Source organism: Vanacampus margaritifer, chromosome 3 (assembly GCF_051991255.1).
Source record: "Vanacampus margaritifer isolate UIUO_Vmar chromosome 3, RoL_Vmar_1.0, whole genome shotgun sequence".
NCBI lineage: Eukaryota > Metazoa > Chordata > Actinopteri > Syngnathiformes > Syngnathidae > Vanacampus > Vanacampus margaritifer.
This window is the reverse complement of record NC_135434.1, coordinates 21,432,039-21,575,000: the sequence shown is the minus strand read 5'-3', so window position 1 is coordinate 21,575,000 and position 142,962 is coordinate 21,432,039. Positions and strand designations below refer to the sequence as shown.

Here is a 142,962-nt window from a genome sequence, read left to right as displayed (position 1 = left end):
TTCAAATTGTGCAAATTCTCTGATTTCAGCCTCTCAACAGTCATTATTCTCTGAATTTTATAATCCTTTATAGGGCTGGGTATCATTTCTAATTTTGCTCAATTGATTTGCTTTGGATTCACAAGAGTTCAGTTTGATTCTATTTTGCTTCTTTCTTTCTTTTTATTCTATTTGATTCAATTCAATCCAATATTGATTAATAACGTAACAATTCTTCCTAAATATCAAACACATGATAAAAACTCCACAAACATTAAATTCTAAATATTTTTTTTGCAGAGGCAGTAATTGGTCAAATTATTCAGTTTATTAATTAAAGTAATACATTTTATAATCACTTAAGTTTTACACAAACATAGACATCAGCAAAGATGAGATGAAAATATTTTCATAATTCAAATTCAATAATTGTAAATATAAATTAAAAAGATTCTGAATTGTCTTAAAGTGCAATAAGTCAGGTCAGATCATGTGAACAGCCAATTTTGTGACAACATTAAGATACAAAAAAGTATTGGCCTTTAAAATTCTCTTTCCTTCTAAAATATTAGTATGAAAAAAAAGAAACATTTCATCTTATCTCCAGGCATTTGCATCTGGAGTGAATACACAATTTAAAAGGTGGCTGCATATGTGAATATGAACACACTCATTTGTTGTCTGAGCAAAAGTATTGAAACATGATGTCCAGGTAAGTCCAATTAATTTGAATAGTAACGTTGCTCAATGCAGGAAATTGAATTTCCAGAGCCATATATAGGGAGAGTTTGGCCACTTCTATTTTCAGCAGGGTAACAAGATGGCGTTCATATATCATGTGAGCAGCAGTTGACCGATTGGTCACACTGTGATTGGTCAACTGCTGGTCACATGACAAATGGACGCCATCTTGTTACCCTGCTTGATACCGAGTTAGCCAAACTCTATCTATATACGGCCCAGTGAATTTTGAATCACTACTGCCACATGTGGCCGAAAAATGAAACTGCACACTCCCTTCGTCACATCCGCAGAGTGCGGGAAATTCAAACCCAAATCCGGTCTGAAAACTATTGGCCAGAGGCTTGCAGGGGCACCAATTGTGAACATTTTAGGTGTTAATCTGCTAATTAGAAGATGTTTGAGTCATAAATGGTCATATAAAAAGGCTATTGTCACGATATTTTTGGGCAAACTCCTCCATAGGGCAGTTTTAAAAGAATACATTACACTGAATGCTTACACTCACTTTCAGATGTGTCACCTGTGCTGAATGCATTCATAGTTAGAACAGTGTAAACAACATTTAAAACCAGACCGCTGGACCGCGTTTAAAAACAAGCAATTGCAAAGCTGATGCAAAATGGAAAATCAATCAAAGGGACTGCACAGCCGTTTGCCAAAACTATACAACCATTTAGATTGTCTAGAAAAAGAAAGAAACCACGGGTGTACCAAGTAACAGACATTGAGCAGGTAGAGCGAAGAAAACAGCAGCAGTTGATGCCAGAAGAATTTTAAGAGAAAAGAAAATGAGAAAAGAAGGCCCACAAACCTTTGCAACCTCCATAGGGCAGGAGTGAAAATCACAATCTATTAATTACATAAGGTTTTATGAACAAAAGGTTAAGTGGCTACAGAAAAAAATGTGACTAAAGTGACGGAAAGGCTAAAGGTTGGCGAGAGAAAAGATCTGCTCATAATCCCAAACAAAAACGCTCACTTGAAAACAGAATACAGATGTAATGTTGTGAGCGTGACTTATATGGCTTCTTCTGGCACAGAAACATTTTAACTGCCAATTTAAAGAAATATGCAACCAAACTGACGTGGAGATTATTAAACGATCAATAACAAATAGTTAGCCACTGTAAAAACATTAGAGATCATGAGCAACAATCGATTTACTGAGAGACATTTCTGTAGCGTATTTTTCTATTTCCACACATCCTGTAGGTCACTTGTCGTCAGGTCATGATCAAGATAGGCAGGAAAGACAGCTTGCATATATAGTTGTGTCCCAGCTGGGCAAAGCTCCTGGCTTTCAAGCACAACAGAAGACCAATGCAGTGGGAGCCATAGCAGCACATCAAAAAGCCTCCCACACATAAAGCCCTGCATTGATGAATGCGCTGGCATTTTCTCTGCCACATTCATTTTCTGACAGTGTCCCTTTATATCTACTGCCAGCTCTTAAGGAGGGGAGGAAAACATTTTCCTGTCTTTATTTGACAGCCTCTTTGGGAGGTCTTCTCGCATGACCTCCACATAAATTATCTTGGCCACAACAGCAAGTACATACATACATACATACATGAGTTATGACGCCATTTGACTCCAGAATCTCTTTCAAAACAATTCTGGCATGAAATGCTACCTGAGAGATCAACTTTAGCTTGGGCCAGTGCTTTCCAATCTTTATGGCGCCAAGGCGCATATTTTCACCCCTCCATCTTTTCTACTTTATCCTCACTGGGGTCGCGGGTGTGCTGGAGCCCATTCCAGCTGACTTTGAGCATGAGGCATAGTTTACAATAGGAAGGCACATATAGACAAACAACCGTTCACACTCGCACCTAAGACCAATTTTGAGTCTCCATTGAATTAACACTGTGAGACATGGTCGAACCCGACTGGAATAGATGACTGCACACACAAAAAAAGACAGTTGGTGATTCACAACCGCACACTGAGTGATTGAGCCTTGCACGTCTACCGAGGCACACTGTTGAAATCCGCTTCCCCTTCCACTGGACAGTGCAAATGAGGGCAATCCAGCAAGACAAAGTAGTCACAAGGGTAGTGTATAGCAATTAAGAGAGTGGCCCCACACTTAGCAACTAAATCCCATAGGCGTGTGTCTCAAGAGACATGCTTGTGGATCAACCCCACCTCACATACAACATTAGTTATTAGAGGTGCCCAAGTTACAGTGCAGGCACATTAAACAGGACGTGTGGGCCCACAACACCCATCTGGTGCAGAACCGGTCAAGAAGACATCACCCAAGCCCATAAAAGGGCATTCCATTATAGGAAAATATATTGCCTTAAAGGGGACATATTATGTAAAATTGACTTTTTTCATTGGTTATATACAAATAGCTGATGGTGGGCCAGACTAAACACTATCATCATGTTTTAAAAAGTATAGGTGAACTGCAAGTTTTGTAGCCAAGAGTGTTCCCTTCCGTTAAGCAGCAAATATTTGATTTGTGTGTGAAGTTGTCAGTGCAGAGGAGGCGTTGTTTTGTCTCGGGTTTGTTTTATTCTGCCCTCCATCCTGATGCATCTGTTTTCTGTCGCCAATTAGCCAGCCTTTTATGAATAAACGACTGCTTCAGTGGCTGGTGTAATGCAATTTGGCCCCGTCTGTTTTGGATGTTTGACAAGAAGGACAGTGAATCGAGATAAGATCTAGATTGTTCCGTTAGCTGGCAACATTTTACAAAGCTTGCCATTAGTGGTTGATTTAATTTTATACTTGTGTCAGGGTCAAAAATTTGATAGAGTCATATTTGCAGAGATACTTATATTACTTTCATCATATATATTATTCGTCTCATTTGTCATTAACGTTTGAAGTGTCTTGTTTTTGACAAGTTTACATTACAATGGTTAACTCTTACATTTGTAATTTCATGATAGTAAGAAAATTAAAATATTACTTACCATTGTAAAGAAAAATATATGTTTTATGATGTGACAGTTGAAACAGATTTGTATTTCCATTATTTTATATCTTGAAATAATTGCTGCAATGTCGCTCTAGCCAAAGAATGACCATTATTGATGGATAAAAATGCTGATGTAATTGCTTTTATTTAGTCATTTACAGTTGTAAGTTGTAATTGCGTAGAAATAGTTGTTTTTTTTCTGCTGGTTGGTTGATGTTCCCATTCCAAACCACAATTAGCCTACACCTGTTGTGGAAAACGATACTACTTGGCTGGCCTCATATGCTTTACGACCACCAGGTAAATGCACATGCATATTTTCACCTTGGGGTTTCTTCAGTCTAGTCTATCAGTATCTTTGATCTGTCAAGGTTCTGGCTTAATTTGTCAAAGCAATAATACAGTTGTAGTAGTACTTAACTGTTACAAAAAATGAATAACAGCAAAAGCAAAAATCATTATGGACATTAAAAGCAACACTGTTTTTTTAGTTTTTTTTTAAATCCTGTGAGGCGCAAAATTCCTACATACCTGTAAGTCTATACAAAGAACTAGCTCACATATGTAAGGATGCAGGCAACTGAGGCGAAAGAAGATTGTGCCCTTGAGATATTTTAGAATTCAATGCCCAAATCCCCTTAGCTCAGGACGAGCATTGGGATGAGGAGCAGAGCACTGCATGAACACAAATTTGCCCTTACAAGAGGAAATATGGTTTAAAATATCTATAATTCTTGACTATGGGGTATTTTGACAAAAAAAAATTGACAGATATGTTGATGATCAGACACCTGGTAACTGGTTTAATTTGTGAAAAAAGGCATAGCATGACTTCTTTCAAACATAAGTTGTCCTCTTGGTGTTACAAATAAGTGTCACATTTATTTTTGCTATCTGGCATGAAGGAGCACTATGGTGGAGTGAAGCAGTAATTTTTTAGCTTCTCATGCTAGCTGCCAGTTTTATTTAAACATCGCTTTCCAAACCCTTGGCAACACAGCATAAAAGTACTTGACGCCGTCTTTTCTGCTTAAAAGTATGTTTGACTGTAAATGCTGGTAGATGCAGTTGTGCTTGAAAGGTTACATACCCTTGCTTAATGACGCAAAATGAATCTTGATTCATCGCCAAAATTCAAATACACAGTATTTTGGATTTTATGGGCATTAAGCTGTTTTCTCACCATTCAGTGTGCTCATACGTTTACATAACCTTAGGGTACGTAAACTTTCAAACACAACTGTAGATATTATGTATAATATGACATGACATTATTTTACCTTAAATTTTCAAACACTCTTGACTATGAAATGAAAATTGTATTTCTTTGAGTAACTATTCAGAAAATCAACAATTAATTTATTGACTATTCAATTAAAACAGGCCTAGATACACCAATCCATTGGCACACCGATATATAAATATATATATATATATATATATATATATATATATATATATATATATATATATATATATATATATATATATGTGTGTGTGTGTATATATATATATATATATATATATATATATGTGTGTGTATATATATATATATATATATATATATATATATATATATATATGTGTGTGTATATATATATATATATATATATATGTGTGTGTGTGTATATATATATATACAGTATATATACAGTATATATGTGTGTGTGTGTATATATATATGTCTATTTCTATTTAAAAATAAAACAACAACAACAATCAATTCCATCCACACAATCAACCAAATGTTTAACAATGAAATGATAAATTATGTTAATTATTTGTTTTGTCATCACTGCATCATATCCTAAAAATTAACTCACATTTCTGAGCTCTTCTAATGATGTATTTTGTCGGAAAACGCATATGTGGCACTTTGTGGTCAGTTTACCACATCTAAATAACAAATTACACTTCAAAAGTGTAGCGGGGGCCAGGGAGCAAAACCTTAAAATTGTTACTTCAACATCCACATGCAAAAAGAGTGGGACAAAGGGCAATGCACCAAGGACAGGTCACCAGAGAGCTGACCCTACATCTGACAACTAATAAGCCAGATGGCCAACCTATTCCGCTAGAACGACTCTATCTCACATTCTGTCGATGTGCTTGTTCTAAAAAAATAAAAAATAAAGTCCTTGTTTGTCCTTTTTGACATGATATAGCCATCAAGGCGGATTTTTTTTTTTTAACAAAGCAAATCTGGTGATCGTGTATAGGTGTAATCATGAGGGAATGAGAATTGAAAAATCTAGTAAAATGTCACACCCAGCAAAAGGAGAACTAATTTGAGTTGACTGATTGTCAGGACTCAGGAATAAGTAAATACTAAATAAAATTGCAATCAGTCACCCAGGCAGAATGCCTTAAAGAGTTTTTCTCTCTCTCTCTTTTTAAAGGAGCATTAGAGTTGCCATGTACTGTATGCTCACCACCCACGAACAAGCCATCAGTGCATTATTAAAAGCAATCTTAAACCTGCTCCATCCATTATTTCTGCACCCAGATCTGCAAAATAACTGCATTACAGCTCACTTAACACATACAACATCAAAAAGTTGGGTAGCCATTTTCCAAGCCATGTGTTTGTATATTTATCTGAGGTGTGTGGTCTATTCCCATGTTTACATTGTATAGTTCAGCGCCAGTGATTACAATTAAGCAGCTCTTATCCCTGGACATAATCAAGGCACACCAGAATGTTGAGGCCTGTCTAATCCTACTGCGGCACACAGAGCCGGGTCTGAGGGTGGAGGGAGGGACATATAGGGATGTGGACATGATGAAAGATGAGCAAAAAGGCAGGTCCTATTCAACTGTGTACAGTATCTACAATAAGTTACAAACAACAGATATTGCAAGCACAACACACTATGTATATTTGGATGGATGTCTGTATGTGCTTTGCAAGTGGAGGTGTACATATTCCACATACAGTAGGGACAGGACGGACATTCTGGAGAGGAATTGATGTATTTGTTGAGTGTAGTGTCTATACAAAGACAAAATGTCAAGCAGTACGGTCAACAAAAGCCATCTCTACAGCGCATCAACTCCTCTGTTGCTCGTCCGCTGCCAGCCTCTTCCTCACCCCGTTAGGCATACCAACAGCCGAAGAGATTTAGCCCTAACTAGCCAGCTAGCTAGGATGCTACATGCAGCAGGCCTGTGGAACCAGGATCCACCTACAGCACGAAAAGGCACATACTCTTGTACTCTTTGTCTTTTCCGTTGCCTCACGTCATATTGTGCTGAATTTTGGGAAACGTATGTATAAAACAAATATAGACCCGGTTATTAAATTACAGAAAAAAATGATTGGAATATTAATTAGGTTGGTAACAGAGAATCAATTAATCGATTATTTGAAGGATCTGGTAGTTTATAATGTATGGATATTGTGGATTTGAAGATATTGGAAATGCTTTTTCGTGTAGTGAACAATAGCCTACGTGTTTGTATTCAGAATTTCTTTACATTAAGAGAAGTAAACTGGAACTGAAGGGGGGTATTTATGTGTGAAGTGAGGACCAACATAAAATACAGATGTGTTTCATTTTTGGATGTAAAATTGTTAAATGGACTTGATGCATTGAAGCTGTGTACAGTACTTCTGTGTTGGGGTTTAAGAACAATTTTGAATATAAATTTCATGCTTACAGTGCCATTGATAAAATGTAAAACATGTAGGAATTATAATGTGTATTGGGTAGTATTTTTATAAATTTTTTTAGCATTGCTGTTGGAATTTTAGGTGATTCACGAGACACTACTGGATAGGCAATAATAAGTCTGGTGCTTCAGCCTATTCCTTTTTCAGTTATCAATTGATTTGTTCAAAACAATGTTTGTGTTTTCTTTTCTGTATTATGTATGGAACCGAAATAAACTATTCATTCATAACTGACCCGGGTTGCATCTTTGGCCACAGCACGGCAAGGTATCCTTTAAAAAAATAATAATAATATTTTTCTGGAGTTAGAAACGGCAGCCAAAATGTCCGGTTCAAACTCATACATACTGTAGTTTTCAAATAAGCACATTTGAGGCTTTGTAAAGTGCTTTGAGTACCCGTATGATGGGGCTGAAGTGCTATATAAGTGGCCTCCATCCTCCATTCATTATTATGGATTTTTTTATTTGTTGGGACTATGATTCAAACCCATTTGGAAGCGATTCATTGCTGTCAATATGAATAGTGAAAGCTCTAATGGGTAGATTTTATTGTACCATGCACAGATTCAAGAGACGCAGCAGAATGAACCAGCAAAATAGCCTCAGAACAGAACCACCCATCCTCCTCTAGTCAATTTTTTACATCACCATTGTTGGGTTTTCATTTGGAATACCAACAATTTTGTCCTTGTGAATGTGTCCAACACCTGCTACAGAATCTAGTCCAAATCCACAAAAAGCTGCTCGATGGTGGCTGGAAGTCAGCAGAAGTGAACAAAATACAAAGAAGTAGCAGCCAAAATAAAATGTTAAACATCTAACAACCAACTCTTCAGCTCGGTCATCCACCTGGTTACTGGCGATCATCTCTGACTAAACATGGCACTGAAGCACTTGGTAATATTAGCAAAAATTCTTGGACTGAGTCTTTTCTGATGGGAATATCTGTTCTACTTATTTCGTGGCAAGTCTTCCTCTGCTTTAAGTAAAAATGTAACAAACAAAAATAAATAAATAAAAACAGGCATAAGACACATGCAGAGTTAACGTTTTGATTCTGGCAAGAATTAGGCCTAGTGGAGTGATTATTGTCATCTTTAGTGATGGTAGCGAAAGGCGCAGCATACATCATGCATGGTATGACATGAAATTATATATGATGATTGTTCAAACCAACCCAAAAATCGTTTGAGCTATTCATTAATTGAATTCATTGAATCTTACAGTTCAATCATTACTATATTGGTCCATCCCAGACAAAGACCTGAGTTATCCCGTAGCAATAGAAGCAATGTGGAGCAAGTGCCAAAACAACAGAGCTGTGCCAGCATGGCCAGCCAAAGGGGGTGTGCGGCTGGAGGGCCGGGGAGCTTGGAAGTGCATGTTAATCACGTTAGGATCAGGAGGATGAGCGCTGCAGGTGTCAGACACACAAAGGGACATTCACTCTGGGTCCCTACTTGTTTTCCATGACTGCTCAATATCACAAGTCACTTCAATTTGGCACACAAAAAAATCTCATCTGTGATGACAATCACACAAAATGTCCTCCTCATATGTGCACCATAACTCAAATTGTGTACATCTAATGTGTGCATGTTGTTATAGCACTGGACAAAAATGGTGTTTCAAAGGTTTTGGCAATACACCCAATCGGCCTCACGTCCGCAGACCACATGTAACCAAACTAACCAGGACCTCCACAACAAGCAATTTCACCTCCAAGATCGTCTCAGACCAGCCTACCGCAACAATGAGTTTGCATAACCAAAGAATTTCTGCAAAGCTGTTCTCGGGGGTCTCGACCTGACTGCAGTTCGTCACCGTATTTGAACATCAATGGGCAAATTCTCACGTTGAAGAAGTGTTCTCTTCATAGATGAATCCTGGTTTACACTTTACAGAGCAGATATCACAGAGTGGTTTGCTGATGTCAACGTTGGAATGGGCCGGCATATGATATGTCATTGACAATAAATACAGGCACATTTTAGATATCGTGATATCACCTCATTTTGCAGCATGATAATACATGGCCCCATGTTGCAAGGATCTGTGCACAATTCATAGAAGCTGAAAACATCTCACGTCTTGCGTGGGGGCCATTGTACTCACTTCCACCCACTAAACATGTTTGGGATGTTCTGGATCATCGTATACGACAGCGTGTTCCACTTCCTACCAATATCTAGTAACAATTTGGAATTTGCAGAGCCATTGAAGGGAAGTAGACCAAAGGCGACAACTCTATGCAAATCATCTTGGGAAAATAATAAGTGATCACAAATACAGGCTTGGACAGATTTGGGAACAATATTTCAGAAAAAGTCTTATGTATTAATAGATCTTTGAGCTTTTAGCTCATAAAGAAATGCTAGCAAAATCCAGTGTCTAAACTATATTTTTATTCCATTAACTGTAGATGTGGTATTCATCAAGCCCAAGACAAACACTTCAAGTATTAAGTACTCAATGGTGTAATGCAAATAATATGGCAAATTGATAATAGCATTCTTGTAGTAATAATGCTGCTGCTCAACAACCCCCATGCAACCTTGCTAATGAAATGCTACGCTGAACATGAAACTGTAATGAGCTAGGAACAACGCTAACATGAATAACATTAACAGTTGCTCGCATTGTAGAGCATAATATTTATAGTGATATGCAAAGGGGTGTTCTAATAGTCTCCTTTATAGCAGACAAGGAACAATAACAAGGTCAAAACTTTTCTAATGGGTCACAAACCATTAAGTACCTAATGGAAATGAGATGTATTTTGTTGTGACCTTCCTGTTCACTTGGGATGCTTTAGTTAGTTTAGCGCTGTTCAATGATGCAGTGGTCTACCATCACTTTTTGATCAGCAATGCTTACCAAATCATTTGGTGTAGCGTACATACACTTTGCGCGTTTGCCAACCGTATTTAAACTGTAGACGTTGTCTTTCCGTGGCTTAACTCTTTTACTGCCACACGTTATCCAAAAAACAACCTCGACAGTGCCAGCCAATTTTGAGCATTTTAACTCATCTTTCAAGGCAAACAGAATATTATGTGCTTTGACTATATAAACATGAAAATTTGCGTTCTATTCTTTCATTAGAGAAAAAAGTATGTTTCTACCTTATTCCATTCTTTAGTAATCACCATTTGAAAATAGTTAATTTGAATGACATTGAGCAAAAACAGTGACTTTGACACTAACATTTTTTGTTTAGTGACGCTTTGTGAATTAGATTTAATGTGACAAAGGCTTTCATTCAGGCAATCATTCACGTCATCCTTGAAAACGTTCTATTTCATCAGATTTGTCATGTTACAGTGTAATTCCATACTACCAGGAGCCCATTGAAAAGAGATACAATGCTGCCATCTACTGGCCATACTTGGTGGCTTTTTTGTGATTTTTAAACCCATTCACAAAAGGAGCGCTGCGCAACAAGTTCCATTTCCCATTGAGAGAAAAAAACGTAGTAAACATCAATAAACGTTCTTGGCAACATTCATTTTGATTTTAGTATACGTCTTTACACGTTTTGGGCGGTAAAAGAGTTAAGAATGACACATTTTCGCACAGCCAAGCTCCCAAGTCATGGACAGTAATACTAACTAGTTCTTGTTGAAAGAAATTAAACAAGACATGTCTGCAAAACTTCCTGAATTGCACATGAATTAAAACCATGGGTCAACCAAACCATTAAATCTAGGTTAAAAAGAAACATCAATTAATACTAGAGCTGTGCATGAATCGATGTTGCACGCCAAAACAATAACGCTAACCAGTGCGTAGCTTACAGTGTCATTTCAATTGTCAATTCAACTGTTAAGCAGATAGCCAATAACACCCAGCTAAGTAGTCTATCAACAGCTTTGTTTACTCGCTGTTGGCCTTTCTCATCGTCCTAGGAAGGGAGACGAAATACAAAAATGCCTACTTTAGCTTAGTGCTAGCTAGCAGCTGGTACAATGCAAGCTGATGGATTTAAAATTGGTCCAAAAGAAGATTTCTGTCATTGGGTGGGTACAGTGAGGAATCCTGGAGGTTAAAGAAGTAAGTTATTTTAAACACATTTCCGTAGGTTTACACAAATGAGTGTGTGTGTGTGAGTGTGTCTTTGTACACTCGGATGTCTTCACAAAAGTGAATATGAGGCTTGCTAAAGTGCTTTGGGCAACATATGGTGTAGATAAAGCACCATATAAGTGTCATATGTCTAAGTGTCTCCATTTTCCATTATGATCCAATTGGATTTTTCTTTTTTGGGATTATGACATGCCAAACAACAAATTGTGACCCATTCGAGCTGACACAAAACTCGTTGATTAACTCATTCACTGCCATCGACGGCAATAGACATCAAAAATTAATTTGAACTAATTTTTCCCCACTTTTGTTTAAAAAGAGTATGAATACCTAGAATATTTTTTATTGTATTAGAACAGATATAAAATTTGTGATTAATCGTGTGTTAACTAGTGAAGTCATGCGATTAATTACGATTACAAATTTTAATCACCTGATGCCCCTAATTTTTTTAAATAATATTTTCTTTAAAAAAAAAGAAAAGAAAAAAGATTATTTGAAAAAATTATAAATAAATAAAGAAAATATTATTTTTAAAAAATTAGGGGCATCAGGTGATTAAAATTTGTAATCGTAATTAATCGCATGACTTCACTAGTTAACTCAAGATTAATCACAAATTTTATATCTGTTCTAACTGTACAAAAAAGAAATTCTAGGCTTTGATACGGTTGTTAACAAAAATAGAAAAAAATGTTAAACTAATTCAGTTCAAATTAATATTTGACGTCTATTGCTGTCAATGGCAGTGAATGAGTTAAGCGGCAAACAAATAGCGAAGGGTACTTCTGGGTGCGAGTCCAAGCTCTAATTAATAAAGCATGTGATGCGACCATCAAACCCTTCAGCATGGTGTTACAGCTGTGCTGTGGCAAGTGCAACCTGTAAACTGACGTAACTTTGCCAGAGCGTTCATGGTGTGTGTTCAGGCAGGTGTGTCAATGATAAGTGACAGTGAGGGAGCAATTAGGAAACTATTAGTTCTGCCTCAACCTGCACTACATTATGAGACAGTAACAAAGAGTAAATTGACACAGGAGAAAGCACCAACTTGAGAGTGTTGAATATTCCCTTGCCATTGTAACAAGGGAAGTAACTCTCTGTCAACCAATAATAAAAAGGCTCCATCATGCCTGTCTCCAACCTAACACAAGGATTTGTAAGACTTCTTCTCTAATACATGCCTCTTTCAATACATTAAACAAACATTGCATCACATAGTGCTTTTCCACAATGAAAAGCAGGGTCAACAAACATGACACACACGCACACACAAACTGCCGCTGCAAGGAGAAGAAAATATATGACTATTCTCAGGATCCAAGACTGACAGAGACCTTAGAAAATAGTATTTTCAATTTGTGGCATTGATGAGGTGGGGCGCCGGGGGATATGTTTTTCCCTGGCTGCACCCGTGCGCACACAAACAGCAGCATGACTGTATGATTGACAGAATGATGATAAAACTGTCAGGAAACACCATTGATGAGGAAACACTCGAGGCAGAGTAAAGCTGACATGAATAAAAGATAGCTAAAGAACAAAGAAAAAACAGTAAGCATAATTTAAAAAAAAATTTTTTTTAAAAATACAACAGCTACATAAATAATAGTACTATCTGTTTGATATATAATGCTTTACTAAATAAATACACTCAAATACCGGATAAGAAAAAAAAAAGTAGACTGACAGACCTACAGTCTGATGGACAGATATACACTATCAAGCAAAATTGAACTAAAAGCCAAACTTATGAGGTCGCTATGTAGTTATTGGGTTTGCTTTTCAAAATTCTGGCTGAGTTCTGACTGATGATGACATTCCCAAGTGGGAGCACTTAAAAGTTCTAAAGAATAGTTCCAAAGTTGTGGAAATCTATCGATATGCTTAAGTAAAATTATTAGTCTGTGAGATAGGATTGAAACAAAAGTCTGTTTAAACTGAGAAAATAATCACAGGACCAAAGGCTACACTCAAAGTCCTCTCAGGTCGTTCATGACAAGTACACTCAAGTGCAGTGGGAACAGATCTGAAACACAGGTTGATTGTTTTATCTGGGAAATAACATCAGCAAATGCCTGGTGGTGTCTGCAGTTGAGTAAATCATCATCGCGGACACTAGTTGGTCAAATGCAATAGCCATTTGACAGTTAACTCAAAAGAAATATGATTAATTTTAGTCAAATTGTATAGTCTTGAAAAATAACATGCAAAATGACATGCTATAGAAAATATGTTTTTTTTTGGCTGTTAGTCAGTTCTTAAAAACATCTGGCCTGATTTCATTCTCATTGATAAAGGGGCCAAGGGAAAACTTCTTGCTCTGAATATTTATGGGGAAAAAAAGGATTTTCTTCAACAGGGATACGTACTGTAAAATTATCATTCAGATGTGTTTTGCAAGAAAAATTGCCTGGATACGCTTGATCCCTGAGATGTTCTTCCATGCCCTGCAACAGCTGTTTGAGTTTGAAGAGAAACAACTGAGACAAAAGAAGGTATTCAGTCTGTTCTATTTGGTCATCTAATGAAGGAACATGATGTTAATTATGAAAAATCATGATTCCGGTCCAAAATAGGAAGTATTAAAAGCATTTCACATTGGTGTGAGACACAGTCTGTCATGTCTTGTGAATACAAATACTGCTAACATATCTTGAATCTGTACCATCCATACTTTTACCATTGCGAATGCAATATGACAGCCACATGCAAGCAATGCATGAGGATGCTTGACATTTTTGAATGATGCTCAAATAACCCTGATGGTGCCATGACTTATCGGGTCACGCTCCAATAATACGCACAATAGATCTGACATTAACCAGCTTTTATTGTGCATTCAAATCAGAATGAGTAACTATGCCACAGAACTGACAGTTTCAAATACCACAGCTTCTTCAGGGACAGCATCGTTCTCAGTAATTTAGCACATTAAAGACCTCAAGGTTGAACGTAGCCTCAAGTCATATCAGTACCACAACAAAAATGACATTTTAACCTTTAAGATGGGACAATGGTGACACGAGGTGGGGATGATGAAAGCCTGAAGACAAAACCATCTAGATTAAAAGCAGTTTTCTGCCATAGATAGTCACCTCTTTTTTCTAGTTTCTGGGGTTACAAAATATTTAAGAAGGCAAATAATGTTCAGTGACACCTGTAATAAATTAATGAAAGATTATCTTTGGGGGGGAACAAAAAGCCCTTATGATTGTGTTAATAACACGTGTTAAAATAGTTATCAAGCATCTAGATCATAAGAGTGACCTAACATGGGTGCTAAAGCAATGTTTTAATTCTTCTTATCAAAGCCTGAGAACTCACCAATTGTTCTAACATAGTACAATTCAATGCAGGCCACAGAATGTGGGGTTTGACTGAAGCTCAATAAGAAGTGGTTGTAAATTAAGTGCTCGAGCACGTTAATTGAATGCATGCATCCCTCCACTTGAAAGCCGGGTATGAAACGAAAATGGTGCGAGTATGCAGATAACTTCATTTAGAGCCTTTTCAAGGTTTGGTCTTCAGTCATTTGTGCACATTAGTCTGAATAAGACACTATAACATAAACATCTGCCACTGACAGACATAATTACATGCAACCTAAGATTATTCATAGAAACTCATTTAAACGTAAAGAGCAAAATTACGTAAATAATAAGGAATTTAATTATTTGCAGCTCGTTTCCAAAATGTAGAACAATTAGGGAAATTAGCCCGCAAATTAATATACTTCTATTGTAAGCTACCTAGCTACAAAACAAAACATTTTCCCGTGACACATTAATGAGTAGGGATGTGACAAAAGCGTACAGCGAATCAAGATGCATCATTGCCTTTCCAATATAGTTCACAATTGCATTCACAACGCCCCCTTGTTATAGTGAGTTGTAAAGCACAGATCCAACTTGGTGCTGCAAGCTCAAGCTGTATAGCTCAATAGGCACATGGAATTGCGCGACAACGCAATGTGCTGCACGGCTTTTACCTCAGTTTGTCCAGTCCATCCTCCTTTACGGACGAGATGAGAGCCTGCGAGATGATGAGCAGTAGTCCGGTGGCTAGAATGATTACGCTTTTCGTATGCAGTTTAGCTGCTGCGGACCTTCTCTGTCAACCTCACTAATCTCAGATATTGGTGCGTTCACTTGCCTTCGGTGTAATGCGGTACTTGCACAAAAACGCCCGAAAACGTTCAAGCACTGAGTGAAAAGTTGTAACTTGGTTACATTGGTGAATAATTGCTAATTAATGAGGGTGGTGTCGCGTGGCCTCTATCCACTCTCATCCAAAACAGAGGATGCTGTCGGGCACAGACAGTGTCTCCGCCCATCGCCACCCGCACAGAATTGGAGCAAGCGTTGAATTGCAAAATACTGAACTATGTCGTCAGGGGGGGGGAATCATTAAGTCACTCTTCTGACTGTTTATTATTATAGTTGCTTTTTTTCTATTGGTGAGAATTCACTCGGCCAGCGTATTTATAGGGGGGGGGGGGGGAATTAAAATAAAATCTACAGTTCTTCATGATCCCCCTGCTTGCATGCAGTCCTTCCTTCTTGATTCTGATTTTTAGTGATCAATGTTGAGGCCTCTATTAGAAGGGTCACCCAGGAATCACAGGAGTAGCCCGCAGGCCAGTTCTAAAAATAGTTCACCAGTGATGAGACAGTATGATTTCCTAGGAATGTTGTAAATATATATATAATTTGAAAGTGAACAGAGATGAATAGAAATCAAGTGTTGTAGGTTGATATCTACCTGTTTCATAACAATTTATTCACATAAATTAAGATAAGATGAGTTGTGACTCACGATGAATAACTCACTATATGGTGACGCCTGACTGACAAGCAGAAAGTCACAACAAAAACATTTACAACAATGAGTGTTTCTGTTTACGATAATAAATATATCATTAATGTATGAAAATGTTATAAATTTAACATAAATGCATGAAAATGTTTTTGCATTTTTCCCCAAAATAAAAGACAGCCACAGATTCTACAGTAACAGCAATAAATATTTTCCAGTCAAATTTAAGTTGAAAAATCTAGCTATTGTTTGTTTGTTTGCTTATTTGTTTGCTTGTTTGTTTGTTTGTTTGTTCCTCATTTTGAGATATGTGATGAGATGAGATGTGCTATACATGTTATGAAAAGTGCCAATATGTTGTATGCCTCAGTATTGTGTTACAGGAATGTGTCTTCTGACAGCATCATGCATGAACTTCGATGTAATTTACACTCTACTAACTTGTTTGGATAATATTTGACCATTTAATAAGCCATCATTTTGAAAAATACAGGTATTTCCAACCATATTTTAAAAGCTGCAATTCTTTTATTTTGGTAATTACAGGACCCGGAAATAAAATTGTGTTCACGTTACTACTGCGATTGAACCCCTGATCAGTGGACTGAACTGGCCAATCAGCGACCTTGGAAGGAAAAGATGCGCTCGTTTTATGTACCTATAGTTAACGGTGGACGTCAAGTGCGGGCTGTAGCTATCACACACGATACATAAAACGGGAGGGAGTCATAATTAAATCGAGATCACCTCTGGGAATGCTACCTGCCTTGGGCAGTAGAGAAGCGGTATTAGACAGTAGTAAATAAACTTTTGCACTGCACCGGCGATCATTCCAGAGGGTTACTACGGTGAGTCTTATTTTGCACACAGGGATGACTACAAAATATGCTTTATTTGTTTCCATAAATAATATTGCAGTGTTGGCCCTAATTTCGCTAACGTTAGCTGGCGCCGCTGATCGTCAAAGCTATTAAAATATACGTGTAGTCTGGAATTGTAATTATACTGTGTGTAACATTGTAACTTCAAATACTTCAATCCATACATAATCGCAACCATGCCTCGCTCGTGTGGTGCTTGAGGCCAAAAGGTTAATTTGTTAGTATTAGCACCGAAAATACTACGTATGTTGGCTTATCCTTATACCGAAATAAAATATAATGCTAACCTCGATTGCCTGTCAAGTCTTGTCACATCTATATTCATAGTTACAGTAATCTACGTAGTTCTTGACTTGCATTGTATTTGTAGTCTAATTGTGTGACAAAATCGTAAAACCTTTTGTTAGTGTGTGTAACGCTGGCTACTGTAAATATTATTACCAGTTCCAAAACATTGCAGTCTGTCTTTAAACTTGTCACCACAAAACATACTGTGATTGGAGTTCATCAGTTCAAATGAACATTGTCATGAGGGTGCTCTGACACAGCAACTCCAATTGAATAGGTCCACGTATTGTACGTTTATACTGTGCAAGTCATTATATAGAAATTTTCAAGTTCAACACCCTATAACTAAACCCTAAGCCCAACCATCCTAAATGTTTGTTTGTTTTTTCCTTGTTGTTGCTGTTGTCTTCCTTCTGGCAGACATGACCAGCTTTTGAAGGTGGACTGAGTAAAATCCTGTCATCAATCTCCCACAACATCCATGTGTATCATTTTTATTAAATTTGACCCCCGGCCTGCATCAAAAAATGCCTACAGGTAACTTTCCATTTTGTATTGTTTATACTTATTACAGTCTCAAGAGAAAGTCCATTTATATACATTTTCTATGATGTGAACCAAATTTTTTAATGAACTAGTTAAGTTCATAATTTATTTTTTATTTTATTTTTACCAAAAATGAACTACATTAGTTCATCGTTAAAGTTCATTTGCGATGTTTTTTTTAGTTTTCTCCTTGTAGTATAAGAAGAGAAAACCTGGCACATTTAGATTAAAAGCAATGTCCAATTAATACTACAAAATAATTCCAAACAAGCAGATGTAGTGGGACACTTGACTTTGACGGTATTCATTAGATTCCACTTGACTTTGATTTGTGAAGCCATGCTGTTTACATTTGAAAATGAGAATTTTCAAGAGAGCACGGCTTTTTGTCTTTGAAAGAAAAGTTATTAACCCGGCAGCCCCAAAAACCATTATGCGATGATGTGGAATGCTTCTGAGGTTACCTTATGAAGCACGTACATGTCATGATGGAAGAGCCGAAGGCAATTACATTAGATTTAAGGATTATGTTTTAAAAAAAGAGAATGGTACCATGTAACTCAAAGATAACAGATAAAACAACTACATCTAACTTCATCAGTCACTGTAAACAAATACAATGTGATATGATTATTAGGGCTGTTTGGGCTTGACACATTTGGGTGTCCAACATGATTCGCCCCATGCTCATTATTTATTATTTAATTATTTGTTTTTCACCTCATTGGTACCTTGGTGGCCCATTTCTACAGCTACAGCATGCGGTTAGCTAGCTAGCGGCACTACACTACACCCCGAGAAATGCATTGTCCCTCTTCTACTACAAATTACACAACAGCTCAGTGTCATTTCCAAGTGTTCTGTATTCTGTGTTAATTAGGCTACCGTAATATGCTGAAAAGCAAAGCATTGTTGGATTTACAACTAGTAGGAAATATGTAACCAAATGTCTGTCGTGAAGTATAAGTATGAATAACGTGTGTCACTGTGTTTAATAAAGAATTCACTTTCCTCTAAGTGTCTCTGTTGTGGACCTCCGACACAACGCCAAGGCGGTCATGTATTTGACGAGCCTGCCACCCGTTTTTGTGGCGCGCGGAAGCCTATTAGCCTGTGAGCTAGCTGGTGGCTAGTGCTGCTGGTCATGGCGTGGCAAAGCCCCATGATGACTCGGGCTATATTTCAGCCACCACCTTAAGCAAATATGTGGTCGCAGCTCAAATTTCAGAGCTCAACTGTTCTTGGTCTCAGTTTTTGTACATTTCCCCCAAAATCCCCTGTGAATCAATCTTTGGTGGGCATAGCAAGATCAACCAATCAGAGGGGTAAACCTAACAGACTGTCAGAGGATGGAAAAATATGGACATCACTGTGAGCCTTGACGAAGGTGGTGAATCTGTAATTTGATTGTAAAAATAAGACAGCCATTTCAATGGTAACGGTATGTGTCTTGGACAAATTTACTTTTACATGGTAATACGTAGAAGCTGAAATTTTATTGGTCATCACAAATGACTGGATGGAGACACACATTATGAAATAAAGACTGTTGGGGATAAATGATAACCATTTCATGTAAATTGCAAACGTAGGTCTGTGCTTCTCTGAGTGATTGGTTCAACAGAGAAGGCCTTGAAGGCATTATTGGAGATGTAGTTTATGTTAATCATACTGTTGATTAGAACTACATAATAATTAAAATTGTGAATTTCTTGAATGGAATTTGCCCCCTGCATTTAGCCCACACAGTGAACACTGGAATAGATGCTATCATATTGAGTCGACTGATGAAAGTCTGTACTACTAGTATACAGACTTACATTGGACTTCACATTAGACTCCGGTGGACAACGTAATTTTTTGATGACAATTTAATGATAGTGATGTAATATACTTGATACTCTTGTATTGTATCTCACCTAATGTAGTGTTGACAATGTTGTTGGTACTGTTGTAAGTAGAAAGTAAATGTGACCTTTCAGTGAGCAATGCAGACGTGTGCACTATTGCACAATGAGCCATCTGTATGAGTTAGGGTATGATGTGGAGCCAGGCTTTATTTTAATCCCCCAAACGCTGAGAGCCAACGTCCTACCTGGAAAAAGTCCATCTCTGTCCTTGTCTCTGGGATTCTGACCCTGCCTAAGGAGATCAGATCAGAGGTGTTTGTGCACTGACTCAAACATCAACCCGGGGAAAGGTGAAGCGTAGTTTGTCCTCATTCAGTAACAGCAGTGCTATATATAGACCAGTAGTTACAACTGAATTAATGTGCAATTCTCAAGACTGCTGAATGTTTTACAAAGAAATGTTAAAGTTGTAGCAAGTCTCTGACTCATTATAGAGAAGACATCCACTAAGAAAAAAAATCAGTGAACATTACTGGACTGATTATCAATCAGTCACTAACTGATATGTCCTTACTTATTTCCAGATCTATGGTGAAAAATCCCCAAACGCATCTTGTATGTGACATCATTAGAATTTGGCCATTTTTAGCGCCACGCTAACAAGCTATCATGATTAGCCCTTGATTGCTACAGGTTGACCTCTATTAGATCATTTGGGGATGATTTTCTTCTCAGTAAGGTTTATGCTCCCGTTGCCCAAGAATAATGAGGGGCCCTAATGCAGCCACTGTAAATTCTTGAGAATAAGAAAATCATCCAAAATAAAGGGCAGGTATAAAAAAAAAAAATGTCCAAGGAAAAAAAGACAATTTGTTACATTGACTGTATAGATGTTTACCGGCACCTCAGGGTTGTGAAAAAAGTGTACTTCCATGCCAATATGATATGTAATGTATGTCTAGTCTAATGTTGAAAATTTGTATAAAAGATAACTTTAGCTATTCACTGTAAAACCAAGAGCATCGCGTATGCAGCCAAATTAACTCATTCACTGCCATTGACGGCTATAGACGTAAAAAATTCATTTGAACTATTTCTATTAGTTTAACATTTTTTTCCCACGTTTGTTAACAAGAGTATGAAAACCTAGAAAAAAAATTGTTGTACATTTAGAACAGATATAAAATTTGTGATTAATCATGAGTTAACTAGTGAATTTATGCGATTAATTATGATTTTTTTTTTTAATTAATTGCCCGACGCCCCTAATTTTTAATAATCTTTTCTTTAAAAATAAAAAGATTGTTTAAAAAAATCAATTTAAAACAAGAAAGAAGAAAAGATTATTAAGAATTAGGAGCGACGGGCGATTAAATTTTTTCGTAATTAATCACATGACTTCGCTAGTTAACTCACGATTAATCACAAATTTTATATCTGTTCTAAATGTACAATTTTTTTCCTAAGTTTTCATACTCTTGTTAACAAAAGTGGAAAAAATGTTAAACTAATAGAAATAGTTCAAATGAATTATTTCGACGTCTATAGCCGTCACTGGCAGTGAATGAGTTAATTGTTATACTGTAGTATTCACCAATATTATTTTTGTCTTCAATGCCCAACTTTCAAACGGGCGACAGCACTCAGTCCGGCAGGCACAATGCCTCCGCTCAAATAAAATAAAAAAGGTTTATTTATTGTCTGTGTGTAGCACAGCCAGATGATTGTGGCTCTGGTTCATGCTTTATAATACTGCAAAACGTTTTGGTGCTCCTATGCATGGGCGCCTGATTCAGCCACACACGCCCTTCTGGCACTCGTGGGCAATGACCAAAGCAGTGAAAAACAGGGTGACTCTCAACCATCATGTATTATAGTGCATAGTGAGACTGTGTTGGATGGAGTGTTAAAACTATGCACTCGCGTAGAACAAGATGAAACTGATGCTAGCAATGCTAGCAAATAGGAGAACCATATTAGTACGGAAGGAAAAAGATGTTTTTGAATGGCGATTTGAAGGTGGGTTCACTGTTAAACATTTGAAGTTGCATGTACAATTATGATATAAAGGCGAGTGAATACCTTGTGAGGTTCGGTCAGTGGTGATGATGCACTTAAGTTCACTCTAGAAATGTATCCAAATGGCTGACTGAATCAGCAAAGATACTAACAAGATGACTGCTCTCTCCCAAGGCTAATTTTGGCTGCCAACAGAGATGAGTTTTACAACAGACCATCGAAGGCTGCAGACTTCTGGGGAGCCAATAGTGACATTCTCAGTGGTAAGTCATGCAAAATTAGAAGCAAGAAAATCACAAGTGTAGCTCAGCAATCAATCTATCGCATTCCACCAGGCCACACCTGTAAAGATTCTTTGGATTCATAGAATTGCTGTAGCCACAGAGACGGGTCACAAGTTCATTTGCATTCGATTTTTGTCTTAGCGACCATACTTAAAATTAGGCATGTTGTGGTATCAGATTTTCTATAGTACGTTAAGGTAAGAATACATTTAGCCTGGTTATTTTTGCTGCATTATTTTTCTTTATTTCATTAGATAATAAAAATGTGTTTTTAGGTACATGTTAAATATCACAATAATATCAATATTGCAATATTACACCCGTATGGCATATTGCTTCTTTTTCCAATATCATACAAGTTTGTAACCCTATTACATTAGTAAACATGTAGGGCTAACATTTTGGTAGTGTGGTACATTAACATTAGTCTCACTGATTTGTGCTATAAAGCTTTACCTTATCCTTAACCTTAGCTTTACCTTTGGTCCTAGCGGCTTGATACTAGGTGTCTTTCGTGTTTCAATCTAAAATGCTCCCAAACTTTCACCATTTTTCTCACATGTTTCTTCTTGCCAGAAGAAAGGAAACTTAAAACCAAAAGGCCTAAATAAAGCCAAATTAAATATTAAAATATTTTTCTTTCATTTTCATATAAGATAAATTCATTGTATTAATTCCCCATTTTGTTGTGATTTTTTTTTTTTAAGTGCAGACCTAATGTACTTTATATTGCATTTATTGTGACCCAGGTTTGCACCCTGATGAGTAATTGTCTTTGCTAAGGTCAGCTGACAACGTTAAATAGGCAGACGATGTTTGTGCCTTTGGTATTTTAGATTTAGATTTAGATTTAGATTTTGAATGGCATGTCAAATTCAAGTAAGTCCTGTGGCTATGTCTCCACATAGTTGGAGAATTTGCACACACACACAAAAACACTTTTTGACCTCTCCTTGACTGCAGCTTTATTCAAGACTAAATAGCTTTAAATCATAAACGAATAGTCTCTCTTGCACCCCAGAATCAAATTCTCCACTCTGTCACGGGACATTCCCTTCTGTACTAAACTATATTTAATTGACTAATGTTCAATACACATTCTCGCAAAGAGGAATCAATCATCCTTTTCTTTCTTCTGGAGGAGGAAATGCACAGATAGCATCCTTGTCCCTTTTGTATAATAGACGGGTCAGGACTTGAGCCCTGGGTCCTTAATTGATGTCTGCTTTTATGCGATGTGACAGGAAATAATGGCACTGCCTTATCGGCGGGACTGGGGGGAGGTCCTGAAGGAGATGTAGCATGACGAGACGAGAAGTAAGCTACGGCTCCCAGTGGGATTGAGCTAGCTTTCTGTTCACCTTTTAGAGCAGTAAGATCATTTGGCTCTACTGGTCACTGTCAGCTTAAGTGGCCTGTCTTTATTGATCACCAGCAACTGCAGTTGACTTAAATGACCTTTCCTTTCCCCTGCCTGTCATGTCAAGTCAGGAAATGTGCCATGGCGAAAGCACATTTATTGATTTATATATATTTTTCATGATTGCAAGAAGATTAATGCTGTGCATCACATGTCAGGTGGATAGTCCAATTTAATTCGATATTCAGGGATACGCACAAAGGAAGCACAGGTTCACTGTAAATATACAGACTTAATGAGCCACTAACGTGGGGGCCGTTGTAGTAAACTGCGTCAATTAAGCTGATTGCACAGTCCCTTACAGGAAGCCTTTAAATTCATCCTGTGAGGTGGGGGGTGGAAAAAAATGTGCACTAAGCCTCAAGCAACTTTCACCTTTAATGATTTGGAATTTCATCCAGCTCAGAATTCTTTGCTGTTTTTTTTGCATTTCATTTGTGTTCTAATGCAAACCAGCTGTGTGTAACAGACATCAAACAAATGATGAAATAATTGTGGAAAATATAAACAAGTAATCTGAATCTGAATATGACACTACAAAGCGTTGGTATTATTTTATGCAAGAAATGGTGCTTTTTTTTTGGATAAAGATTCTTGCATGTATGTCCCACAAATCAGGTCTAGACCTGGAATATGGTAAAGAAGGAGGGTCATGGCTGGGGATCACCAAAAACGGGAGGCTAGCTGCAATCACAAACTACCTGGAAGGACGGCCCAATCCAGATGCGCAAGGAAGAGGTCATATTTATTTTGGTTGTTGGTTTTAGTGTATAATTTTCAGAGTACTGTAATAGAATTACAATCGATCATTACCATTCCACAGGTTCCCTTGTTTCCAACTACCTTGTAGACAAGGAGTTGGACTGCTACTCCTACCTAAAGAAGGTCTCAACAGAAAGTCACCTGTATAACGGCTTCAACCTTCTCACAGCAGAGTTCAAGTAAGTAAACTATTTGCTGAGTGGATTAGTTGGACTTTCACCAAACCACATCCCAAAAATCAAGTTTTGGCAAAGTTTTCAATAAGTTTCTGCTCTTAAAAAGTGTTCTGCATTTTAACGATGTGCTGAGGGCACTCACACAAGTCAGACTCGTTCCAGAGAGGGTAAAGGGAAATGTTTTGTTTTTTTTAGTTCCGCATCCAAGACTATTTCAGATACATGCAAGGGCCACGGGCCACCGTGTCTGTGGTGTCGGGCCGCCACATACTGTAACCATAGAAGCTGGCCTGGCAGGGAATTTAAAGACGCTAGAAATCTTTAGCTGCCAAAAATTGCCCAAAAGTACATTTTCGATTTCGGCCCGAAAGACTTTAATGGCCATATCAATCCAACCAAAACAAGATGCTGTGATGAAAAACTTCAACTGGCATGCACTTGACTGGGTTAGCCTGTTGAAGTCTTTAGCTTCGGTTAGTCCAATTGCAATTCATACCAGCAATAGCATATAATACTATATGGACTGTATGCTCACATATTATTAGGACACTTTGGAAGTCGATCTTTTCATGCGTGGAAAAGTGCAAATAAAAAAAAATGCACATAAAAGCATTAAGAATGTCTAATATTTTCTTATAGGAATGTTTTCATCACGTTGACTTCAGTAAAACCTACTGTTAGCTTGAAGCTAGCTCAAACTAGCTCAAAAAGTGTACCTTCAAACATGTGTACACTTTAGAACTCTAAAGGAATGGCTGTTTAGTCTGGCCGTGACTAATTTGTAGATTGTGGTTGTCTTGCTTGTTAAGCCATTACAACCTTGATTAATAATCTATGCTCCATGTCCTACACACAAGTGATTTAGTTTTAGTCATTGCTTTCCAAGAACTCGACAGCGAGACTGGCCTTAGTGGAGCTAACGTCTTCTACTTCATACATATTTCAGCCATTTCATCTAAGATGCGCTATGCTTGATGTGATCAAGGCATAACCAACATTTCACTTTCCAAAAAGTGTTTATTCTGATTCACATCACTCTCTTTTAAATGAAAACCAAGGCATGGCTAATTTGGGATGACCATATCTTTTATGGGGTAAACACAATTGCTGTTTTTGTAGAAATAGAACTTGCGAGTAGCAGAATAGTAAAAATAGCAGTAGTAAAACAGTCTCAATGAATAGTACTTTTTTGGAGTATTCCACCCTGAGCTGGTGAACTGTGGGCTTCAGATATGCACATTCACATGCATTAAAGATTGATTGATGTGTCCTAAAATAGCAATGAATAGGAAAGAGCACATTGTTAGATGTTTACATGAAATGACAAGTGTTTTCATAGCAGAAAATGTACCCAATACCAAAGCATTCTTTAAGCAGCCAAGAAATTCCACACAAATCCAAATGTTGATGTTGGCATGATCACTTGGGCCTGTGTTTTCTTACCAAGAGGAGAGCTGGATGCCATTTTCCTACATCGATGATACCACGGAAGACATTTTTTGAACATTTTCTTTACTGATGTTAAATAGCTGACTTTCCTGCACTTTGACTTCAAAGTCATTATGCTCGTAGTGCAACTCAAAGGAGTTTTAGGTTGGCATGAAATGGTCTTAGTTTTAAAAGGAGCAAAAGCGCCCAGGACATTTTAGATTTTCCAGGGGAACTTTATCAACTGTCTCCACATTTACAGTTGGTGACACAGACATGTTTTCCATAAATGTATAATTAGAGTTTACTGACAGCATTTCTTCAAATTCCTCCAAAATGTTGCCATTTTGTCTTGTTTAGTGTTGTTTAGTGAACACAATAATAATGTTTGGATTAAAACTGAGATGTTCAAATTAATCCGTCACCCTGAGTATTTCTATACACTGAAATAATTATTTTAAAATGTTAGCAACACTGCCCCTCACAAACACTTTTACTTTCATTTGATTGTTGGTTCTTCCGACAACATGAAGGAGATAAATCTTTGAGTAGCCCTGGAAGATATACCTGATCAGAAAAAAATAAAAAATCATATTCTTTATGATTAAATGTACTGTAGAGCTTTTCCCAGACTTATGCTCCAACCGAATGCCATACATGGTGGCATTTTTTCCCGTAGAGACAAAAAATAACATGAAAAGCTACAGAGAAATCAATGTATTCTAGTTAGGCGGGCTTAGCGATTGGCAATGTAAGATGGCCGCCAGTGGCTTCACTTCTCTCGACGGTAAGTGGCATTGGTAGCCCATTCATATATAAATCCGTGCACGCAGCCTGAAACGTGATGTTATAGGTAACAAGACCAAAACAAGACACATAATCCATGGTCTTGACATTTACTATAGATCTTGCAGTATAGGTCTGATATAAATGATATTTAACCCGAGGAAAGTACCCTGCACGAAGTGTTTAAGAAACTGCTTTGCTGCTTCAATCTTGAGGACTCTTCATTTGAGGTCTCCCAACCTGCATGCTGATGACTTCACACGCAGAGATCAGCAAAAGCCTCTTTTCTGCTCTTCCCTACTCATTCTCTGTGCCTCTGCTCTGTGGCTTTGACGTCCTGCTGTTCACTCGTCAAAGCCCAAAATTGGCGCTCCGCTTCTTCTAGTTCCATTAGCAGAAACGGCTCAAATGCTTCATGTTTTCCTTCAAGCCTACAAATGATGTGTGTTTGATCATTTGAGGCATCTTGGGCATATTGCTGATTAAGGCCATGTTTTTCATTCATAGCAACCCTAGCAACGTGCTGCAATCGCACTTGAAAATAAATTGTCTGACTGCAGTAGCGATGTATTTGATGTGTTTCTTCATAATGATTCTCAGCAGTTGCTGCACATGCAATTTGCTCAGGAGGTAGGAGCTCTTGTGGAGACCGAGAGATTTCACAGTGCCAAGATTCAACCTATTATTTGTGTTCGCTGCTATAGCGACATCTAGTGGTCACTTATTACACAATGTGCCTTTTAATGGTGTTATGGATGAACTCAGAAAAGTCCGACTTCCGACCATCCTCGAATGCAGCATAAGCCCTTTGGTTCTTTTCCGTCGTTTAGCTTGAACTTTAAAATTTATTTTACGTCTATTGTCAATTTGTGACCCACACATGGGCAAATATTTTGATTTTGTCTTCCCCACTTTGATATTAAGGTAATGCTGTATTACATTTCACGTTGACTGATGCCAGTAGTTGGTCTGTCACTAAAGTGACGTGGGGAAAAAAAAGATTGGATTCTTCTTGATCGAAGGATTGAGACATGTTTTCCCCCCCTTTGTTGAGACAAAATATGTTCTCAATAACTATTCTGAGACCTTTGTATACCAGCACAGTGCATACTTGCAGTTTAACATTTGTTTATTTGTTCATTTATTATTATTTCTTGTTTTGTCCAACCCCTAATCACCCATATTTTGGTGTAAATGGCTTATCAGTGTTTTTAAGAATTTTGGGGAGTTTATTTTTTTTTTTAATTCTCTCCATTACATTTCAGTCGGCACACGGATACACGGATTTTCGCTATTTGGGGGCTAGCCCGATCCCTTATCCATCGCAAATACTTTAGTGGGGGTCCACTGTACTAAATAAATGGTCAAGGCACCTAATTATGTCTGCAGCTGTATTTTTTTTTATGTTGAATTTGACTAACATTTATACTGGGTTGTGGCCTTAATTCTCCAGCATCTGCAAATTTTAATTTCTCCTGTAATCCAGTAATACATTTACATGGCAACCAGCTGATTCTGCCTTTCACAAAAATAATTCATTCAATCAGGTGACTAATTTAACATAATCTTTTTGTATTTATTTCCGAGACCATATGTTTGTCACAGCACACATTCAGGAATATATTAGCAACTCTATCAATAAAATATATGATTTCTATTTTTTCATTTTATGATGTCCGATGTAGAACCATGCAAGATCATGTGTGTTACTATGGAAACAGAGGCGGCACTGAACCCATCCATCTAAAACCAGGTCTGTTTTTTGTGTGTGTTCATCCATGCATTTTAAATATGATTGCTGCAGAAAATGTTTTGACTTTTGCCCTCCTCTTTGCCTGTACTTTTTTTTTTTTTTTGCTGATTGCAGTGATGTATCCAATGTGCTAACCACCTCTATATTTTGCCTGTGCCGTTATACAGGAATCTACAGCTTGAGTAATTCACTTCTGGACACCCCGTGGAAGAAACTGCTGCAAGGCAAGCGGCACTTCAGCAGCATTGTCAACAACCAGTCACTGTCCTGCGATGGACTTGTGCAAGAGCTGCTGGGCGTACTTAATAATGAAGAGCTGTACGTGCAAACCAGACATACACAAATCTCAACAAACCACATCAAAATGTTTTTTATTTTTTTCACAACGACTTAACTGTATTTTAATGTAGTGCTTTAGAGGTTGTGTGCATATGTGATCATATAAAGTTGGTTGCTTTATCCGCCTTGGATCACTTTATAATAACCTGTACTAAACAGAGATTAGAAATACTTCATCAAGGCTCATGAACATGAGTCATCTTGAACATGTGAGGACTTAAGTAGCATCTTCAATACTTTGGCATTGCTACCCCTCTCAGAAAAACACACAGTTTGTCCACTTCCAAATAATTTGTACATCTTAAGTAGTTATAAATAAGAACAAAGAAAAACAAACATCTTCAGGAAGCTGTTGTATTTCTATTTTTACTTCCAGTAATTATGATTGCCACTTGATCCAATACTTGTATCCATATTGTGTAGCTGAGGTTAAACTCAGGAGATAGAAATATGTCCGTCTCACTCTAAGAACCCGTAATTGCATTATGTGTCTGTTGAACAGGAATTCGCCTGATCCCGATCAGGAGAGCCAAGGTGAAGGTTACAACAAGTCCATGATCCGGGCTCTGTCAGCCGTGTGTGTTCGCACTCCTGATTATGGCACCAGGTTGGTTACTAACACCAGATAGCAAGCATCCCCCTGGCTAAGGCTCAGATGCAAGCGCAGTCCCTGCCAGAAACCACTGCACCAAATTAAGTAAATTAATTGAATAACGTGTCCTGTTCCTGTCCTAGTTGTGTTTGCATTTTTATTTTGTTTGTTCTTTCAGGACCAATACAATTATCCTGATTGATGCAAAGGGGAACGTGACCTTCACAGAGCGAACCATGCTCAATTGTGACACAAACAACTGGTGCACCAATTCTTTCCAATTCAAGCTGCACACATGAAGACGATATGAAGGAAACTCACTTTGTGCCTCAGAGCCTTGCTGCTTTATGCATTATCACCAAATCATCATTTTGTGTCCAAGTCCCATGTCGCCATAGTAACTAATAGTAGCATTGTTGGATTCAACACAGCAGGAGCTACCACCACACTTATCAAGTCCTTATTTTTGATTAAACTGTAAATGATATCTGAACATTATTTAAAGGATTGCCAAAGATTGTTGTTGTTGTTTTTTTTTAATTATTATTATTAAAAATGTTTTGACAACAGCATCAGTTAATCAGTCGAAAACCCGTCAGAAGATTTAGTTGCATTTTTCTTTTACCCAATAGGATTCTCAATGGAGTCATCGGTGATTTACACATCTGTAGAAAGATAGAAGAATACATCTTAGCACGTGTGTTTGTCTTTTCTTTGCCACTCTTAATAGCTATCGATTCACGAATCACATTCAGTCAAGCTTTTTTGCTGTATTTACAGACAGCAAGAACAAATGTTTTTGTGAGTTTCATTTGGTTCTGCATTTTCAAATTCTGCAAAAAAATTTAAACAAGTTGTTATATAACTTTATATTGAAGCCCTTGAAAAGACGTGAACTAAAAATGGGAAAACACACTTTTGCCTAAATGAAGAAAATGCCGTCAGAAATGATGACCTTGGCTTTACTGTCTTCAATCAGCATCATGCGCTTCAGTAAAACATTTCCGTAATGTGTACTGCCATCTAGTGTCCATTTTACTTTCACTTTCATGACTGCTCATCAAATACGGATACTTCACAGTAGTTCCACAAGCTTAAGCGTTATAATTAATGACTGTTAAAAAATAAAAAAGCTTTTAAAGTAGACGTGGACAATGCACTTAATTGGGACACAACTTCAATAATGGAATTTCCAACATTTACGCTTTAAATTGATCAGTGGTGGCCATAACAGTTACCCACTGACATGTTATTTATTTGAACTTCTGAAACAATAATGACTTCTGTGAGAAATACGCAGCAGATTAGAGTGGCCTCTTATTATGAGCACGAGTTCAAGGCACATTTCTACAATAATGACAAAGACGCTCTTCAATCAAAAATCATCATGCCTCACCTGTCAAATGTATCCTACTGTATTAATCTAGTGCTGCTGACCAAGAACAATTTTAACATTCACAAGTTAAAAAAAATACATAAAATATTGAAAAGGTGGAGCAAAATGTGTTTCATTCTTCCTATACGGTTACCAGCTGCTAAGAAGAGTGGCATCAAGTTATTATTGAGAGGTGTTGTGAGGACTAAAGCAGTTAAGCAAATGGATGGATGTTTGTTTGTTTTCCTGTGTAGCAAATCAGATACGAATCTGTAGCAAATGTTTAAGTAGCGTCATTAGTGGTAGGCTCAAGTACTGCATGGTGACGTTGGGCAACGACTGGTTGGCTTTGACTGACAGCCCGAGTAACCAATAATCAACAAGCCGGCGCTGCAAGGCGTAGCCTGATTGAGTCAGGACTCAATTGCGATGATTGGAGAAAAGCATCACCACGTGATTGATTCTGTTCTACCCGGAAGAATGACAAATGGTTCTTGTTACAAACGATCTCAATTTTTAAGGTAAGTGTCAATCTGTCTATGTGGACTCTATTATGCTTCCATAATTACGAGAAATTTAGCTGCAGCAGTTGATCATTTTTTACAAGCTAAAGGGAGGGGAAATTGTCCAAAATCCCTAAGAAACCAAACATTTTAGATCCTGCAGCAATGTTCTTTGAACCACATTTTGACCGGTGACTAAGTTTGAACTCTTCCATATAAATTTTAGTGCATGTGATATTTCTCCGTGTTTTAATCACGCGTTAAACTTGAACCGTTTTCTGTGTTTTAAACCAAAGGACAAGATGGCATCCTACTTCGACGAGCACGACTGTGAGCCCACTAACCCCGAGGAACAGTACCGCCAGAACGCTCTACTTGAACTGGCCAGGTGACCATCTACTTGTCACTCATGAACCGGAAGCAGTTTGAGTATTCATTAGTTTTTTTCACTTTGAGGTCAATGTACTAGCGCGTTCTTTGTCTTCTCTAGTAGGACGACCTTGGCAGGACAACTACATGTTACTAGTGAAGTAAAATTGTGCTCGAGTTGGCATCTGCGCGTTATGAAGCGCCAGGTGTTAACGAAATAGTCATAATTATTAACGCCAATAGTAGCATACAATTGGCAACTTAGTATAGTGATTTTCAAACACTTTACATCAAGTACCTCCTAAAAATATATAAATGTCCAAGTTCAGTGTGATAAAATACAATGGTGTAGTTTTATTTAATTTAATTTTTTTTAAAAGAGTCTTTGGTTTTATTTATCAGAAATAAATTGAATAAACATACATGCACAGTTTGAACATTACAGTGTGAAATCGTACTCAAATAATGGTCCATTTGAAATATTGTATTCAAGTTAAATAAACATTTTTGCGAAACATTCAAGCAAATAGCTCTTAAAAATGTAATGCAATATGTATTGTGCTAAACAGTTAAATACAAAAGGGCAAACTTGCATTAATTCACCACACACAGTGAAATATTCCAAGGCTTTATCTGTTTCGATGTTGATGATTGTAAAGAAAGAGACAAAAATCACAAAATTAGAATACTGTGACAAAGCTCAACATTGTATGCCCCCCGTGTCCCAATATTGTCAACTAGTTAATGCAAAACAACTGCAGAGATGGTCCTCAGTCTTTAAATTGTCTCAGTCTAGTTTAGTAGGCTGGGAAGACTGCTGACTTGAACATTGTGCAGAAAACCATAATTGACACCCTCCATAAGGAGAAAAGGTCTCAAAAAGAAATTGCATTGCAATTGCTGTATCAAAGTACATGAACAGAGTGTTAAGAAAAAGGTGCACAAGTGACAGGGCTGGAGAGGATGTCAAGCAGCGGCGATTTTGAAATCTGGAAGAGTCCTTCAGGAGTGGACTGGAGCTGGTGTCAGTGCAATAAACACCACCACATACATGACATGAGCTACAGCTATCGATTTCCATGATTGCCACTCCTGAACCAAACGTCAGGAGCATCTGTGCAAGGAAAAAGTGGTCTCGACTCCCAAGTCTTCTTTTCAGATGAAAGTCAATTTTCCTTTAGAAAACAAGGTCTCCCAGAGTCTGGACAAGCACAAAAGTCACACTGCTTAAAGTCCAGTGTGAAGTTTCCACAGTGAGTAATGGTTTGGAGAGCCATGTCATTTTTTGGGGGAGGGCTTTTATTTTCCAGCAGGATTTGGCACCTGCCCACAAAGCCAAAACTGCCCAAAACCAGCATTAAAAGCAATGGAATAATGGCACTTGATTGGCCAGCAAAGTCGCCTGACTTGAACCTCATTGAAATTTTGTGGATTGTTGTCAAGATAAAGATGAGGGAACAAAAACCCTAAAATACAGACAAATTCTAAACTAGCATCTTGGGCTACAATAACACCTGATCTGTGCCAAAGGTTAGTCGTCTCCAAGCCACGCCGCCATGATGTCATCGATGTCAAAAAAGCCACAACAAAGTATTGTCAGGGCATATGACTTGAATACACCTTTCAGAAGGCCCACATTTCTGACTTTGTGATCCGTTTGGGTGGGTCACATACATGAAATGTTCTAAATTTGTGAAACACTGGATTTTGTTGTTGTCATTTTGCCATAATCATCAAAATTGAAACAAATAAAGGCTTGAAATATTTCACTTTGTGTGTAATGAACGAAAGTAACATTCAATTTCCGAAACAAATTATTGAAATAAATGGACTTCTTCTCTTTACTCAAATTTTCTGAGTAACATGTTATTGTTTGACTGTACTAAAACGTTGACATTGAGCTCAAATCTGTCAAATAAATGCTCACACGGTTTTCAATTGTCATGGCATATTTTACCATAGCAATCACTGAGCTTTTAACACTGGTTTGTGTTTGTGTGTGTGAAGGTCTCTGATGCAGGGTTTGGACTTGATGGACTCGGGGGATTCATCAGACTGGAACCAACGTCTTCCTCCCCCTGCTGCAAAAGTTGCGGTGCAGACCCTCAATATGGTTGTCGTTTCTCCTGAACAAGCAGGTGACACATCGATGTGCACGTAGCACCTTTTTTTTTTATTATTATTATTCTGCTGAGACATTCCGCAGCAAAAATGACTTGCCCCATATATTAATGACATACATATTGTACATGGTCAGTGTGGGACCCACCCAGCTGGTTGACTTTTTACTATTGCAGACAAAGGCCTGAAGTGTCCTGTTTGTTTACTGGAGTTTGAAGAGCAGGAGACGGTTCGACAAATGCCTTGCAAACATCTTTTCCACTCTGGATGTATACTGCCGTGGCTGGGCAAGGTACTAACAGCACACACACACACACGCACACATTTTTTGTTCAGTCTGTTGCAAAGCAGCATTCTATCGAGCGTTTGTTGTTTTCGTTGTTTTTTAACTCAAGACTAACTCCTGCCCGCTGTGTCGACTTGAATTACCAACTGATAATCCAGATTACGAGGAGTTCAAGAAAGACAAGGTGAGTGTGTGTACACGTTTTGTGTATTCGCGCAAAAGTGTTTGCTTAGTGTGTGTGTGCTGTGTGATGTAGGAAAGAAGAAAACAGAGAGAGCACAGACTGGAGGACCTCCATGGAGCAATGTACACATGACAGTAACCTCTTACCAGTACAAAATATTCAGGAAGTTCTTAACCATCAGTGTGAAAGTACACACACATTAACCTTCAATATGCAGTAGTGGCTCATTTTTTAATATAATTTTTTCTCAATATATCAATTAATTTATATATATATATATATATATATATATATACATATATATATATATATATATATATATATATATACATATATATATATATATATATATATATATATATATATACATATATATATATATATATATATATATATATATACATATATATATATATATATATATATATATACATATATATATATATATATATATATATATATACATATATATATATATATATATATATATATACATATATATATATATATATATATATATATATATATATACATATATATATATATATATATATATATATATACATATATATATATATATACATATATATATATATATATATATATATATATACATATATATATATATATATATATATATATATACATATATATATATACATATATATATGTGTGTGTGTGTGTGCGTGTTTTTCCCATTCATTCCAATCATTTTATATGAAAAGAGGTTTGAAAATGTAAACCAGTGATTTTACACTATATTGCATTGCCACAATATAGTTCCTATCCAAACATGGATTGTCATATTTTTATTTCTGTTCTGAATGGCCCATGTGGTGTTTAGTCTGGTTGTATTTTTTTTTTTTTTTAAACCTCATGATGGTTTACTGCAGGGCTGATGTACTGTACTATCTTAACCAGGGGTCTCAAACCCACAGCCCGGGGAACATTTTTGGGAAGATATTTTGTGGCCTTCGACTTATCATCAAAGTTCATGGCCATCTTATTGCCCTGGGTGTTTTTGTTTTTGTTTTTTAATCATTGATGGGCTACCGTAGCTCAGGCTCATGCCAGCTGTTGGCAAAATGTAAGTCTGAAGTGACACCAAGTGGAAGGAAAAGGTATCCTGTCACCCAATCCCAGTCATGTCATTTTCAAAGCTTGCCACGAAGGGCAAGGTTGGTGACAAGAAACACAAATTTCAAGAAAAACAGGAGACAATTTTTTGAGCACAGGGGAATGTCTTGAATGCACAGAGAAAATTGCAGTGCTTAAGAAATCAGACATTACACAACTTGACATGTTAAGTATGCAAAGGATCAGGGCAAAGAGAGAACGGACCAAGTCACCAATGGATCAGTTGTAACTTGTACTTTTTGGGGGGGAATACTTGAACCACTTTTTTTGTGGAATACTTGATGCAGCACAGACACACCCAACTATCTCCAGCGGTCCCCACAGAAGTTGAGTTTGAGACCCCTGATGTAAAAAAAAAATGTCACCATTTGCATGCAAGTGTTTTAAAGCAGAAGTAAGGACTTAAAAGTTTTGTTTTGATGTATTTTTTTTTTTAATTGAGACTTTCAAATAAATCTATTTGTTGTACAATTCCCTAAAGTGTTTGACTTACTTGTGACACACTGAAGTGCCCATCTAGCAGTCCTATAATGCAACATGTTTGCTAGGATGTCTCCACAGTAACCAACAAACATTAACTGTCCAAAAACACATTGTCATAATTTAAGATTTTATTTCATATTTGAATATAAATCTGTCAAATTAAAATACCTAAATGATAGACAAAGCATACATTTAGAGAATGTAAAGGAAACAAAAGTGTGTATTTGATTATCTCATTTGAAGAAAAGAAAAGAGATGATTCACTTTGAATAGTGTGTGTGTGTGTGTGTGTGTGTGTGTGTGTGTGTGTGTGTGTGTGTGTGTGTGTGTGTGTGTGTATGTATGATAAGAGTTCACGCCAGCCACCATTTTGTATGCCGCTTATCACTTGGGTTACAGGTGAGCTGCAGCTGACACTGGACAAGCGGCGGGGTACACCCTGAACTGGTCGCCGGCCAATCTCAGGGGAGTTCAAGCCATGTCAAAAATAAATAAATAAATAGGGACTTTTTTTGCACATTTTCTACAAAAAAATAAAAGGTTTTAAATCCAATGTTGAATGTGGCATATCGCACTGATGCCGATACAGAATAATAAATTCAACCCTGCTGTGATGGCTCATACAAGCTGCCTGTAGACGTCACACGCTGTGACTTTGGTTTCAAAATGGTGAACATGGCTAAGGCTCAACACATACACTCAAATAAAGGAAATGTGTTTCCCTGGCACATATGAGGGATAAGGCCAAATCTGTTTGCAATTGTACACTTCATGAAAACAACAAAACTAAAATAAATACAACTAAAAGTGGACAACTGGCAGCTTTGAGCAGAATACTGTCACTCATACGTACACAATGGGCTAATCAAACTAACAAATGTCAACAAGGTCCAGCCGAGCTCAAACTAGGACACACTTGCAGCAAATTGATAAAATGACTGCAGTAGCTAACAAGTCAATTTCAGTGGATGGTTACCCATAACAGATGTAGTGAGTACTGGTCGTTATGCATTTTAAGGATTATTTTGTTGGCCGACATGGACACCATGCAGTAAGCTTGTTGCTTGGCAAAATTTTTAAAAAATCAACAGTATAATTAACAGCCATTTGTCAAGCAAAAGGTCTGTAACTAAAGAAACTGGAGCAATTTTAGACGGGCACATAAAAGAGGCTGAAAACATGATGTGGCAATCATGTAGTCCTTCCTGGTCATGCCTGGCAAATTTTGAGGTCAAAAGGTTAAGTCAGCCACCTTGCTGAATGCTTTTCCTTCCATGACAAGATGGAGGCACTTCCAAGATGACAACTCCAGCATTCAACTGCAATCAATAAACAGTACAGTAGAAATAAAAGATGTACAAAAGCGGTGGCTGTGGCTGAGGGTGTAGAAACGGCCGTTCAGTAACCAGAAGATCGGCTGTTCGATCCCCGCTCTCCCCAAGTCACGTGTCATTGTGTCCTTGGGCAAGGCACTTCACACACATTGCCTCCAGTGCTACTCATACTGGTGTATGAAAGGTGCGAATGTTTGGCGGTGGTCGGCGGGGCCGTAGGCGCACACTGGCAGCCACGCTTCCGTCAGCCTGCCCCAGGGCAGCTGTGGCTACTTAAGCAGCTTACCGCCACCACAGTGTGAATGTGTGAGTGCATGGATAATGTATCCATTGTGAAGCATCTTTTTCTGGTATGTTACTGGTTTAAATAGTCCTATTTGATTGATGTCTGAACAGGAACACTCCAAAGAGGTCAGACTTCAAATTGAAAGCGTTCGGTTGAGAAACTACGATCCAACTTAATTCTTCAAGTGTCATAATTAAAGCTTGATGGGCAAACAAGGCTGTTAATTGTCGTCAACATTCAGAATTCTTTCTACTACACAAACATCAATTGATTTTCTCTCGTTCTGAAAGTGCCAGCTGAGCAGAAATCCATGAAATGGGAAATTTTAATAAAACAAGGCCACAGCAGCCAACAAAATAATGTTGTTGTTTTTTTAAATCTCCATCAAGGCAGCCCAGTTGTCCAACTATGGATGGGAGCACCTTACACTTCCAAACACCTGTGGAATGTTGTCCAATTCTATCTAAAAGGGTTCACGGTCCAAGATTCAACTCACCAACTTTGAAAAAACCTACTTCAAGTTGTGCATCATTCTACTTAAGCCCGTATCTTGCTGAGCGGGCGCAGGCTTGCGAGGTTGCGCACACGTAGCGAGTTTTGCCTTTACAATCGGCTTTCGGAGTTCGTTCAATGTTTTTGCAACACTGGAAGGGGGATTTCCACATTCTCTTCTCAAGGTTTCGTATTTCTCCCCCGATGTTTTTTTTTTTTGCTCTCTTGTGGTTCGATCAAGGGATGTCGTTAACATTTGTCAACTGTGGCCATGTGAAACCCTTTGAGTCTCTTTCGTGATTAAGGCCGATATACGGTAACTAAACTTGACTTAACTTGAAGGAAGCCTGCCAAAAAAGCAACAAGCAAAGCGCCGCTCAGTGAGGTACGGGCTAAACACAGACCCGTGCACGTTTTTGGGGGTTGGCTTACAGACTAAGGCAAATATAAACAAAGTAAAAACATCATTCCTAAAGTATCACTACAAAACCCTTTTTCCAGACGAATTTAGTGAGACGTCATACAAAAAGTTATGCACTGAATTGGAGAGTGAAAGGATTATGTTTTGAGGGTGGAAGTGTGTGAATAGATTAAAGCGCGGAGGTTGAGTCAAAATATTATTTACAAATCTCAACTCAACTCAATAATATGTTCTATGCGTATATCCATATACAATGTTTGGCCTCCGTGGCTCATCTTCTAGCTCATTTTACACAAAGAAACCAACTTGTTTGAAACGTGTAATTACTGTTAGCTAAAACGGGCCTAAAGGCACAACAACAAAAAATGTAGTTGCGTTTGTGCCTATAAGAGGCGTGGCCTAGCGAGTGACATCATGAACATGACGGGTTTGTCTTCATTTTGAAGTTTTGCGTTTGTTGCGTCCAAACTTGTAATTTGGGCCGGGTGCCGTGTGTAGTGCGTCACTTTTCGTATGACTTTCTGAAATTCTCCTAAAACTGCATTACAGACGGCGGTTGGCTTGGATTTGCGGTCAAACAGAACTAGTCTCTCTCTTGGCATGCTACCTCAGTCATGGTTCCATGTGGCAGATGTCCACGGAGCTCGTCCGCGCCGAGCTACAACATGGCTATGCTCTCGGGGGTGCAGTTGAGATGCGTTGACGTGCTGCTCCCCCCGGGGGACTTGAGACCCTTCGTCGCCCCGCTCAGCGTGGAGTCCCGGGCCCCGGGGCTCAAGATGACCCCCGAGCCGTGGCGGAGACACTGCTGCAGGCCTGCCATCAAAGTCTCGCCGGTGACCGTGCCAAACTCGTAGGTGAAGGTGCCGTAGAAGACCAGGATGTCCACGGTGAAGACCCACTCGCAGATAGCTGCGGCGTGCTGGAGCGTGAAGCTCTCCTGCCAGAAGAAGATGCCGCCTGGGAGGAAGAGGTTAAGGTGCAACGAGGAGACGGGAGCTCGGGGTTCTATGTGGTTTCAAAAAGAAGAGTGACATCTTGAGTGAGTAACAAGTATTGTAGAGGTCCTCTATCTGTATTTATCCTTATTGCCAAACATACAAGTTGAACATAGTCATATCACCACCTTTCTGTCCATTCATAAATTATGTAAACATAACAGCCCGAATGATAGTGATTTTTTTGTAGCGCAGGAAGAGCAGACGCCGGTGAGTAATGTTAAGATGCTTCGCTGTATACATTCCTGAAGCGTTTTGTATGAATAACCGTATTTTGAGTGATAAAATCTCTGCGATAGAGCACAATAATTAGCATTAGCGAGTCAATGGCGCTTTCCATTGTGCGTTAGCCTTGAGCTAGCTATGTTCGTGAAACAAGCAGTATACTCTTTTTTTTTTTTTCCATTCTTGAATATTTGTTATTGTTCCTAAATACAAAACATGTGTTCTACTTTACAATTCTCATTTCATTATTAGTCCTCAAAAAAAGAAAACAAAACATGGAATAAGTGACACATAAGGTATTTTAACTCTTTGACTGCCAGCGTTTTCAGAAACGGGATGTCGCCAGTGCCAGCCGATTTAAGCATTTTGACTGATCTTTCAAGGTCCACAGAAAATGCTGTGTTTGGACTATGGAAACACACATACTACCAAATGAAAGATTGAAAACTCATCTTTCATCAGAAAAAAAGTTTGTTTCTACCTTATTCAGTAATCAACAATAGAAAATGGTTAGTTTCACCGAAATGCTCTGTTTTGAAACAAAAAGCGGAGAAAAAGAGCTTTTTGTGAAACGATGTTATTTCATGCACTCTAGTGAATTCTACACTTCTTTTTGTCCATGAATGATGCCACAAACACCTAAATAGTGCTTTACTTCTGTAATACACCACCACCAACAATGAAAAAGTGTTTTTAGATTGCAAAATACGTTTATTTCCATTCAACAGTGTAACAATTTGACAAAACAATTTCACAAACTATTTACAAATGTGTGCAACTGTGGTACTATTTACAATTATGTGGATGTTTCAAATACAGTTTTTCTTTTTGTAACACTGCCCTGCGTGCAAGGAGAGGGAGCAGGATTTGCACAACAGATACGTTTCACTTCGATTGTCCGTTTCGCGTGCAGAAGTTACACTTTCTTGACGGCCTTTTTTTCCGGGGAATAGCAAGTAGCAGACTGTACCCACTCCTCCGATGAATATGCATTGGACTCGGGGCACTCTTCGTCGTCCGATTGAACGTCCGCCTGAGCGTGCTCGGTTGTGCTCCGCGTTTTCCGGTGTTAGCATCGCTAGCCCGTGAACCTTTATGACGTCGTCATAGCCGCCGCGTCAGCGCTTCCAACTTCGGCGTCAACCTCGGAGTCACCATCATCATCATCATCGATGATGATCATCGCCGTCATCAATGTGCTCTTTAGCGTTGGTCGATGCCTTTCGTCTTTGAAAAAAATTCCCAAGTGTGAGCTGCTTGCAACCGGTCGCCATTGTTCGCTTCTTCAGCCATCTAGCTCCGCCTCACGTCTTCTGCTGCCGCGTCAATGCTTCCAACCTCGGAGTCACCATCATCATCATCGATGATGATCATCGTCGTCATCAATGTGCTCTTTAGCGTTGGTCGATGCTTTTCGTCTTTGAAAAAAACTGCTCGAGCGTGAGCTGCTTGCAACCGGTCGCCATGTTCTCTTCCCATCCCCAGCCATTGTCCCCTCTAGCTCCGCCTCACGTCTTCTACTGACGCCTACCCAATCTTGTCAAAAGAGAGTCATTGCTGCCATCTAGGGGCCAAAAATAGTCATTAGGCTAACTAGATCTGCTTGAAACTTTCACCACAGCTGGCCAAGGCTTTCCTCCACCCGTTTCCCAAATTTTTTTTGAAAAAATTGGAGAACGTCTTTTAACGTCCTTGGCGGCCCTCCGTAGGTTTTTACTAAACGTCATTTAACGTTTTTGGCAGTCAAAGAGTTAAAAACCATCCATCCATTTTCCAATTAATTGTTAATATTTCCATAATTAACACTTTCAGAAAATACGTAAACAAAATGTCAACACCTGAGCGTCACCAGGCGAGAAAAGGATACTGAGCACGAGGGAGACCATGGCTCCGAGTGCCAGAGCCACGCGGAGGTGTGCCATCCAGAAGTCAAGGGCGGTGACGGCCACCCGATAGGTGAGCACACACTGCAAGCACACGAAGAGCAGCCCCGCTGGAAAGGCCACGCCGGCGCCCACGTAGTGAAGAGACTTGGCATTGACAACCTACCACACACACACACACACACACAAGGATGTCCCAGATGTGTAGCTGAAGGTGAGGAAGGAGTGACCTTACCTGGAAGTTGCCCACCATGACCAGACCCACTGCGTTGGTGCAGCCCGACACCAGAGCGCTGGTGTTAACCCAACAACTGTGGCTGTGTTCTATCACCTGGGCGTAGCGCAGAAGGCACACCATCACCACTGCCGACAACAAACGCACATTTACGTAAAACCGAACAGCAAACGCACACACACCACGCAACAAACATTTTGTAGAATATTATGTAATACAATTGTGGAAATCTGCTCCAAAACACATTTTGTTGAATTTAGATATTCACTTAAATTATGTGTAATAAGAGTCATGAAATCCTGTTCCATTCTTTTCTCACAATCGGCGATAATGTTCCCATGTCAATTTGAGCCAGGCCGTATTTTCATTACAATGCTGTCAGAAGCGGTGGTTTGAGATACCTCAAAACACTGTCTTATTAACTTAACTTTAAGAGGAACAGCTTGCGTTAGCCATCAGCCGTCGACAGCAAACAGTCAACATCCATGCTAATTTCTGCTAGCCTGTTGATGGTGCTTTGCATTTAATGTTAGCATTAAGCTAATGGACTTTTGTTAATCGTTACACATCGTTATATGATTTGGTTGAATATTTTGATGTTTAGATATACAATCAATGTTAAATTATTTTTCTTTATGCATCAGTTTTAGAATGAACTGAGTCCACAAAGAGCTTCCGTATCTGGAGAACTGTGTGAGCTAGAGAGGAAACAGGCACTTAGGAAATACTTTTATAAAAGGGTTGGTCGATACTTCGTTCCTACGCTGGCGAATGTAACCTGAATATAGACTTAAGTCAGGTTTCACTGTTAAAGTCGATATTTACATCAAAATACTTTGTACAGCAATTTTAAAGAACATATTTGCACCAACCAATATTTTGTGTCGACATTTATAGCTGACGGACGGCAAAGTGGAGCTAATGGAAACTTAAACAGGGAAATGTGACGTGCTTGATGGCGAGCCGACCTGCTCGATGGAGAACCGTTGCTAGAGGTAACAACACAACTTTAAATAACTTTAAAATGCCGTGTTTACTATGGGGAAATTAACAAAAAAGAAGGCGCTACGGACGAGGCACGAGCGTCGAGGACTCCCTGTATTCACACACACTGTATATACTCACACATACCGATGCCAAGGACTTTATGATTCATAAAATTTTTAATTAACACAATGACAGTTGACATTTCGGAACAAAGACTTTTCTGTCTTTCTAGTGCACATGATGATTCACCAATGAACGGCCACAGTGTAGCACCAACTACTAACCAAGAAGATTGACACCTTTCTTTTTTTTTTGCTTAAAGTATCACAGGCTACAAGTACCCAAGACCTGGAAATAAGGTCCGTATTGGCTCGATCACTGGTGGGTCATAAATGGGGTTTGGTTTATTTAAAAAATAATAATAATAATAATAATAATAAGAGTACATGTAATAAAATGGCTAATAGGAAAGGTTTTTTTAATAATAAGAAATATTAATAATAATAAATAATAGGAAAGTTTGTTTTGTTTTTTTGGGGCGTCATCTCCCCCTTCTCAGTAAGAAAAAAAATGAGTGGTGCTCCTGCATGACAGGAGGAAGAGGAGTAATGGAGGAAGGCCATGGAGGGTGCATGAAGAAGAGAAGGCAGGGGAGGGGTGCCGAGAGAAGGAAACTGCATTCATTATTGATTTAGAGAACTCGGGCTATTTCAAGCCCCTCTGCAGCTCTAGACGCTGACATGGGCACCACGCACACATTCTGATATGAAAAAGACAATGCACCGGCCTCAATTGATCCCAATCTTGTGCCTCTTTTAGATAGCAAGTATGTTGAGCTTGGCATAAACTGAGAGCAGCTAGTCTCGAAAGATTACTAACTCTAACTTCTACGGGTGATGTATGTAGAAATTTGTGGGGAAATGAATTGAGGCCATTTTGGAATAAGGCTCAACATAAAACGTGGAAAAAGTGAAGCGCTACAAATACTTTCTGGTTACCTCAATTGAGAGTCAAATATATTCAGAACAGCTTGGGGCGTGATGCAATACACTTCTACACCACTTGTGGCTGGTCTGTGTACAGTCTTGCTGGATGTCTCCTACACGAAGGTGGATGACATCATTATCATCATGTGACAATTGGCCAGTTAACATTTGATTTGAGGCTATTTGGGCAAGTGTTGCCAAGAGATTCATGATTTCAGCCTGAATGAATATGAAGATTCATTTTCAGGTCAGATGAGTTCCATGTCAACACACCAGCAAAAATAATGCATTAATAATGATGAATTATTGTATGTGGCGGAAATGGCACGCCTGAAGACATAGAGTACCTTTTGAAAGAAATGACAGGCAAGTCTTTTTGCCAAGCCAAGCAACACCTAGTACTAGTTTCACATTTACCACACGGGACAAACAACCTTCCGCAAGCTGTGGCATACATATTGCTTCATGGCCATGTTTTGTGTTTGGTTCATCTCATTGACGATCTTACCCATGAAGGCTCCGACATTGCCGATGAGGCTAAACAGGCAGCTTTCAGGCGGAAAAGAACCACATTTACTGCAAAAGATGAAGACAAAACAGGGCTGTTAGCAACACTTAACATACTGTAGACAGTTCCGGCAGAAGAAAATTGATTTGGGAAAGATTTGGTTATTATGGATGAATGAAAGGAACACACACAAAAAAAGTTGTTGAGTTTTTACTGCAAAATGATGTTTTGTCTTGCATACAAGAAACACACTAATACCCAAACAAATTAAAAAAAAAACTAACAAACACGCTCTAAAAATTTATTAAAACTAACTAAATTAAATTTAAAAAGTCAGAACAAAATAAGTATAATGAAAAATCCCAAATCATTATAACACAGCAACGTGACTTAATTCGATCATGTGCTGCTGCAGGCGCAGTGTGAAAGGGGCTTCTAACTACTTTATGAAATCATAAACTCCTGCGCCTTGCAATGCCTTTCCACGCGTTTGCGATAGCATACGAGTCAAAGCGTGAATCAATGATGTCACAGAAGCATCACGCCCGCCGTGTGCTTATCAAGGTCTGTGGGCCATGTGGTGACTGTGAGGACATTGAAGAAAGTTTGTGAGGTAGACGAGCACACCTGATGAGGGGGATGTCCTTGATGGTGCAGCAGGTCTTGGGAAAGCCTACTCGGGGCGGCTCCTCTGTGCAGTTCACATTGTAGAACCTGCAGTCGTGACACAAGTCAAGTTAAGTCATCTTTATTTATATAGAGCTTTCAAACAGCCTTAGCTGTCACAGTTCATACAGGAAAACCCTCTCATGTGTTGGAGAGAATATATGGTATAGATATGATAGCATGTGGCCAACTTTTGTCAAATGACATAAGAATCACTTACCAGTTCTCCACAGGACAAACATGATGATTCATTACAGCCATGGCATACCTGCAGAGTAAACAACACAAGGTCAAGTGTCATAATGTTACTCAATCAGTATGAACATTATTAGAAGAGATTACTCATTCGAGGTGTGCCCCCCCCCAAAAAAAAATCCATTTTTATTTACTACGGTTCAGAATCACCCATATAAAATGTCCCAAAATCGATTTGATTTCTTTATTTCATACTGTATTGCCCTTGTTTGTATGTGCCTTTATTGGGAGTCCTGTTCATGTCGTACACGATTTGGCCACTTAGGGGCAGTGTGGTTCCACGCGTTTAGATACACTTTTATAGCCAGAAGCCACATTAAAGAGTAGAAGAAAAAAGTTCAAATCAAGATAAGTATGTCCAATGTCAAGTACAAGTTGATGTTGTTTTTTGCAGCGTAGGAAGAGCATATTCCGGTGAGTAATGTTAAGATGCTTCTCTGTATAGATTCCTGCAGTGTTTTGTAAGAATAGCCGTTGTTTTCAGTGATAAAAGTGCCACGAGTAGCAAGCAAATTAGCATTAGCGGATCAATGTGCACTAGCCTTGAGCTAGCTAGATACGTTCGGGAAAGAGGCTAAACAAAGTGTGTTTCCATTTAAGTGTGCACTGTGCGTAATTCTCTTTGTTTTGAGTGTTTAGTTTTACAGGCAAGTTAATTTAACCTCAACTGGAGTGTAATAAACGGCTTAAAACAATGTTGCTGACATTGGGCTTTTTCATTATTACTGCGTTTGTGCAATAGGAATTAAGCAGCAAAATCCACCCGTTTCTGTTCAACTGAGGGAGCAGACATTTTGTCACATGCTGTCAACTGAAAATGACATCACAGTTGCTCAACGACCACGCATGGCTCAGCTTCAGAAAACAGGTGAGCCGTGATTGGTCATTACCTCAGCCCTTAGGCAGTGCGATGTAATTGCCAGTCTCAGCAAGTGACAAAATGGCCGCCTTCCAAGACAGATAAAACAAGGTGGATTTTGCTGCTTAATTCATATTGCACAAATGCAATATTAATCAGAATGCCGCACACAACATATTCATGTAAAAAAAAAAATAATAATTGGGGTGCTGACTTCCTCTTTAAGTGAAGATGGGCATTGTCTCGTGTTTTGACAGATACAACAGTCGTGGCAACAATAAAAGCCACTTCAGGCTTACAGTCACAAGTGCTGTCACAGAACACGTGATAAGCTTTCAAGGCATGCGTGCACCACTTACACTATCCATATTCCCGTGATGGAGAAGGCAGACAGGCTGACCGGCAGGACGATCCAGGCAGTCATTGGGCTGGCAGTGAGCTGGCGCTGTCCCAAGCATGGGGTGAGAGGGCGGCTTCGGGTCGGAGTGGCGACACGACACGGGGGATCAGATGGGATCGGGTGGGATTGCGGGGTCACATACACACAGGGGAACACACAAGGAGGGGGAGGGGAGACACGAGAGGACAGAAGGGGGAATGACACGGCGTGTCTGCTCCAGGAACCCTGCTCCAGGAACCCTTTCAACCTGACACAAGAAACAGAAGTGCTTTTACAGCAACTGTAACTTGCAAGCACACAAAAACATCTTTCATGTGGACTAGGTTTCAACGGTCCCCCAGTGGGTCTACTATAACACTGCTACTACTTTTTGTGCGGCACCTTGACATAAACAACTCACCTTAAGCTCTGTACAATCATATTGATTGTATTGTTAGATACTTCCAAGTTCCAACACTACAATCATATTGATTGTATTGTTAGATACTTCCAAGTTCCAACACTTCTGCAAATGCAGCGTTGGTTCAGTAATTACTGACTTGGTGGACTTGTGTAAACCAACACTTCTAAAGACTTATCTGAAAATCCTCAATACTCCATGATAACACTTTGTAAGGTATACTGTAGTTCAGTTACAAATTACTGCAAAGTGCAAACTCCTATTACAATAATGAACTTACTTACTACATTGTTAATACAGCACCAATCCAAAAACGCACAGTGGTAACTGTGTAAAATTATGCCTTTAGCATAACATACATCATAACGAATGACTTTCATATTTAGTTTTGATGGGAGCGTAAACCAACTAATGATCGGTTTACTGCTCCTTCAAAAGTGACACAGGTGACGAGCAAGCATCATAGTCATATGACACTCTCAGTAAAGAAAAGAAAAGAAAAGAAAATATTCTGCATGCAAGCAACACGGAGTGTGCATGTCCTTATTTATTTGTGTTGGGGGCCACCATAAATACAACTCGGAGCCGACCTGGGCTAACTACATCCGACACCGCTTGGGTTAACTCACAAAATGCACGCAAATTAACTTCATGGACGTCAAACGTAAATGCAGCCACGGGACGAGTAGAACAATATTCTTGAATTGTCCCGTCTGCTCGAATGAACCGCGCAACTGTTAGCCGCGTTAGCTTTAGACATCGCCAGTTCTAGGGTGCACTTTACCGGCTGGTCTTTACCGCTTGCCCGCATGTTCGTTTCCGTTAACCTTCGAGATGAGCCGCTCATAAACAAATTAAGTAGAGGACAAGTATGCAGATGGATCAATGCAAGTGATAGCGTATTCGTGAATTTGTACCTACCACCAGCCTGCAAGACCCTCACCGCACACCAACAACCTTGGTCTCCCTTTAGAAAAGCGCTCTTTCTCAGCTAATCAAGCATGCCACAGACTAGCTTCCGTTTTGTCATTTTCAAAACAAGACTTAGGGAGTTGGTTCTAACGTTTCCACGTTCATCTGTTTTTGTTTTGTTTTTTAAATTAGTTTAGGAAAACAACCCTACATAAGTAGCATTACAGTATCATGCCTTAGTCAAATTAGCACTGCGTACAAAATTATATATATGTTAAGTAACATATCGTAGGACTTTGAAGGTGGCCATCTCCTGAGTTTGAGGTTGACAGCTGGTACAAGACAAACAACATTGTTACAGCTTGTAATACGTATGCAGTGAAACAATAAATGCCAGTGTCAAAATGCCAGTTTTGGCAAAGCTTTTATTTTTATACAATCACACATATATTGGATAGTGTTGAAATGTAACTTGACACTCGTGGTTCGGCCCTCAAAACTGTGGGTCACTTCTGCATTAGCAACTCCATCAAGAATATGCGACTGCGCTTGTATATACAGTATTGTAGAAAAAAGTGACTTTGCCTAGCCAATGTGACAACGTGTGATTCCACTGTCTTAATTAGATTAGAAGTTCAATTTGTATAGTATTATAGGTGTGCAAAAAAAAACAATGTTGTATTTAACTGGATGGGGGGGTTGATTAGTATTTTTGTCCTCCATTTGTAAAACTGTTATGTTTGTAAGTGTACCTTGACCATAGCTGCCATTATTTCTGTGTTAATTAGGGACAGGTGTTAAGTTTTACTTCTTTCTCCCCTCTTTCATTAAAAAAATAATATTAATTAATTAAATAAATGAAATTAAATGAAGATAAATTAGAATCATCTATAATCTATGGGCCGTTTTCATATCATTTGATCAATACCATTTACAGGCAAACAGGCTGAATGTCATTTGGAAAATCAATAAATTTTACTGATATAAATATTTGAATTATTAGCAGTTGTTATCATTCAAAAGGTACTGTCATATTTAGTAATGAAAAAAGTGTTATGAACACCTTTGGAGCCAAAATGTCTTTACCATTATGCATCCAATATGAAATTTCATGTTTTCAAACATGTTTTCAGAAGATGCTGATTACTTTTTTAAATATACAGCATAGGATTTTTCTCCTATTGCTTAATATGCCTTTTGCACGAAAATTAACACAAAAGTCAGTGTGTTAAGAGTTCCTTTTTTGGGTGGTTGTTTTACAAATAGTCATTTACTGTTAATACCGGTGAAGGAAGCTTCCTTAAGTTGTTGCAATAGACAGGATGTTGCAGCCAGTTTGCATTCATTCAAGAGCACACACCAAAATAGACATTTTTTTATATATGTTTGAATTTGTGAAAGAGTTAGAACAATTACACGTCTTTACAATTATTATGAATGTACAACGACATGAGAGTCATTGATTTATAAGATAATTTGTCTTTTATTTCCTAACATTTTAAGTCATCCATAACTTGTTGAAAATAGGACCTCGTGCATGCTTGTTTCAGCATAGGAATTATATGAAAATGACCAAAATATATTGTTTTATAGTATGATACTATACATTATGTAATTTAAAAGTGGAATCTTTAGTTTTGTCCGTTTGTGTTTGTAAACAAGTTAATTAAAAACTGACTCCTCCCATGGCTCAACCCCCACTCTTCTCGTCAACTTTGCACTTGCCTTCAGCGACCCCCCCCCCTTCCCTTCCCCGCTCTGTGATTGGCTGGAGGGGTAAACATAGACTTTCTGCCCACAAACGTCCCTCTCATGGCAAAACACAACAAAATGACAAAATGACAAAATACAGACTGGGGTGGTGGTGGATGATTACAGAAGCCCACAGGTGTTGATTGAGAAGGATCAGTGTTTAAGAAGTGTTTATTTCTGAGTGAAAATTAAAGACCTCACCTTTAATGATAAATGGACAGAATTCAAGCTTTTCGGAAATCAATTCATGCCCTTGTAATCAATTGGGGGAAGAGAGGAGCTTATGGTGAGACGCTGCATACATACCACCCACATTTTATAACACCTTTTAAAAAAGGCAGACTCACTTTGTTGTTAATTTATTGATTTTATTTTACTGGTTATGGTCAATCAAGGGGAAATTAAAAAGTTCTACTGTATATTTTTGGTGTACACCACACAAAAAGCAGAGTCTTCAATGAACCTAACATGCATGGTTTTGTAATGCGGGGAAAAACTGCAGTACCCAGCAAAAACCCATGAAAGCATGAGGAGAACAAGCAAACTCCTGCGAGGCAAGCATGCTGAACATTCAACCACTGTCGAATGTTACTGTATCAGGCAAAAACAATCGATTAAGTCGTAAAGGTCTTTGTTCACTTTAACCCTGAACAATGCCGTATCCAGTCCAACCCCCCAGTTAGTACGTATGGACCAGAGCTTAATACCTTGATCCTCTTGTTTGTATCTGCTGTCTTTCTTAGTTTAAAGGAGGCGGAACCCTCGCAAAACTTGTGCAGTAAGAATGTAGAGATTTATTTTTTAACTGAGCAATTGACTATAAATGATTCATAATTCCTGAACTCCCCAATATGTGTAATCTTACACTAAAACATTTGCACAGTACTTTCTTTGTGTAATTTGAGAGTGCTACAAAAAGATGTATGTACTGTATAACACACGACATTGTTTCTCTTTAAATCACCTATTCTAACTGTGAACACAATCAATCAATGTTGTCAATGATAGTTTATGTAAAAGCGGACATTGGTGAGGGGCATTTGTGGAGATATGCCACCCTGTCCACATGATCTCAGCTATGGAGATCAGCAGGGGATAATGGTATTTAGATGTCCGGTAAGCACATGGATCCTCTCAGTCAGCAACATTAATGGGGCCATGAGGCATCCTGCTCATGTCTTCCATACTTAGGTAAAAGGATATTAGACAGAAGTAACGCTGGCAGCTTCCAGTCTGTGCACTGACATGGGGAGCACCGGCAAGGTGTTCCGCTTCTTCAACAGGAGACAAAGTCTTTTCCCCAACTACAAAGTCACAGGTCCCGGCGATAGTCGCAGATCTTCGGAGATTGTTTACCCGTCAGCAAAGGAGAGCTGTGTGAGGACATGGAACTCCATGCAAGAGTTGAGCAAAGACATCTACGATATCTACGCTGAATATGAAGATGAAGATGATGATGGCCAGCATGGATCTTCCAGACAGATTTCCCCATCCAAGAATTATATGATCTACATCAATGTTGGTGGGAAGCCCTTCCAAATCGCCTACAAGATGGCAGCGAGGTACCCCAAGACCAGAATTGGGCGACTGGCCACTTACACCGACCACAACATGAAACTGGACCTGTGTGACGACTACAACGTGACCAGCAACGAGTTCTTCTTCGACAGAGACCCCGACACCTTTCACAGCATCTTCAATTTCTACCGGACCGGTGTGCTGTGGATCAAAGACGAGCTGTGCCCCCGCAACTTCCTGGAGGAGATCAACTACTGGGGGGTGAGGATCAAGAACACCCACCGCTGCTGCCGCATCTCCTTCGAGGAACGACAGGACGAGCTGAACGAGCAGCTGAAGATCCAGAGAGAGCTGGAAGCCGAGGTGGAGATCGAGGAGAACGAAGAGCTCTTTCAAGATATGGTCATGGGCCACGGGCGGCGAGCTATTTGGAACTTGATGGAGAAGCCGTTTTCTTCCGTCAAGGCCAAGCTGATGGCACTGACCTCCAGTCTGTTCGTCCTGATCTCACTGGTAGCCATGACGCTGAACACAGTGGAGGAGATGCAGTACAGGGCTCATATGGGCCAGCTCAGCGGGAAGACTTACTGGGAGTACGTCGAGTCAATGTGCATCGCCTTCTTCACCATGGAGTACCTGCTACGTCTGGTCTCCACCCCTGACCTCAAAGCCTTCAGTCGGAGTGTGCTCAACACTGTGGACCTGATCGCCATCCTGCCTCAGTACCTCCAGGCCATTCTAGAATTCTTTGACAACAAGGAGAACTACGTGAAGCACGAGGCCGACATGCAGGCCGTGGGGCAGGTGGGGAAGCTCGGGCAAGTCTTGCGTATCATGAGATTGATGCGGATCTTTCGGATCTTGAAGCTGGCCCGGCACTCCACGGGCCTGCGGGCGTTCGGCTTCACGCTGCGCCAGTGCTACCAGCAGGTGGGCTGCTTGTTCCTCTTCATCGCCATGGGGATCTTCAGCTTCTCTGCCATGGTTTACACGGTGGAACATGATATGCCTCAAACCAACTTCACCAGCATTCCTCATGCGTGGTGGTGGGCATCGGTAAGTATTAGGGGTGTGCCAAAAAATTGATTCTTATAAGAACCGCCATTCTCATTTAGTATGATTCAGAATCAATTTTAAATGTCCCAAAATTGATTTTATTTCAATTATTTTATACTGTCTTGCCCTTGTTTGTGTGTGCCTTTATTGGGAGCACTGTTCATGTTGTACATGATTTGGCCACTTAGGGGCAGTGTGGTTCCTCTCGTTCTGATACACTGTTGAATTGTAACCACATAGAAGCAAAAAGTCATGGTCAAATTATTCCAATAAAAGTTGTTGTTTTTTATTTGCAGTGTAGGAAGAGCATATGTCGATCACTAACGTTAAGATGCTTCTCTGTATACATTCCTGAAGCGTTTTGTATGAATAGTCATTCTTTTGAGTGATAAAAATGCCACGAATAGCATGCTAATTAGCATTAGCGAGTCAGACGAGTAGATCATGACAATTCATTGCAATTTAAGCAGAATTCATTGTCAATCAAATAATCTTTAATCTAAAATTGTTCTGAAACAATAATCAATTCTGAACCAAATCGCAGACCCAAAAATTGGAATAGAATCGTGAGACAGTCAAAAATTCCCAGCCCTAGTATGTATGTCTTCATAAAGTGAGAGATTCACTGGAATCTTACCACACGGGGGGGCGACTCAGCCTAGCCCATATGAAAATGTGTGAACTAATAAAATATATATTAAAAAAAAAAAAAAGGAAATGTCAAATCGGTAAAATTACCGAATGAACAATACTGAGCTGCTCTCCAGAAGAAGAAAAAAAGAGAAAAAAAAAGAAAATGTGTGACCTGATGGTCTTAACTAGTTTCAACTAGATAAGTGCGCTAGAGTGCAGATAGATAAGAAGACACCAAGCAAGGACAGGTCACAGCGACACAACGGTCTAACTCAAATCACCCATCGAATCATTAATGGACCTAATCTAACAGTGGCAATTATTACACTCGTCAATTTTGTTTCAAGGCAAATCTCTTGAGCAGATAAAATGAAGGCATCTTCTGAAAGTTAGGCTTGGGTAAAACGCACCAGAAGGACTGAGTACATTTTGTTTTTAACCCTACAACGCCAAATGTATTATATCAATAATAATATTAATAAACCTTGACGTATATGAGCTGCCACATGCATTGCACGGATTATCCGTTAGAGGGCAGTATCACCCAGTTGATGACTTTTCCAGCGACTTTGCGAGATCATCCCAATTGAGAAAGAAGAGACACGTAAACTCATTAATTGTGGGAAACGTTCTTTCTGATTTTTGGAAATACTAATGTGTTTGATAAATCTGTTTATTATTATATTTTTGACAGTTATAAATGTACAAATTTAAAGCATTGTGACTGGATGTATCAAATATGACATGAAGTTATCTGTCAATGTATCGATACTTGGTATGCCGGCATCAGTGTTTACAGAAGATTTGGGTACTCGTAAAGATATAATCTTGAAAAAAAGTGATATTGAACATCCCTAATTTCTACAATATTTATCACGTTGCAAAAGTATAGCAAAGACAAACCAAATGCATACCATGAAAAAAAATCAACAAAAGAGAGTTTAAATATTTTCTGTTCCTCATAATGACGTCTGTCCCCTGAAAACCCGCAGGTCAGCATCTCCACGGTGGGCTACGGCGATGTTTACCCAGAGACCATCCTGGGCCGTCTCTTTGCTTTCATCTGCATCGCTTTTGGAATCATCCTCAACGGTTTGCCCATATCCATCCTCTTCAACAAGTTCTCAGACTACTACTCCAAACTCAAATCCAATCAGTACACGGCCTCGCTCAAGAACCGAGGCAAAGTGAGAATCGTCAAGAGGACCGTACAGAAGCTGAACGACTGCTTCGGAATCGGAGATGACCACTACCATGCCAATTAAAGAAATTGTGTTTTTTAAGACATTTTGTTAGAGTGGCAGTGACACAATTTATTTTGCACTCAACACATTTTCAACTTTACTGCCTTAACAAATTTAGATCGAAAAACATAATTTACCAGAGTTTAGTGAAGATTAAACATCTGATTGATCTCATCACAATTTTTTTAAACTTATTTTTAAAATCACAACACTGTTGTTAGGGACAACAAAATCTATTATTACTTGTGAAACAAACATGGCTCAAATAAAATTACATGCTATTTCCACTTGTGCAGTTACTGCCAATACTATGGAACAACTAGTATGAATCTTAATGTTGTCATGGTTCCAACTGATTTTTCAGAACATTTAGTATAAACTGTTTTAAAAAATAAAAATAAAAATAAATTATTTGCGGCTTTAATCCTACACTGTATTTTTGTTAGTCCTATGAACCTGTGTACGTTCAATTGATATGCAATGTTCATAAATGCCAACACTTCCTTAGTATTTACCGCATCCAATACAGATTACTTCCCTATACACAATGTAGGCTACTTATTTGCATGGGTTTCAAATAAATGCAGTTTTGTATTGTTGTATTTTGTCAAACACAGCACTGCTTATAAAATATTGTTAGTATTAGTATCTACTGTACACTACATTGACAAAATCAAAACATATCGGGACACATGGCAATCCCGTCTACAGAAATTGAAAATTGATACAAACATACGGTTGATTTTTGCAGCTGACAATAATAGTCAAAAACTTTAAATCATAGGTTCAAGTTTGTCTATAGGAATTCATGTCCATACCAAGTCAGAGTGCTTAGAGAAAACCCACGTAACCAAAAAGAACATGGAAATACTTGTTCTCTCTTGAGCTGCTGTTGGCTTCAACTTCTGCCCAGACACACAAGCGAAGACTAGCCTGTCATCCTGACTCCATCTCCTGATGTCATTCACTATGCCTGCCCCTTAAAGACCCAATATCACATAGTACGTATAATTAAACTTTATAAAACCAGTTTATTTCATTATCTTTAGATTATGTTATTATACAATACGGCGATATATTTACTATTTAACTGGTAGAGTTTTTGTGGTGGGCTGGAATAGATTATTAATAAATTTTCAATGAATTCTATTGGTAAGTTATTTGAGTAAAATGAGTTTGGTGACGAAAAAATAAATAAACAAATAAAGCTTGTTGACGGAATAACAGTAAACTCTTTTTGTGATCGTCCAGAAGGTGGCAGCACTTTAACAACGATCAGTTGCGACGCTTCCTATCCTTGCTCGTTGAAGAAGTCACCTCTCCCTCCCACAATCCTTTGCGGCGATAAAGTGACCTCTATGCTACTAGCTACTAGCCTGTCGCTAAACCATGGCTCCCCCTGTTGCTGTATCTCCATTGATTAAGGTTCGTTCGCCCCGTAATATTTTGTACAATACAATATGAATGTTTGTTGTCAAGTACATGCATCGTATCTCGGTTTAGATTTAGAAGCACCGACCCCGTTATAGACCTGTCACTGGTGTCCTCGTTTTACGGCGGAGTTACGTTGGGGACGTAACCGGAATTGTATGGCGTTACGCTAACGCGATATTACAGCCGTAAATACAGTTAAATGTGTGTATTAAAAGCACTTGCAGTTCATACATGTAAAACAATGAAACATAAAAGTGAATTTCTTACGCCGCTGCGCATACTAGATCATTGGCGTTGTTAATCTCAAAACCACGTAAGTCGAGGACTCACTATCGCATTCATATTTGTGAAACAACTCAATTAAGTACATAGTGCAGTTGTTGTGTACACCGTTGCTGATACTTTCTGAATAAATAATAAAATGAGAGAATGGCCTGATGATTTGTCAATGTGTTTGTGTGTTGTATTCCAGACGGCCAGGTATTCAGCTTTGATTGTTGGCATCATTTATGGCAAGAAGAGATATGGTAAGTTGCTCCCAAGGCGTATTTACTTCACCGCAAATTCCATGGAGTGTAAACATCAATATTTCTTATCGCTTCTTATCTCTGTTCAGATCACTTGAAGCCCATTGCAGCTGAGGAGAAGAGGATTGAGGAGGAAGAGAAGAAGGCCCGTCTGGAGCAGGAGCGCATTGCCAAGGAGCTAGCAGCAGGTGACCAAATATGTTCAGCATGTTTTGGGCATGCTTAATAAAGCAGGACTGTTACTTTTCTCTAAACGTTCTGACCTAATCATATTATACTTTGTCATAACAGCAAATGAAGACACCATCCTGAAGTAAACCTGGACTTACATGTACAGTTCCTAACTTGTCCTTCGTCATTGTGGAATGGGCAGCGTCGGCGCTCAACTGTTGAAACGCTCCCATGTTGTAGATATCGACACTGTTGCTTAGGAATAATTTATTTATTTGGCTTCTGCTCCTGTTAGTAATCATGTAAATAATTGGTTGAAGTTTTGCTGCCTGTGTAAACCCCCACCCATGCCCACTATTGTTTCCCCATCCAATTTTACATTATTGCTTCTTAACAACGACAGTTCTCAGTTTGTATTTACAAGACCTCGATGTGTTCACAGATTTAATTAACTTGAATAAATGCAAAGTGGCATGACTAATATGAAGTTGTATTTATTTTATTTTTTTAAGGTTACAATATGTTAATTTTAGATGAGAAAAATGTCATGGAACACCACCAAAGAAAAATACTGACATCTTTAACAAGTTTTGCCAAACGGTCAAAAGCTGAGAAAACGTCTCACATCGAGTTGTGATGTCACTGATCCCCTTTGACCTGACGTGACGCCGGTCCAGACAACGTGAGGTCACATCCAGTTACGTCTTGCACTGGATCAGCCCAAGCCAGCAATCGGACTTACCTAACGCCGGTTGCCAACAACAGCAGTGCACTTTTGCTCGCTGTTATTTATTCCTTGGCTGAACTAAGCGCTCACCTTCTGTAGTCAAAAATAGTAGCGCAGAAATCTTTAGGGCAATTGATAGCATTACTGTAGCGATTTTGGGCTTTCAGGTGGAATTTTGAGTAATAAAAGTGTCACGAATAGTGCGCTAATTAGCATTAGCGAGTCAGACTGGAGTAGATCATGACAATTCAATGCATATCTATAAATTGAAGCAGAAATCACTGTCAATCAAATAATCTTTAATCTAAAATTGTTCTGAATCGATAATTGATTCTGAATCGAATCGCAGGCCCCAAAAATCAGAATCGAATCGTGAGACAGTCAAAAATTTCCAGCCCTAGTATGTATGTCAAGACAAAACAAATCATAAAGCTCCATGTCTTGATAAAATCTGTAACAAAATTGCTAGTCGACAGTCTTCACTTTTATATTGACTTTTTTTTTTTATCAATTTGTTGTTATAATATGATGGGGTGATGATACATTTATAGCATATCAGTCATAATGGAAACCATGAACTACAACGTTCGCCTTCCCCGCATTATATCATTCAAGAGCACGTCGGCGTACGCATGCCAGTATTTATAGACGTTACTTAACTGAACACCTGAGCTTCCGCTGACATAACATTACAATTGTCACCACCGATTGCTCTTAACTCATTCACTGTCATTGATGGCTATAGACGTAAATATTTCATTTGAACTATTTCTATTAGTTTCACATTTTTTTCCCACTTTTGTTAAGAGTATGAAAACCTAGAAAAAATATATATTGTACGTTTAGAACAGATATAAAATGTGTGATTAATCGTGAGTTAACTATTGAAGTCATGCGATTAATTACAATTAAAAAATCGACTGACGACTGACGCTCCTAATTTTTAAAATCTTACATTTTTTGTTTGATTACTTAATTATTTAAACGCAAGATTAATCACAAATATTATATCTGTTCTATATATACAATACATTTTTTCTCCTAGGTTTTCATACTCTTGTTAACAAAAGTGGGGGAAAAATATGTGAAACTAATAGAAATAGTTCAAATGAATTTTTGACATCTAGAGCCGTCAATGGCAGTGAATGAGTTAAAAATATCCACGTCAAAACTTATTCTGCATAAATATATGGCTTCATAAATGAACGTGCATATCAGAGTAATTTGAACACAATTTCACACTTTTCTACAGAAATAAGCCCAGTAAGCATCGCAATTAGCAGGAAGTAATAATGAGCTGGTGCAAGATTCAAACCTTGTACTTATGAGTCAGGTGTGCTAACCACTTGGCCCGAAGCAACAAACAAAACTAATATGTAGTCTGAGTGTTAACAAATGCAAAGTACACTAATATTGTTTTTATGCAACTCTCGTGGCCAAAATAAATCACATGTAAGCACTTTGAGTGCGGCCACGTGCCCCGAGGACCAGACAGGTGAGCTCACCCCTCCCCAGCACACCAATCATTATGTATGTTAGCTTACGGCGGGGGATTTGGTTAAATGGCTTATGGGTAGATTTAAATTCCCCATTTAGGCTCGCCACGTAAAAATAAACGATGAGCTTCACATATAAAAAGCTGCCATTGCCGACTTGTTGCTCACAACTCTGAACCGGACCTTCCCGCTTCAGCTCGCCGCCACTCCGACAAGGTAAGACGGACGGTGCAGCTGGAGAAACTTCGTTTGAAGCTGGAACGTGAAGCAGACTAATGTTATTGAACTGGTTTTCGCCTAGAATGGAGCTGCAGATGTTTGCCGTGGTCATGCTGCTGCTGGCCAGCGTGGAGCACAGCCTGGCCAGCTGCGTGGTGGACAGCTTCACCGTCAAACAGGACTTTGACCCCATAAGAGTAAGTCTGCATTGTAAAATAATTAAACTATATATTAATGGTGTCAAAGTTAATGCGTTAACTCATTGATTAATCACAAAAAAGTATCGCATTAATCATGGGTTAAGTCAGATTAATCACACTATTAATTTTGAGCGCAGATTATCATATTATACATTAAAGGTAGCACACGTGTTTCAGCAATAAATATAACTACATGCATTAAAGTAAAGCATTTAATAAATGTTTGCCTATGACATTCACAATATTTGTTCATGTCAAACTACTGGGGTCATTTTTTTTCTCCATTTAAAATTATGCAAGTAATTAACTGATTAGGAAAAAGAGGAGGATGAAAGTGTGCAGTGGATCAAAAATAGTTGAAGACGTCCTCATATCATTAAATGTCTAAAGAATTAACGCATAACAGGTGCCCTTCAAATTTAGCGGGCAAAAAAGGTTGATTAAAAAGCCTTTTTAATTAAGTGATTAATCGTGATTAATAAAAATTCTAAAATGTGATTAATCTGATTAATGTAATCACTTGGCAGCTCTCACACACACACACACACACACACACGTATAAATGTACAATAAAATATTTTATTTTTATGTCATATAAGTTTTCATACTCTTGTTAACATAAAAGTGAAAACACTAAACTAATAGAAATGTGGCTACATCATTTAGTCACTGATACAGTAATTTCATAATAATTCATAAAATTTAGTTAAAATTAAAAAGATATACTATAAAAGACGAGTGTGATATTTTGAGGTCATTCTTCTGCCACTAGATGGCATAATTGCATTTGTAAGACAGCTGGTGACAGGTCAGTGCATTTTTTCCTTTTAAAATTAATTTTAACTATTTCTATTAGTTTAACATTTTTCCCACTTTTGTTAACAAGAGTATGAAAACCTAGAATGTTTTTATTGTATGAGAACAGATATAAATGTTTTGATTAATCGTGAGGTAACTAGTGAAGTCATGCGATTAATTACGATTAAATATTCTAATCGCCTGATGCCCCTAATTTTTAATGATCGTTTCTTAAAAAAAAAAAAAAAAAGATTACAAATTTTAAAAATAATAATTAAAATTATTTTATTTATTTTTCTTAAAAAGAAAATATTTTTAAAAATTAGGGGCGTCAGGCAATTAATTTTTTAAAATCGTAATTAATCGCATGACTTCACTCGTTAACTCACGATTAATAACAAATTTAATATAAAAAATAATCTAGGTTTTCATACAATTGTTAACAAAAGTGGAAAAAAATGTTAAACTAATAGAAATAGTTTAAATGAATTTATGACGTCTATAGCCGTCAATAGCAGTCAATAAGTTGAATTCATAACTGCAAAATTGTGTGCTAAAAAAAATAGTGGCGTAAAAAGAACTTTAAATTAACGCACTAATTTTGACAAGCCGATTTAGAGAGTTGACAAAGTAAGGTGTAAAAATGACAGATACTGTCTTTTATCATTTGTATGCAGTTAAGGTATCAATGCTGAATAATCTGTTGAAGTACAGAAAATAAATATTTATGCATTTGTATTTTTGCCGTCAGTATGCAGGCAAGTGGTACGCCCTGCAGAAGAAGGATCCGGAGGGTTTGTTCCTTCAGGACAACATCTCTGCCGAGTACACGGTCGGAGACGACGGCGCCATGGTGGCCTCCTCCAGGGGCAGAGTCACTCTGTTCGGGTGAGCGGCGCTCATCGAGCGCGTACAAGCGCTTCAAATCCTTGCTCGCTCTTCAAGCGCCCTCTCTGACGACGTTCAGGTTCTGGGTGGTGTGTGCCGACATGGCCGCTCAGTACTCGGTGCCTGACCCCGGAAGTCCAGGCAAGATGTTCATGAACTACCAGGGGCTGGCCAGCTATCTGTCCAGTGGAGGTATGGCCAATTCATTTCTCACACCACGTGTAAAATGTGCAAAGTTCGGTCTCAGTTTCTATGGAAGCCCGAAAGTGTCAAAATTCAATAAATAAAAGCGTCATTTTGAAATAAATATCCTTTGGATAAATAAGCATTCAATTGTAAAATGTGTTAGTATTATTATGAAAAGTGTTCATGCTTTTCTTTAATATGTAACACATATTTTATTTTGATTAAATATTTCATAATGATTATTTTAACTTCATACTTTTAAATAAAAATGATTCATTTTACAAGGTTTTATAAGATAAGAACGTTTTGTTTTTTGTTTTTTTACAAAGTCAGTTTTTATTTTATGATGTCCTTTTCCGCAATGGTCTTTCTATTACATAATGGCGTTTTACAGCCGAATGACTTGACCTTGTCAATCAAATCACATGAGGCGGAGCCAGTTACGTGATTGGCTGAGTCCGTTATACAGACATGAGTAGCAAAACTTGCAGTATCGATTCACGCGTGGAGAAAGAGTTTATTGGCTGATGAGGAGCGGTGGCAATCACGGGCTTGTGAAAGAATGGCTGCGGGAGATAAGTCACTTTCAGGAGTACTCCGGGAAGTAGAAAATCGTTTGGAATCGGGTTATAACGTCTTAAGGCCTTCACCGGAGAAAGGGTTGCAGCATGAAGCTGTGCCACCATTTGGAAGTTCAATTAACAGTTCAGCCTTGACGCTAAATGCTAACGCTGGTAACCGACTAACAACGGTCATGACCCGTGTCTAGGAAAACTAATCGACCGTAGAGGATCAAACAGGAGGCCCAACCCACTGACTTTGATCGATAACACACCAAGTCATTGGCTGTAAAACGCCAATATGTAATAGAAAGACCATTGAAGCAAAGGACATTATGAAATAAAAACTGACTTTGTAAAAAGACGTTTTCTTATCTTATAAAACCTTGGGGAATAAATTAAATGTAATTTTTATTAAAAAGTATGACGTTAAAATAATCATTATGAAATATTTAATCAAAATAAAATATGAGTTACATATTAAAGAATAGCATGAACACTATTCATAAGAACACATTTTACAATTTAATGGCCACATTACATAATTGCCTGTTATTTATCCAAAGGATATTTATTTCAAAATTACGTTTCTATTTAATTTTGACACTTTCGGGCTTCCATCATTTTCATGGCAATTTTTCCACATGCTGAACTGAGTGCTCTGTGCTCCCCCAGGTGACAACTACTGGATCATTGACACCGACTATGACAACTACGCCATCACGTACGCCTGCCGCAGCCTGAAGGAGGACGGGAGCTGCGAGGACGGTTACGCCCTGGTCTTCTCCCGCAACCCCCGCGGTCTGTCCCCTCCTATTCAGAGAATCGTGCGGCAAAAACAGGAGGAAGTCTGCATGGCGGGACAGTTCCAGCCCGTGCTGCAGTCCGGTACGCGTTCATTTCAAGTTTGGACGTATTTTCGCTGGATGTTTGGACTAAAATGCTTTTGTTTTTCTTTCTCATCAGGAGCTTGCTGAAGAGACTCTGATTGGTCATCGTGCCGGGAATGAAGTCAGCACTTTGTTAAAGATGACCCAAGACGCAAGAATAATCCTGTTACGGCTAAAATTGTCATCATTGTTTCAGTTGTCATGACAGAACATCGCAGTGAATAAAAAAAAAAGTCCATGACACACCTCCCTCTTAACTCATTCATTGCCATTGACGGCTATTGACGTCAAAAAATAATTTGAACTATTTCTGTTAGTTTAACATTTTTTCCACTTTTGTTAACAAGAGTATGAAAACCTAGGATTATAGATGTAAAATTTATGATTAATCATGAGTTAGCTATTGAAGTTATGCGATTAATTACAATAAAACATTTAAATTGCCTAACGCGATAAAAAAGAAAAGATTATTAAAAAATTTGCAGCGTAGATTATTTTTTTAAATTGTAAATAATTGTATGAGTCACGAGTTAACTCACGATTAATCACAACTTTTATATCTGTTCTAAATGGACAATAAAAAATTCTAGGTTTTCTTACTCTTGTTAACAAAAATGTAAAAAAAATAGAAAAAGTTAAAATTAATATTTGACGTCTATAGCCGTCAATGGCAGTGGATGAGTTAATAGAATCTCTACCGTTTCATCATTCTGGAGTACATTTTTATAAAAAACTACGCAAGGTTCATTATGTTTTTAAAATGACTTTATTAAAAAATAAAATATTACAATGACAACAAACTACAAAAGATTACAGTGTCATTTGATATTTAAAACAATACAATGTCTGTAAACAAACAGCAGATTAGTTACATCATGTCTTCTCATGATGACGGGGCACGTCTGAATACTTCTCGGGCAGCGAGTACATCCCGGGCCTGCCCCAGTAGTCCACAGCTCGAACCCTGTACCAGCCGCTCACCTGCTGGTCTGCTGAACAACACAACAGGCAAGTCGGCATCGTTAACAACGACGTTGTTTATTACACCCCAACTATAACAACGGGAAGGATTACATTACAACATAGTCGTCTTCAATGAGTAACAAGAAATGGGCACCGATGAGAATGTATTTATTTTACATTTAATTTTCTCAATTCCACACGGCTAAAATTACACGTACAAGCCGCCCTACTTATATTTGGTTGAATTTTTTTTTACAAACACAAGATGCTTTTTGGAGCCATCATCAAGGAAAAGTGTGGACATTTGAAATCTCTTCTTCATGGACCTGCCTTGGAAAATGGTGAATGTTGACATTCCAGAAGTTTAATTGTTAGCCTTATTTAGACATTCCAAAGCATTTAGAATGGTTGAGGTAAAAAAAATAAAAATGCTAAGGGACATTTAACCAAATATTAGTATGGCTGTACGTATGTAACAAAACATGTTAATCCTAGTTCTTAAAACTTAAGATTCATGTTATATAAACATTCCACCTTGGAAAAGGATGAATCAATCAATAGATCATGTAATCATTGATCAAGCATTCAAATGGCACCCTCAAACACTCACGCCCATGAAGAGTGAAGGAAAACTTCTCATTGCAACTGCAGATGCCAAACTTAACAAAACTCCTCAATGTTCGATTAACCCCTTTTTTCAAAAATGTGAATTGAAAAAAGTTTGAAGGCCTTTTTGGAACACTTTTGAGGTGTTTTCTTTGTTCTCATTAGACGTTGAAAAAGTAAACAGCATGATGGTGAAAATGGTTGAAATAAAATAGCAGTTCTAACTGAACCATGAACTGTCTTGGTCATTCTTTGATCAAACACCTGTTGTGAAGGTGAAATCAATGTTGGCCATTTTAGGTTCTTTCCCCCGTAAGCTGAATATTAAGGGTGGGAATCTTTGAATGTCTCACGAGTCGATTCCGATATTTGGCCTTGCGATTCGATTCAGAATCGATTTTTGATTCTGAACGATTTTTGATTCCAAATGATTTGATTGACAATGATTTTTGCTTCAATCTACAGATGTGCAAGGAATTGGATTGATCTACTCCAGCGCGCTACTCGCACCACTTTTATCACTCCAAAGGACGTCTCCACGCTGCAAAAAAAAAACTTTTATTGGACTAACTTGATTGTGACTTTTTCCTTCTACTCTCTAATGTGGCTACAACTTAACAGTGTATTAGACCATGTGGAACCACACTGCCCCCAAGCAGCCAAATCGGGTACAACATGAACAGTGCTCCAAATAAAGGCACACACAGACAAAGGCAAGACAGTTTAAAATAATTTAAATAAAATCGATTTTGGGACATTTAAAATCGATTCTGAATCGTACTAAATGAGAATCGCGATTTTTTGGCACACGCCTACTGAATATCATACGTTTTTTGAGTATAATAACTCCTAATAACGCAATGGTATGTAAAAGGATTACCCCCCCAGAAAACCAAAACATCTTACCAGGTGAATAAACAAAAGATGTAAAAATGGTGTCGTGGCTATTAATCCTACTGAAGTCCTTCTGACTTGCAGAGAACTCCACTTCAAAGGTGTGAATGCATCTGCAAATAATAAACAAATGCTTTATGGGGTGCGCACACAACAAGTCTCATGGAGTTTTCACACCTACTTGGAATCAACACAGCCATCCGACCAGATAACGAGGACTTGACCTTTGGTGATCCGGATGAAACGCAAACCGTTAACCTTGAAAGGCAAAGAATGGCACCTCACTCATTCAATCAAGCCAGATAAGCATTTATTGGATATTTATTTATTTATTTCCATCTTAAACCCTGGGCGTTATTTGTCCATTTTCTGGCTTTTTTCTGTTTTTCATCTAAGAAAAAGCATTTGAAAAAAATACACTAGGGACCTGACATTTTACCAGGATTGTTAAAAAATGTAGAAGTTCAAATTGGCGCCATGCTGTAATTTATAATTATTACCAAACAGGAGGGAGAGATTCACACGAAATTCTTGTAATAATGCCCGATTTTGGCTCATTGACTCCCATTATAAATCACAGTTTTTGATATGCTGTAAACCTGATGTGTTATAATGCATTTTCCGTGATTACTGATGCAATCGCTTCTTTGACGAGTCATAAACATGAAAATAGAGGAATTTGTGTGTTTAGAGTGTTAACACAAAAATCCACTAGGTGGCGCCAAAGGCTAATAAATGAATACAAAATGCATGCATAAAAAATTCTATTGTTATGACTTATGGACTTGTTTGAGCCTCTAAATATGTCATATGAAATATTCAAATTAGACCTTTATTTTACATATATATATACACAGCATAGTTAATTTTGCTGTTAGCATAATACTGCTATTATTGTCCATAGAGGGCATTAAAAAAAACTTAAAAAAAAAAAAACTATATATGTATACATAGGTCTGATGCCGGGCAGCACGGTGGCTGACTGGTTAGCACGTCCGCCTCCCAGTGCAGAGGACGTGAGATCGAGTCCGGGCTTCGGCCTTCCTGGGTGGAGTTTGCATGTTCTCCCCATGCTTGCGTGGGTTTTCACCGGGTACTCCAGTTTCCTCCCACATTCCAAAGACATGCATGGCAGGTTAATTAAACACTCCAAATTGTCCATAGGTGTGATTGTGAGTATGGTTGTTCGTCTCTGTGTGCCCTGCGATTAGCTGGCAACCAGTTCAGGGTGTACCCTGCCTACTGCCCGAAGCCAGCTGGGATAGGCTCCAGCACCCCCGCGACCCTTGTGAGGAAAAGCGGTCAAGAAAATGGATGGATGGAGGTCTGATGCCAGTGAACATTTTGAGCGGTTGAAAGTGAAAAAAATATTCATAAATGACTAAGTTATCACACTTCAAAGGAAATGCCAGATTTTGGCAAAAATTACAAGAATTTAATCAAACTGTAATAACGCCCAGGGGTTAAGGCATAAAGGACAATAGCTGGCCTTAATCAACTTGAGTTGATCTGCGGAATTTATGCACCAACTCCACAGTACAAATGCCTTATAAATCCGCCTGGTGACTCCGAAAGTACTGACCTGGTTGGGAGCGGATTTGGGCCGGGCGCATACATGTACGAGCAGCACAGACGGAACACGCAGGCTTGCCTTCAACGTCAGCGTGTCGCCTGCAGGCACCGGCTGGGGCCCGTCAACGAGGGGGTCCTGGTAGATAGATACAAAATTGCAATCGACCGAATATCACAATATACACGCACGATTGACATACGATCCAAATAAAGTGAAGCCATGTTCGAACCTGGACGCTCCTGAGCTTTGTGTACTGCTCCGTCGTGGGGTAGGCGGGGCTTCCCATGTCCTGCCATTGTTGATACGGGTTGCTCACCTTATTGTCCATCAGATACGTGACATACACAAGACCTGAGTAGCAAATAAACACTTTGAAGATCTCAAATAATCATAATCATTGATTATGAAATCATCACCTGTGTGCGTCTCCAGTCCCTTCAGTGACACAGTGACAACATTGGTGTCGGTGGACGTGCGGTTGTCGTCACTGCTGTAGACCAGCAAGGTGGCCTGCCAGCTATCCGGTCCTCTGGGGATTTCGGGCTGGTGGGTACTCGCCAGAACGCCCACGCTTGCATTGCGGAAATCGTTGCTTCCAGTGGAGTTCGAAACTTGTGCCCAAACCTGCGTCTCACCTGCAGCCGTAATGACAGATTACGTAATGCACATCTTCCATGAACACATATGGAATGTACAGCTTGATTTCAAACAGACTTTTAAAATCTAAAATCAATTTCTGTCCACCAGGGTCAAATTTGAGACTCCATATATTATGAAGTACCGGCACAAAAGAACATGACCATTTTCATTTTTGGGTGTCACAGGCCAGGTTTCAAGGCAAGCATGGTGAAGCAGCTTTTAGCTGTTATGCTGCACGTAAAAGGAACAAGATGCTGACAGAAATGAGGTCAAGCCCAAAATGTAAATGTTTAGAAGTTCAATTTGTGTGTTTGTTTCCCCCCCCCCTCCCATACCTTTGATTAGTGACTTGTGAGCATTTTCAAATCAATTTCACTATGTGGTCTTTGAGTTCATTTCTCTCCTTTGCTTTTAAAATGTTTTGTTTGTAAATTTGTTTTGGTCATTTTAATAAGCTCGTTTTATTCGCTCTGACTGCACCTATCAGCTTTTATCTTCCCTTTATAGTAGAGTGTGCGGACCCTGCTCACTCCACAGATTCTTTGGGGAGGGGCGGAGTTTTTCGTACCTCATTTGAAGTCATGTCTTTGTTTGTCAACTGCGGCTGTTGCTTTAAGATCATGCACGTACTCGCACATGCACTATGAACGAGCCTGACACAGATGCTGCAGTGACGCTTTGGGCCAGAGGTGGCAGTCGCGAGTAAAAAAGTGACAAACTGCACAAAGATCCTTTAAGGCTTTTCTATATGAATAAGTTAACTCATTCACTGCCATTGACGGATATAAACGTAAAAAAAAATCATTTTAACTATTTCTATTAGTTTAACTTTTTTTTTTTTAAAACTTTGGATAACAAGAGTATGAAATCCTAAAATTGTTTTTATTGTACATTTAGAACAGATATAAAATGTGTGATTAATCATGAGCTAACGATTGAAGTCATACGATTAATTACGATTAAACTTTTAATTTCCTGACACCCCTAATTTTTGATAATCATCTCGTCAGGCGATTACAATTTTTTGTTCTAAATGTACAATAAATAAAAAAATTATAGGTTTTTATTCTCTTGTTAATGAGTTAACTCATTCAGTGCCATTGACGGCTATAGATGTCAAAAAATCATTTGAACTATTTTGGTTGATTTTTGTATGTTTCACATTTTTTCCACTTTTGTTAACAGTATGAGTATGAAAACCTATAATTTTTTTTTACTGTACATTTAGAACATATATAAAATTTGTGATTAATCGTGAGTTAACTAGTGAAGTCATGTGATTAATTACAATAAAAAAATGTAATCGCCTAATAAAAAAATGAAAAAATTATAAAAAATTAACTCACGATTAATCACAAATTTTATATCTGTTCTAAATGTACAATAAAAAAATCTAGGTTTTCATATTCTTGTAAACAAAAGTAGGGGAAAAAATGTGAAACTAATATAAATAGTTCAAATGAATTTTTGACGTCTATAGCCGTCAATGGCAGTGAATGAGTTAACAAAAGTGGGGGGAAAAGTTAAACTAATAGAAATAGTTCAAATGAATTTTTGACGTTTATAGCCGTCAATGGCAGTGAATGAGTTAATGGCTTTAAATAATAAGGTTAATAATATTTCGTCATTTGCAATGACGCTAAAGTGTACGTAGCGATTAACTTATCACGTTATGGACCCAAATCAAAATCCAGTCAGTCAGTACCTAGCAGAGCCAGAAGGCCCATGACGGTGAGGACGGGCTTCCTGATGAGCTGAACGTGAGGAGGTCGCGTGTTGTTGACCTGGAAGCGAGCGGTCAGAGTGCGCTGGGTGAAGGGGTGAGGATGGTAGCTGAGGAAGGCGTTGTCGTTGCTCAGCAGGGTGTAGTTGATGCTCGCGTTTGCACACAGCACATCCTGATGCTGGCTGATCACCTGTTACAAACAATTATCCGTCATGAGATTACCAACGGCGCTGGACGTCATAATACGTAATAATGTGATCAACGTTATTTGCCATTAGGACTCGTGTTCTTTCACACCAAACTCCTTAAAATGGTGCAGCAACGCTTGGTCATTATTCCTCTAATCCGGGGGTCAACAACCTTTACTGTCGAAAGAGCAGTTTTAGGTCAAATAAATAAATTAATAGATCTGGAGCCTTCAAATATTTGAACATTATTTGTGATGAAGGAAACAGTGTGTCAGTCTAATGTACTGAGGGCTCAAAAGCTAATGCATCCAGTACTTTGAGGTTCAATTTCTTCTACCTTTCGATTTTACTTTTTGCATTTGTTTGGATAATTTTTTTATACTTCCTTTTTCATAAATTTTTTGACAATTTTTTTCATGGATATTTGCTAATTTTCTGCCTCTCCTTCATTTTTGGGGCATTTTATGGCTATATATTACAGTATATTTTTTCTACCTTTTTTGCTATCAATTTCCTGACATTTTTGGCAATTTAATTGCTTTTTTTACGGTAATTTTGGGGATTTCTTCTTTTGCTTTTGGAAATTTTATGGTAACTTGTATGAATATTTTCTTTTCTGCCTATTTTATTAAATTCTGTGACATTTTTGGCAATTTCATGGACATTTCATGATCATTTTCTGCTTTTCCACTTTTTATGGACATTTTATGGTATTTTTAAAAACCTTCCGTCTCTATTTCTGACAACTTAAAAATTTGGACTCTCACAATTTTTGAATATATCATTATTTTTTATTTTATTTTTTTTAAATTAATAATTAATTCATTTGAATAATATTTTGTCTAAAAACAGAAACAAATATCTAACAAAATATTAACCTCTCTTCATTTTTTGGGGACATTTTATGGCTTTATATATTATTATTATATTTGCTCTACATTTTTTGCTGTCAATTTTCTGACATTTTTGGCAATTCTGTTGACATTTTTATGGTAATTTGGGGGATTTCTTCTTTTGCTTTTGGACATTTTATGGTAACTTATTTGAATGTTTTCTTTTCAACCTATTTTATTAAATTCTCTGACATTTTTGGGCAATTTCATGGACATTTCATGATAATTTTCAGCTTTTTCTTTTTTTATGGACATATGGTATTTAAAAAAAGGTTTTTTTTTACCTTCCGTGTCTGTTTTTCTGACAAAAAATTTGGACTCTGACATTTTTTGAATATTTCATTATTCTTATTTTTTAAATTAATAATTAATTAATTTTTAATTTAATAATATTTTGTCTAAAAAACAGAAACAAATATCTAACAAAATATTAGCCTCTCTTCATTTTAGGACATTTTATGGCTTTATATTATTATATTTGCTCTACGTTATTTTTACTATCAATTTTCTGACATTTTTGGCAATTCTGTTGAAATTTTTATGGTAATTTTGGGGATTTCTTATTTTGCTTTTGGACATTTTATGGTGCCTTATTTGAATGTTTTCTTTTCTGCCTTTTTAAAAAAAAATTAATTCTCTGACATTTTTGGCAATTTCATGGACATTTGATAATTTATTGCTTTTCCTCTTTTTTTGGGGACATTTTTTATTTATATATATTTTATTTGTATTTAAATTGTTTGTTTTTTTATCTACCTTTCGTCTTTTGGACTGACATTTTTTGAATATTTCATCATTTATTTTATTTATTTATTCATTAATTCATTTGAATAATATTTTGTCTAAAAAATTGAAACAAATATCTGACAAAATATTAATGTATACTTAATGTATACAGATCTAAAGGGAGCTACAGTATAGGGACTAAAGAGCCACAAGTGGCTCCAGAGCCGCAGGTTGCAGACCACTGCTCTAGTCCTCCCCTGCTCCCCACCTTGACGGCCATGGCAGCATAGGTCGCATCCGCTCTCCACTCCTGAGGCTTGGACCAGCCCACCAACGGATCAGCCTCATCGTTGTACACAGGCCGGCTGAGGAACCGAGGGAAACGCTCCTGGATCTCTCCCATAGTCTGCATCTCCTGCTGGAGGATTGGCAAAGAGTAACCTCCTCCCTACAAGACAGAAGAATGCAAAAAATACAGATGACCTAATTGGAGATGGGTAAATATAGATAAGAGGTGTTCACATCCATTCACGTGAACTCGCAGACACCTTCTTGTGCAGGGCGATGTAGTCGATCCGGATGCCCGTCTCTCCGGTGAAGTAGTTGGTGCCGTTGTAGCAGTGCTGAAGCATGGCCCAGCAGTAAGGTGAGCGCGGCGGCGAACGACAGGAGTCTCCCGGACCCCCAAACTTCAGCAAGCTGCTGGCAGCCCGCAGACCTTCCGAACACGCATCGTAATAATTTAGAAACCCTGAGGAGACAGAATATCACACAGTGAATTCTATTGAAATAACCATGATGGCATTTCCCTCAATATATCATATTGTGGTTGTACAATACAACATTGTGCAAACGATTCATATTTTGGTTACTTTAGTTGAAGCCCAGTTTCACAATGTAACAGCTTCAGTAGGCTGTGTAGACATTGACAGCAACGAGATATGATGTAAAAATGGTCGCACCTTGAATTGACATGCTGACATTATCAAAGTCATGGTTGTTGGGCTCGTTCCATGTTTCAAAGTTCCACTGAGAAACACTTCCAAGACCATACTTTTCTGCAAGACGAAGTCAACAGTGAACATCTTAACAAAGCGAGTCGCCTTGTACTTGCACAGAGTTGTGTCATCCACTGCGGGCGCTCGCTCACCAATGTACCTCTTGGCTATGAGATAAACCAGATCCCTCCACTTGAACACTTGAGCTTTGTCTTCAAAGTCCGTGAAGTAATTAGAAACGCTGCCCATCAGTTCAAAACCTAAAAAATAGCAAATGTGCATGGAAAACATAAATATACAAAAGTGGGTTCAAGTTGATCACTTTTTATGAATATTATGTCAGAATAATTTTTTTTTGACGCATATGAAATATTGGTCTTGCCCTGTTTTCAGCTACTATTTTAAATGAGAACAAATAAAATGCTAATGTGCTAGCAGTTGCTTATGCTAACATATGGGAGGGGAGCAACTTCAGTCACAAAAGCGAAAAGGCCAATTGACAAATTCAAACATCCGGGCATTTGTGATATTTCCGCAATGCAACACAGTAGAAACACTTCCTTTATACAGTGAAAACAAGCAGTGTATTGTTTTGCTTTTGCCTGTGACTAGCGTAGAAAACAGGCAGATTGAAATTTCAGCATATTTTGATACCAAAATAATCTTAACAAATGAAATGACAACGATCCAAAGTCCAATGTTTTTCAATGAAGGAGAGGGTCATTTCACCCGCCATTTTGACTTGTGACATTAGCTCGGAATTGTCAATTAATAAGGTTGAAACATTTTGCCATGTATTTACCTACTATTTATAATGAGAATGGATAAAATGCTATCATGTAGAAAGATGATTGGTATTATGTGAAAAAAAAAATATATAATGTTATTTTCAAGGGCTCAAAAACATGACATAAACCAGCGACAATAACACAATCACAACAATAGTTGTAAAATCTCTCTATTAAATACAATGGGGATTATTCTCATTTGGAATTCTGCACACACAAAAATGACGTTGAAATGGTTGAGAAATGTGGAAGAAAAGACCAGAGGTGAATCACACATGTGATAGGATATTCTCAAGCCTGATGTGGGGGTGTTGTACCTGGCCGGAGTCCATTAATCCACAACAGATTGATTAGCTGGTCCAATTTTGTGAAATTGTACTGGGGTTGTCCTCCAACATCTCTGAAACAACAAAAGCAGATGACTGTTAAAAAATATTGATCAGTAATCAATACCACATATTGTAATTGCAAGCTTGTCTGAGCTTCTGCAGTTTCACTTACTGCGCACTGACCAACTCCATCATCCAGTGTATTCGGACCTGCTGGATCCCTCCATGTGGGACCGAGCCTACGTAGGCAAGGTTCTGTTGCTGGTCAACGCTCAGGTCAAAGTGATGCGCCTGAGTGTGAGGGAGAGGAGGACTGCACACGACACAAAGTGCTTAACAAATTTATTACACACCTGTCATAACAAGAAGAGACCACACACACAGTATCATAAAGCAAATTTGCGCTATTCAGCTCTTATTGTCATAAATGCAATATTTTTTTTGTAGCACTGTAAACGATGAAGCTGGTGTAGCTCTATACCAAATGTAACAACTAGGTTGTTGCTTGCGTTAACACAAAACACGTACTAGAGTAATGTATACAAAATAAATATAGAGTTCATCACCCAGCTGCGACACTCGACTGAATCGCGTTTTTCTGGGAGGATTGTTTACTTACCAGAAACCAGTGCTTCTCCAGAAATGTTTCAAAGGTGCTACCGGTTTTCCAACATCAACGTTGATGACAAAAGAATCGGAAGAAGCGCCTGTGACACACACGATGAATGCAAAGGCAAGGAATATCTTCTTCATCTCTGAAGAGGGGCTTAATTGGCGACTTTCGCTTATCACCCCCGATTAAAAATACGTGAAATCAGCATTTCAAGAGTTTAGTAAACAATCGACAAAGTCGAGTCAAGTGACGTCATTTGACTGCGACGTGATTGTAGTTTTCCGATGTTCTGTGATTACAAAGTTCGAGTGAGAGAACGTATTGCTAAAAACGTTAATGAAGATCAGCGCCTAATCAGTTGCGACCAATTGTCATTTTTTAATAACGGTCTAGGATCACGAACCCGAACCAGATCATTTGTTTGAAAGTAGATTTTTCCCAGTGCCAGTGATACTAATTACCAATCTGTGCGCCTCATAAATGTTCCTTGAGAGGTCTCATGTTATCCAGTTAAACTTTATTGATCGAAAATTATTTATTTCCTAGAAATATTAGATTTGTCCATCTATGCCAGCGACGTATTGTGAGAACAATTACATGATTTTCCACTAGATGGCAGAGGGTATAGCCATCCATTCGCCTTTCATATAACAGAATGAGAGCTTTGCGTTCAACTAAATAGGCCCAAATTGCACACACTATGTATAATTGTGAGCAAAATTAAGACGAGATCATTTTGTCAGTTCATATACACTTTGTGGCATTTTTGTTTAATGGTGTGCAGTGATTTTTTTTCTATTAGGATGTGCCTCCCTTGGCTTAATAAATGTTAGGAAACAAATTCTAAATACAGTTCTTGTACAGTCTCTGAAAATCTGGGGGGGAAATGTAATTCCAGACATTGAGTCAACAGAGTCAATTAAAATTACAATGCAAATTGATGGAAGGGCCCAGACTCAGCTAATGAGCAGATCCTTGTAAATTGACAAATGTGCGAATCCAAGCTTTCAACAGGAAGCCTCCTCAAGCCCACTATTGAACAAACCTGTTGACAAGCTTCCAATTTTTCCAAAGAACATTGGTTGACAGTTTTTCAGACAACTGCAAACACCAAGCTCTTAAGACACTGGATAACATGACGATGGTGAAGCAACATGAGGTTTCTCATACTATAGTGTTGAGCCTGTGCCAGGGAATATGGATCTGTTTGAACACATCAGAGATAAATATTTAGTGGCCAGTTGAATTCCTGAAAATATGTGAACAAAAATGCTGTTTTGGCCTAGGTTGCAATAACTGTTCACAGGTGCCAGACCCGACGTCAAATAGAGCCAAGATGAGAATGTCAATACAACTAGTTTCAGTGATTAACAGGAATTTCATAGTTAGCTTGAATTTGCGGGGGGGAAAAGCGCTTACCATTCCATTTTCATTTTTTTTTGTAAAAGGACAAACATATTTGATAAGTTTGTTTTAATGTTGAGCTGTGGTGTGCTCAGCCACTACAAGAATTTTGAGCTTTGCTCACTTTCAATAAATATTAACTGCATAAGCTGCATCTGCAACTGTTGATGTAAATGATGAATGTACTTCACGAAAATGTATTCACCAGACAACTATTACGTTGCAGTCAAATTGAATGTCAACTTTGAAAGAAAAATAAAACACAATGAACTGTTAGTGTGACATTTATTTAAAAAAAAAAAAAAAGGGAGAAGGGAAAGCATAAAATGAAAACTCCACATATCGTTATGTTCAACTCAAGACACTGTTAAACAGTAACAGTTATAAACAACCATTTACACAACCTGTACAAATATTTTTTTCTTGCAATTTTTCCATTTAAATTCAAAATAACTTAAATAGGTTTCTATGTAAAAGTGCAAATCCGTATGCATAAAAGAAGACCAATGGTGACAAGAGGGATGCTTTGATGAGTTGACTGGCAATCAGGTTTTAAAACATCACAAGCATGTTTCAGTACTAAGCTATTCTGTCATACATAATGCTTCAAATGTACAGCAAACATATGTGTAGAATATCCCTCATATTATTAGGGTGTTGTGCATTGCAATCAAGCTGTGTTACTGAGCGTACTCTCATGCCTAATGCCGACTCCAAGTATCTGATCCTTCCTGACGCCTTGTGCAGCATGACTTACCTGTAGTGTTCTCCTGGAGGTTCATAGTCAACATTACAGGATAACTATTTCCTTTGATAGTGTTTACATGAAACGTTTTGTACAGCATGAACCCAGATATGGTTGTATTCATAGTCCACATCATTTGAAGAAACTGTGTGTGCGTGTAAAAAGATATTGAGGCTGGAAAGGTGGCAAACTAACAAGAGAAATAATCCATAACACTACAGGGCCTTCCATGCTTCCTGTGTTAACATGCAACTGATGCACAAGAAGTGAACCGAGACAAGGAGAAGGGTATTACACAGCCTGCTCTCTCTACGTACTGGTCAGCTTAGCATCCATTGGAGGGAAAAGTGGAAATGTGTCAGGTGAAAGGAGTCAGTATGGGACCAACTATGACTTCTGCTCAGCTCCTGCAGCAGACTGGGCTGCACTCTCCGGTTTTAAGATCTGGTAGGTGATGAGGTACTCTGGGAAGGCCTGATGAGGAGGGGGAAAGAAAAAAAAAAGTCAGCTGGGATGCGATGAATGTTCGTAGTGTTTGTGCTGCTTGTGAATTCCAACTGTACCTGCTCTCCCCTGTAAATCACATACTCGGCATACGCCAAGCCGTTGACGCTCGGCCGCCCGATCACCGAGTGGTGTCCTGGCGGAGCGTGCGCCATCTTCATGGCACTGAACTGGAGGAAGGACTTTCCAAGAGTCACCCTGCAGAACAACATCTGCCTGCAAGTAGCAGAGCAAAAGAAAGAGTTGGATAATGATCAAGAGGAGCACACCCAAAACATTTGACTATTTGGGAGGGGTAGTTCACCTGTGGCACAGGTAGCAGGAGCGGTCTTTGTGTGTTGGACAGCCGGTGCCTCCGCCGATGCCGTACACATACTGGTTGCTCTTGGAGGAGTTCTCGGCAAAGTAGATGCCTGCGCCGAACATTCCCCCAATGTAGGCGTGACGCTCATCAAATCCTTTGTGGATGATGGCGTTGATGAACGGGGAACCTGAGGGAGGACATTAGTTAAGATTGTGCAGCACAACAACATCTTTTTTAGGGTCATTTCATGGAAAATAATCATTAAAAAGCGCAGGTAAACACTAGGGATGTTCAATACCACTTCCCCCCCGCCCCCTAGACTGATACAAGTGCAAGTACTGCATTTTTGGGTAGTCATCAATACCAAGTACAGTAGTACCTCGGAGTTTGAACATAATTTGTTCCTGTGTGTGTCCAAGGACCTCCAAAACATTTTTTTCCATAGGAAATAATGTAAATGCAATTAATCCGTTCCCAAGCTCCAAAAACAGAAAATTCCTTTTTTTTTACATTTATACCCAGTACAGTATTTAAACAATAAAAAATACCTTATTTTTGTTGTTGTGGTGTGATGGCATCAGTGGATGATAAATGCTATGTTAATCCTAGCTTTAGTTCAGTGCTGAGTTTGTGTATTTTACATTGGGCATATTGTTAGACACCTAAGCGGTCCTTGCGTGCGTTGTTTAACGTCGGGCACATTGTTGAACAGCTAAGCGTGCCAGTATTTACAGAAGTAGTCACGGTAGTTACAACTGCGCAATAATCTCCTTCCTAATTCCACGGTGGTTCGTAACACTGCATGTTTTTTTTTTTTGCTGTCACTGGCATTGGTGTCTTTCTTTGGGCCCATGGCAAATAAAATTGCCGTGAAAAAAATCTAAATGCACTCGCGAGTATGGAGCACCTCCGAGAGTATTCACGATCTGACTGGAAATGAGCAGTGCATCGTCTCAACTACCGCAACGTGAGCATTCGGCATTGCTCGACTTCGCTCGGCTACCCGTTTTCAAGGTACGTTCGGCTTAACCTGCTTTGCTTGGATGTTCGAACTCCGAAAATGAGTTCTAACTCCAAGGCATTTTTTACCTAGATTTTTTGGTTGAAGTCTGAATTGTACGAGTTCCGAGACGTTCAAAATTCAAGTTCCGATGTACTGATACCACAAGTACTTTTGATGCCTAAAATTTTCCGCAAAAAAAACAATTACAATTTAAAAAAAAAGACCTATATATCCAAATATAACATTTTACCTTAACTGTACCCGTGGTGGCCAAAAGGAGACATGTACAAGCAAGCTTGTAATAGCTCCGGAACTTATTTGTCAACAAGCCAAGACAGCTACTGCTTGCAGCCATATTCGCCGGCGAGGAGCGAAGCAGGGTAATATTCAGGGAAAAAAACTCACAAATTTGCCACTTTATAAAGTGGCAAATTTGCGAGAAAACCCCTCAGAAACTTACGACAAATACACGTAGCGTAGTTATAGTTTGGACGAAGTGTACTGGATTTTGTCCATCATGGAACACTCTTTATAAAATGAAAAGGCAGGATGAAGACGGATTTCTTCCTAATTTAAACTTTACTCGTCATACACGACAGCTAGAGCGACAACAATTCCTGACCCACTATCAGCTGAAGAACACTAACCAATCAGAAGCTAGTACTTTAGGTAAATGCAAGTGAATGACGGAGAGCAGCAGATTCGACACATCAACTTAGCCACTTGTACAAAAAAATACAAAAATGTATGAATGTGTAAATAATTCTGGAAACATAAATGTACAAGTATACATACATTTAACAAATTAACTGAAATGCTTGATCCTCAGGGTGTGGACCTTCGCAAAGCGAATTGTCTTTGTCACTGGCAGTTCCCGACGCTTCAAAGTACGAATGCTTTGGTCAATCTCTGCTAAAGCAATTACTATCTCCTTATTTGAAAACCCGACCGAAAAGTATTAGCACAGATATCAGAGTTGTACGCTACATGTATTTCGTGCAAGTTTTTTCTTGGAATATTACCTTGCACCCTCTAAAAATATCTATATTTTTATACGTGGCCCTAATACGCCGTCAGACTTGCATCCGCTGGCAAGCGATCTGGTGTCTCACTCAATAGTAAATAATGAGCGGAAGTGACGGCCTGTCAATGAGGTGACGTCACATCCGCCACAAACATGGCGACAAGTATTAAAATTAATGAGCCAAATTATTTTGGCAAATACAAGGCTAGACACAAAAACGGGACCACCAGGTATTTATCAAACTTCACAATATATGCTCCATTTTCCTCGTCAGTAACATGGAATGTTATTCTAGAGTTACACATTAAAAACATTAATGGAACTGTTCTAATTTCTCATTAGTGATTGTAAAACAGCCACAAGAGGGTGCCAGATACTGTTATCTGCTGCTGTCATGAGTATCTAACCCTTAAAATAAGGCCTCTTATCGGGCCTATACCTGGTATCGTTACTTGCCCATCGTTAATCGTTAAAGAATGTACTGCATGAATACAGAATGTGGAGATCCAATCCAAAAATCGGGCTGCAGCTGAGGAGTAGCGCGTACCATGAAACAGCATGCGCTCGTTGTGGTGGTTGTGGTTCTCGTCGGAGATCTCCTTCTGCCTGTGTGTGTAACGTTCCCTCAACTTCTTGTTCACCACTTTTTGGATCTGTGGACAAAATATGAACCGTGAAGGCCAATGTGTTATTCCCACCCTGAAACAGGGAGTTTAAAACAGGACGTGAAGTAAGACTTGTGACCTTGATGATGTTGTATCTGCTGAACACGCCACCTGCATTGCCTCCGTCTCTGTGCTCTCTGATGGTGCTCTGCATCTGAGAGGCAATCAAAACATGTTAATGCTCCTCAACAGCAAAGACAGGGAACACAGTGCAAACGCACCTATCATGCGCTCAGATGTAAGGCAGCATGATTCATTGCATTTACAATACAGTATAAGCCTGATTTGCAAAGACAGCAGTTTTACTGGACATTGAGAGTGGAGGGGAGGTCGGGGATCAGAGCAAGCAGAAACAGTATGTTTGATATTTTTCGCCTTGCAAAGTGAAGAAAAAAAAAAACTCAGGGTGTGTGTTGTGTTTTTTTGTGTTGTTTCAGCCATCATTGTATGTTGGCGCGCGTGTGCATAAATGTATGTGTGAATACAAGCACCACGGCTACTTGTAAAATTAAAGGGTTGGTTGTGTTTGAAAACTACGGAAAATATTTTGTTGTTTGCTGGTGGGGGGTTGTTTTGTAAATGGTAAATGAAATCACAATTTTGAGGGGTGAAGAAATGTGTCAAAAGTAGTGAGTGGAGCTATCTCAACATCAATGAGCCTAACTTACCTCCTCCTCCACCGACTGATACTCCTTGTCATCTGGGGCGAGGTCTATGAGGATGGTGCCCTGGTTGGCACAGTGGAATGTCAGATATGGATTGGCACCTGGGATAAATGCAAACAGAATAAAAGAAGGTTAAATTGCTCTTGAAGAAAAATGTACAAATAGCAATGACCTCAAATAGGTCGCCTCACCTTGCTGACCACCCAGCAGCCTCTCAACACCCTTGATAAGTTTGTGTCGGTGGCCATAGGCATTGATTCCGATTTCCTTCAGCTCCTCGTGACCCATGTCAACAAGGACGTCCAAAGTGATCTAAAATAAAACAAGAGGTTTAAGAAGTGATGCATGAGATCCCTTCACCTAATGCCTTTGATGAGTATGTGTGCCTAAAGCCTATTTTCATTTAATATTTCTGATATAATCTTTATTTCCTACCTGCTCTCTTTCAAATATGTCCCTCAAGTGCTCCAGGCCCAAACTCTTCAGGAATTGACTGATGTTCATGTCCAGCATTGTTACTATTAAGCAAAAATCAATCAACAAATAAATGAATCAATGAAAGAAAGACTGTATTTGTTACCCAAATGTAGAGAAAAATTAGTGACCAAAGAAGCAGATTTCAGATTCTTACATTCTCCTTCTTTGCGGTCTGAGCCTGCGGCTCCATCTGCTACTCCCGAGCTCCCGGCAGCAGCACCGCTGGCCAGCTCATTCAGCGGCCCAGCCAAGTTGTCTATGCTGCTGGCGGCCGATAAGCAGGACGGTGTGGAGGCTGGGGAGATGACGGAGGCGCTGACCACTGTGGCCTGCTGCTTAAAACAAATTGGGAGAGCGTCTGGGGGCATGGCGTCCATGAGAAGGGCACGGATGTCGTCCGCCTTAAGGTGCACAAACAGAAAGGGATGAAGTTTAAAGAGCAGAAATCGGATCAGTTATAAGACAGATGAGGATGAGAAGCATTCATAGACAACATGCGAGAGAGAGAATGCTTCTACGGTGATGTTACCGTGGCCAGATCCAGGGCCGTCTGGCCCTCTTGGTTCTTCATGGTTGGGTCAGCCCCATGAGCCAGCAGCAGGGCACAGAGCTGTGTGCGACCCTTCTGGGCTGCCTCGTGCAGGGGTGTGAAAGCCCATTTGTCTGTGGCATTCACACATGTATTGTACTTGATGAGCAGGGCAGCGATGTCAACATGCTGTCAGAGAGGGAAGACAACAGAACACAAGTCACAATTTTTATTGTAATCACCAAAAAGTAGATTTCGAAATAAATGAAATGAAGCTACGGATTGTTTTAAGAGCTTTGTGGGTTGAGACTCACGCCATAGGAAGCAGCATTATGGAGTGGGATAAGGCCTCCTTTGTCTTGAGCGTTGACGTCTGCCCCGTGTTCCAGCAGATACTCAGCCACTTCAAGGTTGTTGTAGCCAGCTAAGTAGAAAGCAGGAATCAGTAGGAAATTTTAATAGGCACAGCATCTCAATTATAAACTCCCCATAGGACATCTACAGTGATAGGAGAAAGTATTTGAACATGATCTGGAGGCATTTAGGACGATTTCTCTTTATAAAACTGCTGCAGGACATCAAGATTCCTGGGCTTTCTGGTGTGAAGAGCTCTTGAGGTCATGCCACACCATCAGGTGAGCAACATTTTTGATATAGTGTCTACAAAGATTCTTAAGTGTGCTTACAGAGGTTGGTGAGTTTTGATTTTCCAGAAATATGTTTTAGTATTTGACATTAAAATGTGAGTGAATTTAAACTACTCTTAAGTAATTTCCTTAAAAGTACAAATCGCTGGTGTCGGGTCAAAACCTTGTATCTCTACAATTGTCACTTTTTAGGAGACCCCAAAAATGGCATGTTTGTTAAATTATTAACATTCCATCATCAATAAGAGCAGACCACTTTCAACATTTTAAATTGGTCAATAATTGGTAAAAATGACACTTACACACATGGACTGGCCAAAAATATAGATTTTTTGGGAATAAATAAATAACTGATAAAATGTGCCAAATTGTGACGAATGAGGTTTCGGCCAGCAAAATGCATTGCATTAATTCAAAAAAGGTAATTTTCGCTATAAATTCCAGGTTGGTACAACTAAATATTTGACTCAATTGTGACAAAACTAGAAATGAGCAGGAGCATCCGGTTCGCATTACCTGCAAGGTGGAGTGGTGTGGAGTTGCGGCCCTGAGTGTCTCTACAGTTGATGTTCTCTGGGGAACAAAGTTTCTGGACACGAGCCAGGCAACCCTTTTTGGCAGCATCCAGCAGGGCAGCATCACCCCTCAGAAGGTCCTGGATGTCAGTGTCTCCGTCCTTCACCATGTCAAGTGGCATGTTGCCATCACGGTTCTTTTTGGAGGGGTCTGCTCCATGCTGCAGGTTTTAAATAGTAATTGTGTTACTTTTCCGATATTATAATGTATCCATCACTGATTGAGATGGTTCTCACTTTGAGCAGCAGTTTGCAAATCTCATATTTCCCCTTGGCTGCTGCCTCGTGAAGCGGGGTGAACTTCCACAGGTCAGCGACATTGACCGAGGCTCCGTGCCTCACTAGTAGCTCAGCGACTTCATAGTGGCCGTACGAGCAAGCGTTGTGAAGAGGAACCAGGCCGCTGAAAGGAGAAGCATAAGTAAAAATCTATTCTCCAGAAAGATAGTCTAATGGGTATTTTTTACTTGTGGCGAGTGAGGGGGGGAATCAACAGTGTAAAAAAACACACCCCTTGTCTTTAGCATGGACATCAGCTCCATGGTGAAGCAAGTATTCCACCACAGCCACTCGGTTGTAACCAGCAGCAAAATGAAGGGGAGTCGAGTGGCGGCCCTCCAGATCCCGACAATTTACATTTTGAGGCGTGCACAGTTGCTGCCACACAGAGAAAACATTACAGCAATAAATACTGTGATGGATCTTAAGGGATAGTTTGAAGGCGAGAAGTAGCGCCTTATGAATGGTATACTAGTGTAAGTGAGAAGTCTGGCAGAAAGGTTCTATTTTGAGTGTCAAAAAAAGACCCTTCCTTCTTTTAGAAAATTATCGATCACTTCTTAACAAAACAAAAATGCAAGTCATTAGTCTTCCCCTGATGATTTTAGGTAAAATGCCAACAATAGCCAATTACTAAATTATACATTGACAAAAAATAGAGTTAGCAGTACAACAGGTTTTAGAAAAATAATGAAAGTCCATCATGGAACCAACTCACTTGCACCGTGTCCAGATCTCCTGCTTTGGCTGCCTCAAGAAATCTGTAGTCCACATCAGAGTTTCGTGTGGGAACATTTTCTGGAAAGAAATAAAATAGAAGATTCAATTTGAAGAGCAGCCCTTAAAGAGGAAGTCAAACCCAAAAAATATTTATAACAACATGTTCTATGTAGCCCCACTTGCATAAAAACGGCATTTTGATTAATATTGCGTTTGTGGAATATGGATTGTTGAAATCTACTACACCTTTTTATCCATCTCTGGGGGTGGCTATTTTGCCACTTGCTGTCGACTGAAAATGACATCACAGTTGCTCAGGGCTCAGGTAATGACCAATCACGACTCACCTGTTTTCTGAAGCTGGGTCGTGATTGGTCGTTACTTGACCAACTGTGATGTCATTTTCAATTGACAGCAAGTGGTAAAATGGCCGCGTCCTTAGATGAATAATAATAGGCGGATTTTTCTGCACAAATCATATTCCACAAACACAATATTATTCTAATACATTATTGTCAAGAATTTTTGGCGGGGTTGACTCCCCCTTAAATGACCAAAACTGAACTGTGATTTTTCTTGACTCGCTCAAAAGACAAATATTCACCAGGAAGATCATAATGTGATTACCATTGAGAATCTGTTGCACAGCCTCATTTCCCATCTGGGCAGCAGTAAAACCCTGCAGTGACACGATGGACGGGTCGGCCCCATAGCTTAGCAGCAGCTTACAGGTTTGAATGTGACCAGCCAGAGCAGCTCGGTGCAGAGCCGTCTGTCCTAGAGTGTCCACAGCGTTCACCTGACAAGTCAGAAGGTAGGGGGGATGAAATATGCTTTCTTACATCTTAAAAGTTTTAAGTCTCGTCTTAAGACCCACTTTTATTCTTTGGCTTTTAGTCGAGCATAAATTGTGTGGTCCTCGGGGTCCTCTCGGGTCTTGTTTTTATTTTAGTTCATGTATTTATATGATTTATTTTACTCACTGTACCTTAGTATTTTATTGACTTTTTTATATTTGGTTTTACTAGATTTTATTTATATGATAGCGTATCAATCTCAATGTGCAGCACTTAAGAAATGCTTGTTTATGAAATGTGCTTTAGAAATACAGTGGATTGGATCGGATTGAAAAGGTTACTGCAAAGATTTCTGGAAAATAAAGTATCTGAAATACTAACCTTTGCTCCGTGTTTCTGCAGCACCTCCAGAATATCATTGTGAGCTCTCTCAGCAGCAACATGCAAAGGCGTCATAAAGCTGTGACACAAAACAAGTTAGCACTTTCTCATCTTAAAGTCAGAGTTTTTTGTAACGTTTAGTATAGCAATAGTTTAAAAAAATCATTATGTAAAATGGGAAAGAAATTGTGGAGTTACTCTTTGTTCTTCTCATGAATGTTGGCACCTTTACGCAGCAGCAACTCAGTCACTTGCTTTCTTTTTGGGTGGGGGGAAGCCACTGCACAATGCTTAAAATGAAAAAAAATATATGAAATGAGTACCAAGGCCATACGTTCAGAACAAAACAAACAAGCATGTGTGAGTCTTCTTTCAGTGATGATTATAATTAATTACTCAGTAGAACATTAATATAACTTCAGAATTAATGTACAGTGGGGCTGGGCAATAAATCAAAGTAGTTCGATTATTCTTCATTTTAAAAAATAAAATTGATGAAAATTTGCTCAATTGTGAAATTGAGTTTTGTCTTCTGGTTTATTAACAGTTGTTGTTCTTATGTTCCGTTACAGCTAAATATTATTGTGAGTTACTAATTTTGCACGTGGCATAATGCTGGACAGGCGGTTTACAAGATATGTTTACAATAGCTACCAACAAATAAATGGGGACAGGTTACTGATAAGCCGTGTCTTCTACCCGTCAGCCCTTCTTTCGGATGTCAATGTTGCAAATTATGTTATCGATGTAACCTGTAATAATACGTCCAAAAGGAAAAAATGAATAAAACAAAACTAAACTAAAACAAATTGCAAACTATGAATGTTAAGTTTATGTTATAACAGATTTAGAATCAGTATGCATTATTGTTGTCTGAACATTTTGCACAGGAATAAAAAATAAAAAATTGAGATTTAATTTTTTGGCCATGTCACCCAGCCCCAATGTACAGTATCGACTAAAAAGCACAAGATTCAAAATCTTAAGTAGAGTAACACAGAAATCTAAGTATGGAGCTGGCATGGTTCTGACCAGAGCTGTCTCATTGGTTTGAGGATGTTTGAAGCTGATGATTTCCAAAGCCAGAGTCTTCTTCACTTTGGTCATGTCTGCCTCTCGAGCTGCCTGGAGCAGTGAATGACCTTTGAACTCATCTACATGGAACGAAAAGACAAAATCAAGGGACCGAAAAACAAATCACTTTGGGTGATGACAGCCTGACTCAGAAGGTGTTTTGCGATTTCAGTTGTTGCTGCTTAAGAAGACTCACAGGTTAGCCTCTCTTTCAACTCTGGAGTGGGGGCCATGTCCACAGCACTCTTGCTGTGACAATTGAGCAGGGTTGGATCGGCCCCGTGGCTCAGCAACAAGGAGCAAACTTCCACGCGGTTCTTGGATGCTGCTTCATGGAGAGGAGTGAACTGCCACAAGTCCATAGCATTGACACAAGCACCGTGCTGCAGGAGGAAGCGTGCGGAAAATGCGAGCACAAGAGGACGTTTTCACACCATTTCGGAATTGCAAATGCGTGTCAATGAACTGAAACTTACTTTAAGCAGGAGCTCAGTAACCTCAAAGTGACCGTAAGAACAAGCATTGTGAAGAGGAACCAGGCCGCTGCAGTCACAAAATAGTCAGGTTATTGTCTGTGATTATGTCCATTTTCCAGTCTTCTACAACGTTTATTATATTGGAGCACTCACCCCTTGTCCTTGGCATGAACATCAGCTCCATGCTGAAGGAGGAGCTGAACAATGCGGACTCTGTTGTAGCCAGCGGCCAAGTGGAGGGGCGTGGACTGCATATATATATATATATATATATATATATATATTAAAAAAAAGGACATCTTATTAACATAAATGCAAAGAAACATGACCGGTTGGCTACTTGACCGTGCACTGCCTTCGATGGCCATAGAAGCAAGCGGCTGATTAGGGCCAGAGCCAATGTGATTGGGCCGGCTATGCTAGGTGAGTTGCAGATGAATGGTACATATGATGTTGCCAAGTCAGCGGAGGTGTGGGCAAAACAAATGTCCAACTTAACGTGCAGTCAATTTGATGTCAGAGTGAGGAAATAGCAATGTTAATTTCATTATATTACATCTATTACCTGTCTTGCAGTACAAAGCTGAAATTTTGCTTAAGTAGTGAGCCGACAGAACCTACTGTACACAAGCATGAATTCATAAAATGTGATTGGTAGATATTACAGTTGGGCACAACGGTTGCTTCCAGTGGGCTATCCAGAAACTCAAATAAAATGCATAGAATAACGACATCAATACCTTCTCATTTCATCCATCTCAACTAAGTATTGATTAAGAAATCATTTGGTCAGTTCTAATCTGGATTTAATCAAATGATATCAAATCCAACCCTAGGGGCATGCAAAGGGGCCATAAAACGCATTGTTTAAGAAAGCATATTCAAGCTTAATACGAAAGCAAAATGCATTTTCAGCCAAGAAAAAATGTTAGTGAAAGCAAAGCTGTAAATCCAAGTATGATCACGTTTTTTATAATGTTTAACAAAGATGAATCTTGCAATCAAATAGTCATTCTCAATCCAATTTCCATGCAGGGATATTTTGAAAAAAAAGAAAAAAGGAACAATTCACATAGTCATTGCCAAACCAATTTCCTCCAAGCAGGAATATTTTGTAAATAAAATAAAAAGGGAAAAGGAAATATTAAGACTGCAACTCCTAGGTGACAGAATTTGCTGTGCAATGGGAATGTTCAGTGAGAGATGACATTGAAAAAAGCATAGAGCTCGAGGAACAGATAAAAGGCATTCCTGAATACCAACCGATTCATGATGGGGGTACAAGTAGACAATTTTCACCAGACACAATTGCTTGACAAAATGCAGAGAGGAGCGAGCATTTGGGCATGCATGAGTAATTGTCAGATATCATGTCCATAAGAGCAAAAAAAAAACAAAACAAAAGCCAGATCAGATACTGTGTAGTGTGTGGAGGCTGGGTGAATGAGGGTTTGGGTGAGTGAACAGCGACGACGCTGAAGAAAGCAGGCAGTGAGAAGACAAATTGAGCTCCTCTCCAAATTCAAAAACATTGAGTTGTCACCAGTGACACGATCCAAACACACTCACATGCCACACACACACACAGGATCATACATCAGTGACCCACACACCCATGATGTGCAATTAATCGAGTGACAGCCAGCTTATTGGTCAAATAAAATAATGGATTAAAAAAAAGGGGAGAAAAAAAAACTAAAAGACCACAACAGTGCATCAATCAAGTGGCTGTTATCAAGTTCAACTTACCAGCATTTTTTGAGAGGTTGACTGATCGACAAATGTTGCCAGAGTCACACAGAAAACAAAATGAACAAAAATTACAAAACGGCAGCATCGGGTCACAGATAAATCTATTCTGCCCTCAAAGGCCTATTCATGAATCGCCGTTTGATCTGTCATACATGTCGTAAAATTGTAAGGGGTGAGTGAGAGCCCTCCACAGTTTTCAGCAATCTAGTGGTATAAAGTGGTAATATGCCAGAACAAATTAAATCTAAATGGAATAGTTCATGCAGGCATTATGAAAAACTACAGAAAAAAAATAATGAAACAAGCTTGTGAAGGTCCAGTAGTGTTAGCACTTCACTAAGCACATTTCAGTGTTTTTAAAAACAAAACTTCCCTAATGGTGGTGGTGGCATCGGGGATGTAGTCTCTATGACATGACATCAACATTAGCAACGCTTTACAATGACATTAGGAAAATACTGTCAATTGCACTGTGGTTTGTCTTCAGACAATTGATCTTGCGCAACACTTTCAGACAGACCAAAAGAAAATTCCACCAAAGCATGTTAAAACATTCGATATGCCAGTAGCCAATAAAAGTGTCATGATGAAGAAAGTGGCGATGATATCTCTTTTGGGACACACGGTGTGTTGAAATTAAACATCCTGAGAACCACTCAAGTACTGAACTCTGAAATAAAGTTCCAAAAGATGGACCGGCCAATGACCAAATGACAAAAAGGAGAAGATGAATGCAGCATCTGAGTGATAACTCAGAAGTTACTATATTAACAAATAGACCGGTTAAGTGAGAGGTGCATGCATAATTCTCAAACATTTTAAAATAAAATAAATCCTGCTGTATGCATTTACTGAGGGAGGGGGGGGGACTATACACATGACAATAGTACACAACACTTTGTATCATTGGTTTCATGACAGGCTATCTGTTTATAGTTATTTGATGCAGTTATATTTTATTTACCTTGCGACCATCACTGGCATGACAGTTGACATTCAATGGAGTCAGGAGAGCCATCAGTTTCTCTTCATTTCCACTCCTAGAAAAATAATTACATAGTTGAAAAAAAGAAGAAGACATATTTGATTTCACAATTCAAAGACAATAATTAGGGAGGCAAAATGCGTACTCAAGTATCTCAATGAAAGAAAAAGTTAGATTATTATTTTTTTCTGTCTCCGGAATAAAAAACAAGCCCGCCGCTGTGCAGAATAACACGCCGCAAACGGGTTGACTAGGCCAACTTTAAAATAAAATCATTCCGCACAATACATGGATATGATCAAAGCCTTACTACTACGTATTTATTTCAACAACATTCCTGGCAGTGTATGGTGGCTGACTTGATTCGTCTTCCTGACCAGGGGCTGGTTGGCACTCAGTTTAAAGGGATACTTGACACATTGAGCCATTTTCAGCAATAAAAAGTTAATATTCTGTCAAGAAAATGACTTTGACAACTTCATTATTTTTCATGTACAATTAATACCTTTAAAAACTATATTTTCCACTTCTTATCGACTGAAGATGATATCACCTGTGTTGAGGAAGTAGGTAACCAATCATGGCTCAGTTTGCTGACCAAACCCAGAGAACAGGTGAGCCAGGATTGATCATTACCTACTTGCTCAACACAGGTGATGTCATCTTCAGTTGACAGCAAGTAGGAAAAAAATAGTTTTAAAAAAGTATTAATTGTACATGAAAAGTAATGCAGTTATCAAATTCATTCTGGACAAAATATTAACTTCATACTGCTGAAAATGGCTCAATGAGTCAAGTATCCCTGTAAGTTTATATTGCCATCGCAAACTGTTGCCACCAACATCAACAGCCTTATTCTGAAATCACATTCAATCTGTAGCTAAGGTCGCAAAAAAAAAAAAAAATAATAATCTAATTAATGTTATAGTATAGCACCTGTTGCCAGTGTTAGTGGATAGCAGTTAGCTGCTAGATGAGTGCCCGATATAGAATGGCAAGAGCTATTGGACTACTTTTCAATGGAAGAATAATAGGCAAAAAAGACTCTACACACAATGCTGGTAGCTTGACACGGTTGCTACGAGGGGGTGTTAGAAAAAAATCGATTCGGCAATATATCGCGATATTACAGCGCGCAATTCTCGAATGGATATGCGGCCGAATTGATTTTTAAACATCAATTTTTTATGGGAATATTCAACAAAACGTCTTACTTAGGGTTAGGATTCACACATTAGGCATGGAAGAATGTTACATTAATGTAACTTTAAGCCTTAATATTTTATTTCAGTGCTGTTCAAACATGAAACAGACTGCAACCTGTTTGTTAAATGCAGTGGCTCAGTTATAAGCCTGAATTTTCAAATAAATAAATACATCTTCATACAAATTTAACAGTGTACATGTACAAGTTTACTGATTAGTATTTACGGAACTTGAGTAAAAAAAAAAATCACAATCAATTTATAGATTCGTATTGGGATTAATCAGTATTGAATCGTGACCTATGAATCGTGATACAAATTTAATCGCCAGGTATTAGGCAATTCACACCCCTAGTTGCTACTGATTATTTTTTGACATATCAGGCTTTTCCAAATATGTTGTTTTTAGCTGGCGAAATTATAATGTGGTTCTGACGTTACTACATCCCATAGGCCAAGATCGCACTAAGTTAGTTTCTAAAGAAGAAAATACAGTTTGCTGCTATGCAGCCTAAAATGTATGAAAAACATGTTATCTAAAAAGTTAATTATTACGTGAAATGTAGTTTCTCTTCTGTGTTCATAATTGTTCTTTATCCAGGCAATAATTTACCTTTTTATTATATTATCCAAATACTCCATTACTTGATAGAATGTTCAGTAGGGTGTCCCAAGACCAAAATACTTACTTGAGTGTTGATAGCTGCAGTCCTTGCAATATCATGATGTTGCAGCAGCTATTCTAACTGATTGTAAGCATATGCGACTATCAAACACTTAAAAATTAAGGTGGTGAAGACTCACCTCGCTGCTTCCAGGAGTTCATCCTTCTTGTATTCACCTATTTGGAAATAGATATTTAGATTAGGCTCAGGCATGAAACAACCATTTCGACTGTCATAATGCTACACTTTGTATTATTATTATTTTTTTAAAGGGTGGTGGGGGGGCTTTTTGGAGGAATGAATGGGAACTGACCAGTGAGCACCGCCTTGGCAGAAGGGTCGGCCAGATCCAGTGCTGATTTTCCATCAGTGTTACGGATGTTAGGATCAGCTCCGTGCTGGAGTAACACTACATGAGAAACACAGAAGTGCTTTAAAATGTTCTCTGAACTGTGGCAGTGATTGGTTTTGACTTGCACACTAGTCAACTTTTATTTGGCAGTTTGCTTTATTATAACTAACCATGCTAACAACTTTCAATATGCATACAATGAAAATGTTTTCATAAACCAAAAATAGACAGTAACTTAAGTTTACCTATGCACACATCTATCTTTCCTTTAATGGCTGCCTCATGCAGAGGAGTGTAATTCCAGTTATCTCTGGCGTTGGGGTCTGCACCCTGGCACAAGAGGAGGCCCACAACTTCAGCGTGGCCAAATGAGCAGGCATTGTGCAAGGGGATGAGTCCTCCATCATCTCTGGCATGGACATTAGCCCCTGTCTGTAGGAGATGCTCCACCACATCTTTCCGACCAAAACCTGAAAGAAGATCATTTCAAACGACACTACTTACAGAGAAGGCAGCATATGTTATGCCGTGACAGGCAACTCTCCTGCTAACGCTATTTTGCCGTGAATGGCTCAGATTGGTCAATCATGGTTCCTGCATCGCTTTACCTCTTCTGTCTTTTCACAAAGATTCAATTTTGTTTGGCCACCGAATAAAGGCTATCGGCATTACCAGCCTAATTAAACGTCAGATCACAGGCTGTTATCAGTATTACCAGCCTAATCCTAACCATAACACTAATTTGGCATCACGCAGTGATGTCCAAACTCGGTCCTTGAGGGCCAGAGTCCTGCGGTTTTGGATGTTTCCCTGCTCCAACGCACCTGTTTTCAATGAACAAGATCATTATCAGACTTATGCAGAGCTTGCTGATGAGTTTCAGGTGTGTTGGAGAAGGGGAACATCCAAAACCTGCAGGACTCTGGCCCAGGAGGACAGAGTTAGGACACCACTGCCTTAGCGCATAATGCATATAGGCTATTGTAAAGAAATTGTAGCAAAAAAAAAAAAAAAAAAAAGTACAGCTCGGGACTCGCTCGCCTTAGCCATTATTTCTAGAGGTAGTACACGTTCAGACGCAGAATTTGCACTTGTAAGTAAGTTTTCGGGCGATTCACGGCAAAATAGCACCGAGTGGAGAGTTGCCGACTACGCAAAATATCCACTTTGCACAAAGAAACGGAAAATTATTACTATATCCAATCTAAATAATGTATACGATCGAGAGAAGATCTTCAACGAGGAGGAGGTCAATAAAAACGGAGTTACTTTTAAAGCTACTTTACCGTAGTCGAATCAATCAGCCTGTGGACCAGTCTCTTGTTGATTTGACATAGCACGACAAAAAAGGTAACAAGGCTATATTGAATCACTCAGTTACATGACATGTCGGGAGTAGCACATACATCAATTTGGGATTCTAATTTAGTTTACATGATGATGTAGCCGGCCGATAGCTCATTAGCTTTTCTTAGCTTAGTTTAGCTAGCTAGCTATACATACCCGCAGCAAAATGCAGAGGAGTCGATTTTCGGCCAGCCATGTCTTTTGCGTTTACGTTCACCGAGTCGACGAGCCGTTTCACTCTCGACACATCACCGTTGCGGCAGGCTTCGAACAATTCCCGGAATGCTCCGCCGATACCATCCGCGGGGCTTGTGGCCGCGGAGCCGGGGCTAGAGACGCCGCTTCCTCCAGAAGTTGTCGTGCTTGAGCTTGCGCTGTTGGCCAGGACCGCGGCAGGCAGGTCCGGAGAGGCCAGAGCGCCTTCAATCCCTCCGTTGCATTCCCGATCAATCTCATGCGGTGAATTGATCACTGCCATCGGCGCGGCCGTCGTGGCAACACCCAAAAGTGAGCTGCTTCTCGGCGGAGACTGTAAGCTGTTTTGTTGCTGCTGCGCTGCGGCGCGACGAGACACCGCCATTACAGCAACTCGCAAGCAACAATAACCCTGGTCCCCTGCTCCGCCTTTCCGCTGAAAGTGGACGTGCTTCCGGTTCGCAACCACAGCGCTCTGCTCGCTCGCACTGGTAATCAATTAGCCGCTGCACTGCACTGTTGTGCTATTCACAAAGCAATTAGATCGTACGTCGTCTCCATGTAATTGTTGATTATGGGACTATTTGTTTCTACATTGATTCGGTTTAATATATGTCGTTCAAGGTTCATTTAAGTCGATTTCGCATTTCACTTCGTTTCTACAAACATAACTCGAAGGTGGCCCAATACAAACGCTCTATTTTTAATCACCTTTTCTTAAATTGCGAGTGCAGGGTTTACTTTTGGTAAGGCGCCCATTACCACAGTAGATGGGATTGCGCAGGCGCCATGCTCGCGAATGACGAAAGACCGCGAATGGACCATTCACAAAAGCCCCGCCCCCTAGTCCGACCGACTTCCTTTTAATCTTAATATTTACAATGGAAGTGAATGTGCCAGAGCATGCAGTGAGTGTTTTTAATCGTAGTTACAGTATAACTTTGATGTCCAGTTTTGTGGATGATCTTGCCTCTTGAGCTTAAGTGAATCTGATCTGTTTGGTTACTAGTTAACTTTAGCCTAGCCCATTAAAGTCTTGCATTGGAGCGAACGTTGAAAATGCTTGTTTTGTAGACATTTAGCTGGGGGTGAGGCGGTCTTACACAGTGTGACAGTAAGGCCGTCCAGAGTATTTGTCCACATTGCAACAAAGACTAACCTTGCCAGCAAGGTGAATTCTCGCGGTATTTGTAATTTCACAAATTCCGGAGAATATATCTTGTACCGCTCCTGCTGATACGTTTGCAGCCGATCTTTTTCGATCGGACCAATCAGGCGTTGTTTAGGCAGGACGAAACCAATACGCGCCGATGGCGGGGAAAAATAAAATAAAATCTAACAGACGAATGGATGCTGCAATTAATTATGTTTTCACAGTATTACTCAGTTTCTTTGTTGAATTTGAACAGCAAGAGGAGTTTGGTGCATTTTTATCTGGTTAAGATGTCCGTGCCCCCCCAGACAAGATTGAAGATGATATTTTCATTCGTTGCCTTGATTGGTCAAAACAAAATGTGCAAAGATCCTGCAGCGTCCAATCAGCTTGAAGGAATGTACAGCAAGCCTCGCCTTTTCCGAACGGGTCTGTCTAGTGAAGTAAGAGATTGATAATGTGAAGAACTCCGAGTAAATCACTATTATCAATCTGTCTGGCGAGGTTAAACAAAGACAAAAATAGACTGTATCTTGCAGAAAACATACCTGTCAACCTCTGCCGATAACTGCCCTTATTAATGATTATGATTCCCCTTACAAACCCCCCAAAAACCTTACAAACACCGTACGACGCATGTTTACTCGCGGTAACCAGACAGTGTAATAGAAATAACAAAGGTAATTTGCATACAAAGTCTTTTATTCAATTTAAAAAGTTTACAATGCAATAAACTGTGCCTTCAGTGCTTCCTATTGTAAGCCAATGTGCATGATTTAGCAGACTTTATCTGCTCTGAGGGTCTCACTTGTGAGCAACAGTTGTCACAGTTCAATTTCATCTGTAATAAAGAAGTAAGAGTGTCTGTTCCCATTGTCTTTCTGTACTCTGTATGAATTTTCCTCACATGGCTGAAAACCCGCTCGCTATCAGCATTACTGTGAGGAAGGCTGAGTAAAATTAGATACATCTTTCTCATCAGTGGAAAGCGATCCAGCCCCAAACCAGTTTTCATTTTGAACACATGAGGCCAAAATGTCTCTGGACGAATTGGTTGTCCATCCTGACTTTTCTGAGGGAGAAGATCATCAGGTATTAGTTGATAGTCTTCCCATTCATCTTTTAATTGTTCCTGATCAAAGTCTGGTGTAAACCTGTTTGCAAGCTTAACAATACTTGTGTAATCCAACATCTCTCTCTTTCTTGGGTCCAACACCACCAAGTCACTCAGTATTGTATTCTCAAATGGAAATTTTTGTATCATTTTAGTTACAACAGCCTCGTAGAAGGAGCGAACAGAGGAAAAAAAAGTTGCTTGCATGGCTGGTGTGATGCTTTGCCTGATTTCATCCTCCTCATTGGTGTCTTGGAAGAGGGCCCTGGTGCCCAAGCCAACAGCAAGCCTGCTATCTTCATGCTGCAGGTATCTGTTTGTATCATCAACTGCCAGCAGGCTATCAGCAGATTTGACATGTTCCATTTGCACAAATTTCACCAAGAGTTTCTTTAAGAGTCTTTCCATTTCTGGTAGCAAATCTCCAATCATACATGCCTCTGTTTGGAACACAATATTGAATTGATTTATTTGAGGCAGGATGAAGCTGAGGAAGTGGAGTGTGAGGAGAGTAACAGGGTCTTGAAGTCGATCATGGATGCTTTTCACTTTACCTGCCCTTTCAACATCCGCATGGCTAGCGAAGTAGCTTTTGAGTGCTTCGTACTGAGACAATGTTCTTTCAACCACTTTTTGCAGAGACAACCATCGTGTCGGACAATGCTTTAGGATTTTTTCTTGCTCGGAATTTGTAAAGTCCTGAAACTCTTTAAAATCCTCAATTCGTTTGGAACTATTTTTAAAAAAATAAAATATATCCACCAGCAAGTCATCTATGTTTACTGGCAATGTCTTCAGTCCATCTTTGACACACAGATTGCCAAGATGACAAATGCATCCAACACTAAAAACAGCTCCATTTTTTTCTTTTATCCTAGACAAGACAGAGTTTTTCTTTCCAACCATGGTGTTGCAATTGTCGCTTGCAAATCCCACAATGTTACTCCATGGAATGTCATTTTCTTGTAAAATGTTGTCAATAACGGCAAAGATTGATGCTGCTGTGCCTGATGCCAACTCTGGTAAATCGAGGAGTCTGGTATTTGTGTTCTCCCCATCAAAGAAGTGAGCTAACACAACAAGCCGCTTTTTGGTAGTACGATCATTGCTTTCATCAATCATGAGGGTAAATGGGTGAGTTCTGCAGTACTGAATGACATCTTGGGTGTAGCCACGTGCAAGGCTCTCCTTAACAATCATCGTAGCCTTGGTCCTCCGACATGCAAACTCCTGCAAAAATATAATATTAAAATATAAAATTTTAATTTATGACACGGTGCCATAAATGCTGATTCATTGTAGATATGAATGATAATAATAATAATAATAATAATAATAAATTACCTTAGCTGTCTGTGAATCCGGAAACATAACTTTCACCAAATCCGAGAAGTGGTCCGCAGCTGTGAAAGCAATGTTGTGCTCAGCAAGAAAATGGCAGAAGAGAATTTCCGCATTTGTCGTTTTGTGGGATGCTGCAGGATTTGCGGTAGAGACGAAGTGCTTGGTTAATGGGACATGTGAATTGTTTTTTTTCACATTCTCCACGTGTCCGGCAGTTTTAAAGTGGCTCTTCAGATCGTAAAATCCACTCGCAGCAACTTTCACGTCTTTATTGCAAGGGACACAGAATGAGAATTGAGTGCCTCTTAACGATGCTTTAATCCAGCCAGCATATTCACCTTGAAGTAACTCCCATTCTTTCTGGTGTCGACCCGATCCTTGAGTTCTTCGTTTCTTCCTAGGTGGCTCCTCCATGCTTGCTTCCACGATATTTACTCTATGTATATCTACGCATGCGCATGTCAGCGCATTTTTTTTTTCCCCGTACAAAAGTCGGTGTACGGCGTACATGATTTGAAATGGTAAAAAAACGTATAAAATACGTATAAAACGTACAAGTTGACAGGTATGCAATCTTATTGTGCTTCCCAATCTGAACACACATAGCAGCAACAGCAGTCCAGGGCAGGGCTGGAGTACCATCTGTCAGGCTGGTGTCAAGTGGCCCTTGTCTCCAGTGATTAGGAAAGCTTCTGCTGCCTCAGGTGGTCCATGGACCAACTCAGCCATCTTCCAAAGGCTAGGCCAGGCCATATGGTGGGGCGCGAGGGGCACCCAGTTGAGGCAGCGCTCCCCCCTTGCCGTCAGACAAGACAGCCTGCAACCACCATCACGGCAAATTTCTGCCCACCAAAGTGTTCAGACCTCAAAGGGCAGGGAACGTCCTGACAGATGCACAGGAGCACAAAGTGAGAAGTTGCTCACGTAGTGACCATCATACTTTTCTTTTTTAAATAAAAGTGCAGGTATAATAAATGTAATCTGAGAAGACATCTACTACAATCTCTAGGATTTAGCAATTCAACCTCAAATACAATTTGTAATAATCACGGGAAATTCTTGAAGCACTCAGACAATATCACATATAAATGTACCTTTTCCTAGTTTAAATTAAAAGTGGTTAAAAATGCGTCAATTACTGCCTGATCATATATTCTAGTTTTCTGAAAACTACAGGTTGATGACCTAGTTCTGCTGATAGATAAACAGGGGTCACACGTAGCAGCTGGGCCCTGAGAAGGGTCACTACTACGTTCCCAGGCGAAGACAATCGAGTGAGAAAGATTGAGGTAAAGGCATGGGACTAAACCAAGGCAATGTAAATACTTTTATTCGACCAGTTACACAAGTTATTCTTAGTATGCAAAAAGACTGAAAGAGTAATGTTTTGGATGAGTGTAGCCTAATGACACCAGGCGGGGAGTGTGTTGCCTTTATGGCTTTTCCTACATATCACTGGCATCGGACCAAAACCTCCCAAGGCAGAATTTGGTAAATGTCATATTTCTTCAAACTAATAGACACTTATGTATGAGTGTCATTTTTACCCATTATTGACCAATCTACAGTGTTGAAAATGGCTTGTTCTCTTTGATGATGGAATCTTAATAGCTGAACAAAGATTTCATTGCTAAACATGATGCCGTTTTTGGGGTCTCCCTGAAACTGACAATTTTGGAGGTACAAGGTTTTGGCCTGATGCCAGAGATATGTAAATAAGTTCACAACTTGAAATTAATAATGTTAATGTAATAAGGAAAAGTACTACCACTAGACGTACTTTCGGTTTACACTGACAGTACAGAAAATGTCCGCACCCACGATGCAGGATGGAAATGTGATTGACTTATCAGGCAGGAATGAGAAGTTTCATTTTATTACACTTTATACACATGAGTGCGGATATTAATGCCCATTTTCATTGAGTTATTATAAAAAACTTGATGCACCTAAATGTTTGCAATGGCTCTACGGTCTGTGCAGAGATTAACTTTATTTTTTGTAACTGTTTTTTACCATATTATTATGAAGAAAACAAACATGCTGCCACTGAATTCCAGGCTCCAGTGGATTCCCATTAACACAATTTCTGAACATGGGAAAAAAGGGTAAAAAAAAAAACTTGTCGGCCAGCTGGATCGATCAAAATGTAGGTACTGGCCTGAATGGTAAACCAGTTTGTGCATTCATTTGCACGGTGCTGGTACGCTTATAGCGCCTGGCCAGTTCCAGTAAGTAACTGTGGTTTAGCTCAACATCTCAGTTTAAAACACTACAAAACACAGAATTGTCATCAACAGTATAACTGGTTTCTAAACAGAAAACCTGAAAAAAAAATTCAAAGGGAAAAAAAAGCTTGTCGGCCAGCTGGATCGATGGCTCAAAATGTAGGGACTGGCCTGAAAGGTAAGCCAGTTTGTACACTTGTTTGCACGGTGCTGGTACGCTTATAGCGCCTGGCCAGTTCCAGTAAGTAACTGTGGTTTCGCTCAACATCTCAGTATAAAACACTACAAAACAGAATTGTCATTAACAGTGTGACTGGTTTCTGAACATAAAACCTGGGGGGAAAAAATTCAAAGGAAAAAAAGCTTGTCGGCCAGCTGGATCGATGGCTCAGAATGTAGGTACTGGCCTGAAAGGTAAGCCAGTTTGTGTGCATATTTGCACGGTGCAGGTACGCGAATAATGCCTGGCCAGTTCCAGTACAAATGGCACATCTTGAAGGTCAGCCTGTTGGGAGTAGAATAGTCAATGTAAATAAAATAAGCTTTTGACTCAGTATATTGACTAAAATTGTCTTGACAATTGATACCAGTACAACAGAGTGATGTATGCTTAACTGTGGTTGGACATTTACTTTTGACTTACTACTGTAACTGTAACTGTGTCTAGAGGTTTGGGGGCCGGTGGGCGCTGGGTTGTGGTGGGTGGCGGGTGTGGGAGTCGTGGGGGAAGCGTGGGCTGTGGGCCGGCACGCCCCGTTCTGCTACAATGGGCTTGGGGCGCGGGCCCTGTTGGGGGCGCTCCGGGCTCCTGAGTTTGCTCTCAGACTGGTGGCCCCCGCGGGGCCCGAGGGTCGTGCCCTGGCGCTTCCGCGGCCTGGGGGGCCCTGGGGCGTTGTGCTTGCCCTGACCTGGCCGGGGTCGACGGCTCCCTTCTTTGGTGGAGGTTTTAATTCATGCCAGATCCACCATACCAGCATCTACCAAAATTCAAACACAATCTGCTTCTTCCTCTGGTTGCTGAATCGGTGGAGGCCAATGTCTGTGGATCTCACTCTGCTTAATCTACCCTTCCTTCCTTTATTCAGTTCCTTTGGTCTCTCTCTTGGGGTCTCCCTAATTTGTTGGAATTTTGATGTTTCTGGGTTTGGTGAAAGATTCTGGGTTGTAACCGTAGTAGGTGGTGTCTGGTCGGTGCTGGATTTCACTTTTCTCTTTCTTTGATCCTTCCTCAGTTCTCCTGACAACTTCACGACACTAGTGGTATTCTGAAGTCTTCGGTTTAGATGAAGGGTATGGGTTTTTTAATAGGTTTCAGGTGAATTAATGAGCACAAAGTCACACGCACACACACACACACACACACACACACACACACACACACACACACACACACACACACACACACACACACACACACACACACACACACACACACACACACACACACACACACACACACACACACACACACACACACACACACACACACACACACACACACACACAAAAAAAGAGCAATGATGATGACATGTTGAATCGGTAAGATTACCGAATGAACAATACTGAGCTCTCAGGAAAAAAAAGAGAGAAAAAAGAGAAAATGTCCCGCCACAATAAGTGGGCCTGTGCTGCTCTTATTTGTCCATCCATTTCCGGTTTTATTTTAAAAGCACTAACCACCAATCTCACTTCAGGCCACTTGCTCCTTCCTCCTGCGCCGCTCAGTTCCTGATTGCATTCACCTGTCTCCAATTACCCACCTAATAAATAGACTGCTTCAGCCAATGCTCAGCGCCGAAGTTGACTTGGTGTCGGACAGAGGGACAGTTTGTCTCCCAAGTCTGAAAGAAGTTCTGCAAGCTTATGGAAGCCTCGGCCAGCCTTTCCTTGGGGTACCACCCACAGACCAATGGCCAGAGACAGAGAGGGCCAACTAGGACCTTGAAGCGGCCCTCCGAAGTGTGTGTTTGTTCAGCCCCACCTCATGGTCCACTCACCTGCCGTGGGCAGAATACACCCACAAGACCCTTGTTTCCTCAGTCACTGGACGGTCGCCCTTCATGCCCGCCTATGGATATCAACCACCCTTGTTTCCATCTCAAGGGGGCCAAGTAGAACTTCCCATGGTGCAGCATCACTTGCTCATTGGGTATGGCAGGAAACCCGAAGCAGCACTGACCTGCACCGGGTACTTTTATGGTTCATTTCTCAGTCCTGTTGTCTTTTTGTTTTTTCAGTGGCTAGTGAGTAGGGGGCGTTCCCTTTTGGTCGTATTGTGTGTGGTGTGGTCATATAATTTCAACACAGCTCCCCACACACATAAAGATTCTATTCCACCACCGGTCAAGAATCCAGTCCTCCGAGGGGAAATCTCTTGCATGATCACACGTGACTTTACAAACACAAAGACAACCAGGCACTTCCAGGTATACGCAGATGGTTGCTGAATGTTTCCGAAGAGGATCGGCGACAGGAGCATTATATAAGGTGTTAATGTCTGCAAGGAAATAATTGCTTTGGAAAATAATTTCTGCTTGCCCGGGGAACCCACATTTTTACAAAAACGACATTGGTAGGCTGCCTACCGCCCCAAACGGCTGGGATAGCACTCCCACAACCTGAGTAAGGGAGGAAGCTATTCAGAAGGCAGTGGATATTATGCCGTCTACAATTCTGATTGGTCAATCGCTGGATCAAGTCATGCACTGGGTGTTGTTCCTGCCTCGCTTCACCACCTTCTCTGTCTTTTCACCAAATTTTCACTTTGTTTTGCCACTGAAGACTGGCTGCTATGTGCATTACCAGCCTAACCATAACCCTCAGAGCATATAGACAATTCCGAGCTTACGTCACAAGTTAAAATGTCGGTCAACTCGGTGAAAGGAAGCTCTCCGCATTGAAAAGCACTGGACTTTGGATCATTGTAATTTCATTAGTGAGGTTTATTTTGATGTCAAAATTAGATGAAAATGTCGACTACTATAACATTCTGCCTGGTTTGTATGCTAGTCACAGTCAAAAGCAATACAATATGCCGTTGATTTCACCATGTACAGCAAGCATTTGCATTGTGGAAATATCAGAAATGCTTGGATGTTCGGAATTGTCAATGCATCGCCTTGCAAAAGTACAAAATGTAATGTGTGTAATCAAGTCTCAGTATAAATACAGCTGTTCTGTGACAGAAAGCAGAATTATGAAGACTAAGACTGTGTGGGTCTTGTCTACGAAAATAGAGCCCTGTCTCCCGGCTGGCCTGGAACTGCGTTAGCATCCCCCCGGAGGAGCAAGACAAAGTGGCTTGGGAGAGGGAAGTTTGGGCTTTCCCTGCTAAAGCTGCTGTCTCTGCGACCTGGCCCCAAATAAGCGACAGAAAATGGATGGATGGATCTCCTGGCATGCTTACGGCTGTTTTTTTATTTATTTTTCTTTGCCCTCCTCTCCTCCAAATCATAGCCTGTTCTATTTCAATTAATTGTTCAGCCCTACTGTACAACATGATGACAGGGAGTAGGGATGTCCAATATCATTTTACGACATATCACAAAATCTTGGACAAAATTCTTTATAGCAACTAAATAATTCAATAACTCAATGATGCCAAAGCAATTTTGTTGAAATAAATTTAGAGCTTTTGAATGCTTTGTAACCTCATGATTTTGGGACACTTGATAACAAACGCTGTTTTAGATTTCATGAAATGATAGTTAATCAGTGGGGAAGCATTAGTTTCAAAAGTACATCAACAGCATTTAAAATCATATTTATATGAGAGGAAACCTTTGCAGATGGTCTGGCATGAGGTTCGCCGTATTGTACAGGGTAACGTAGTGCGTAGGAAGTCCACATCCATGGCGAATGTGATGTGCCATGAGAAAGAAGTCCACCCTATGTGGAAAAAAGAGAAAGGGACAGACTTGAAATTTAGAGAAGATAACTCTTGCGGAATACTCAAGAGGCCCTTTGAACCATAGACTGGGCGAAATTCAGTTCACTCTCCTAACCCGTCTACTTCCCCCCGCCCCCTTTTTTCAATTGCTCGAGAAGCCATCACTATTAATTACGATTGCTTGCACAAAAGTGCCTGTATGTGCCATGCAATGTTTCCTCTAATTTTCCGTGTCTGTGCATTCACACAAACTTCTTGAGCGTTCCATGGACTACAGTAAGCAACATCCACTGACATATATGGATGGACTCATGCTGCATTCGAGGATGGTCGGAAAGTCAGACTTTTCAGAGTTCAAACCAGGAAGTGATATTTACAGAAATTGGAGAGCGCTAGTTTGGACAGGGATGTGATTTGACCAAAGTGAAATTATCTGAAAATTTGGCCGGGGGTCTGGGGGCCGCTGGCACCCAGCTAGGTCCAGAGCTCATGGGTTTTCCGTGTTTTTAAGTACTTTCAATGCACTCACATGACAAAGAAATAGACAAAACAACAGCATAAATTGTCAATGTATATTGAACTATCCCATATAAAATGGCAGTTTTAGTCAACTCAAAATCAGTCACATTCAAAAACATTGGACTGCCTTTGCTTTTAAAAACTATCACTGAGAATATCATCATATCTAACTAATGTGATTACTAAGGTAACACATAAATAATGTTGAAGAGTTCAAATTTCATGAACAAATAATTGTATCATGACCAAATGAAAAGTAACTCATATTAGAGCATACCACAAATGTCTTTGTTATAGCAGAAGATGTTATCTGTCGGAGTCATGTGCATACACAATGAACTACAAAAAAAAAAAATAAAAAAAAAAAATATATATATATATATATATCGGATTTTTTTTTTTGGGGGGGAGATAAAAAAAAAGCGGAATTCCGCGAATTAGCGGAAAAATCACATCCCTGTTTGGACCTTACCTTCTATCGCCTGCTGTGTTCAATGATTTAATAAAATTGCAGACTTTGCCAGAATTCACACTGGCCGCACGACCTATATCATGTAGTCAACACTGGATCCCCTTACATTGGAGCTGATTTTAAATCTTTAAAAGCCTGGATGTGTACCAAATTTTTAGTCGCTGGCTGGGTCTCCGGGAATAGATGCTAATCTCAAACCAAGGGAATAAGATACCTAAAGGTAAAACTTGTTTATCATGTAACTGACGTATTTTCTATGTTCACTATGGAGAAAAAGCTTTAATGTGGAAGTCAACCTTAAACATTTTTTGACAATAATGTTATATGTGACCTCACTAGTCTACACAACATTCTGATTAATATTACATTTGTGGAATATGAGTTATGAAGCAAAATCCAGCAGTTTTTTTTATCCATCTTAAGGGGCGTCTATTTTACCACTTGCTGTTGACTGAAGATGACATCAATGTTGCTCAGGTCCTTAGGTAACAACCAATCACAGCGCAGTTTCAGAAAACAGGTGAACTGTGATTGGTCGCTTATTGGTTATCGACATTGGCACTTTCTAAATTATTGGTTTATCATTAGCGGTTAAAAATAGCATTATCGTGCACCCCTAGTGTAAATATCTAAAAAGACAGCGTTACATCCATAACGAGTTGAGCGATTTCTGGAGTAAAATACGGACAGTCCATATCAGTTGGAAGCTCTGCTTAATATGAATTAAAAGACTGGAAATTCTTCAGGTCACAAGCGTGACAAGATTAATTTACTCTGTCTCAAATTTTCGGGGCAAAATGCGACTACATCAGGGCAGCCAGGAGCCCTGATATGTGTTTGAACATGAGAAATCCCAGTCTACTATGTAGATAATACAGTACATTGAACAAAAACAAATGCAACACTTGTTTTGGCTCCCATTTATCATGAGCTAGTCTCAAAGATAACTCTTCTACATACACAAAAGGCCATTTCCCTCACATATTGTTCAGAAATAAATCTGTGTTAGTGAGCATTCTTTGTTGAGATAATCCCACCTCACTGGTGTGGCATATTAAGATGCTGATAGACAGCGTGATTATTGCACAGATGTGCCTTAGGCTGGCCACAAGAATAGGCCACTCTGAAATGTGCAATTTTAGTACACAGCACAATGTCACTGATGTAACAATTTTTGAGGGAGCGTGCAATTGGTATGCTGAGTGCAGCAATGTTCACCAGAGCTGTTGGCGATGGATTGAATGTTTATTTCTCTAACATAAGTCACCTCAAAAGGCACTTCCGGCAATTCAATCAGCCTCACAACCGCAAACCATATTACCACACCAGCCCAGGACCTCCACATCCAGCATGTTCACCTCCAAGATCGTACCAGCCATCCGGACATCTGCTACAACAGGGGTGGGCACACTCGGTCCTCGAGGTTTTCCTCTTCTAACACAAGCTGATTCCAATCAACAGGATCTTTATCAGGCACTTGCAGAGCTTGCTGTTGAGCTGATTATAGATCAGCTGTGTTGGAGAAGGGAAACATCCAAAACCTGCAGGACTCCGGCCCTCGAGGACCAAGTGTGCCCTACAACAATTGCTTTGCACAACCAAATGGTTTCTGCACAAAACCGTCAGAAACCTCCTCAGGGAAACTCATCTGCATGCTCGTCTCAACAAAAGAGAAATGGTCACTAACAGATTTGTGAACAAAAGGTGAGGGAAATGGCCTTTTGTGTATGGAAGCAAAAACAAAAGTGTTGCATTTATAAATTTGTTTAGTGTAATTATTATTATCTTTTAGCAAGGATACCATCAAATTGGGTAAGTGCATAACACACGAGTACAAAGGAAAGTCAGCTTTTTAAGGTGATTTTGGTGGCGTGTAATATCTCCAAGTGTGTATTATGCCGGGGATACAGTATTACGGTAGTAAAATGAAATTTAGAGTGAACCCTCGCTATTTGCACCATTAAAATAAGAAAGAAAAAAAAACACTGACCAGTGGTTTTGAGTAAGCGTGTGATCCAAAACAGTTCCAGGTGAAGGTGTGCCAAAGTTGCTTCCATCGTAGGAATAGAGGGTAGTGCTGATTCTCTTTTGGACCACAATGAAGACAAGCTTCGGCTCGTAGCTGGGAAACGTCTCAAAGCATTTGATCAGCTGTGGGATCTCGTACTGCTCAACCAACTTGAGCTGACCATCTGACACGCCATCCCGATATACCACAATCTTCTCTGGCAAGTAATGGTTGACCTATGTAGAAGGTTTATACAAAGTTTGGATATAGCCGTTTTGATGTACACTGTTATTACATTACATTTATTTTCCAAATATTGCAAAACACAACACATTAATATCAAATGATTGGCTCTCTAGCAAGTCAAAATTCTAGTGCAGACTGCAACAAGCGAGAGGAAGTGTATAAAAGCCAAGTCTAGGACTGAACGGTTAATTGCATTTGCAATTTATATATAGCCAGATAAGGTGGCTCGGGCATCTTTTTAGCAGAGGTTGGCATCAAGTCAATATTGATGGAAGGTCCGTCAATGACAGAAGACCATTTTGTCGAAGATTAACGACTGCCGGACTAAGCATTGCCTGAAGCGGGTATTGTTTATCAATGTAATTGACAATAATCGGGTCAATACATTTTATGACAAATTAGGGAAATACTGATGACGCACACTCAACTCAACTATGTTTATAGAGCACTTTAAAACAACCACAATGCATACAAAGTGCTATACATGTAGAAGAAAATACAATAACATACAAGACAAATGTCAAGCGGACTGAGGCCCTGTCTACACGTAGCTAGGTTTTTTGCAAACTGGATAATTTTTTTGCATTTTGTCCTGTCATCTACACGTCCCTGGGGATGTTTTTCATTAAAAACGAAGGTTACCCGCTCAGTGTTGGAGGCAAAATCACATGGCTCTAAGTTAGACGAGATTGTACTGGGCAAGGGAACAGAGTTGTCCAAGTCATTTGTTTCGATGCCAGAAGATATCATGATGGTGGCGGCAAGGGAGCCATTCGACATTTGTTCACACACAGCCACGTACAGTGGAACCTCGAGTTACAAACGACCCTTTTTATGAACTTTTCAAATTTGGGTAGAAAATTTAGCTACGATCATGTTTTGTTATGCAAATCGTTTCAACATGGGTGAGTAGACAGATTATACTGTGCGTCTCACACGTTCAAACCATCATTGGCTCTGTGCATAACTAAATAAGTTTTTAACTTCCTCCTACACCTTTTGAACATATAAACTTTTTTCCTTCCTATTCTTGTTTTTCTTTTTTACTTCAACTTATATTTTATACTTGTAATGTGTTTTGTGTTTTCTTTATGTTTATATGTTCAATAAAACCATAAACCAACCAACTAACTCATTGCCATTGTTGGGCTGATAAAAAAAAATAAAAATCTTAATTAGACGTCATTGAGGTTTAATTAAAACTAATTAAAGGCACTCCAAACCCCAAAACAACAGGAGCTGCTTTGATGTAATTAACGTGTCGAAAAAGACAAAGTTCCCTGGATTGTCTCTTTTTTTTGTGTGCCCAAAAACACTTGATTACTGTACTTAAAATGAATTTCCACCATTGTTGTGTCAAAGCATATACCTCATGATACTTGCGCAGCGCGTCCAACAAGCAAACTCTGAAACCATGGATGAGTTCTTCGTTGGGTGTTTGAAAAGTTACTCTGGAATACCAGCGAGTTATTGAACTATAAAATAAATAAATAAAGTTAATAACCTTTTAAGATAAACAATGAAATATTATGCATAATACAGAACTCATGATATTGGGGAGGAGGGAATAGAATTGCCAAGCTGAACACTAATGACACCAATAAAAGGGGAAGAATGTTTACCTATTGATGCTTGCGACAAAGCCCATCACTGACTGGCGAGACTTGCTGGTGTCATGGTGGACATCAACTCCCACCACCATACAGTTTTTCTATTATGAGAGGTTTGTAAGTATAAATTGACTCAGCCACATCTTCACCACATACAGTGGATATAAAAACACACCCCTGTTTAAGTGCTGTGTTTTTGGGAGAAAAAAACAAGACCAAGACAAATCATTTCAAAACATTTTTAGTTTTTCACTGCAATGATTCAAAAAGTAAAAATAAAACGGTAACAACAATAATAACATGGTTAAATAAATTCACACCCTCAACCTAATACTTTGTTGCAGCACTTTGGGCTAGTTTACATTAATGGTAAAACAAGCTTTGAAACAAACTGTCTTGGTCTTATTTTTTTTTTTTACATCACACAAACTTGGCATTTGAACAGGGGGTTGTAGATATTTTATGATATCCACTGTGTGTGCGCACACACGCATATATAAATACGTACACGTTGCCGGTGATGGCCACATTGAGCACTTGTAAAACATGAGGTAAAACAGGTATGTCAGGTAAAAGGTATGTCTAACAGATGTGTCCAAGTTAGAATTTTCTATTGTTTTTCGTTTTTGAGATACTGCTTGATTTTTTTGGAATAAGCCCTGTATATGCAATAGTGTTGTCACGATTCCGAAATTTTGACTTCGATACTATACCTGCATAAAATACCTCAATACCGGTACTGAAACGGTACCTCGACAAAACTCTAAAACATCAGCAAAAGCAGCAAAATTGTTTGTAATAACCTCAGACTTCTAGATTTACTCTTTATTACAACATCGATTAAGCAACATAATTGTTTTAAAAACCCAATGATTTCCGCCACCCTGACTGCCTGGTGGTAGGCACTAGAAATTACAAAAGCCCAAGTGGAGCCCTGTGGGCTCTCTCCCCTATGGCATAACCCCGACTTTCAACTTAACAAGCAATCGTTTTATTTAGGTATGTGGGAGCAGAAAGGAATTACACATCTCCACTCAATTACACTCTCAGACTCCGACATCTGTCTCTAGTGTTTACAAAACACTACAGACACTTATTTTCATGCTTTATGGTTATGTACTCCGGTTATGTATTTCTGGACTAAAATCGTAGAAAAACTTTCCGCTATCTTGGACTGTAGGATACCTTTATCTCCAAACTTGTGTTTACTAGGCGACCTAACAACAACTGACTTATCCCATAAACAATTTCAATCTACACTTGTAGCCCTTACTATCGCAAAAAAAAAACAATCCTTGTTAACTGGAAAAATAAACAAAATCTGAATATCGACCAATGGTTTAATGGAAAAAATATCTGCCTCAAATAATAACCAAATATCAAAATTTATAGAAACATGGTCTGCGTATATAGAATATTTTAACCTAATTCTGGTTCCTTAATTCTGCCTGTTAGCGAGAGCCACCACATCGTGATAACTTACATTGATGTTTCTGTATTTGGCAATTTGTAACTAGTTGTGGTTGTGTGGTTGGTGTAACTGGTTGTGTTTTTATCGTCAGGAAACCAGTTGCTACCAACAGGATCGAGCAGATTCACCTCCAATGGGCACTAAGGGTTAATATTCGGATTCACTGCATGCCAGGGGGTTAATTCTATAGGTGCTGCCCCCCCCTGGCTGGGCGTGGGCGGGTCTGCCTCTCTGTTGGCTGCTGGGTGGCGGCTGCGTCTTGGCCGTTCCCTGGGTCTCTTGGGGGTGCTGCGTTGCGGGGCTCTCCCTGGTGTCCGGGGCGGCGCCGCCCCGGCGTGGTCCGTCGCTCTGGGCCCGGCAACGCGGTTCGGGGCCTGTGGGCCGCCGGGGTGCCCCGTGGTCCCCTCTCCCCTCCCTCCCCCTTGCTGCCTCTCCCTCCTCGCCTCTCCCCGCCCGTCCTCCGCCTCCCTGTCCCTTCTCCCTCGTCACCCTTCCTCCTCCTCTCCCCCTCTCTCTGCGACCCTGCCGCTGCCTCCTGCCCTTCTTGTCGTCTCCTTCCCCCGTCCCTTCCCCCTCCCCTGGGCCGTGGGCTTCATCCGTGGCCCGGGTCTAGGCGCTCCGGGGGCCGGGAGGGCGGGTGTCTTGGTGTTGTGCCCAGTATGCGGGGGGCGAGCCCTATCGCCCTGCCGGGCTGGTCCCACATGCCTGTCGGGGTCCCGGTGGGGTGGATGGGGGTTTGGTGGGCGGGTGCACCTCCCGCCCGGTTGGGGGGGGCCCCCGCTGGTCGCTCCTCTTAACTCACTGCACTAGTTTTTCACAATACACTTTTATAGAGCTATAGGGCACATAACACACTTTGGGGGGGGTACGGTGGAAACACCGTCTTCGCCCTACAACTTCCCTCCAATTTTAATGCACCACACAACTGTGTGTGTGTGTGGGGGGGGCATTGGTTGGGGCAGACCGCAGTAGAGAGCAGTGCAGTGCAGTGCAGTGCAGTGCAGTCCGTGCCCCCCCCCCCTTTTTTTTTAATGCACCACATACACTCACTGACATGCCTGGGAGGCGGGTGGATCATTTCCCTCTGCTCCGGTTCACCTACTCCCAATTTTAATGCACCACACACACACTTGTATATACACTGGGTGGGGTCACATTCAAGGTTTAGGGGTAGAGTTCGCCAGTTGGCGAGCTGGCGAACTCAGTAACAGGGTTAACTCTCACTAAGAACGCTGGAGTGACGACCGGGGCCTTTTCCCCGCTGGGCCTGGGGTTCGGGGGTGCCGCCCGTCCTCCGGTGCCCCCATCTCCCCTTCTGCCCCCGGTGTTCCGTCTCTCCACGCGATGGGGGATGGGGTGGGCGCGGATGCCCTCTCCGCTCTGCTGCCCGGCCCCTCTTCGGCGCCGATGCCTGGGTACGGGGGATCCCCAGGATCTGGGGGGCTGCCGGTAGGTGGGGGTGGGTCGGGGGGAGGGGCGGCTTGTTTGGGGGGTGGTGCTGGGTCCTCAGGTCATTGAATCGGTGGAGGCTGGTGTCTGTGGATCTCACTCCGCTTCGTCTGTCCTTCCTTCCTTTCCTCAGTCTCTCCTTTAGTCTCTTGAGGTCTCCCTGATTTGTTGAAATTTAGATGTCTTTGGGGTTGGTGAAGGACTCTGGTTGGTGGTATCTGGTCGGTGCTGGATTTCACTTTCCTTTGGTCCTTTCTCGGGTTTCCTGACGGCCTCACGACTCTGGCTGGAAGTGTTCGGTTTAGGGAAACGGTATGGGATTTTTATTTTTTTTATAGGCTTCAGGTGAACTAATGAATGCACGCACGCACGCACACACATATTCACCCACATAAAAAAAATAAATAAATAAATAAATAATAATAATATATATATATATAAAAAGGAGAGCAATGATGATGACATGTCAAATCGGTAAAATTACCGAATGAACAATACTGAGCTCTACAGAGAGAAAAAAAAAAAAAAAGCAAAAGCAGCAAAATTAAAACTGACAAATAACTTCAAATTATTTTTTATTCATTATAAATTCAAAATATTGGCATGTGTACATGTTAATTTATGTACATACTGTATATATTTATGTTTATCTGTATGTGCTTTCACATTGCAAGCCATATTCTTGAAGTACTGTATTTGACTGCATTTGATGTCATCCGTTTTAAATATTGGCAATACAGTGGCACTCCAATGACTCAATGTAACGTTCCTTGAGTGCATGCATGTCTCTACTCTTCCCCATTACGCTCTCAATTAGTCAAATGCGTAATCAAATACTACAAACAGGGAACAAAATAATTCACACTCATATTTTTCTCACTCTTATTTTTAAGGGAAGTGTCAAAAATGCGTCACAACCTGTGTCTGTTGTCTGTCAGTCTGTGATTTCCTCAGTGCATGAAACCATCTTCCTGCGCCCTCGCGCACACACGCTGAAAGAGGCGTGTCACTTACTTAAAGGGTTTCCACATATGGGTAGACAGGCGGCCATGCGTAAATGTGTACCTGCCTTTAAAACTGTGTTGGCGGGCTGCCTCGTATTGATTTTTTTTTTTAAGTACAGTACTGGTACTGAGAAAAAATTATACTGAGCCGTTTTTGACGCCAAAACATCGAGGTACGGTACTGGTACCAGTATCCCGTGCAACACTAATATATGATATATTTATGTGTGTGTGTGTGTGTGTGCATAGGATACATTCCCCGCTATGCTAATCATGGGGCTTACCAAAGGCACACTGACGGTCCAAAGTTCTCCTCCTAATTTGCTGTTCACTTGCAAGAGTATCCTTTGGGCCACACTCTTTAACTTCTGTTGCTGGGAAATTGTCCGGACATTGATAACCTAGCAAACAAACACAATATTAATTAGTAGATTCACAATGACAAAGGCTAAACTGGGGTGTCAAGCAAATTGTACAGTGCATCCGGAAAGTATTCAGCGTTTCACTTCTTCTACATTTTATGTTGGAGCTTCATCCCAAAATGTAATAAATAATTTTTTTCATGGTTACTTCCAAATGACCAAAGCTAGGGAGTGGCACCGTTAGCCGAAAGCTTGATGCTAACCTAAACTGAGCAACCTTCATTGAAAACGCGGAATAGTGCTGTCACTATCGAATATTTTTAGAATCGATTAATCTATCGATTATTCAATCAATTAATTGACTAATTTGATTCATTTCAATTTTGCATTAAAGTTATTACAAAATCATTATTTTCTTGATTACTATTTATTAACCAGTGAATGGTGTTTATTTTGTACTTCATATTCGTATAGAGATTAAAAAAAAAAGGGGATTGACGTTGCACTACTTGTTTGTTCTTGTGCTACTGTCTGATACCTGGGATGGGATGGGACTTTTAACGCAGCAGAGCTTCTTGATGGCACTGTAGAGATCTTCTCTGTTCCCTATAAGGATGCACACTACAAGCTGCAAACTAGGCTGTAAACAAGAATAAAAAAATATGACAGGTAGTATATTATGTTTGTACATTTACAGACAAGAATCCACATCAGAAATGTTCTCCCACCGTAAATAATTGATATTAACAGTCAGTCCAAGTAGTTCCTTGGTCAAACTCACTGTCATAATACCTTTATTAACTGCACTGGCGCTCTATTAATACTTTGCAAAGTTTTTCCTGCATTTAAAATTCGGAGGTGGCTGCCTCCAGTTTGAACACAATTCGTTCCTGTGAAGTGTTCAAAGTCCGAATTGTTCAACCTCCAAAACATTTTTTTCTTATAGGAAATAATGTAAATGCAATTAATACGTTCCCAAACTTCAAAAACAGAAAATTCCCATTTTAATGGCTATTTATGTAAAAAACCTGTACACCCTATACAGTATTTAAACAATAAAAAATACCTTACCATTTTTGTTATGGTGTGATGGCCTCAGTGGATGAAAAATGCTATGTTAATGAATGCATGCTTTAGTTCAGTGCTGAGTTAGTGTATTTTACATCGGGCATATTGTTAGACTACCAAGGGGTCCTTGTGCGCTGTTTAGCGTTAGGCACGTTGTTGAACAGCTAAGGAGGGGTCCTTGTGCCAGTATTTACAAAAGTAGTTACAATGGCACAATAATCTCCTTCCTAAATCCATTATGGTTCGTAGCACTGTACATTTTTTTCCGCCACCGGCACTGCTGTCTTTCTTTGGGCCAATGTCGAAGAAAATTGTCGTTGAAAAATCAAAATGCACTCACGAATGTACAGAGCACCTTTGGGAGTATTCACCTGCTTTGACTGGAAATGAGCAGCGCTCCGTCTCCACTACCGCAACGTGAGCATTCGGCATAGCTCGGCTTCACTCGGCTACCCAATCAAGGTACGTTCAGTTTTGCTTGGATGTTCAAACTCCGAGAATGAGGTCAAACTCCGAGGCATTTTTTACTCAGATTTTTTCGTCGAAGTCTGATTTGAGTTCCGAGACGTTCAAACTTCGAGGTTCCACTGTAATAGTCATATTCTTATTGGAACTCATTCGTATTGGAACTCATTTTCTTATTGGAACTCTTAACTTAAAGTATGTTGCCTGTAAAAGAAAGTGAGCCAGTTGAATTTACAGCATACATGCATGTCATGGCGCATGGTCAGGATTAAGCCCAATTTACACTGACTGCGGAATGGACGCGGTGCGTCTTCCGTACGGGCGTCTTCCGTATGGTCGCCGCAAGGAATAGAAAGCATTTCGAGTCTGAGTGTAAATTCACACCAGCTGCAGTGCGGAAGGGATGAGGTGCTGCGGAAGGTTTCCGCAAGCATTCTATTTTTTCTGGACGCCGCATGTGGATTTTAATGATGCTCAAGAAATTACACGAGCCGGACAGGAAGTTGAACGTCGGCCTCAAGGTAGGTCTGGTATATTTCAAAATAAAACAGTTTGCAAACTAATTTTTGGGGGGGAGGGAAGCTAGCTTACTACATAGCATGACATGAGTCATGAGACATTTAAGACAAAAAACGATCTCAGAATAAATTAAACATGAAAACATAACACTATTTAAACACAAAATGTACTTAGCCATGGTAGAAGTACCAGAAACAATGTCCAAAAGCATATCGATGTGACAACAGGTAAGTGTGGCTATTGTTTACCAATAGGACTCCATATACACGGTTGTTATAGCGTGAACTCAACACTCCAGCGTGAATCCCTGTGATCTTGTGGTCTGGCGGGTGCAGATTTCTCACGCAACGCACGCGGTGTGAATTTCAGTCCGTGCGGTTGCCGTTAGGAAAACGCACCGCGTCGGTTTCGCAGTCAGTGTGAATTGGAGATGTTCGATACCACTTTGTTTCTGACCGATACATACTCAACTCTTGAGTAGTCACAGATATTAATACCACTAGTACATAAAATTCACCACCCCAAAGTGACAGATGATTTTAAAGAAAGACCTATATATTCCAATATATTATTTTGCTTAAAATTGCATGATATTAATGGCAACTTTCTATTCCTATATTTTCTAAATTATAGTACTTGATCATAAAATGGCCGGAAGGCGGCTAATACTGGTATCGGCCACCGCCGCAATTATCAATACTTAAAATGAGACTCGTACTGTATCTGCACCGGCAGCGATACCTCTGGTATCAGTAGTAACCTCTGCATTAATTTGAGCCAGGAAAAACCCTGTGTATTAATACTTTAATAGTATTACAAGAATAACTTGATAAAAAAACAATTACGTATATGTAAGTTTAAGGTTTCAAATATAGTATTGGCATGGAATTCAGGACACAAGAATGTACTGTATGTCTATTGCTAAAATATATGTCTTACCTGGCTAGTGAGCTGAGAGTGGATGCTCTTGACATAGGACTCCGTGCGATCATCCCTCAGCTCCACACACAAAGGACGAGCCACTTGCACCCCAAGGGGCCCACCCACCTTGTTAAAGGTTGAAATGAACTCTTCAGCCTGATCGACACAGCGTCGAGGGTAGAAAATGGCCCATGTTTTTAGGGGGACCTAAGAGATTGATTTGTCAATTAATACAAATGACCAAAACAAACCTTGCTAAGATAGGAACTTGTTTATGGACAAGTCTTCAACCTAAGCATTACAGTTTCAAATGTCAATTAACTACTTTTTATAGTATATTGAAAAGTAGCATAATAGTACTTTGACTCACGAGTGCAAGATTGAGTTGGGGGCTGTTCCTTGGTTGATTTTTTGTTAGGGATGTTGAATAACACTTTTTTTTTTTAGAATGACACCAAGTGCTCAGATCAAATTTCCAAAAATATGACAATTTTAAAGACCTTCATCCCAATATAGGAAATTTCCTTTAAATTGCATGAAATTAATTGTAATTATCTATTATCTTTTTTCATTTGTTTATAAGACATTTTGTATCAAAACAAAACAAAATTAAGAATAAATAAATATGAATAAACAAATGCATTTTTTTTTAAGGAATACAGTGAAGTACAAATAACTAAACTGAATACAATAATGCTTCAAGTAACGTTTAGGAATATCTACCATTTACCAGAGTTGTGGCAACAAGTTTGTCACCGTTTAATTCAACTGTGGTGTCTCAGTTGGACCACTAGGTGGCAAGATAGCAACCACATAATGACGTACTCGAAAGCAATGCTGAAGTAGTGGGTTTGCTCCCAGACCATTGTGACTAGGGCTGGAGGATTATGGAAAAAAATATAATCACAATTATTTTGATTTAAATCACAATTAATAAAACATTTATTCATTGATTTTAAAACCTAATATTTTTTCAACTACTAAAACTCAACTGCTCAAAACTATGATCATAGCCTTACGCTCATTCATCTCTTCACCTTAAACACTTTTTGCCAAGTATATAACTTTATAAATACAGCAACTTGAAAAAGTATTCACACCCATTCAGTTTTTCACCATTTTGGCATAGTACGACCACAAACAAATTCATTCAAAGTCATTTAAATTTTATGTAAAAGTTAAACATTAGCACACAATCATGAAGTAAAACTAAGTGGATATTTTATTTCAAACTTCTTTTACAACTAAAAAGTATGTGTGCAAGGTGCGCAAAAGTGTTCAGCCCTTCCTGAATTAATACTTTGTCAAACCCCCTTTTGCTGCAATTACAGCTTCAAGTCTTTTGGGGTATATCTATCAGTTTTGCACATTGGGAGGCTGAAATGTTTGTCAATTCTTCTTTGCAATACAGCTCTTGCTCGGCTAGGTTAGATGGAGAGTGTTTGTGAACCACAATCTTAAAATCACTCCACAGTGGTGGCTGAGCTGACCAGCATGGAGTGAACATTGCTGTGGACACAATGGTCAGAATGCAAGCCGATCTACCCTTGGCCTGGATGCCACATCATGGGTGAAAACTGATCCAAGGTCAGCAAAGACACTTCTGGTGAACGAGAGAGCAAACGCTCGCCGTGGCTGCTCGCCAAATGGGCTGGGCTTGTTGATGGTGTCTGGGGACCGATTTACTAATTCCAAATGACTGGGACCAGCCGCAACTTACACAAGCACATTCACTCAAGATAAGTGAGCGAGGAGTGTGCAGACATAAGTCTGGGATTAATGGATAACGATATGAATCAATGACTATTAAAATCAATGTAAGTGATTAGTAAGAATTGATGGGGACGGGTTACTAATGAGCCATGGCTTCAACCAGTCAGCCCTTCTTTCGGATGTTAATGTTGCAAATGATGTGATCGATGTAACCTATTGTAATAATTTGTCAGAAAGGAAAAAATAATAAAAACAAAAAACAGATTTTCTATTGGATTTAGATCAGGACTTTGACTGGGCCACTCTAACACATTGATGTGTGTGTGTGTTTTTTTTTTTAAACCATTCCATTGTTGCTTTAGCTGTATTTATTCTTCAGGTTTTTTTTTCTTGCTAAAAGATGAACCAGTCTCAGGTTTATTGCAGATTCCAACAGGTTCTTGATTGCCTGTATTTGGTTCAATCTATCTTCCCCTGTACTTGCAAAATCTTCTCTGTCCCTGCAGAAGAAAAGCAGCCCCAGGGCATGATGCTCCCACCATGTTTGACAGTGGGAATGGTGTGTTGAGACTGATGAGCAGTGTTGTCCTTATGCCAAACATAGCATTTGTCACGTAGGCCAAAAAGTTAAATTTTGGTGTCATTTGACCAGAGCACTTTCTTCCACTTGTCAGCGGTGGATCTTCGCAGTTCATTTAGAGCAATAGTGTAGTGGTCCCTGGATAAGTGGGTTTACTCAAAAAAATGTCTTACCGGTGCCGGACCTTTTTTGGGGGGGGGGGCTTCTAGAAAAGCACTCTGTTTTAAAAACAGTGACATGTAAGAAAATGCCGTCATTTGTAAATCCGCACAATAATACAATTATCGCAAATGAATTAGGAGCAGTTTGTAATGTAAAATGCATTTATTATGAGGCAAACATGAATAATATGTTATCCATCCATCCATTTTCTTAACCGCTTATTCCTCACTAGAGTCGCGGGGGTGCTGGAGCCTATTCCAGCTGGCTTCGGGCAGTAGGTAGGGTACACCCTGAACTGGTTGCCAGCCAATCACAGGGCACATACTGTAGAGACGAACAACCATTCACACCTATGGACAATTTTAGAGTGTTCAATTAACCTGACATGCATATCTTTGTAATGTGGGAGGAAACCGGGGTACCTGGAGAAAACCCACACAGAATAATATGTTATCTACTATAAAATTAAAACTACATCATAAAATTAAACTACATCATGTAAGTTAGGGCTAAGTACTAACTAGGGCTGGACGATTATGAAAAATAATCGAATTGCCATTTTTTCCTCCCAAAATTACGATTGCGATATTATATGCGCTAATTTTTTTCAAGGTAATTTTCAAAAAAAATGTTTTACCCAACAAAAAGTGAATAATAATAAAAAATATCAGATCAATTACTGTATAGATGCTAGGATCTTAAGATAAAGGCAAATGAAGCCTTAATATCACGTTTTTTTTTTTTTTTTTACTACAATTACAGTTAGTTACAACATAAAAACAACATATCCAACTTTTCATGTTGCATGAAACTGTCATGTTTATTTCTAGTCATGTTTAGTTCCTGTCACGTTTAGCTTCTGTTTTCCTTGTGTGTTCCCCTTGTCTTGTCATTTCCTGTTTTAGTTTGAAAATTGACTCCTCTCGTTTCTGGTCACTTGCCCTTCCTCGTGTGGTGTGTGTGTCAACCCTGACTCCTGATTGTTTCCACCTGTGTCCCCATTACCCTCATGTGTCATCCAATCAGTGCCCTCAGCCAGGTGTGTCTTGTTATGTCATTAGTGTTGGTCTATTTAGTCGGCTGTCTCCCCCCTGTCTGTGTCGGTTCATTGTTGCTGTTGTTGTTTGTCTTTTCCTCCACGTCATGCTGCCCGGTTTTGCCCCTCGTCATTTACCTTGTCATGCTGTTAGTTTTTCCTAAGTTGTTTTGCTTCATGTTTTGTTAGATCAGTTTTATTTTGTACTTTTGAAGATCCTTTTTTTTTAATAGAAATTAAATCCTTCTTGTGGACTACACCTCTGCCTCCTCGCTCTGCCTTCCCGCATCTGGGTCCTAAAGCCCCCACCTTACTGACAGAAACATGTAAACACTGCACTTTTTAAACACTGCATTTATCAATTAATAAATTCAATATACATATTTAAAAAAATAAAACTTAGCGATCTCCAGTCAGTAAACTCACACATGCTAAAGTGTAGGCAAAGTAAAATTATTATATGAAGTAACATTTTCAGAATTGATTTAAAAAAACACTACCATTCTGTAGTAATCCTTGTGGGTGTGTTGCAAGTTGTGTAGTTTCCCATGACCATGAACGCAACACAGACTTTTCTTTTGGTAAGCTAAGTGTGTTTGGAGCTGTTGTGTTTTGGTGTGGTTACGACCGACAGTTACTCGCAAATTGTCATTAAAGAGTTGTTGTTTGTTCGCCGCTTGGCCTGATTTGTCCACCAACACTACAATACATGTACCTTAAAAGAGGCTGCGGCGGCGCAAAGCGTAAAGGACGCTTAGGGATGGCAGAATCACAATGATTCGCACCGGGCTTGCTACAAGCAACAAAGTGCTTTCAGGGTGCTTTCACAACATAGGGAACTTGTAAATGCACCGCGATGTTCTGCACACTAATAGTTTTTATTTGATTATTACGTTTTAAAGTTTGAAAGAAGCCATAATAAAAACACAAAGTTTCAATTAATCGTCCAGCTCTACTGTGCACATCTCAGAAGAAGGCCCCAAGGACGACTTGGGACATACTGGAGAGACTATGTGTTTGTCCAAATTCACAAGGCTGGGTCCTCCTCAGGCCGCATGGTGTCACTGTTGGCGCGACTCGAGCGCACGCACTTACACATGAATGGACTGTTGGTCAATGCACTACTGACAAGCAGCAGTCCATTCATATGCAAGTCCGTGTGTGCTAGCGAGTCACGCTGGGTCATGCAGCCGACAAATTCGGAAGACCCAGCCTTGTGAATTTGGATACAGGGTGTGTCTACTGGCTAGCCTGGGAACGCCTTGGGTTCCCCCTGGAAGATTTGGGATAAGTGGCTGAGGAGAGGGAAGTCTGGGCTTCCCTACTGAAGCTGCTGCCACTGCAACCTGACCCCAATAAATGGTAGAAAATAGATGGATGAATCATTCATCTTCCAAGATGCAGTTACCAGATGTCCCAGCTACTTACAGAGCTAATTGAAGCCAGCCTGACGACGTCTCTGGACCAAGAGCCATCAGCACCAGTGGTAAATGACGATGTTTGGACACAGATAGTTTCAAGAGGCAGAGTTCTACCCTTCACCTGAAACAGTACAAGTGAAATTTAACTCCATCAAGCTGGTCTGGATTGACTACCTAACATGTTTTAATATAGAATCTGTGTACAGTAAAATATTGCCATTGTCGATAATAGAACTTACGAGCAGTATTTCTGAGCCAAATTCCAGGCCCCATTGGGTGACTTGTTTCTGGCTGTCGGGGTTAGTGCTTATTTTCATCAGAAGTTGCTTTATTGAATGGGTGTGCTGCTCACCATTCAGATTAATGTGCATGGTCAGGTCCTAAAATGTTCAAATATAAAATTTAGAATTGTGGCCAGCCAAATGACTTGACCTATCACTTTTGAGTCTACTTAAGATAGGCTAAAAACAACAGCTAACCAAAACTACATTTAAAAAAACGTGGCACATATTTGTGTGTGTCTAAAATAAATGCTGACATGCTGAGCCAATGTACCTTCATAACTTTGAAATCCTTCTTCATATTTTCTGGGATCCCAGTCATGAAAGAAAGCTCGGGAACAATTAGGATCTCACCAGTAATGACTTGCTGCAATGAATAAGTGTTACATTATTGCATTTTTAACATGTTTAAAATTTCCTTGCAACAAGTAAAAACATTGAAACATTTGGCGAGTGTTGCGACCTTGAACGAACCCTGACGAGAAATCAACATTCGCTACCTTTGCAAAAACTCGCCAACAGTCGTGTCCTTCAGTGGGATACGGGCTTTAGGCAGCCTCTTCCTCCTGGTTTCCTCTAATCTTTGCAGATGATAATCTAATTTTTCCACGTGGATTTCTCTGTATTTATGGCCAAAGCAAATTTTGACCTAGATAATATCTTAAAATGGTTTATATTAAAAACATTATCCATCAGAGTTAATACATCTAACTTTATTATATTTAAATCGCAAAATATACTCAAAATTTAACATTGGTCTATCTATAGGAACTATCCAATTTCTCAACTCTCTTCAACAAGTTTTCTTGAAGTTATGACTGATGAGTGTTGTAGAAAAGTCATATTTACCTTGTTAGTAAAAAAATATTCAAGTCTATTGATGTTATTTGTAAATTGCTAAGTATAGTAAATCAGGACTGCCTTAAAACTCTCTATGATAGCATGATATTGTGGTGACCCACAAGGGCTTTAGACATTTACCAGGGAACTGAAATCTGAAAAGCTGCTCAATGGAAGAAATTGAATTCTGTATTTTTTATCAAAAAATAAAACTGTACACTCCCTTCTTCACATGCAAGCTGCCGCACTCGTATGAGCAGATATTACAGAAGACTCAGCACAATCCATACTTGCCAACTCTCCCGATTCATGTGAGAGACTCACAAATTTCACCTCTATCTCCCGTGTGGCTTCTGATCAGTCATTTCTCCTATTTTGCAGCGAAGTACAGTTCAGTACAGTACAGTACAGTACAGTTTACATTGTGGGTAAAATTTAACTGCTTGCACGCACAGTAAGCGGCCAGTAACGAGACAGTGGAGACAGTGATTGTCAAGAAGCCTTGAGCCAAGCACAAGGCACCTTCCCTGACCACTCGGAGTGGTCTGCCCCAGGGCATCTGTGGCTATGTATGTAGTTTATTGCCTCCAGAGTGTGAATAATGTATACACTGTGACGCGTCAGAGTGTCCAAAAAAGCGCTATATAAATCTGATATATTATTATTATTGGCTGGCGATCAGTTCAGGGTGTACCCCGCCTCCCACCCATTGACAGTTGGGATAGCATGCCCACGACCCACGTGAGGATAAGCAGTGAGGAAAATGTATGTATGGATTATTTAGAAGGGGAGCGTGCGTAAAAGCAGGCCAGGCAAAGAGCAACTCTTCGGACTTGCTACAGCAAAGCCCATAGTAGTCCGCCTGTCGACAAATTAACGTGTGTCCCCACCTTCGATGAAGGAAAAAAAGCTTTTTCACAACACAAAGTTGGCAAGTATGGCACAGAGGCTGGAATCGTCATAACCAATTAACTTTGCAATTGTCAACAAGCAAAATTGCTTGCTAACAATTAGCCACTAATGGAAACTTGTACATCACCACACACTGCGCTACAATTCAGTCAAGTTTGAAATACATTTACATTTCGTTTGAGATTTTATATTTCGACATTGTGTCAAGAGTTTAGAACACAAAGTGCATTGGCACACTACAGCATGTTCTGTGTTGAGTTATTAAGACTGAAATTGAACATGTTTTACCTTTCCGCCGGGCTTGCACCGCTCCTTTGGTTTATGCATGAGCAGAGGTTGGTCCATCTCTTTAATATTAATTCCATAGTTCTTGCTGTGATTAATACACAATAAAAGATAATGACGTTATGTTTCAAACTGCTAAAATCAAAGTTTTGTTGACATAACTAATAATGGGCCAGTAAATATAGTTTTATGTGCACAAGTTATTGTTCCTGCTATTTTTCGAAGTACCGAAGTATTGTTATGATTAATAGTACAGGTATACATTTATAATTAGGGATGCTCTGATCGATCGGCCACTGATCATGACCGGCTAATATTCGTGAAAAAGTACAGTATGTGATCGGAATATTTGATCAAAGCCTTTTAATCCAATGAGTTGCGGCAACTCGTCCGTCCCCCTCCCCCCCTCAGTTCACACTGCGCAGGCGGCCCACACTCACGCAGCAACACAGAGCTAAAACATGTCGTCGGCTCGAAAGCGATGTTAAGTTTGACGCCTGTAATGTATGCCATGAAAAGTTACCTCGCTGGGGGAACACGGTCAAAAGTTTCAACACCACTAATTTAATCATCGTCATCATCCAGTGTAAGTTTTACAACAAGTGATATATGGAGCTCGGATGTCAGTCCTGTGTCAATGTTGAGTCTAACTCATTGGATTGATTCAGATTTCTTTCACAAAGCTGTCCTGCATGCCCGCCGGGAGTTTGTCAGCTCGCATACTGCGTCAGGTTTTATGACAATGTTTGAAGCATGGCATTGAGACTATGCAAACGCTGCTCATTATTTTTTCCTTGTCTAAAACAAATGCATTTTAAGATTCGCTATATTATTTATTTTATAAATCATAAAACCGTTAACACTAGCACTACTAGAATTCTAAAACAACTAGATCTCCCAGAGCAGTCATTTTGACGGCTTGCGCTCTCGCACTCACGTAATCGCCTAATAGGGTTATTACTTGCTGTTTAGAGTAACTAATAGAGCCCCTTTCTTGCTTATCTTTGGGAAACGGGTGTATTAATTTTGATTATCAGGCTTGTACTGCCAAAAACGTCATGACCTCATCAAATCTAGGAGCCTACTTTTTACTATAAGCTTTTACTCTACCTTGAGCTGCGTCGCCACTTCCAGAGGAGCGCTACACGGCTCTTTTTAACAGGGGTGGTCTGGTCTTGATGGATTGATTTTTATCAGGGACAGTACATATTAATAAACATTACAGTAAATATGCCAGAATTAGCCAAAAAGCCTGTTTTTCATCTGCAGTCTGTCATGTTTGGGTTCTGTTTTCCTTGTGTGTCTCCCTTGATCCCAAAATCGTCAGGTGATATTTAAAAAATGAAAAAAAAAATCTCTAGCTTGGACTCATGTTGTACATACCTTCAAGGTTTATTTTGAAGTTGGCTTGCTCACTGTGCAGTGTACTGTCATGCATATTGCCGTTGGCTTGACTATGACTGCCTCAGCGGTTATCCGAGGCAGAAATGAGGAGGACTGGTTTCGGCCCTGGTGTTAAAAGTTTTTCTACGGTTATGCCAATTTTGTAATTGTGGAGTGTAATAATCGAAATCGGCCTGAGATGAAGAGTACACACGAACAAACTCCATTTTCTCACCACCTCTGGCGCCACCCATCCCATGAGCCGCATGATGCATTCAAAAGCAACACTAAGGAACTTTCAGTTTATGTTGATTATGGCTGCACCATATGGACAAATGCGGCAATGTTATGCCTGAAGGAAGACCACATTTTCCATGAGGATAAGCGCATTGCGTCGTTCTTTTAGCTCACGCCAGTGAATGAAAGTCAGGCCAATGTTGATCATTATAAAGATGACTTTACTTCTTATCCGGGTAGCTTCCCTTTTTCTTTTTTGTCTCCTCAGATAAAACTTTTCAGTTGTTTTGGAGCTTCTGCCAGGAAAGCAGTAATTGTGTGTCGACATTCCAATTGACTTCCGGCTTTGTAATGTAAAGTGACGTATGCCACCAAGCAGTCAGCACATTCTTAGTTTTTTGTGTAGCAGTGTTCCTACCATCTTCCTCAAAGTTGTGCTGGTAAAAATGATACAGACCCCCTCAGGCCATGGCAAAGGTACCATTCAACTAGTTTTAAGTCTATGTTTCAGCAGAAGAGATATGAAAATATTTTTATTAAGGGTGAAAAGTTCCTTAGTGCTACTTAAAAAAAAAAAACACAGAAATAGTACTGTTCAGCAGAACTGAACATGATGTTTAACCAGATTTTCAGCCAGAGCAACTGACATTTCGCAAGACAGTGCTACAGCTGTGTTGATTGAGCACGGCAGCAATGTATTTTAACTGCGATTGCAGCATTGCACCACTATAGAGGCGCTTTATCAACAGCAATGCACCGGAAAGACCTGAAGTAACTACCGAAGGAGAAGGAAGTCTTGCCCACATCCATTTCCTGGTTCCAAGCGAGGCAGAGGTGCCCTAACAGCAGTCGCCAAAATCATAAAAATACAGTATATACAATAAACATAGTTTTACAACAACGCTGAACTATATTTACAATATAATATGCACTAGTGGATGAATTTTTAATGATTGTAGAATTTATTATTATTTTTTTTAAAGAAATTTAAAAATTACAAGCACGCCTGTGCAAATGGTTGCCGAGTTGTGCGGCCTAGCCATCCACTTGAAAGCTCCAGCCAGCTGCAACCCGGAGCTTCTTCACTTCCCCAGCCCATGGTTATGACTCTAGCTTCAGAAATGGCTTTGGTGGCCGCTGAAGTGCTTTGGGGATGCCGGAGAGTGATGTTGGTTGGGAGAGGCTCTTCTGGTGAGGTTCACGTGCCAAAGTACTTACCCCCCCTTAAAAACTTGTATCCCCTGCCACATGTTTTTCATTAAACACATGAAGAACACACATATAAACAAGGTTTTATACCAAGAAATAAAGCATTTATCACGAAGAAGCAGAAGAAAAGCAAAATCTCGCTCGCGTTCTGCGTGGACTTGCGTTAAATGACCACGCATGCAGTAGGAAATCTCACATATGCATACAAAAAGCTCAGACGACTAAATGTTATTGTTTTTCAGATTTGTTCCAGATGTTTGAAGTTTAAATACCGGTTTACAGGGAACCTTTTTGGAGAATCTCCATTTTTCTGTGGTAAAAGCTATAAGATCTTGCAGGATTTTTACGGGGGTAAGTAACACAGGTAGCGAAATCATGACTGCAATATTTCATCCATGGTGGTCTGAAATTGTAAATAAGGTTCATTGTTGTAAAATGCAAAATGTTTGTAGTCTGTATATATTGTTTCTTTGTCATGATGCTGGCCGGCTGCGCCTTGTGTCTCGCCACATCATGCAATGAAAATTCATATTTTGAATCCTGGCAAAAACAGTGGCTGAGACACCACTGCCACTCATGAAAGGTTATGGCAGAACCGTTTTAATGAATGAATGCTTAAACATAATACTAATAGACATATTCTTATTGGAACTCTTAACTTATGCTGCCTGTAAAAGAAAGTGAGTCAGTTGAATTTACAGCAAAAACGCACATCATGGTGCATGGTCAGGATTGGTTTGATACCACTTTGTTTCTGACCGATACATACTCAACTCTTGAGTAGTCACCAATACCATTTTGTACATAAATTTCCACACCCAAAGATGACAGATGATTTTAAAGTATGACCGGTAGAGTCCAATATATATTTTTTCCTTAAAATTGCATGCAATTAATGACAACTTTCAAGTCCTACAATTTCTAAATTGTAGTTCTTGATCATACAACGGCCCCACCGCGAGTACTGATACATTAAAATGAGACCGTTATCGGCACAAATACCTGGTATCGGTAGTACCACCTCTGCCTCAATGCGAGCCAGGAAAAACCCTGCAACTAACAACCTCTCATTCCTTATATTTTTGTGAGCCTTCATATCATTAAGTATTAGCTGAATATTGTCATTGATGGGAATTGACGATAAACACTAGTGCCCAGGTCTGGTTATTTGTTTTCCACAATAGAGCCCAGAGTTTTGATTTTGACTTTTGCAGTTTCAACAAATGCTCTAATAATTACATTATAGTTGTAGATCTTAATTTTTTTCCACCAATTTAGCTTTGCTTCTAGAAAATAAACAGTTTTACACAATGTGAATTTAAGAAATAAAAACTGTTGATTATACGAAAACCAATGTGTTATATTGTCTTAAATCCCAGGAACTAACCTACAAATAAATAAATAAAATCGCTCTACAAAACCAGACATTTGGTCATACAATGAAGTCATTGATTTGCAAAACTGCGCCACAAAAATTATTTCAAGCCTTGTTACATAAATATTCTCACTCACACACACGACAAATCTGGCAAAAAAACTAAAATATAAAACCATACTTAAAGAAAGCTATGTTTCAATGTCTACCTTCTCTGCTCAATTCTGATAATTTCAAACACAGATGACGCACCTGTAGTAGTCCACAAAAGTGGTTTTTGTGCCATCCATCAAAGTGAAGGTGTCTTTGGGTGATTTGTCCCACTCAATGGCATCAATGCGATAAGTCCGGTTATTGTAGCGGGTGATGATGATATTACCAACGAGTTCTTTGGTACATTCATCTCTAAATTTCTCTTTGCTTTGTTGGTAGAGAATGTTCCTGGAAGAAGAAAATGTATCAAACATTAGTTTTCATTTGAAAGCCTAATTGTGCTTTATATATTTTGGAAAAGTCAGCTTTGTGTTGTCTCAACAATCCTTCAACAATCTAGTACGTATACTGTCATTTGCCACAGAATTTACAAACAGTAAGCTCAATTTTCCTAGATAGATGCACTTGCGCTCAACGTGTTAGGGCAAGTCTAATCTGTTATGTTTGAGATTGTGTTGCATCTCCCAGGGCGTTCCAGTGCTTAGTAGAATTTTATTTTGAAGTTGGCCCACGTCGTGGCGTGACAACGAGCTTGACTTACCTTTGACATTTCGGATTTCCTTATCGTAGTTTTTATTGATATTACGTAGTTCCGACCAACATCCACAGTAACCCTATCCCAAACTCATATTTAATCTCGAATTTAGGACGCTTAAAACCGCTACTCAATTATGCCGTCATTGTATGGTACGGCATAAATCTCCGACGTTAGTGTCAAGTTCAAAATGTCAAATCTAGCCCTTTAGATTTTAGGAATACAAATTTAAGCCACTAATACCTTGTTATTTTATACATGGACCATGTGTAAAATAAGAATGTACCTGCCCTGCCCCATATTGCACTTGTATTCCTAAATCCTAAACAACCATATTAGACATTTTTGCTTGAATTTCACATAATATTACTAGGATATTTTATACTTGACAAAAAAGAATAGTGTTAAAGAATAAAGTGTTCAACGTGAAGTGATGAATGGGCGCAAGGCACGTGTGTCAAGATCCGGTCCTCGGGGGCCTAAGTCCTGCATGTTTATGAGGTTGCGCTACTCCAACGCACCTGATTCAATGATCAGGATAGTTAACAGGCTCCTGCAGAGCTCACTGATGAGCTTGAATATGTATCAGCTGTGTAGAACAGGGGAAACCTCTAACATGCAGGACTCAGGCCCTCGAGGACCGGATTTTGACACCACTGGCCGTAAGGCTATTATTAGTTTTGAGTAGTTGAGTTTTCATTTTCTTACGCCATCAAAGATTGGCTGCTACTGGCATTACCAGCATAACCAAGACCATAACCCTCAGTGCATATAGGCTGTTGTCAAGAATTGTCAAGAAATTGGGTCAATATCTTAAAAGTCGTTTTATGTATGGCCACACATTTTGGGGGGGAGGCTTATATTTGCTTTCATTTTGATGTCAAATAGAAGCCCCCCAAAAAACACCTTATATGTGGTGTACAGGTATTTTGAAATTGTGGTTGCAGGTACCTATTACTAGCGATATACATGTACAATGACTTTGAACGTACAATTATGTCCTGTCCCCTCTGTGACGTGTACCAAAACATGAGAAGATGGGCGGGGTACGTGGATATACTGGCCAATAAGATTTTTTAAAAATGACTTATATTAACAATCTCGCCAGCCAGATTGATAATTAGGGGTGGGGGAATTTTCCGATTCTTGAATGCTGATGAATGAATTCTTGAAACGTCCACATTTTGATTATTAAAACATGTTAATAAAAGGTATACAGAATGTTGAAAATATTGCGGAACTCAAAAGCACTCTACCAGCGATCTCCGGGGCACTTTGGTAAGCACACAAGCAGCACGCACAGACAAAAACAAACACGGATGACCGCCGCCAACCTCGCCGTGAGATCCAAAAAGCGGCTTCTAATTTAAAAGCACGTTCGCGTGATGGCAACAAGATCAGTCCACATTTACTATGATGGCAGAGAAAGAAAAAAAACTCAAGGCACAAATACGAGTGAAACTAGTGCTTAAGTCTTGCACCTCAAATTAAAAAGCAACAAATTATTTGATGTTAGTGCGCTGCCATTGTGACTTGTCAAGAAAGCTACAAACATTCAATAACGTACCATGCCGCCTGAAAAAAGGGTAACTTCAAAATTAAGCTCAAGATGACGGCTGGCTTGACTTGTCTTCTAAACGATTGGGCTTGCCTTATCGTAGTTTTTAATTGCCATTACATGCCAACAACCACACATCGCCATCCCGAAATCATATCAAATGAACATCTTTACCAGATAAAAATGCACGAAACGCCTCTCGCTATTCAAATTCAACAAGGAAATAGTGAGTAATACTGCGAGAAGAGAATTAATTGCAGCATCCATTCGTCTGTTAGGTTTGTTTGTTTCCACACCGCCATCGGCGCTTATTGGTTTCGTCCTGTTTAATGCCTGATTGGTCCGACCTGAAAAGGGTCGGCTGCAAACATCAGCGGGAGCGGAACAAGATGTATTCTCCGGAGTTTGTGAACTCACAAATACCGCAAGAATTCATCTTGTACTTACTCCAAAACAAATTGATTAAATTGAAAATTTTCCTGATGAAAAAAATACATTAAAAGTTTATGGATCATCACGGCTGAAGTTTCCCTTTAATATTGCGTTTGTGGAATATGAGTTAAGCAGCAAAATCAACCTGTTTTTAATCTATTTTAGGAGGGGATCATTTTGCCACTTTCTATCGACTGAAAATGACATCAGTTACGCAGGGCTCAGGTAACAACAAATCTTTGCTCAACTGTTTTCTGAAGCCGAGTAACAGTGATGTAATTTTCAGTCGACAGCATGTGGCAAAATGGCCGCCCCCTGAGATTGGATTTTGCTTCTTAACTCATGTTTCAAAAATGCAATATTAATCAGAATGCCATGTTTAGACTAGTGGGAGCACATACAACATATTGTAAAAAAAAACAATTTTGGGTCAACTTCATCTTTACATTACTCACATGACATCCAGCACAGAGTCATTCCGCAAGATTTTGTGAGACACATCGACACACAGGTACAGACCTCCATCTGTATGTTTGATACTCGTTGAAAAGCCAGGCCAGACCTGCAGTCTACAAAATAGTGACACAAGATAATTAGCAGAGCAGCTTGAAACAGAACTACCCTATCACCGCAGATCAATAAACTACTTTACCGATGTTTGCCAAGAACTATTGCACTTTCTGGATCATAATGATTTCTCCCCACCAGCTTCAATCCAATCATTTTCATGACCCTTGAAACAAAGGAACAATAAAATTAAAATAAATGTTTTTGGGGAAAAAACTTTTAAATTAAAAAATTTACCTCCTGAGAATAATATTGTAGAGTGGGATGCATAGATCACTGCTGGGTGGCAACATCTTTGTTATCTTTATTTGGATTTTGATTTCTTCATTGTCTGTTCTTCTCAAACTCTTGAGAACCAGCTCCTGTGTATTAACCAAATATTACTTTCACACACTACCACATATTTACAGTGTAACAATAGGAACATTCCCAAATTATGGTCCGTAGTCTTAGATGGGTTCACAACTATTTATGGATTTAGCCGGAGCAGCTAACTACAGCTGCTAGTGGGAGTTAACAGAGCCATAGGCTGGATTGGCCTGCTAACAAGAGCGGCTAGTCAAGTCACCTTCATTTCTATAGCAGAAGCTAGTAAAAGCTTTTGAGAGAAAGCAGAGGGCGACAAGAGTCAGGAGCCCGAATAACGGGACTCAGCGACGACCACCTGCAGGCCCCAGTTGTGGAAGGCAAGCGGTGGTCGATCCATTGGGTCAGACACTAGCTGCAAACAGGGCTAACTAGTGCTACTTTCGCAAAGCTGCTCTTTGGGCATCGGTAGCAGGAAGATGTTGGTGAAACAAGTCAGCCTCTTGGTAAGGCTCCAGTCATGTAATATAAGTATCGATTACATATTTATTTTTAAATGTCGGTTGATGTGATGGGATATTTTTTTTTTGTATATTATTGAAATCAAGTGTTGTTGTTTTTTTAAATGAAGGAATTATTAGTTCACCTCTAGATGGCACCAATTATTAAACACGATGCCTTAATATTCTGTGATACATACATCCTTGAGTTGGAGGGGAAGGTAGAGTATAGTGCCATCAAAAGCCATGACTTCTCCTGTGGTCAAGCGGTGATCTTTCATCATTGCAAAACGCATTGACATGGATTCAACATTTGGGCTGGAAAACCAGAAGACATACAAATTCTTATTGTACAAATATTTTCACGTACATACACAAATAAGAATATGGTCACTAGAAAAAGGCATGTCATTCAAAAGTGGATTCACTTAGGACATTAAACACTATGTAATGGCAGATTTTCAGAATAGAGTAAGTGTAAAAATGTACAGATTTGCTAAAGCATTATTAGTTGATTGTCTGACAAAGTAAAAAAAAGTCAGGAATCAGTGTTACTTACGTATATGTCACATGGTACTGATAAACGGCTTTGTTCTTGCAGTGAATTGGAATATGATTGGAGCCAATAGATAAAGGAGTTCCCTTTGATCCAGCCTTATTGAGTGGCGTGCTGACCAAGAAAATGGACACACAAAAATATAATTTTGATTCAATAGCACCAGATATTGATTTGATAGCCCAACACTTCTTACTTCATAAAAATTATTTAAAAATTTAAAATCTCTATGATCGAATGAATGGGTGACTACGATACCAACATTTTGACTTTAATACTATACCTGCATAAAGTATCTCCATACTAAAACAGTACATCGACAAAAATCTAAAACATCAGCAAAAGCTAATTATTATTATTTTTGTTTAATTAATTCAAAATATTAGGATGTATACTGTACATGTCAATGTATGGACATGCTGTATATATTTATGTATGTTTTGTATGAGCTTTCACATTGCATGCCATATTCTTGAAGTACCTACTGTATTTGATGTCATCCGATGTGATATTGGCAATACAGTTGTACTCTAATGACTCAACGTAACATTGCTTATGTGTGCGTGTGTTTCTCTGCTCTTCACCATTCCACTCCCATCTACGGTAGTCGAATGCATAATCAAATACTACAAACTGGGAACAAAATAATTTGTATTTGACTTATATTTTAAAGGGAACCCTGATTGTCATGACAAGTTTGCTATATTATTTATTTGGTTGTTACTAACATAACTATGTGATTCATTTTTCAAAAATCATTTCCAGTTTAATACATTTTGTAGAAAGTTTATTTGGACGTATGCCGCAATGCCGAGCAATGTGAAACGCCTATAAAGAAAGCAAGTTAAGGCTCGTAGCGTTCCTAAAAAAACTACATGCAATCGGGAGAGTCACCCTCCCCCACACCGTACTCTCGTTATTCACCAGACACATTCAAGAGTTTTGATTGTCCCTTTAGGAATGCTACGGAGACTTACCTTGCTCTCTTTATGGGCGTTTCACATTGCTCGGCAGAGAGCGAGCCGCCATTCTACGTCATTATGCACTAAATGCGTTGCGACGTAAATAACAAATGGCGGCGTACGACCAAATAAAGTTTCTACAAAATGTATTAAACAGGAAATGATTTGTGAAAAATTAACCTGTCGCTCTTTCAAATGGTGGTATAATTCTGTGTGCTGGTTTGCGAGGTGCTTGGCCATATTGGGACCCGCCTTGAGCCACAGTAACTTTAAAACAAGCCTTACAGACAGGCTGTGTCCTGTCGGTTGGCTTGCCGTGGCTGTCGGCCATGTAAGCAAATAAGTTCCATATGACACTTTGCGCGTCATGATTCTCAACGAGGAGTGGACGGGCCAGCAAGCGCTTCAGTGCTTAAAGCCATCTTCCTGTGTCCTCTCACACACAAGCAGAAAGAGGCGTTCTTCCACTTACAAAATGTGAAATTAACTTGCATAGTGGATACGCAAGTTATACTAATCGTCGCCAGTGTGCCTCTGAGCACATTTTCTCACTTAAGCTCATGGGAGAATATGCCTCTTTGGAAATATTGTGATGTACACTTAAGACATTTAGATGATAAACCTCAATATCGAAAGCATTGCTTGTTAAAATACAGCAAACTGAATGAAAAACATGCTAAAGGGGATCAATGATATGACAGTGCACCAGTATTGACAAACAAAACAAATGTCAATTCCCTTAAAGAGGCCAAAAGGACAGCCTCAAGACACAACAACTCACAACAGTTTAGAGAGAGAGAGAGAGAAAAAAAAGTAATCTTACCGGATAGCCTCCATTTCCAATTCTGTCTTTCCTGGTACAATAGCTGAGGGGTCTTGCACCTCTTGGACGATGGGCACAATTGCTGAACAGAATTGGTATAGTAAATTGATACATTCCCTTTTATTAGTGTAAGGGTTGAAAAACTGGAGGGTGGGGGGAATAATGTAGTAATGGATGGATGCATGATGATCAGAGATGCACATAAGCGGTGCGCCAGTGCGCATGAGCACTGCAAATTGAATATTGCACTTCAGTTCAAAGTCTGTCACTGCGTTTTTGCACACTAGAATAATGCAGTTCAGTCAGTCAGCTTGAGTGCGGTCAGGCTATGTGCTATATGCAGCCTCAAATCAAAAACAAGTCCGCTGACACAACGATTGGTTCCGAGAATTGACTTCAAAATAAAAGCCAAGTTTAAGGAATAGATGTCCATATACAGTCCTACATGTTATGCTTTTATTATGACGTTGACCCTGGCGTTACATTGCATAGCCTATGAACAGCCGTTGTGGCGCCTAGCTTAACTACGCTGACTCTAGCGCTATAAGACTACATTTGCTGTGAAGGCCTAACGTGAGGGTCTACCTCACGTGACTTAACCCTAGTGAGGATAAGTGGTATAGAAAAAGGATTGATTGACCCCTTATTACTGATGAATCTTTGTAGTTACATATATGCAATGGAATGTGTTTAATGCGTTGGATGTTCTCCACCGTTTTTCAATTTTCAAACTTTTAAGTGTATTACCTGGGTCAGAGATCTTAGAGTGATCGTAGGCTGTCGGCTTAGAGGTACGAGAACCAGCCTGAACACTTTTGAGAGGAAAGGAAGAAAGAGGTAAAGGGGATCCTCGTCCCAGTCCAAGCGCAGGCATTGATGCTCTTCCAACTCCCATCGGGCTAGCAGGAATTTCTTGGCCAACAAAGCTATAACAGTTCGCAGGCCATGCCAGGCATTAGTGCAACTCATAGGGATGTGTATCCTAGTGTATTAGGGGTGCATACATCTATACATATATATTCAAGACGTTTTGGGGTCTCTTGAAAAGTGATAATTTCGGAGTTACATGGTTTTGGCCTGACACCAGCGATATTATAATATAACGCATGAAGTGGGCCGGTCTGTCAATGGCTCCCGAGCCAATTTTTCCCCCAGTCCGCCCCTGATTGGCACCGATACCTGGTTATCGGTACCACCACCTCTGCCCCAAATTTGAGCTAAGAAAACCTCTGAATTGTCACTTCCAAATCAAATGAGAAAAGGTTAACAGTTAGAGCTGTCAAAATTAATAGATTATCAAATTTATCGACAACTATTTTAATAATCGAGTAATTGTTTAGACCCTTTTTTTTGCTTTTTAATTTTCCAAATCCTCTTATTTCAGCATATCATCAGTAATTGTTTGCTGATTTCTGTAGTCCTTCCTGAAAGAAGACTGATTATCTTCTGTGTTTAATCAAAATAAGACATTTGCAAACATCAATATCCCCCCTTCACCTTCAAATCACTATATGAATAGAAAGTAATAAACACCAATCATTTTTCAAAATTTAAATGAATCAGATTAATCGATTCTAAAAATATTCGATAGTGACAGCACTATTAACAGTCGTGGTGTGTTGTATATTTTTTCTTTGATGATGCAATGTCAATGATTGAACAAACATTCCGTTTTTGAGGATGACAACAACAAAGCACATCAACAGAACTCGTCACTTCATCACCGCAAGCATGACACCACTTGGCAAAGAAAAAAAAAAAAGAGATAATAAATAATGTAATGATTCCTAATAAGAGATAAAGTAGTTCACAATTATTCCAACATAAATTTAAAACATTATATATTAAAGTGTTGATTTTATCACATTTATTGATCAAATTTCTAGGGTCAATTGTATTTTAACAATACACAATAAAATTAATTTTAAAAACTTAATACATAAATAAAATATCTAGTGGGCATAAAAGTCACTTTTAAAATATGTGGTTGTACGAGTTTTTTTTTCCCAAGGCAAATGCAAAGGATTAAATTCAATACAAGCTGAGCTCCCATTAAACCGGTTTCCACACAAACTGTAGTGTCCCCGTCTGAACACTTGGTGACACACTGGGTCGCACCCACATGATGACAAACGTCATAAACAGCCGAAGAAGAGAGCCACGATGAGTTTTTTTAACGTCATGTGTCAACTTTGCTTTATAAAGCTGTTAATAAAATGAATAAAGATAAATACAAGACTAAATGCTGAGAATGCTGCACAGATCATCAAACTCAATGTCCGCTACAGGAACAGACAGCGACCCCCACCCAATTTAAAACTATTTGCAGTGATGGAAGGCTTTTAACTGCCGTGATGCGAACGCAACAAGCTAGATGCTATGTTAACCGCTACAAAGTACCCGCCCGTCCAAACTACACTGAGTAAGATACAAACACACCCTCTCAAATGCCCCTTTCGCTTTTGGTGTGTGGAATTTTTTCAGTATCTAGACAGTAGAAACAACGCGGCAGTCAATTTTTTTTTCTTCTACAGACAGTTCTCGGAATGGATGTAGCGGCTGTAAGAATTTAAGACTTGGGTAAATTTAATTTTAGACCTGGGATGAAAATATTAGTTTTTTAAGACATTTAAGGCCTAAAATGTAAGTTTCTGAATTTTTTTACCTTTTTTTTTAGACCCCGCGGGAACCCTGTACGTATCGTGACCTAAAACTAGTACATTAGTTATAAATATTTAAAGTCTATAAGAATTTTTATTAGTCCAACTGGAGGAATTGTCATTGTATCATCAGCAACAGTAGATACCGGAAATAGAATAATAGCATGCCAGAGAATACTTTTGTACATGGCACAATGTAATTGGGCTGAGCATTAACTATCCAACCAACAATATGATTTGTTATTTTTTATTGCTGCTTGCTCTTTTTGACGTTTGAGATCTGATCAATATAATTTAATAGACTTGCATTATTTACTACAGAACTAGTAAAGGCCAAGTAATCCATGGGCTATTCATTTGGATGAATTGTAGAAAACTAAACTGAAAGCCAGCTGTACTGATTTCAATTAAATATCAGTAGTATTATTTCTGTTTCCACTATTTTACACTAGGGAGTGCTTACTTCTAATTCTTATTTGAGATTTAAACAATAAATGTTATCCAATTGTGTTTGTTTTTATCACTTTTTATTTGATCAATTTATCTTCTGTGATATAATGTATAAACTTATTCAGAAATGATTCATTTATTAAGTTACCATTAATTAAATATATTTTTACCCTTAATTTTATATCAATTTGTGAGAACAAGTGGTTAAGAAAATGGATGGATGGATGTATACCATTGTCGTGAGGAGATGCAATTAAGGTAGCACTAAGGAACTTTTCAACCTTAATAAAATATTTTCATAACTCTTCTGATTAAACGTCAACTTAAAACTAGTTGAATGGTACCTTTGCCATGGCCTGATGGGGTCCGTATTATTTTTACTGGCACTAAGCAAATTTGAGGAGGATGGTAGAAACACTGCCACACAAAACACTACAAATGTGCTGACTGCTTTATGGCATATGTCACTTCTCCCTTTCCTCATTCATTACAAAGATGGAAGTCAATTTGAGCTAAAAAATAAATAAATAAAAATGTCGCAATGTGCTTGTCCTCATGGGAAATGTGATCTTCCTTCAGGCATAACATTACTGCTTTTGTCCATATGGTGCCGCCATAATCAACATAAACTGAAAGTTCCTTAGTGTTGCTCTAATATCCGATATGAATTTTGGGCCACATCGCACAGCCCTAATTTGATTTTTAAAGTGACAAGTTAATCGTATATACAGTACAAGATGGGGAACACGTCATCTTCCTACCTTCTCCCTCTGCCAATCACTGCTCGTGGGTGGCAACTTGTCTGTGAGATACTGGCAACCACATCTACATCCCGACTCGGCTGCTTTAATTCTTCCACTTCCCCAACTTCTACTGTCTCTGCAAAAACAGTTGAATTCAATTTTGCCAATTAAAATGTGAACAGAGAAATGGGTACTGGGCAAACTAGAAAAATCCAAGAAATTTGCAACTCGTTTGCCACAAGTCGTGTCCTTTTGCACAGTACATTGGACCCCTGCTATTTGTGGGTGACCGGGCTGGTCGAGGAATAGTGAAGTAAAGCAAATAAAGTATTTAAAAAAACATTACCCCTCTGTTAATTAGTGAATCTGTGAGTTTTGAACCATGACTATGTAGTGGTCTACTGTATATGTCAATGGCAAATTGGTTGTTTGAAGTTTTGGACTGCTGATTGATTTAGCAGCAGAAGGATTAAGATACTGTACATTAACTCTTTCACTGCCAGGGACGTTAAAAGACGTCAAGTAAAAACCTACGGAGGGCCGACAATGACGTTAAGACGTCATACAATTTTTTTATTTATTTTTTTTGAAACGGGTGGAGGAAAGCCTTGCCCAGCTGTGGTGAAAGTTTCAAGCAGATCTAGTTAGCCTAATGACTATTTTTGGCCCCTAGATGGCAGCAATGACTCTTGACAAGATTGGGTAGGCGTCAGTAGAAGACGTGAGGCGGAGCTAGAGGGGACAATGGCTGCGGAAGGGAAGAGAACATGGCGACCGGTTGCAAGCAGCTCACGCTCGAGCAGTTTTTTTCAAAGACGAAAAGCATCGACCAACGCTAAAGAACACATTGATGACGACGATGATCATCATCGATGATGATGATGATGGTGACTCCGAGGTTGGAAGCATTGACGCGGTAGTAGAAGACGTGAGGCGGAGATAGATGGCTGAAGAAGCGAACAATGGCGACCGGTTGCAAGCAGCTCACACTTGGGAATTTTTTTCAAAGACGAAAGGCATCGACCAACGCTAAAGAGCACATTGATGACGACGATGATCATCATCGATGATGATGATGGTGACTCCGAGGTTGACGCCGAAGTTGGAAGCGCTGACGCGGCGGCTATGACGACGTCATAAAAGTTCACGGGCTAGCGATGCTAACACCGGAAAACGCGGAGCACAACCGAGCACGCTCAGGCGGACGTTCAATCGGACGACGAAGAGTGCCCCGAGTCCAATGCATATTCATCGGAGTAGTGTCTGCTACTTGCTATTCCCCGGAAAAAAAGGTCGTCAAGAAAGTGTAACGTCTGCACGCGAAACGGACAATCGAAGTGAAACGTGTCTGTTGTGCAAATCCTGCTCCGTCTCCTTGCACGCAGGGCAGTGTTACAAAAAGAAAAACTGTATTTAAAACATCCACATAATTGTAAATAGTACCACAGTTGCACACATTTGTAAATAGTTTGCGAAATTGTTTTGTCAAATTGTTACACTGTTGAATGGAAATAAACGTATTTTGCAATCTAAAAACACTTTTTCATTGTTGGTCGTGGTGTATTACAGAAGTAAAGCACTATTTAGGTGTTTGTGGCATCATTCATGGACAAAAAGAAGTGTAGAATTCACTAGAGTGCATGAAATAACATAATTTCACAAAAAGCTCTTTTTCTCCGCTTTTTGTTTCAAAACAGAGCATTTCGGTGAAACTAACCATTTTCTATTGTTGATTACTGAAGAACGGAATAAGGTAGAAACAAACTTTTTTTTCTGATGAAAGATGAGAGTTCAATCTTTCCTTTGGTAGTATGTGTGTTTCCATAGTCCAAACACAACATTTTCTGTGGACCTTGAAAGATCAGTCAAAATGCTTAAATCGGCTGGCACTGGTGACATCCCGTTTCTGAAAACGTCTGGCAGTCAAAGAGTTAAGCACCAATCACGCTGCTTTATGTTTACACTACAACAGGTTAAATGTCAACAAAAACAAATGAGCTCTCTCTTCACTATAAAAGAGGAGCATTTATTGGTGCATTATTGTATCTTGGGTAATAACAATTGATCTTTGTCAAATATTACTTATAATATTGCGATTCTTTTTCCAATTTTGATTTTATTTTCAAATGTTCATGGTAAACACTAAAATACTTTTTCCCTACACAACTACAACTATTACAATGATAAACAGAAAATCCTGGAGGGGAAGTTACTGTACAGTATATACATACCAACTGGTAATTTTTCACATGAGGCCACTGAGGGTTCAACACCCATTCCCCTGAACATTGAGACCAGTGTACGTCCATGACAATCTGTAGGGGAATCAACCTATACACAGAGTAAATAGTAATTTAAAAATAATAATAATAATAATAATAATAATAATAATACAAATGTAAAAAAGATAATTTAGATAAAACACATTTCAGGCTTTAATTACCTCTTTCCTGGTGCGGGCTTCTTCTGTAAGGGCCTTCCGATTCTCGGTGATAGCCACGACTGTGCCTCTTGAAATACCTACCTTGGGTTCTGCTGAGGGAAGGAGCCACCCTCTTGCTTGTCCAAGGCCTCCAATGTCAGTCCGAAGCCCTCTAGCCCGTCCAACTAAAGGGTCATTAGAGAGTATACTGGATCCTTGTCCTTGTCCTTCTGCTGAGGGAAAGAGCCACCCTCTTGCTCGTCCAAGGCCTCCATTGTTAGACTGAAGCCCTCTAGCTCGTCCAGCTAAAGGGTCAGAGGGTATACTGGATCCTTGTCCTTGTAGGATACTCGCAGGAGGAGTCAAAAAACCTTGGCCTCGTCCTACAACAAGCCCTCTACCGCGTCCCCGCCAAGGCATGCCTGCCGAATCACTTGAGACAGGTGGCATGTTTGGATCCATTTTGTCCACTTGAAATATTTCGTGTGAACTGCAGTGCAAAGCGGGGGTGGGGGGAGTGGGGGTGGGGTCTGTTAATAAATCTGTCTGTGTGACCGGCCCTATCCTATGAATCCAATTTAATTTGTACTTATTTTTATACTTCTCAATCGTGTCAATAACAGCACAAAAGGCTCGAAATAGGCCTGGGCGATATCTCGATTTTTGAAGTCATTCAAATTCAATCAAAGTCATTTTTAGTCATTCAGGACGATTACGAATTTAATCGAATAAACCCAAGAAACATTCATTTTAAGAGGTTTATTTATTCAAAAGTGATTCCTGTGCAAAATGTTAAGATAACAACAATGTATACTGATTCTATGAATCCAATTTAATTGGTAATTATTTTTATACTTCTCAACCGTGTCAATAACAGCACAAAAGGCTCGAAATAGGCCTGGGCTATGTCTCGATTTTTGAATCTGGATTTTTGCAGTCATTCAGGACGATTACTAATTTAATCGGATAAACCCAAGAGTCAAAAGAGATCAAAAGTTATTCCTGTGCAAAATGTTCAGATAACAACAATGTATACTGATTCTAAATTTGTTTCAACATACACTTAACCTTCATAGCTTGTACCATGCCACAATTAAGTAGTTGGTAGCTACTGTAAACATGTCTTGTAAACCACCCATCCAGCATTGGGCAAAATTACAACTCACAAAACATTTGGAAATAACAGAACATAAGAACAGCAGCTTTTAGTAATCCAGAAGACAAAAATTTCAAAAAGCAAATTTTCAAGGATTCGATTTTTAAAATGACGATGTATCGAATTTTTTCGATTTATTGCCCAGTCCTAGCTCGAAATAAACAGCATTTAATGATAAAAGTCACATAATCCACAAGAAAAGTTCTTATAGGTCAAAAGGTCGCGTTACTAAATATGCACCAATCCTCTTAATGATTGCAGATTTGGAATCCTTACATCCTTGTTGAATTCCCTTTCCACCAATACATGTTTTGTGAAGATTGACCCTGAACTTCATGAGATATAAGGTTTCAACTTGCCTCTTTTCGCCAAAAATGTCAAAATTCAGCAGCCCGTCGCTCCCACACCCCTGCTCCGACTGACCTAAAATGTGTTTGTTGTCCCATCACTATCAACAAGTATACCAAGTTCCATTAAAATGTCAATCTGCTTGGTTTAAAATTTTCAGATTCTTTGGGGGGGGGGGGCGAGTTGGCATCAAACAACCCTACTGACAATTCGGAAAATCCGGGCATTTCTGATATGTCCCCACTGTAACGCAATGTAAATGCTTCCTTTATGCGGTGAAAACAAACAGCCTGTTGTATTGCTTTTGCCTGTGACTATTATACAAACCAGGCATATTGTCATAGTAGTCAAATTACAAGGATCCAAAGTCCAATGCTTTTCGATGAGTGAAGAGCGTCATTTTCACCGAGTTGACCGCCATTTTGACTTGTGACATCATCACAGAATTGTCAATAGCCTTGAACACATGCACAACATTACATTTTAACATCACAACACCCCCAATCTAATGGTAAAGCATTTGTACACTCGCACAAAGACAGTTATTCAAATGTACTTGAGATTGATGTCTTAATCATTTTAAAATATCATGTCAAGCTATCATTTTTGAACGATTTAGACTATGGTAATGACACTTAAAATTCAGTGGCACAGCCTATCGCCACTTGGTACCAGGCGCTCGAATTCTCTTAAAAGTAAAAGAGCGGTAGCATGTTGTGTGAGCGGGAAATTCCTCTCTCCCATCCCCCTCTACGAAAAAGAAAGAAGATTGGGGGACCTACTGCTGAAGAGGTCAAAACTGTACTATAGTTAAAATTCCTTTCTACACTTACAAAAGCTGTCTATCTATAGTGGATCATGACAAAGAAAAGAGTCACTTCAGACTCTAAATGGGATTAATATAATAAAAAATATAAAACGGAGGCCATTTTAAATTCCCCCCCCCCCCCCCAAAAAAAAAAAAAACATAAAGGTATGGAAAATTTCCCATTCCTATCATACGTTTCAATGCTATTAAGTGTATGGGTATACATAACAACGTACGTAACATATTCCACATACTTTGTCAAATAATTAACACAGACTACACACAGCAAAGTTAGCAAAATTAGCACTTAGCTTGCACACGAGGATGCTGACGCTGACTAGGAAGCAATTAGAAACCATGCCTTGCATTTGCTTAACTAACTAACTAACTAACCAGTTTCCGTATGTTGGTCAAGTAAATAGTTCTTGAAAACGTATCATAGAAATTAAAACTCACACTTTGCTGGGTGACAATCGTTTAGGGTTTAGAACCAAACTTCTCAACCATGACCCGGTGTTGAATCTGGACTGACTAGACTGTTCCCGCCCTCTAAACGCTATTGGACGATTTAAGACGTAGAGATTTATATCATTGGTTTACCCCTCTTGCCAATCATTTTGCCAATTAATTTCAATTGGATTTTATAAAGGATTCGCTACCCCCTAACATAATCCCTCACATACAATACTGTACGATATTCATACCCGCAATCCCTACAACATTAATTATAGCGTTTATTCAAATTAATCAAATCCTACCCAAAACGGTAATCATTGTGCTAAATTAAGACTCCACTCTCCACTCTACTCCATCAAAGGTCATTCCTTTATAATCGATATAGATTTAGTTAACTTGAGACTTATAGCAATAACCCTTGTTAAGTTGTGCGGGTTTGTGTTTGCAATGAATAAAACAAGTGCATATGTCCTTGCTTTATTAATTGTGGTGTTGGGTTAGGTTGAGTTGGGTTGTGAAAATATGCATTTCACACTGACAAACTTCTCTAAATGTTGTGAAATTATCTAGTAATATGTTACTGATACTCTCCGGGTGTTCATACTTGATGGCATCAATATCTACTGACATGTTAAATCACACTTAAATTGTGTCATACAAATGGTAACCGAGGATGTGTTGCCATCTACTGTTAGAAAGTAGTAACTGCAAGATTAATCCATCTAAAAACAAACCAAACACGCATGCGTTTAGTGCATTTAAATAATGAGCTACATTATTATATATCATATTATCTCAGCGAGTTCATATACGCAAGAAAAAAAACACATCCATACTATATATTTATTCCAGGTTAAGGTCCTAAGAACAATACTATGCTCACAATGCCATAGTAACAACAGCACAAGAGTCATCAATAATTCACTAAAAATGTTTTTAGAAACTTCCACAGAAATTATTATTATTATTATTATTATTATTATTATTATTATTATTATTATTATTATTATAGAGTGAGTAAACATTGAAGCTCCTTTCCTTTCAACAAAGGCCTGAGTCCAAGTGGACAGACCGGAACATATAACTCAGTCACCCATTTTTGTCCAGTGAAAACAGCCTTCACTCAAAACTTACATTAAAACTGCAAATGAATAACTGACCAAGAGCCACATTGAGAAAAAGTTAACTTTTTTAACAATTTGATTTTTGGCCTTCTATATCTGGCCTGTGGAAGATCAGAACGAATTGTTACATTAAATCACAGCTCATCATGTTTTATTTGCAGTGGAGTAATCTCTATAGTAACTCTGCTAACTATTGTGTCTCAATATTCTATGTATTTTTTCCCCTTATTAGGAGATCCTCTGAAGCACTGAGAAAGACACTGACCTGCAGAACAGTTTCGTTGTGTAAGCAGTAAGGATTTGCCCACAGTCTTTTTACCCTGAAAGTCATCTGACATATACAGATTAGTAATAGCCTTAGTGTAAATGAACCAAATTTTCTTGACAGCAGGAGGCCTGCGAGAAAGTGGCATTTATCTGATGTGACAGTCATTACAGACCTGCCTGTCAGGCTGCACAGCAGATAATTAGGAGTCAGCAGCTGAGTCTGTCATGGCCTGCATCTTAAATTGAAGAATAGGGATGACAGGCAGGATTGTGGGTCACACCACAACTGTTTCTGAGTGTCTGGATAATAACGATGCAACTAGCCAAACTCCCACACAAACCTTTTCATCAATCTGTCCGTCCATCCATCCATCCATCAATCCATCCATCCGTCCATCCATCCATTCCATTTTCTGTCAGAGTACATACATTAAAAGTGTAGCATGAGTCTGACAGCGGTGACCTAAAAATACCACTTCTCTCTCTCTCTCTCTCTCGCCCTCTTTTGCACTCTCTCTCATCGTAGAAATTGTAATCCCCCGAAGTAATCCCCATTTTTAATAAATGTACCTGCAATCTGATTACATGTTTTTTCCTGTAACTGTAATGGAATAGTTACTTTTTTTTGCAATCAACACACACACACACACACACACACACACACACACACACACACACACACACACACACACACACACACACACACACACACACAAGTTTGTGGTACTATCTTTATGGGGCCATCTCATCGACATAATGCATTTCCTAGCCAATTACCCTTACCCTAACCATCACAAATGATTGCCTAACCACAACCCTTACCTTAACCCCAACCATAACCTAATTCAAACCTAAAGTCTAAAACCAAGTCTTGACCCTCAAAAAGGACAAGTGGGCCCCACAAGTCTGTAAAATCCCGGGATATGGGCATGCATGTAGCAAAAACAAGAAAACACACACACAATGCAGGTCCTGGCAAAAAGTGAACCGATTGTAATGAGTACACCATTAACATAAATACTGAACATTTAAATCTTATTTTGACACAAGAGCCCAGTCCAAGCCAAAAGCTGAGTCAGTCAGGATGTTGATGCTGTGCTGCACACACTTCAAAAGCTATAAATCTCCAACT

General features: G+C 39.4%; 11 protein-coding genes across 19 annotated transcripts in view; 5 read left to right on the top strand and 6 right to left on the bottom strand.

Annotated features, from left to right (window-relative positions):
• Positions 1-15,691, bottom strand: part of arvcfb (ARVCF delta catenin family member b) — a 201,064-nt gene extending 185,373 nt beyond the window's left edge. For all 5 annotated transcript variants that reach the window (XM_077560509.1, XM_077560507.1, XM_077560508.1 and 2 more), the window contains exon 1: positions 15,408-15,691. The gene's annotated coding sequence lies outside the window, so the exon portion shown is untranslated. The remainder of the gene's footprint in view (positions 1-15,407) is intronic.
• Positions 15,692-16,950: 1,259 nt separating this feature from the next.
• On the top strand, positions 16,951-29,927 carry tango2 (transport and golgi organization 2 homolog (Drosophila)). The gene is made up of 9 exons (XM_077562521.1): positions 16,951-17,082; positions 17,824-17,940; positions 21,993-22,081; positions 24,141-24,260; positions 24,346-24,463; positions 28,360-28,427; positions 28,595-28,745; positions 29,269-29,373; positions 29,537-29,927. Exons 2-9 carry the CDS (start codon positions 17,885-17,887, stop codon positions 29,655-29,657), a joined length of 828 nt encoding a protein of 275 aa, XP_077418647.1. The 5' UTR covers positions 16,951-17,082; positions 17,824-17,884; the 3' UTR covers positions 29,658-29,927.
• Positions 29,928-31,165: 1,238 nt separating this feature from the next.
• Positions 31,166-34,519, top strand: rnf181 (ring finger protein 181). 2 transcript variants are annotated; one of them, XM_077561916.1, is made up of 6 exons: positions 31,166-31,254; positions 31,533-31,624; positions 33,613-33,743; positions 33,903-34,018; positions 34,171-34,196; positions 34,269-34,519. In XM_077561916.1, the coding sequence occupies exons 2-6, from the start codon at positions 31,539-31,541 to the stop codon at positions 34,414-34,416; spliced, it is 507 nt and encodes a 168-aa protein (XP_077418042.1). In that variant the 5' UTR covers positions 31,166-31,254; positions 31,533-31,538; the 3' UTR covers positions 34,417-34,519. The 2 variants fall into 2 exon arrangements, with proteins under 2 accessions (XP_077418042.1, XP_077418043.1); XM_077561917.1 differs by having other exon boundaries at positions 34,122-34,196; positions 34,269-34,458.
• A 695-nt stretch (positions 34,520-35,214) lies between these two features.
• Positions 35,215-47,746, bottom strand: tmem150aa (transmembrane protein 150Aa). 2 transcript variants are annotated; one of them, XM_077561765.1, is made up of 8 exons: positions 47,673-47,746; positions 46,311-46,598; positions 45,058-45,105; positions 44,799-44,885; positions 44,172-44,239; positions 41,691-41,818; positions 41,440-41,617; positions 35,215-39,309 (listed from the first exon to the last, which is right to left on the bottom strand). In XM_077561765.1, the coding sequence occupies exons 2-8, from the start codon at positions 46,373-46,375 to the stop codon at positions 39,008-39,010; spliced, it is 876 nt and encodes a 291-aa protein (XP_077417891.1). In that variant the 5' UTR covers positions 46,376-46,598; positions 47,673-47,746; the 3' UTR covers positions 35,215-39,007. The 2 variants fall into 2 exon arrangements, with proteins under 2 accessions (XP_077417891.1, XP_077417892.1); XM_077561766.1 differs by having other exon boundaries at positions 39,014-39,357; positions 41,411-41,617.
• A 2,820-nt stretch (positions 47,747-50,566) lies between these two features.
• Positions 50,567-54,468, top strand: LOC144049522 (potassium voltage-gated channel subfamily V member 2-like). Its single transcript, XM_077562518.1, has 2 exons — positions 50,567-51,989; positions 53,615-54,468. The coding sequence occupies exons 1-2, from the start codon at positions 50,661-50,663 to the stop codon at positions 53,885-53,887; spliced, it is 1,602 nt and encodes a 533-aa protein (XP_077418644.1). The 5' UTR covers positions 50,567-50,660; the 3' UTR covers positions 53,888-54,468.
• Positions 54,469-55,136: 668 nt separating this feature from the next.
• Positions 55,137-56,479, top strand: atp5meb (ATP synthase membrane subunit eb). Its single transcript, XM_077562519.1, has 4 exons — positions 55,137-55,291; positions 55,773-55,827; positions 55,917-56,015; positions 56,119-56,479. The coding sequence occupies exons 1-4, from the start codon at positions 55,256-55,258 to the stop codon at positions 56,142-56,144; spliced, it is 216 nt and encodes a 71-aa protein (XP_077418645.1). The 5' UTR covers positions 55,137-55,255; the 3' UTR covers positions 56,145-56,479.
• A 1,815-nt stretch (positions 56,480-58,294) lies between these two features.
• On the top strand, positions 58,295-62,207 carry LOC144049340 (purpurin-like). The gene is made up of 6 exons (XM_077562185.1): positions 58,295-58,437; positions 58,523-58,637; positions 60,190-60,326; positions 60,406-60,518; positions 61,748-61,960; positions 62,039-62,207. The coding sequence occupies exons 2-6, from the start codon at positions 58,524-58,526 to the stop codon at positions 62,047-62,049; spliced, it is 588 nt and encodes a 195-aa protein (XP_077418311.1). The 5' UTR covers positions 58,295-58,437; position 58,523; the 3' UTR covers positions 62,050-62,207.
• Positions 62,208-62,709: 502 nt separating this feature from the next.
• idua (alpha-L-iduronidase) lies at positions 62,710-73,106 on the bottom strand. 2 transcript variants are annotated; one of them, XM_077562183.1, is made up of 14 exons: positions 72,905-73,106; positions 72,458-72,598; positions 72,274-72,356; positions 71,321-71,428; positions 71,133-71,228; positions 70,719-70,921; positions 70,439-70,618; positions 68,343-68,553; positions 66,415-66,633; positions 66,228-66,349; positions 66,008-66,133; positions 64,607-64,683; positions 64,438-64,538; positions 62,710-62,954 (listed from the first exon to the last, which is right to left on the bottom strand). In XM_077562183.1, the coding sequence occupies exons 1-14, from the start codon at positions 73,036-73,038 to the stop codon at positions 62,836-62,838; spliced, it is 1,920 nt and encodes a 639-aa protein (XP_077418309.1). In that variant the 5' UTR covers positions 73,039-73,106; the 3' UTR covers positions 62,710-62,835. The 2 variants fall into 2 exon arrangements, with proteins under 2 accessions (XP_077418309.1, XP_077418310.1); XM_077562184.1 differs by having other exon boundaries at positions 62,710-62,951.
• Positions 73,107-74,570: 1,464 nt separating this feature from the next.
• Positions 74,571-92,392, bottom strand: LOC144048967 (poly [ADP-ribose] polymerase tankyrase-1-like). Of its 2 annotated transcripts, XM_077561484.1 has the most exons (28): positions 91,630-92,392; positions 90,372-90,596; positions 90,088-90,183; positions 89,914-89,950; positions 87,884-87,959; positions 86,917-86,937; positions 85,321-85,415; positions 85,168-85,234; positions 84,888-85,074; positions 84,650-84,771; positions 83,816-83,907; positions 83,618-83,696; positions 83,067-83,238; positions 82,438-82,517; positions 81,952-82,097; positions 81,678-81,843; positions 81,382-81,601; positions 80,533-80,642; positions 80,219-80,407; positions 79,844-80,090; positions 79,648-79,730; positions 79,404-79,524; positions 79,216-79,313; positions 78,627-78,701; positions 78,430-78,535; positions 75,856-76,042; positions 75,611-75,767; positions 74,571-75,521 (listed from the first exon to the last, which is right to left on the bottom strand). In XM_077561484.1, exons 1-28 carry the CDS (start codon positions 92,051-92,053, stop codon positions 75,435-75,437), a joined length of 3,765 nt encoding a protein of 1,254 aa, XP_077417610.1. In that variant the 5' UTR covers positions 92,054-92,392; the 3' UTR covers positions 74,571-75,434. The 2 variants fall into 2 exon arrangements, with proteins under 2 accessions (XP_077417610.1, XP_077417611.1); XM_077561485.1 differs by lacking the exon at positions 86,917-86,937.
• A 758-nt stretch (positions 92,393-93,150) lies between these two features.
• LOC144048742 (protein FAM200B-like) lies at positions 93,151-96,045 on the bottom strand. Its single transcript, XM_077561013.1, has 4 exons — positions 95,618-96,045; positions 95,280-95,410; positions 94,162-95,165; positions 93,151-93,256 (listed from the first exon to the last, which is right to left on the bottom strand). Exons 1-4 carry the CDS (start codon positions 95,919-95,921, stop codon positions 93,151-93,153), a joined length of 1,545 nt encoding a protein of 514 aa, XP_077417139.1. The 5' UTR covers positions 95,922-96,045.
• Positions 96,046-97,139: 1,094 nt separating this feature from the next.
• piwil2 (piwi-like RNA-mediated gene silencing 2) lies at positions 97,140-140,556 on the bottom strand. Its single transcript, XM_077562111.1, has 24 exons — positions 140,440-140,556; positions 137,693-138,161; positions 137,481-137,580; positions 135,268-135,385; positions 132,144-132,322; positions 131,397-131,478; positions 129,615-129,725; positions 129,256-129,373; positions 128,487-128,611; positions 128,335-128,415; positions 128,138-128,251; positions 125,197-125,385; positions 120,744-120,828; positions 118,978-119,070; positions 118,662-118,802; positions 118,430-118,543; positions 113,529-113,717; positions 111,076-111,177; positions 110,460-110,576; positions 106,264-106,352; positions 106,011-106,116; positions 104,378-104,631; positions 101,288-101,395; positions 97,140-98,012 (listed from the first exon to the last, which is right to left on the bottom strand). The coding sequence occupies exons 2-24, from the start codon at positions 138,131-138,133 to the stop codon at positions 97,856-97,858; spliced, it is 3,213 nt and encodes a 1,070-aa protein (XP_077418237.1). The 5' UTR covers positions 138,134-138,161; positions 140,440-140,556; the 3' UTR covers positions 97,140-97,855.
• Between the last annotated feature and the right edge of the window lie 2,406 nt (positions 140,557-142,962).

Excerpts from the sequence above, each read along its gene's own strand:
- LOC144049340 (XM_077562185.1), top strand. The coding sequence starts at position 58,524 with ATGGAGCTGCAGATGTTTGCCGTGGTCATGCTGCTGCTGGCCAGCGTG. Across the intron at positions 58,638-60,189 it reads AGGACTTTGACCCCATAAGA|TATGCAGGCAAGTGGTACGC; the intron begins GTAAGTCTGCAT and ends TTTTGCCGTCAG. Across the intron at positions 60,327-60,405 it reads GGCAGAGTCACTCTGTTCGG|GTTCTGGGTGGTGTGTGCCG; the intron begins GTGAGCGGCGCT and ends GACGACGTTCAG.
- LOC144049522 (XM_077562518.1), top strand. The coding sequence starts at position 50,661 with ATGGGGAGCACCGGCAAGGTGTTCCGCTTCTTCAACAGGAGACAAAGT. Across the intron at positions 51,990-53,614 it reads ATGCGTGGTGGTGGGCATCG|GTCAGCATCTCCACGGTGGG; the intron begins GTAAGTATTAGG and ends GAAAACCCGCAG.
- LOC144048967 (XM_077561484.1), bottom strand. The coding sequence starts at position 92,053 with ATGGCGGTGTCTCGTCGCGCCGCAGCGCAGCAGCAACAAAACAGCTTA. Across the intron at positions 81,844-81,951 it reads GTCCATGCTAAAGACAAGGG|CGGCCTGGTTCCTCTTCACA; the intron begins GTGTGTTTTTTT and ends TTCTCCTTTCAG. Across the intron at positions 79,314-79,403 it reads GCTGCTGGGTGGTCAGCAAG|GTGCCAATCCATATCTGACA; the intron begins GTGAGGCGACCT and ends CATTTATCCCAG.
- tmem150aa (XM_077561765.1), bottom strand. The coding sequence starts at position 46,375 with ATGACTGCCTGGATCGTCCTGCCGGTCAGCCTGTCTGCCTTCTCCATC. Across the intron at positions 41,819-44,171 it reads CAATGTCGGAGCCTTCATGG|TGGTGATGGTGTGCCTTCTG; the intron begins GTAAGATCGTCA and ends TGTTGTCGGCAG. Across the intron at positions 41,618-41,690 it reads TCATGGTGGGCAACTTCCAG|GTTGTCAATGCCAAGTCTCT; the intron begins GTAAGGTCACTC and ends TGTGTGTGGTAG.
- piwil2 (XM_077562111.1), bottom strand. The coding sequence starts at position 138,133 with ATGGATCCAAACATGCCACCTGTCTCAAGTGATTCGGCAGGCATGCCT. Across the intron at positions 128,416-128,486 it reads TACAATATTATTCTCAGGAG|GGTCATGAAAATGATTGGAT; the intron begins GTAAATTTTTTA and ends CTTTGTTTCAAG. Across the intron at positions 120,829-125,196 it reads ACTTTTGTGGACTACTACAG|CAAGAACTATGGAATTAATA; the intron begins GTGCGTCATCTG and ends TATTAATCACAG.
- LOC144048742 (XM_077561013.1), bottom strand. The coding sequence starts at position 95,921 with ATGGTACTCCAGCCCTGCCCTGGACTGCTGTTGCTGCTATGTGTGTTC. Across the intron at positions 95,166-95,279 it reads CGGATTCACAGACAGCTAAG|GAGTTTGCATGTCGGAGGAC; the intron begins GTAATTTATTAT and ends ATATTTTTGCAG. Across the intron at positions 93,257-94,161 it reads AATGAGGAGGATGAAATCAG|ACAGACCCGTTCGGAAAAGG; the intron begins GCAAAGCATCAC and ends TTACTTCACTAG.
- atp5meb (XM_077562519.1), top strand. The coding sequence starts at position 55,256 with ATGGCTCCCCCTGTTGCTGTATCTCCATTGATTAAG. Across the intron at positions 55,292-55,772 it reads CTGTATCTCCATTGATTAAG|ACGGCCAGGTATTCAGCTTT; the intron begins GTTCGTTCGCCC and ends GTTGTATTCCAG. Across the intron at positions 56,016-56,118 it reads TGCCAAGGAGCTAGCAGCAG|CAAATGAAGACACCATCCTG; the intron begins GTGACCAAATAT and ends TTGTCATAACAG.
- idua (XM_077562183.1), bottom strand. The coding sequence starts at position 73,038 with ATGAAGAAGATATTCCTTGCCTTTGCATTCATCGTGTGTGTCACAGGC. Across the intron at positions 70,922-71,132 it reads TGTCAGCATGTCAATTCAAG|GGTTTCTAAATTATTACGAT; the intron begins GTGCGACCATTT and ends CTGTCTCCTCAG. Across the intron at positions 70,619-70,718 it reads ACATCGCCCTGCACAAGAAG|GGAGGAGGTTACTCTTTGCC; the intron begins GTGTCTGCGAGT and ends TCTGTCTTGTAG.
- rnf181 (XM_077561916.1), top strand. The coding sequence starts at position 31,539 with ATGGCATCCTACTTCGACGAGCACGACTGTGAGCCCACTAACCCCGAG. Across the intron at positions 31,625-33,612 it reads GCTCTACTTGAACTGGCCAG|GTCTCTGATGCAGGGTTTGG; the intron begins GTGACCATCTAC and ends GTGTGTGTGAAG. Across the intron at positions 34,197-34,268 it reads AGGAGTTCAAGAAAGACAAG|GAAAGAAGAAAACAGAGAGA; the intron begins GTGAGTGTGTGT and ends TGTGTGATGTAG.
- tango2 (XM_077562521.1), top strand. The coding sequence starts at position 17,885 with ATGTGTATCATTTTTATTAAATTTGACCCCCGGCCTGCATCAAAAAAT. Across the intron at positions 22,082-24,140 it reads CAATAGTGACATTCTCAGTG|GTCTAGACCTGGAATATGGT; the intron begins GTAAGTCATGCA and ends CCCACAAATCAG. Across the intron at positions 24,261-24,345 it reads TCCAGATGCGCAAGGAAGAG|GTTCCCTTGTTTCCAACTAC; the intron begins GTCATATTTATT and ends ACCATTCCACAG.